Source organism: Telmatherina bonti, assembly GCF_933228915.1.
Source record: "Telmatherina bonti genome assembly, chromosome: 6".
NCBI classification, from domain to species: Eukaryota; Metazoa; Chordata; class Actinopteri; order Atheriniformes; family Telmatherinidae; genus Telmatherina; species Telmatherina bonti.
This window is the reverse complement of record NC_136624.1, coordinates 11653361-11793408: the sequence shown is the minus strand read 5'-3', so window position 1 is coordinate 11793408 and position 140048 is coordinate 11653361. Positions and strand designations below refer to the sequence as shown.

General features: G+C 43.0%; 11 protein-coding genes across 14 annotated transcripts in view; 7 read left to right on the top strand and 4 right to left on the bottom strand.

Annotated features, from left to right (window-relative positions):
* The window catches only part of LOC306757759 (pyruvate dehydrogenase [acetyl-transferring]-phosphatase 1, mitochondrial-like), a gene marked incomplete at both ends in the record, with an annotated part of 8526 nt that extends 667 nt beyond the window's left edge, over nucleotides 1-7859 (bottom strand). Inside the window, 5 exons of the mRNA XM_079242888.1 lie at nucleotides 5034-5602; nucleotides 5758-5858; nucleotides 6218-6634; nucleotides 6705-6861; nucleotides 7729-7859. Coding sequence (XP_079099014.1) covers nucleotides 5034-5602; nucleotides 5758-5858; nucleotides 6218-6634; nucleotides 6705-6861; nucleotides 7729-7859 — 1375 coding nt within the window. The remainder of the gene's footprint in view (nucleotides 1-5033; nucleotides 5603-5757; nucleotides 5859-6217; nucleotides 6635-6704; nucleotides 6862-7728) is intronic.
* A 2347-nt stretch (nucleotides 7860-10206) lies between these two features.
* Nucleotides 10207-14935, top strand: cnbpb (CCHC-type zinc finger, nucleic acid binding protein b). Of its 3 annotated transcripts, none has more exons than XM_079242698.1 (5): nucleotides 10207-10285; nucleotides 11297-11421; nucleotides 13014-13079; nucleotides 13238-13436; nucleotides 14548-14935. In XM_079242698.1, exons 2-5 carry the CDS (start codon nucleotides 11319-11321, stop codon nucleotides 14639-14641), a joined length of 462 nt encoding a protein of 153 aa, XP_079098824.1. In that variant the 5' UTR covers nucleotides 10207-10285; nucleotides 11297-11318; the 3' UTR covers nucleotides 14642-14935. The 3 variants fall into 3 exon arrangements, with proteins under 3 accessions (XP_079098824.1, XP_079098822.1, XP_079098823.1); XM_079242696.1 differs by lacking the exon at nucleotides 14548-14935 and adding an exon at nucleotides 13525-14288; XM_079242697.1 differs by lacking the exons at nucleotides 10207-10285; nucleotides 14548-14935 and adding exons at nucleotides 10335-10666; nucleotides 13525-14288.
* A 2938-nt stretch (nucleotides 14936-17873) lies between these two features.
* Nucleotides 17874-46457, top strand: isy1 (ISY1 splicing factor homolog). The gene is made up of 11 exons (XM_079242922.1): nucleotides 17874-18025; nucleotides 19013-19035; nucleotides 19284-19335; nucleotides 19418-19483; nucleotides 19561-19603; nucleotides 19703-19815; nucleotides 19884-20001; nucleotides 20080-20202; nucleotides 20659-20768; nucleotides 46086-46175; nucleotides 46309-46457. Exons 1-11 carry the CDS (start codon nucleotides 18023-18025, stop codon nucleotides 46414-46416), a joined length of 849 nt encoding a protein of 282 aa, XP_079099048.1. The 5' UTR covers nucleotides 17874-18022; the 3' UTR covers nucleotides 46417-46457.
* A 6973-nt stretch (nucleotides 46458-53430) lies between these two features.
* LOC306757758 (haloacid dehalogenase-like hydrolase domain-containing 5) lies at nucleotides 53431-58421 on the top strand (the record flags this gene model as incomplete). Its single annotated transcript, XM_079242887.1, has 9 exons — nucleotides 53431-53481; nucleotides 55123-55314; nucleotides 55487-55599; nucleotides 55766-55859; nucleotides 56062-56095; nucleotides 56193-56367; nucleotides 56466-56642; nucleotides 57956-58124; nucleotides 58233-58421. 9 exons carry the CDS (start codon nucleotides 53431-53433, stop codon nucleotides 58419-58421), a joined length of 1194 nt encoding a protein of 397 aa, XP_079099013.1.
* A 3443-nt stretch (nucleotides 58422-61864) lies between these two features.
* On the top strand, nucleotides 61865-75165 carry pcif1 (phosphorylated CTD interacting factor 1). The gene is made up of 16 exons (XM_079242918.1): nucleotides 61865-61956; nucleotides 65005-65162; nucleotides 65243-65367; nucleotides 65445-65570; nucleotides 65670-65812; nucleotides 65895-66049; nucleotides 66126-66273; nucleotides 66359-66442; nucleotides 66523-66622; nucleotides 69915-70074; nucleotides 70157-70326; nucleotides 70896-70982; nucleotides 71363-71547; nucleotides 71722-71815; nucleotides 72849-73024; nucleotides 73375-75165. The coding sequence occupies exons 2-16, from the start codon at nucleotides 65033-65035 to the stop codon at nucleotides 73694-73696; spliced, it is 2205 nt and encodes a 734-aa protein (XP_079099044.1). The 5' UTR covers nucleotides 61865-61956; nucleotides 65005-65032; the 3' UTR covers nucleotides 73697-75165.
* A 3994-nt stretch (nucleotides 75166-79159) lies between these two features.
* Nucleotides 79160-87977, top strand: LOC306757787 (deoxynucleotidyltransferase terminal-interacting protein 1-like). The gene is made up of 13 exons (XM_079242921.1): nucleotides 79160-79479; nucleotides 80853-80923; nucleotides 81827-81923; nucleotides 81998-82096; nucleotides 82194-82253; nucleotides 82334-82393; nucleotides 82471-82526; nucleotides 84112-84154; nucleotides 84493-84551; nucleotides 85253-85313; nucleotides 85416-85487; nucleotides 87572-87627; nucleotides 87757-87977. Exons 1-13 carry the CDS (start codon nucleotides 79405-79407, stop codon nucleotides 87863-87865), a joined length of 918 nt encoding a protein of 305 aa, XP_079099047.1. The 5' UTR covers nucleotides 79160-79404; the 3' UTR covers nucleotides 87866-87977.
* Nucleotides 87978-89444: 1467 nt separating this feature from the next.
* polr2j (RNA polymerase II subunit J) lies at nucleotides 89445-92136 on the bottom strand. Its single transcript, XM_079242928.1, has 3 exons — nucleotides 91964-92136; nucleotides 89973-90081; nucleotides 89445-89813 (listed from the first exon to the last, which is right to left on the bottom strand). The coding sequence occupies exons 1-3, from the start codon at nucleotides 92104-92106 to the stop codon at nucleotides 89712-89714; spliced, it is 354 nt and encodes a 117-aa protein (XP_079099054.1). The 5' UTR covers nucleotides 92107-92136; the 3' UTR covers nucleotides 89445-89711.
* A 1557-nt stretch (nucleotides 92137-93693) lies between these two features.
* On the top strand, nucleotides 93694-100041 carry LOC306757792 (ubiquitin-conjugating enzyme E2 C-like; the record flags this gene model as incomplete). The annotated part of the gene is made up of 7 exons (XM_079242927.1): nucleotides 93694-93733; nucleotides 94158-94284; nucleotides 97877-97904; nucleotides 98009-98095; nucleotides 99297-99501; nucleotides 99586-99645; nucleotides 100004-100041. The coding sequence occupies exons 2-7, from the start codon at nucleotides 94178-94180 to the stop codon at nucleotides 100039-100041; spliced, it is 525 nt and encodes a 174-aa protein (XP_079099053.1). The 5' UTR covers nucleotides 93694-93733; nucleotides 94158-94177.
* A 5312-nt stretch (nucleotides 100042-105353) lies between these two features.
* LOC306757757 (regulator of G-protein signaling 9-binding protein) lies at nucleotides 105354-110760 on the bottom strand (the record flags this gene model as incomplete). The annotated part of the gene is made up of 5 exons (XM_079242886.1): nucleotides 105354-105434; nucleotides 108786-108944; nucleotides 109020-109162; nucleotides 109619-109822; nucleotides 110559-110760. The coding sequence occupies 5 exons, from the start codon at nucleotides 110758-110760 to the stop codon at nucleotides 105354-105356; spliced, it is 789 nt and encodes a 262-aa protein (XP_079099012.1).
* Nucleotides 110761-114176: 3416 nt separating this feature from the next.
* Nucleotides 114177-124209, bottom strand: LOC306757755 (E3 ubiquitin-protein ligase RNF182; the record flags this gene model as incomplete). Its single annotated transcript, XM_079242881.1, has 6 exons — nucleotides 114177-114353; nucleotides 117586-117821; nucleotides 120188-120314; nucleotides 123365-123432; nucleotides 123915-124068; nucleotides 124174-124209. 6 exons carry the CDS (start codon nucleotides 124207-124209, stop codon nucleotides 114177-114179), a joined length of 798 nt encoding a protein of 265 aa, XP_079099007.1.
* A 9851-nt stretch (nucleotides 124210-134060) lies between these two features.
* snrpb (small nuclear ribonucleoprotein polypeptides B and B1) lies at nucleotides 134061-138439 on the top strand. Of its 2 annotated transcripts, none has more exons than XM_079242924.1 (7): nucleotides 134061-134191; nucleotides 135369-135520; nucleotides 136240-136351; nucleotides 136549-136701; nucleotides 136776-136905; nucleotides 138090-138212; nucleotides 138311-138439. In XM_079242924.1, exons 1-7 carry the CDS (start codon nucleotides 134189-134191, stop codon nucleotides 138349-138351), a joined length of 714 nt encoding a protein of 237 aa, XP_079099050.1. In that variant the 5' UTR covers nucleotides 134061-134188; the 3' UTR covers nucleotides 138352-138439. The 2 variants fall into 2 exon arrangements, with proteins under 2 accessions (XP_079099050.1, XP_079099049.1); XM_079242923.1 differs by having other exon boundaries at nucleotides 138090-138221.
* Nucleotides 138440-140048: the final 1609 nt, after the last annotated feature.

The following is a 140048-nucleotide window of genomic DNA, read 5'->3' as shown; positions in this document are numbered from 1 at the left end:
AAGATGTGAGACTTTGTCTGTATGTATATTACCCAAGCGGCAACCTCCGGCGGTTAAAAGTGAAGCCTATGCGGAAGTGCATAAAACTGCAGTTCACCCTTCATCCACTAGGGGCTCCAAAACAGAGCAAATCCCCATAGACTCCCATGTTAAAAAGACCAACTTCACAGCAGAAATAAACATTTTTATAGCCTGGTTCAAAAATCCATTGTCAGTTCATAGGTCAGGTTTACCCTTATGACAACTGTTTGGGGAGTGAATTTTTTCTAACTCGCCTGTTTAAAAGTAATTTAATCTCAAAGTTCGGCATATTTAGGGGCGTGTCCTTTTGATTGACAGGTACCCGATCTCCCGCTTCAAGTAAGAAGAACAACCACAGTTTTTGGCCGGTTAACAATGTGACTTAGCTTTAGCCCGTTTACCTCCGTTAGCTGGTTATCTCCTGTTATCTCCGGCTTAGCTCGGTTAGCTCTTAGCTACAGAAAGCTCAGAGTTCGCTCGATATCAATCATCCACCGTGACGCTCATAGCCCCACTTCGAGCTCCACCTCTTTATTTGTATTTTCTGGGCGAGACGACGCGCATGCCTCTCCCAAGATGGCGATGATAAGAACCGCCCACCGCGCTTCAATTCAGCTCTTTAGAAACCTATGGGTGATGTCACGGAGGCTCCGTCCATCTCTATATACAGTCTATGGTATTACCACATTTAAGATGTGAGCAATGTTGTATATCTTTCTGTTATCCCAGAAAGATTTAATCTTTAAATTTGGGAAACATTTGTCAGGTGAGTTTCCAAAATCTGGAAATATCTGCTGCTTCAGACGAGCTCCCACACAATCAAGCTGATGACAACATGAAATCTTGGAAGTCTAGAACTTCTTGGTGTATGGGTGGGTGGAAGTTGTTGGTATGAAGGCCCTTCTTGACAAATCCTGCTTTGTTTCCACTCTAGTAAGATGACATTGGCTTCATTATAGTCTCACTGCTATGTGTTTGTTGTAATTGCTGTGTGCAATATGTAGAGATGATGATAAAATTAACTTGACCTTCTTGGGAGGGTGGAGGTTGCTATAAGGGGGAAACACTGGTATATTGTTCCATTTTTTTGTATTGTATATCGTATGAGATTGTATCATGTCATTTCACACTTGTTTTGAGGCTGTGCTGATCAAGTAATGTCCTTGAGTAATTTGGACTTTTATAAGACTTGTTTTGATGAGTTTTCACGGCAACAGAAGAGTTATTTACCAGCGGTATAAAATTATTAAGATTTCCAAAGTCAAGATTATGAAATAAATAAAACACCAAATCCCAAAGGAGTTGAGAAAAGCAAACAAGGATGCAGCGCAGAAGTAAGGCAAAGAGAAAAACAAACCGTTTCTTCCAACAGTTCTAACGAGTAACGTGACAAAACTAGCTATCAGAATAAATGAGCTTGACATGTTCACTGGGTTTAAAAAAAGAATACAGAGAAGCAGTGTTATATGCTTCACAGAGACATGGCTGCATCAACACACCCTGGCCTCAAATGTGTCTGCGCACTGGTTCAAGACTATGTGCACAGACCACAACTTGGCCTGTTGCAATAAGCAATGAGTCAATTAATCGCGTGATAAGAAAAAGTGCACGCAATAAGTTTGCTGGACACAATCATGTTAATTTCTTTCTTTTCTTTCTCGAGTGCCACATTTGTTTTAAGACCATATTAACTAAACACAGAAACACAACAAGCTTTTATCTGTACTTAAAACTGCAGTTTTCCCAGCTGGGAAACAAAAGACCTTAACAAACAGGCTATCTCCATTTTCCCGAGAGTCTATGATCACTGTGGTGTTTAACCGACAGATTAAATACAACCGGGACATGGTGCAACATGGTGTGTACTCAGACAGCATGGTTAGTAAAGCCATGCTGCCCTTTAATGTTAAAAAAGGCGACATTTTGAAAAATGTTGCAAACATTTTACAGCCAGTATAAATCGCCTGGATGAACATACATGTTATAAACGGCTATTCTGCAACCTTACAATAACATGAAAAATTACATACTGAGGGCAATCAAAGACATTCAATTTTACCATTCCACCTCTGGTCAAGTCCAAACATGTTCCCTTAAATGAGCTGTACTATACTCTATGTAACTGTTACATGGTGTTCAGAGACCATATGTTCTAATTACCACGTTGCCAAAACCCCAGGAGAAATCCTTATCGGTTTTAGCAGACTGGGGACTGGATGACCATAGACTAGTCTGCACATCGAGCTAAAGCTAAAGGCGTACTTACGTTATTGTTATTTTAGTTGAAAAAGGTCTCAAAATGACAAATACTTGCTTCACGCAATGTTATCGTCTATCGCATTCATTTCTGAAACAATTAATCGCATGGCCAAATTTGTTACCATGACAGGCCTAACCACAACAATGGAATATGGATCTGCAGTGGTTTTTAACTGATATTGGTCCCATCCTTGACATGCCACTGTAAAGGAGATCTGCACAAAAAACATTTAACTATTAGCTGTGTGTTTTTGCCTATATTATTTACAGAGAGAATTTACATGTGTTATACTGTTAATAGTTTATATCACACTTGGTTCTTCTGCACACACAGTCTGTGATGTCCATTGTTGCTAGCCTACAAACACGTGATCCTAACACATTCATTGTGACCTCTAGAGGCTTCATTGTCTCCCTCTCTGCAACATACGTTCCAACAGTTTGTTAGCTTCTTCATTAGAGGAAATAACATTGTGAACTGATTCTGCAAATGTTAAAAATGCATACAGTTCCTCTGTCCTACCTCCTTTAGGAAGGTCAGATCATAATCTGGTTATTCTCACCTCCACCTTCAAGCCTATCATTCAACAGTAACCAGTCTTCACACAGACTTATTAAAACCTACTTTAATGAAGCTGAGGATGCTCTGAGAGGGTGCTTTGAGGTCACACACTCGAATGTCCTCTTTGAACCACATGACGAAGACAACAATACCATGATTGAGTGTGTGACAGCTTATATCAACTTTGGACAGCATCCTGACAGCAAGAGCAGTGGTGTTGCTTCTTTACCATCAGCCTGGTAATAAACCCGGGAGGAAGCAAGGCGTAGTGTATTATAGCACATTTAATTTACAAGAGAATTCAAAGTGCTTCACATAAAACATTAAAAGGTGTAATGAAGCATAAAAGACAACAACAGCAAAAATCACAATAAAATCATAAATTTAAATAATTAAAAGCAAGATCGGGTAAAAGTTAACATACAGATTTCATGCAAAGGCACATGAGAAAAGAAATGTTTCTCACGTTGAATTAAAAGTGTCAGCATTTGGAGAGAGTTTAATTTCCACTGGGAATTTATTCCACAACATTCCTGTCACACCTCCACTCCTTCGCTGTGCTCAGGACCTCCTCACCCTACAGCTTAGTCATGAACCTTAATACAATCTCATCTCCCTCCATGTCTACTGAGACCTCTTTGGCTTCCACCTCTAGCCTGTCTGTCTCCTGTAGTCATGTCAAGAACAACTGGAAAAAATGAGCCAAAACAAGGCTCCAGGTCCAGATGCTGTCAGCCCCATGGTTCTGAAAACTTGGTCAGAACAACTATGCTAGATTCCTCAGCACCTTTTCTACATCAGCCTGAGTCAGAAAAGAGTTCCTGTACTGTAGAAAATACCCTGCATTCTTTTCAGTACCTATAAAATCATCTGAAACAAAAAGCTACAGACCAATTCCCCTAAGATTTCACATCGTGAAAGGTCTTAAGAGATTCTTATTAAGTAAGTAAACACCTCTCAGGACCCATTACAGTATCTTATCGTAATGGGCTTGGAGTTAAAGATGCCAACATCTACCTGCTTCAGAGAACCCATTCTCATTTGGACCAATCAGGCAGCACTTTAGGATCACATTCTTTGATTTTTCAAGTGCTTTTAATACAATTCAGCTGCTCGAATATGTGAGCAGCTCCATAAATTCCAGGTGGATCCCTACACAACCACCTGGATCTATGACTAGCTGACAAACAGACCCATTTTGTGCACTGAAAGGTTGTGCGTCTGAGATGGTGGTCACCAACACTGGAGCACCACAAGTGACTGTACTCTCACCATTTCTGTTCACACTGAATACCTCAGACTTCCAAAACAACTCTGGGCCCTTTCATTTACAGAAATACTCTGATTACTCTGCAGTTGTGGAGAGTATCAGTGATGGACAAGAAGCAGAATACAGAGAACTGGTCAGTGACTTTGAGAGGTGGTGCAGAAACAATCATCTCATCGTTTTCAGTTGCCGCTCCAACAACTGTGGAATGAGTACCCACTTGGCATTAGATAAGCCCCCTCACTGTTCTTTGGCTTTCCGCCCAGTGTGAGCCTGCTTCTAGTTAGTGCAACATAGTTTGGTTTTATTCATTGGTTCTATTTATTAGAAACAAAAAAAAAGCTGGTTCTGTGTTGAGGATAACCCTGGAGAAGCTGGAGCTGGCTGTGCCACAAAAATGCTCCACAAACTTCTGAAAATGGAGGAAGATCCCTCACACCCTCACACAAAACAACACAATAAAGAAACAACAGTGTGTTCAGTGAGAGACTTCTCCAGCTGCAGTCAAAGACAAAAAGGTACTGGACATCATTCATGGAACAAATCACTACCTTCCTCTTCATCCTATAAATATATTTTGTTGTTTTCTTTTTTTTTTTTTAACTACTACAACATGGCGTTTGGTGTAAAACAAAGTATTTATCATTTTTCATTATATTTCACATTGTATTGTTTTGCATCATATTGTATAATGTGACACGTTCTTGTTCATATGGATGTTTGGTTCAGGTCTATGTGGACCAGTGTCATGGACCGGTTCTTTTCCACTGGGTTTTATTGACTCGGATAAAGCCCGGTTCTGCTTCAGCCAAGAGAACTTTTAGCTCAGACTGTTTCTGATCTGTTTTTGTTAGTGTTTGTTTCCCACAGAGCAGCTGTGCTCATGGAACCAGAACCTATCTGGATGTGTTGGAGCTGTCTCACCTGTCAGCTGCTCCCCAACCAGTTGAACCACCGTCTGTCGGTGCATCAGCTCCCAGAGTCCATCAGTTGCCAGGACCAGGAACTTGTCTGCAGGTCTGATGAGGTGTCGGGTCACCTCCGGGTAGGCGCTCAGGTAGGGCGGGGTGAGGTAGTGAGGGGGGAGTGTACGGACTGCCTCAGTGACGGCTGACATGATGTCAGGTCGCGTTTCATACATCCGACTCAGCATCTCCGCCTTCCACTTGAAGCGGACATCACCAAAAGCCCTGAAAGGCAGCAGCAGACCCAGAAGGCGGTCATGCCTGACCACTGTCCTGCTCTCAGAGCGTGGGTGCTCTCCCAGAATCCTTTGCAGCTCGTCCGGGTTCTGTGCATTATGATCATTTGTGAGGCTGAGTGCTGACCAGTGGCCATCCGGTTCCTGGACACCCAGAACAGCCCGACTATCGCCCAGGTTGGCCACATGGAGCACGCCGTTTGAGACATGGACAACACAGGCAGTGGAGCCGGACAGCGCCACTCGGAGGGGGGAGGATAGAGGCAAGCCCTCCCCGGGGAGAGACACCCGTCTGTGGAAAGATAGAGCACGTAGATGATGTTGGTCAACATCTGTCCTTAAACCAGAACGTGAACCTCACAGGTTCCTGTGAAGTCAGGTAGGTCCAGGTTTCAGATCTGTGAAATAGAGCATGAACAAAACCGGGACTGAAACCACAGAACGGACCTGGGGGAGGACAGGGACAGGTGGACCTGGGCCTCCACGGACAGGTCGTAGTCAAGGCGAAGGAAGGCGTTGACCAGTGCTGATGTCACTCTGCTGTCATCCTGTGACATCATAGAAAATGCAGGAAATTGTGTCATTATATATGAAAGACGTGACTCTATAACAAGGAGGCCTAATCTGACTGACATCTGACTCGTTTTCAGGTACTAATGAGTCCCACTGCACCTGGTTACAGGTTAGATCAGCCAGACCACTCATTCTGGTTCAGCATATTCTGGTCTTCAGGTCCAGCTGGATCACAGTGACTGAGACCTGAACCAGGATCTGTGTCCAAATTCAGTTTGATTCAGGTCCAGTGGGCCCCATCTCTGTCATCCACATGTTTTATGGATGTTTGGTCCAGGTCTATGTGGACCACTCCTGTTTATGGATTTGGTTCTGTAATGTGTCACCTGGTTACCTCCTCTCCCTCATCCTCCTCCTCATCTCCCAGCCTCTCCTGCCAGTAGTTTCTGAGGCTTTGAAATGAGATTGTGGATCCTTCGGGGCAGTTGTGGTCTTGGGGATGTTTGTGCCACTCCAGCAGTGGCGGCACAGCCCGTTCCTCATCCACGGCACACTCTAGTTCCTGCAGCATCTTCAGTGGCAGCATTGCCACGGTGACATAGTAAAAGAGCCTTTGACTGATGGCATGTGCACACGCTGGACCTGCGTGACCATCAAAGACACCTAACAGAATGCCCCCGCGGCCCAGCAGGCAGGTTGCACTGCTCCGACGGTCCTCGCAAGGTTGGTTGGCAGGCAGCATGTTGCTATGGAAACCCAGAACTCCATGAGAGGCTGGGCCTCGGGGGAAGGTGTGGCTGCACTCGTTGGCCTGGTAACAGATGATCAACATGTTATGTGTAGCTGAACTTCTGAATGTTCCAATGTTGCTTCATTCTCACCTTTAAAATGTGGTTGACCTGAGCAGGACTCATCTGTCCCATTTCCTGCCCCAACTGGTAACTTTTCTTACTCCCTGATGGGGAATGGAGTCTAGGGAGCACTGATGAAGAGGGAGGGAGAGGGGAGGACAGCGGGCGACACTGCTGTAGCTCGAACCTGTAGAGTCCAAACAAGATTCCTGTTCTACCCAACATGGTTGCTCAGCAGAACCACCAGCTGCAGAACCAGAGGAACGAAAATCAGAGCAGAAACAAAATTGGCAGACACATCAACATAGAGAATAGCACTATCTTCATTGTCCGTCTGGTTCTGGACCTTCATGTTTCTGAATGTTGTGTACAAACCCATCATCTGCGCTATCAGCAATCTCCAACATCTGACCATATGGTCAGATGTTGAATCCAATCTGACTTGGATCAAATTTTTATTGTACTCCTGTCAGATCTCTATCTGGCATCTACTGGATCTTTGTCAAAATTCATTCAAACTTCTACTGGAATTCTGTTGGATTTCCATGTGACTTTTTATGTTTTCTTGGACTTCAATCGGTTCTTGTAATAATGTGACATTTATCCGATTATGAATCCCTACTCTGAAATAGTGCATGTAGACTTTATAAATGACAATTTGTCATTTGACAGAAGTTTGTCAGATGTTTATAACTCACCTTTGGTGTTCACTTGTCCTCCTCTGAGTCCCTGATCTTCTACTCTGCCTACTCGTCTTTCTTTCTGAACTCGTTGTGGTTTTGTGCTCCGTTTGTTGAATAAATGACGTCCTGCTTCCTGCCGACAGACAAGTGAGCTGTTTATTCTCTCAGAGTCTGACCTTTGGTAGCTTCAATATCAGTAATCCGTCACCCATAAACCATGCTCTCCAGTTCTCTCTCTGGAACAGATCTGTAGTTTTGTTTCTGTGTGAAGGTCTAAAAAACATTTTTCTCATCGGTGCATAAAAGCGGTTTCAGATTTCTACTCTCTGATATGTTTAGTGTTCCTTACTTCCTCTGTTTTTATCACATACCATTGGGCAGCACAGACTGAACTGCTGATCTTTAACATCTGAATCACCGTTTTCTGATGCTGGTTGCTGGTGAGGATCTTGGAGACGATGGAGTTTATCAGCTTCCTAACCTTGAAGCTGATGAACTCCATTCATGATGAAACTCAGATTTCCTGGTTGTTGTTGTCTGATCCTGGAAGGTCTCAACAATCCAAAAGTAGTTTCTGTCATTGTCCTTTCCTCTGAGATTTATCAAGACTTCCCGAATCTTTTGCCAATAATATCTTTTGTAGATGCTGAAGAAACAAAGTTCTTCACAATCTATCATTGATAAAAATTTGTTGAATTTATTGATGATTTTCTGGTAGATTTTGGATCCATGTGCTGAACCACACAACCCCTCCTTGTTGGAAAGACTAATGCTTTGGTAGATACAGTTTTTACGCCCATCTTGACCAAGGCTGGATTATCCAGTGGACATGGGCCCATGGGCCTACACCCATTTGGAGCCCACATAGGGAAAACACCAGCAGTTTGGACATGAAATAAATGCACATCAAAGCCAAATAGTTACAGTGTCTAGTGTATTGCTACTGGTACCACTGGCTGGGAGAAATGTCATTTCACAGTGTATCATTCACAATTTTTACAAGGTTGTGTTGTGGCCCCTGGAACTCTCTGGGCCCAGGGGCCTATGCACTTTTAATCCGCCCCTGATCTTGACACCCTCCGTTGTCACCAGTCTGTTGGAGAATGTTCCTGAACCATGTTACTGGATATCCTAGAAACTTTTCTGTTTTTATTTAACTATGAATAACTATAACCAAGTGTGTTCCTGAAAATTCTAGTTCTGCTCTTTGAAATCGAATGAGTTTGATTGTGAAAAAGTTTTTAAAAAAAAAAAAAAACAAAGAAAGAAAGAAGGAAAACCTAATAAATGATCAAACAAAATGAGCTTTGAAAATTTCCAAACTTTATTAGGGATTTCATAAATGTCTCAGAATCATGTAACATCCTCTCCATCCATCTCCTCCTGAACGTTTCTCCTTCAGTCAATCTGACCTTGTCCTTTTCCTACCAAACATCTGTGATGCCCTTAGATTAAACAATTAGCAAACTTCTCTGAAAGATGAGACTACTTTCTCTGAAAACCGAGGTGTTTAAATTCAGGTTGGAACTGCTTAATGTTTGAGTCTTTTCCAGGCAACATTCTTTATCTGTGCAGATGGTTATCTCTATAGATGGACAACTCTGTTTCCAGAAACCTAAAGTTCTGTCTGGACTGAATTTCATAGATTTTGTTGTACACAACACAATTTGACACAAATGCTTCAAAAGCTGTGAATTTATACTTTAACAGATTTCTCTATAACTTTGTTCTCTAATATGAAGAGAAAAAGAGTGTTTCCTTATCTCAGTATCAGAGGTGTATAAAGTAGAAGTAAAAAAAAAAAAAAGTCAAAGTCCTGGTATAATTTTTGGATCTACCTGTGCATTTAGATCAGGTGTTTTCACTGACAGGCTCATCTACCTGCAGTGGAGCTGAGGTGATTATATTAACCTGGTTTAGTGACTGGTAGGAAGGAGCTGCTGGACAGGACTTCTACTTTCTACACCTCTACTCAGTCAGTATTCACATTCTCATTAGATCCAATTTCTTTATTTTTCTGGAAATGTTGCGGTAGTAATTAAATGAGCATTTCTGTCTCCTTCAGGAGAGCCTTGACCTCCAGTCTTTGTTTTATTGAATTTTTTACCAAACTGTTGATGATTTATAAGATTTTCATTTAAACTGTCATTATTTCACATCAGATGAAAAAGATTAATTAAATCCACGTAGGTGTCACAGAATATTTGTTAATAAATATATGCAGGTTTTTTTCCAAGCCTCTGATTTATCTTATTTATTAGAGGCAAAACCAGATTATCCAATGGGCATTTTGGACACAGGCCCAGGGGCCCACGCCCATTTGGGACCCATTTGGGACCCATTTGGAGACCAGTGGGGCCCACATAGACCATACATTAGCACTTTGAACATGAAACAAAATGTACATAAAAGCCAGATAGTTACACCACAGTGTCTAGTGTATTGTTGTTGGTACCACTGACTGAGGGATGTTACAAAATGTCGTTTCACACTGTATGATTCACAATTTTCCCCATGTTGCGCTGGGGAATGGGGGCCCGTGGGACTCTGGGCCCAGGGGCCGGTGAACTTTTAATCCGGCCCTGATTAGAGGTGGAAGTTAATATATTCATTTGCAAAAAAAGAAAAAGCAAAGTTTGTGTTTATGTGACACAAACATCGTGTTTATCTAGGGACGAACCACATCCTCATCCTCTCACCTGAGCGGATTTTTTCAGATTGAACGACGAGGATTTAAACAGCTGAGAGCTGTTGAACGCGGCTCGGCGCGCGGGCCCGCCCCCTGTGTGTGTGTGTGTGTGTGTGTGTGTGTGTGTGTGTGTGTGTGTGTGTGTGTGTGTGTGTGTGTGTGTGTGTGAGAGGTGCCGTGTGCAGACCGCGTGTGGCGCAGAGGAGGATTGAAAACAAGCATCCAGTTTCTGGTCTGCGGTAAGAACCAGCTCCGACCGCATGTTCCGCTGTCTTCTCCCCGCCAGAGGCTCACTGCCCCCGGGTGGCGGCGTCGCTCCGCCCCGGCAACGCGGCGCTCCGGAAAGTACAGGCTCCGTGTTTACACTGGAACATATGCTAACCTGCTAGCGTGCTAGCTGGCTGACAGCAAGGGCCTGTTGAGTGGCCATTTATCCGCGGACATAGCGGGGAGCCCCGCACAACTGACCCGGTGGAGGAGCCGCCCGGTCGAGCCGAGCGGAGCCCGAGCCCAGGCGGCTGGTGACGGCTTCTGGCGGCGAGGAGCCCGGGGGGGCGGTGCTGCTTCAGGAGTGTGGGGAGGGGGGCTTCTGCTTCCACAGAGCAGACACCTGAAAGCAGGTGATGGTAAACGGATTAATAACTGTCAGTTCACAGAAATTGGTCAGTGAAAATCTGTCTGAACTCCGACTCGTACAGACTACTGGTCTTTGGGTTGGTCCTCTATGTCCCTGATATTTTATTCCCCTAATGGTTCGTCTCTCTGGACCCAGTCCTGCTGCCTCCCGATGCTTATCTGCCATTATTCTAATCCAGCTGTCTCCTGGAACTGGTCCTACTGTCTTCTGAAGTTTCTGTATGCAACACCTGGACCTGCTGTCTGCTCGTGTTCCTGGTCTTGCTGTCTCTTTATGTTTTGGTCCTCTGGTTCTGGTCCTGATGTTTCTGTTCACTGATCCTGCTGTCTCCCAGTCAGATCCACTTCATCTGGTCATATTCTGTCCCAGAACAGTTTGAAGTTTCTTATAGAGTCTAGAAGTGACTCTTTTGAGATCAAACCAGAGTTAGTCCGATTGGGTCCTGGTTTAAAGTCATTGGGCTCAGTGACTTGGCGGAGACTGACCTCCGTGTCCTCATTCAGCAGTTCAGGTTCTACTCAGTTTTTCAGGTGAAATCTGTTTTGTAGTTTCAGACTAAAAACTTAACATCGTCTCTCATTGTGTGTGTGTGTGTGTGTGTGTGTGTGTTCAGGTGTTCAGGTGTTGTGGTGGTGATGAGCAGTAACGAGTGCTTTGGATGTGGCCGCAGTGGCCACTGGGTGAAGAACTGTCCAAGTGGTGGAAGAGGAAGAGGAAAAGGACGAGGAAGAGGCAAAGGTGACACACACGCACCTCACACATACACATACTGTGTTTTTATTGTTGTTTTTCTCAGAATACCTGAAGCTTCTGATATTAGTGAAGCAGAAGAGCTAATCTGTGAAGAATCTTTACCAAACTGATCACACACTGACTGTGTGTGTGTGTGTGTGTGTGTGTGTGTGTGTGTTTTCAGCATAATGAACTTTGGTTCTCTCCAGATTGTTGTCACCATGACAACAGGAGCTCAGGTTGAGTTTCCAGATCAACAGCTGGTCTGTAGTCCTTATAATGTGCAGCACAGGAACTCTTTTCCGACTCAGGTTGATATAGAAAAGGTGCTGAGTAATCCAACATAGTAGTTCTAACCAAGTTTTCAGAACCATGTGGCTGACAGCATCTGCACCTCAGCACCTCACATCCCTCATTTTGTTATGCTGCCAAATGCTTTCCCCTCCATTTAAGTGTCCAACTCCTCCTCCGCCACTCGTCATCACTTCTAAACACGGAGAAGCAGCATTTAGCTGCGAATCTGCAGACGCAGATGGGTAGCCCATCCATTTTAGTTTACAACTGCTCCAACATGGGCAGCTGTAAATGAAACATAGCAGAATAAAACATTTAGGGTCTATTCACACCAGCCTTATCTATTCAAAACCATAGTATGTTTGCTACGAAAGTTTGCTCCATTTGGGGAGATGTGAAATAACCAAATGAATCCAACTCAATCTGTTGGTTTCCTTATTTAGGCTATTATGAATTGGCTTTCATTATGTTTTTTTTTTTTTCCTGTCTGTAAAGCGTCTTGAGATGGCATTGGTGTGATTTGATGCTATATAAATAAAGTTGAATTTAATTTAACTAAATTCTGTTTCGGATCAAAGAAGCAGACCCGGTCTTCCTACAAATCCAGGTCTCAGCGCGTTTTTGAATGGACCAAATACAGGAAGCGGACTGCAAAAAAAAAGTCACTTCCTGCATTTGACTTACCATTGCATTGTGGGTAAATACATAGCGATGGCGTTGAGTCCTCGGCCTCGTCCGTTGTTCATACTGCATCCATTATTGCGGCGTATTTCTGCAGTATTCTTGCATAAGACCAAAAAAAAAACCCAAAACAGCAATAGTTTTGTGCTCTATGTTTAATTCTCAACAGAGTTTTTATCCACGCGCGGTTCTTGTCCTCTTTTGGTAAATTCTAGTGCAGCGCCACCTTTGGTGAGAATGGCGATATAATATTCTAATGGTTTGACTCGTTTGACCAAAGCGCAGCGTGAACACGATCTCAGTCATCATGAATAAACACCCCCCCCCCCCCCCCAAACTGAGCAAAGCCCCCAGTCAGACCAAGTCTAGCGGACTCCTCTGATGTGAATGTGCCCTAAAAATCAAACCAACACCCACCAGGTTATAATTGTAGCAGTTTGGCTTATTTTCTTTTTTTTTTTTTGTCAGCCAGAAATCAGCTGAGGGACAGATTAGCTTTTGGTTTTGTTTGTTTGTTTTCTTGCTGGGGTTTGTTTGTTTCTGCTCGTATGAAACGTTAAAAGTGTTAATTTTGACCTCCAGCAGGAATCGTGGTTTGTTGCTGACTCGCGACTCTGTTTCAGACCTGTTCTGTTACCGCTGCGGGGAACTCGGACACGTGGCGCGAGACTGCGAGAGGACCGAGGACGGTGAGGACACACACGTTTGAGCTTGGGTTATATCAGTAATTCGTGTCAAGCTCTCACTGCAAACATCCCTCCGTACACGAGTAGAGGCAGATTTATGGCTGCAGACCTGCTGAACGCCAGGAGCTCAGGTGTGCTCTCACCTGCTGTCATCCCTGCAGCCTGCTACAACTGCGGTCGCGGAGGCCACATCTCTAGAGATTGCAAGGAGCCCAAGAAGGAGCGCGAGCAGCTGTGCTACAACTGCGGGAAGGCGGGTCACATGGCGCGGGACTGTAACCACGCTCATGAGCAGAAGTGTTACTCCTGCGGTGGCTTTGGACACATCCAAAAGTGCTGCGAGAAGGTCAAGTGCTACAGGTAAACCACCTGCTGGGGGTCTGGTTCCTGTAACAGTGGTAACCAGGGTAACTGGTGTGTGTGTGTGTGTGTGTGTGTGTCACTGCAGATGTGGGGAAATTGGCCACGTGGCGGTACACTGCAGCAAGGCGTCAGAGCTAAACTGCTACAACTGTGGGAAGTCGGGTCACCTGGCGAAGGAGTGCACAATCGAGGCGACCGCCTAGCCCCGCCCACTTCTCGTCTTTCTCCTTTCACTCCCTCTAATCCTTCTCTTCTCATTGGCCTGAAGGCGCGGCTGCAGCCAATCACAGCAGGCAGAAAGAGGATCTGCAAACACAGAAATAACTTTCTTGTTCTTTTAAAGAAAAACAATCTGTGTTTTTATAGTAGCAACGTGACTCAGAGATTGTTTAGGAGTCCTTTCTGCCAAGCTGATTGGCTGAGAATAAAAAAAAAAAAAAAAAAGAAAACATCATAGTGATAAAATAAATCCCTTTCCTCAGACTTAAAGTGATTGGAATTGTTCATAGTGATGGAAGTTATATTCCAGACACGTTTTAGTGCTTTTTTCCTGGACAAAATGTTTGTATTGGTTGGCTCCGCCTCCAGGCATCAGCTGATCAACTTGCAAGATGAACCAGCCAATCAGAGCGAACGTTAAACATTTACATTTTAAAGCTTTTGAAGACTCAAAAAAAAAAAAATTTTTTTCAGAAACAAACATTTTAAGTTTGAAGAAAGAAAAAAACTTTTTCCCCCCAAAAAAAGAAATGTTATTTTTGTACAATATTTCAGTGAAAGCTGCTGTGAACATGTCAGCTAGTTGTACTGCAGACTGTAAGTTAACCTGACAATAAAACACCACGAGGATGGGTGTGTGACCTCTACAGCACACACACAAATACACATATACACCTGAATATACAACCCTGGTTTAAAATAAAAAAGTTGTGAAGCTGTTTAAAATGTAAATTAAAAACTGAATGCAATGATTTACAGACATGATAAACTCGTGTCTCTCGGCCGATGCTGTAGGAAGCTTCCATGTTTATGAAGCGCAATCAATGCTGAAAAATACATGGAGGTTTTAGAGCAACATCTGCTCTCATCCAGACAATATCTCTTTCAGGGAAGACCTTTCAGATTTCAGCAAGACGACGCTGAACCACATACTGCATCCATCGCAATATCATGACTTAACAGGAGTCCAGCTGCTGAACTAACCTGCCTGCAGTCCAGACCTTTTGCCAAAAGAAAACATCTGGAGCATCATGAAACCAAATATTCAACAACAAAGAGCCAAGACAGTTGAAAGGCCAGAGTCCTGTATCAGACCAGAATGGGACAACATTCCTCTCAACTGGTCTCCTCACTTCCCACTACAGACATCACCTTGGAACTACATTTACTCGTGTCGTCGCCGTCAAATCAAGATTGAGCTCATGTTTCCAATTAAATGCTAAAATGTTTGTTTCAATATTTATCTTCTTTTAGAAATAAAAACAGTTCCTGGTATTTGTAAATCATTGCATTCTGTTTTTATTTACATTTTACAAAGTGGTCTTTGGAAATCCCTGAGCTTTGTGTATGAGCCATGCACACATGCAAAATTCTATGTGAACAAATAACTACAGTAGAAAATTCTGTAAAAATGAGTGGCATTTAAAATACGTAGTCTTACCTGTTCTGTCAGCTGACAGACTTCGTCACTGGTTTCTTCCGCACGACGTGTTTATAGAAAAACCATGATCATTTAATCAGATACAAGGCCTGCAGGTTTATTTAAGCGTTAAAGGACAAAAGAACCACATGGTTTTTATCTTTTCCAATTGAAGGTCCAGACCTGTCAGACTCACATCCATATGTAGCATTTTACTGTCACTTAGGGCGGCAGTTTTATGTTCATTAAGATTTACAATGAAGAGGTGCCCGGTTTAATACATATCTCCTCGATGAATGTTGGAGTTAAAAGAAATGTGGCATCTGATGTTTTTATTTATTTAGTTTTGGTGTTAAACTTCAGAATTACAACGTTTCATCTTTTTAGTAGCAATGAAAAGTTCAAGCGTGTGTTCAATTCAAGTGTTTTTATCTTCAGTTTTTACTAATTGGAGCTCAAATCAGTTTTCCTGAGAAGTTCTTGAAGAGTTTTAGTCGCTATGAAGAATGAAGACTTTATGCCAAGATCCTCTCGGCTCATCATGTTCCAGACTTTCCTTTCTGGTTCTGCATTTTTTGGATCGCTGCGGTAAATGATCGTATATCCACCTTGGTGCAAATAATAAAGGAGCTGGACTCTTCTGATGACCATCTGACGCACAGTTTTATGCCAATGAATTTGGTCTTTTTCTGTTTTATCAAATAGAAACTGTTGACTTCAACAAGGACACTTTTTTATTTTATTTTAATTTATTTGTGTGAATGCATTAATAGTTTTTGAGATCCTATTTTTTCCTGTTTTGTAGCATTCATTAACTAATAGTTCAGTAATGTGCAATATATTAAACCCATTCAAATACCAAAATATTCAGCCCCTTTAGGAGTAGTGTGTTGACATTCTCCTCTTTTTTTAATTTATTTTTTAATGTCTTTCATAATTAGAAAAGTATTAAACTATTTTCAGTATTTACCACTGACTATGATAAACGTGACTAACAGAACTCCTTCACATGTAGTCATCTTCAGAAAAAACTCATCTAGGGTCATTTATCAAACTTTAAAATGTTTACAAAAAGCAGACATTCATTTGTTTTTGGTTTTTTTTAAATCACCAACTGTTTTTGAGTAATTCACATCCAATGATCAACTTTAAATTCAGTAAAATTCAGTGCCATGGAGATTGACCCAAAGGGGAGGGTTTGATGGAAGAGGAAATTTTGACAATATTTTCTACTTGCTGCTTTTTCCACAACTTTAGAGGACAAACTTCATTCATTTTCTTAACTGCTTAGTCCAATTAAGAATCACAGGAAACCGGAGTCTATCCCAGCAATCATCAAGCGAGAGTCAGAAAACGCCCTGGACAGGGAAAAACATGTTTTTTTTAACCAAAACAATGTACTGCAATGGCACCTCTCTCATAAAATGACTGTTATGGCCCATAGTCATAAACATTGTGTCCCAGTATGTCACTTAAGATGTCCCTCCAACTGTTCCTTGGTAAGTAATTATTACTTGAAGCATGATCTTGCTCCTACATCAATAAGAATGTACTGTCTTTATAATTCGCTGGAAATTAAATTATTTTTAACGCACAGGAGCGATTGAAACACTGACCTGTTTGACAATTTCTTGTGGTTCCTATGGTGAGATATATATGACAGCAAGAGATTTGGGCCTTTTGCTAAATGAAGTGGTCTGAAGTAAAGTTTCAGTGCATTTTCAGCCTGTCAGACTCCTGCACTTTAATCACCATGGCAACCATGGCTCAAGATATATTAATAATATATAATAATAATTATAAACAGCTGATTTGGTTTCTGCACCATTAATTAAAGCTTTCTAAAAATGTTTAGATCTCAACAGACAATACATACAAACAACATATAAACGAAGAATTGCACATTGCTTAAGCACAGACACACATGTCCATGTCCAACAATTACTTAGATACATTTGGAAATATTGAAACCATTCACAGTAAAGTATTCAGCTTTTTAACCATTTAATGTCCTGGTCTTCCATTTGGTAGAAGTTAATTTGCAGTTATTAATACATTTCTTTAAATAAAAAAAAATGTGGAAATAAATCTGCCCAAACCATCTCTGTCAGATGACTTGGATGTATAAAACCCAAACTAAGTGTTTGTTACAACACTACTATTTCATAATTAGACCATTTCACTATTGTCATGTTATTAACAATTATCGCAACAATTTACTGAAAAACATTAATTCTGATTATTCTTGTCCAAAACAAAAGAAAAAAAAACAAAGAATTTTTCTCTGGCTTTTTTGTTACTGTGAACTTTAAGGGATTGAGGGGTTATTTCTGAAATGTTATCTTTTTAATAAAACTATGAAATTGTTCCAAATTTAAAAAAAAAAAAAAAAAATCATCTAACAATGGGTTTTATTGGACATAATGTTTAAATCTTCTTCACTGATACTCAACTTTAGACTTTATCGCCTTTCAGAAAATTTTATCTACAGATTCTATGCATGCTACTTCTGAATTTTTCTTTTTAAAGTCTTCATTTGCTTTACTCACTAATATTAAGAGATTTCAGTAAATTCAGTCTAAATCATTCGACATAAAGGAGTCGTTTAATATTTTTTTTCACGAGCTTTTTTCTAGTTTTGTTTTTCCTTCAAGTGACCTGCAGGTAATGACGCCTCCAGTAGGTGGCGGTAGTGAACTGCAGGTAATGACGCCTCCGGTAGGTGGCGGTAGTGAACTGCAGGTAATGACGCCTCCGGTAGGTGGCGGTAGTGAACTGCAGGTAATGACGCCTCCGGTAGGTGGCGGTAGTGAACAAACCAAGAGGCGGAAACGCAAGCAGAAGTTGATCACGTGTCTCCGGTTTGCCCTCCGTGTGCTTGTCGTTTGAAGTAGAGTTTTGTTTTTCAGGTTGAATTTGGGATAAAAAGGGAGGATCTGCAAACATGGTGAGACTTTCAGTATTTCAGAGGGATTTATGTTCAGCTACGTTCAGTGTCAGCGACACATTTAGCATGTTAGCTTCTGTCATAACATGTTAATAGTTCACATAATGAGAAGATAAAGGGTTGTATGTGATGAATATCTGCTTGTTTTCTGTTTAAAGACGTAACTATGATTTGTGTGAGCCGCTGAACTTAGACGCTTTCTGTGTCAAAATAAATTATTTTATTTATGATTTCAAACATAAGTCTCTGTGAAAAAAGATTTTTTTAATCGAGTCTGATTTGAGCTACCTGCTGTGGAGTAAATATCAATGGAAAATAATCTCATATAAAATGAAAAACTTTTTAGCGTTTAGGTTGGCTTAGCTTGATTTTTTTTTCCCACAGTTGGTATAAAAATACCTAATTTTGAACTCAGTCCGGTTTAAGCAACTTCTGTTTTTCAATTCAATTCAGTCTTTATTAAGGACACATAATCCAGGTACATAGAAATATTAATGATTGGTTATTACATTATTTATACACCAGGCACATTTAAAAAAAAATATATATATATATATATATATATATATAAATAAATGAAAAGAGTGTTGCCTACTAGTAAGAGCTCTGGGTTTTCTATTTCATTGCATTCAGAGGACAATTCTGAAATCCTGATTAGTGGCAAAAGCCTTGTCACACTGATTAAAGCCCTACAATTAAATTAAGCCCACTATGTTTTACAAGGAGATGGTTATAATAAAATGTCAGAGGTTAGTGAAGAATGGCAAAAAAAGAAAATGGGGGAAAAAAATGATAGATACAACAAAAGAAGAAATGCAATGCAAGAAGAATGACAAATACAGGCAGGAGTGCCAGTTTTTCCAGATATTAGATGTGAACCTGACAGAGCTTATCCAAGGACAGTTTTCTCTTTGAGTCTAATGGGATTAAATAGCTGATCTGATCTCTGCATTAATGACCTGTTTAACTTTGTTTCTGTTTATACAGGCAAGGAATGCAGAAAAGGCCATGTGAGTACTTCCTGTGTGTTTTTTTTCAGTCAACATCATGACTCTGATACTTTACTGGGGAATCTGGTTCTGGTGGTTATTATATGGCCAGTGTGGGTCTTTTGTCTTGATCATCATCAGATCTGCAGTCATGTTCTGTACATCAGTAAGAAATGTTGCTTTAATGTCTCCTAACAGGATCTTTTGTGGTTCTGCTGGGTCCTTCTCTAATTTGATGGGTTTATTTGTTTCTTTGTTGTGTCATTCAGGACGGCTTTGGCCCGCTTCAGACAGGCTCAGCTGGAGGAGGGGAAAGTAAAGGTGAGAACTCTCTTTCTGCCCCATCTGTCGGCTTCTCTCTGATCTGTCTGTCTCTATCTGACCTGTCTGTCTGTCCCTCTAGGAGAGGAGACCTTTTCTGGCCTCAGAGTGCAACGAACTTCCCAAAGCAGAAAAATGGAGGCGACAGGTGCTGGACCAGTTTTGTTTTGTGTAGAACTCATTGTGCTTTTCGATGCACTAATATTGGTTCTGTTACTGTTTCAGATCATCAGTGAGATCTCCAAAAAGGTTGCTCAGATCCAGAATGGTGAGTTTACACCTCTCTCTCTCTCTCTCTCTCTGACCCATCTTTCTCTGACCTGTCTGTCTGACTCTGACCCGTCTGTCTTTCTGAACCACCTTGTAGCCGGTCTTGGCGAGTTCCGGATCAGGGATCTGAACGATGAGATCAATAAATTGCTCAGAGAAAAACGTCACTGGGAAGTTCGGATCAAAGAACTTGGTGGACCTGACTATTGGGTAATCCATCATTTATAATCAGATGTCAGTAGCTGTTTGAACAATGATTGATCAACTGTGTTCTGCAGCGCTTCGGCCCCCGTATGTTGGACCATGAGGGGAAGGAGGTTCCAGGGAACCGGGGCTACAAATACTTTGGAGCAGCTCGGGATCTGCCTGGCGTCAGAGAGCTGTTCGAGAAAGAGCGTACGTATCAAAGTCACTTCCTGTTTACTTGCTGTTCACTCTCTGTAGATTAGTTCTCACTGGTCATGTGACCCCCAGCTACTCCGGCACAGAGGAAGACGAGGGGGGAGCTTATGAAGGACGTGGATGCAGAATACTACGGTTACAGAGACGAAGACGACGGCGTTCTGCTTCCTCTGGAGGCCCAGTATGAGAAACAAGGTGAGTATGAAGATGAGGTTTTCTCATGAAACTCTGATTCAGTCCCAGCTATTTTGATTTAATCAGATTTCAATCTGACATAATCTGATTTTAATCTGCTGTGATCCCATTTTTGTTGGATTTAAATTGGTTTAAATCTGATTTCAATCAGTTTTCATCTACAATCCCAGGGATCCCCAACCCTGATCCCCGAGGATCAGTGTCCTGCAGGTTTTCCAGGTGTTCCTCCTGGAACGCACCTGACTCAGACTCAGACAAGCTCTGCATATATCTGCTGAATACACATTGATCTGAATCAGGTGTGGTGCAGCCGAAACACTTGGAAAGGATACCGGTCCTTGAGGGACAGGATTGGGGATCCCTGTTACATCTGTCATCAGTCTGAACTCAGCTGAGTCAGGAAGATCACTCTGTTGCTTTGTGTATGTGTGTGTGTGTGTGTGTGTTCTCATTCAGCTATATTGGAGGCGGTGCAGAAGTGGAGAACAGAGAAGGAGTCTCGTCTTTCTGGAGACAAACAAGAGGAAGAAGAGGAAGAAAGCATCTACACAGTCTTTAACGAAGAGGTGAACCTCCATCTTTACCTGCTCTACATTAAAACTAATCCGCTGCTGCTCTGATGTCAGCTGACCTCAGCTGAACCATGACTGTTCACCAGTGTTTGTGGGTCCAAAGTCCAACAAAATTAAACATTTCATTTAAACGTTTCATCATCTGGGTTAACAAGTCGAGTTCCCAGCACAGACCAGACGTTCCAAATTCACATTTAGCTGATCAGGAAGTTTATGCTGTGATGATTCAATGGTTCAAAGACGCTAACGTAGGGACCAAACAGTCAGAAGTTATTACCACATTCCACATGTTTAATAATTCCCAGCAACAACAAGGAAAGATAAGCCTAAAAGATATTCATGCCATCAGTCTTCACTGTGGAAGAACGTTTTCTGGGAATGCTTTTTGGTCGTCCGTTTCCTGAACACAACTTTGATGGAGCGAATCAGTCTTACTAAAGCTTTTTTTTTTCCCCCATATTTCGCTAAATTCAGCTTTATTTAAGTTTCACTGTTGGCAACAAAGTTACCTCATCTTCAGTGAGGTGTTATTTACCTTCACATGTCTTTTACTTCCAACACAAAGTTCTTTGTTGTTCCTTCAGGAACTTCTGTAGCATTTGCAACTTTTTATCAAGAGGTTTCCGTACTGGTCCAGGGAATGGTTTCTGAACTGGTCCAGGGAATGGTTTCTGAACTGGTCCAGGGAATGGTTTCTGAACTGGTCCAGGGAATGGTTTCTGAACTGGTCCAGGGAATGGTTTCTGAACTGGTCCAGGGAAAGGTTTCCGAACTGGTCCAGGGAAAGGTTTTCGAACTGGTCTGGGGAAAGGTTTTCGAACTGGTCCAGGGAAAGGTTTCCGAACTGGTCCAGGGAAAGGTTTCCGAACTGGTCCAGGGAAAGGTTTCTGAACTGGTCCAGGTCGAGGGAAAGGTTTCTGAACTGGACCAGGGAAAGGTTTCCGAACTGGTCCAGGGAAAGGTTTCCGAACTGGTCCAGGGAAAGGTTTCTGAACTGGTCCAGGGAAAGGTTTCCGAACTGGTCCAGGGGAAGGTTTCCGAACTGGTCCAGGTAAAGGTTTCTGAACTGGTCCAGGGAGAGGTTTCCGAACTGGTCCAGGGAAAGGTTTCCGAACTGGTCCAGGTCGAGGGAAAGGTTTCCGAACTGGACCAGGGAAAGGTTTCCGAACTGGACCAGGGAAAGGTTTCCGAACTGGTCCTGGGAAAGGTTTCCGAACTGGACCAGGGAAAGGTTTCCGAACTGGACCAGGGAAAGGTTTCCGAACTGGACCAGGGAAAGGTTTCCGAACTGGTCCAGGGAAAGGTTTCCGAACTGGTCCAGGTCCAGGGAAAGGTTTCCGAACTGGTCCAGGTCCAGGGAAAGGTTTCCGAACTGGTCCAGGGAAAGGTTTCCGAACTGGACCAGGGAAAGGTTTCCGAACTGGACCAGGGAATGGTTTCCGAACTGGACCAGGGAAAGGTTTCTGAACTGGTCCAGGTCGAGGGAAAGGTTTCCGAACTGGACCAGGGAAAGGTTTCCGAACTGGTCCAGGGAAAGCTTTCCGAACTGGTCCAGGGAAAGGTTTCCGAACTGGTCCAGGGAAAGGTTTCCGAACTGGTCCAGGGGAAGGTTTCCGAACTGGTCCAGGGAAAGGTTTCCGAACTGGTCCAGGGAAAGGTTTCCGAACTGGTCCAGGGAAAGGTTTCCGAACTGGTCCAGGTCGAGGGAAAGGTTTCCGAACTGGTCCAGGTCGAGGGAAAGGTTTCCGAACTGGTCCAGGTCGAGGGAAAGGTTTCCGAACTGGACCAGGGAAAGGTTTCCGAACTGGTCCAGGGAAAGGTTTCTGAACTGGTCCAGGTCCAGGGAAAGGTTTCTGAACTCGTCCAGGGAAAGGTTTCTGAACTGGTCCAGGTCCAGGGAAAGGTTTCTGAACTGGTCCAGGTCCAGGGAAAGGTTTCCGAACTGGTCCAGGTCCAGGGAAAGGTTTCTGAACTGGTCCAGGGAAAGGTTGCCGAACTGGTCCAGGTAAAGGTTTCTGAACTGGTCCAGGTCCAGGGAAAGGTTTCTGAACTCGTCCAGGGAAAGGTTTCTGAACTGGTCCAGGTCCAGGGAAAGGTTTCCGAACTGGTCCAGGTCCAGGGAAAGGTTTCTGAACTGGTCCAGGGAAAGGTTGCCGAACTGGTCCAGGTAAAGGTTTCCGAACTGGTCCAGGGAAAGGTTTCCGAACTGGTCCAGGGAAAGCTTTCTTCCGAACTGGTCTAGGGAAAGCTTTCTTCTGAACTGGTCCAGGGAAAGGTTTCCGAACTGGTCCAGGGAAAGGTTTCCGAACTGGTCCAGGGAAAGGTTTCCGAACTGGTCCAGGGAAAGGTTTCCGAACTGGTCCAGGGAAAGGTTTCCGAGCTGGTCCAGGTCCAGGGAAAGGTTTCTGAACTGGTCCAGGGAAAGGTTTCTGAACTGGTCCAGGGAAAGGTTTCCGAACTGGTCCAGGTCCAGGGAAAGGTTTCTGAACTGGTCCAGGTCCAGGGAAAGGTTTCTGAAGTGGTCCAGGGAAAGGTTTCTGAACTAGTCCAGGGAAAGGTTTCTGAAGTGGTCCAGGGAAAGGTTTCTGAACTAGTCCAGGGAAAGGTTTCTGAAGTGGTCCAGGGAAAGGTTTCTGAACTGGTCCAGGGAAAGGTTTCCGAACTGGTCCAGGTCCAGGGAAAGGTTTCCGAACTGGTCCAGGGAAAGGTTTCCGAACTGGTCCAGGGAAACCTTTCTTCCGATCTGGTCCAGGGAAAGCTTTCTTCCGAACTGGTCCAGGGAAAGGTTTCTGAACTGGTCCAGAGAAAGGTTTCTGAACTGGTCCAGGTCCAGGGAAAGGTTTCCGAACTGGTCCAGGGAAAGCTTTCCGAACTGGTCAAGGGAAAGCTTTCTTCCGAACTGGTCCAGGGAAAGGTTTCTGAACTGGTCCAGGGAAAGGTTTCCGAACTGGTCCAGGTCCAGGGAAAGCTTTCTTCCGAACTGGTCCAGGGAAAGGTTTCTGAACTGGTCCAGAGAAAGGTTTCCGAACTGGTCCAGGGAAAAGTTTCCGAACTGGTCCAGGGAAAAGTTTCCGAACTGGTCCAGGGAAAGGTTTCCGAACTGGTCCAGGGAAAGGTTTCTGAACTGGTCCAGGGAAAGGTTTCCGAACTGCTCCAGGGAAAGGTTTCCGAACTGGTCCAGGGACAGGTTTCTGAACTGGTCCAGGTCGAGGGAAAGGTTTCCGAACTGGACATGGGAAAGATTTCCGAACTGGTCCGGGGAAAGGTTTCTGAACTGGTCGCGGGAAAGGTTTCCGAACTGGTCCAGGGAAAGGTTTCCGAACTGGTCCAGGGAAAGGTTTCTAGGGAAAGGTTTCCGAACTGGTCCAGGGAAAGGTTTCCGAACTGGTCCAGGGAAAGGTTTCTGAACTGGTCCAGGTACAGGGAAAGGTTTCTGAACTGGTCCAGGGAAAGGTTTCTGAACTGGTCCAGGGAAAGGTTTCTGAACTGGTCCAGGTCCAGGGAAAGGTTTCCGAACTGGTCCAGGTCCAAGGAAAGGTTTCTGAACTGGTCCAGGGAAAGGTTGCCGAACTGGTCCAGGGAAAGGTTTCCGAACTGGTCCAGGGAAAGGTTGCCGAACTGGTCCAGGGAAAGGTTTCCGAACTGGTCCAGGTCCAGGGAATGGTTTCTGAACTGGTCCAGGGAAAGGTTTCTGAACTGGCCCAGGGAAAGCTTTCTTCCGAACTGGTCCAGGGAAAGCTTTCTTCCGAACTGGTCCAGGGAAAGCTTTCTTCCGAACTGGTCCAGGGAAAGCTTTCTTCCGAACTGGTCCAGGGAAAGGTTTCTTCCGAACTGGTCCAGGGAAAGGTTGCCGAACTGGTCCAGGGAAAGGTTGCCGAACTGGTCCAGGTAAAGGTTTCCGAACTGGTCCAGGGAAAGGTTTCCGAACTGGTCCAGGGAAAGCTTTCTTCCGAACTGGTCCAGGGAAAGCTTTCTTCCGAACTGGTCCAGGGAAAGGTTTCTGAACTGGTCCAGGGAAAGGTTGCCGAACTGGTCCAGGGAAACGTCGCCGAACTGGTCCAGGGAAAGGTTGCCGAACTGGTCCAGGGAAAGGTCGCCGAACTGGTCCAGGGAAAGGTCGCCGAACTGGTCCAGGGAAAGGTTTCCGACCTGGTCCAGGGAAAGGTTTCCGAGCTGGTCCAGGTCCAGGGAAAGGTTTCCGAGCTGGTCCAGGTCCAGGGAAAGGTTTCTGAACTGGTCTAGGGAAAGGTTTCTGAACTGGTCCAGGGAAAGGTTTACGAACTGGTCCAGGTCCAGGGAAAGGTTTCTGAACTGGTCCAGGTCCAGGGAAAGGTTTCTGAACTAGTCCAGGGAAAGGTTTCCGAACTGGTCCAGGGAAAGCTTTCTGAACTGGTCCAGGTCCAGGGAAAGGTTTCCGAACTGGTCCAGGGAAAGGTTTCCGAACTGGTCCAGGTAAAAGTTTCTGAACTGGTCCAGGGAAAGCTTTCTTCCGAACTGGTCCAGGGAAAGCTTTCTTCCGAACTGGTCCAGGGAAAGGTTTCTTCCGAACTGGTCCAGGGAAAGGTTTCTGAACTGGTCCAGGGAAAGCTTTCTTCCGAACTGGTCCAGGGAAAGCTTTCTTCCGAACTGGTCCAGGGAAAGCTTTCTTCCGAACTGGTCCAGGGAAAGCTTTCTTCCGAACTGGTCCAGGGAAAGGTTTCTTCCGAACTGGTCCAGGGAAAGGTTTCCGAACTGGTCCAGGGAAAGGTTTCCGAACTGGTCCAGGGAAAGGTTGCCGAACTGGTCCAGGTAAAGGTTTCCGAACTGGTCCAGGGAAAGGTTTCCGAACTGGTCCAGGAAAAGCTTTCTTCCGAACTGGTCCAGGGAAAGCTTTCTTCCGAACTGGTCCAGGGAAAGCTTTCTTCCGAACTGGTCCAGGGAAAGCTTTCTTCCGAACTGGTCCAGGGAAAGGTTTCTGAACTGGTCCAGGGAAAGGTTTCCGAACTGGTCCAGGTCCAGAGAAAGCTTTCTTCCGAACTGGTCCAGGGAAAGGTTTCTGAACTGGTCCAGAGAAAGGTTTCCGAACTGGTCCAGGGAAAAGTTTCTGAACTGGTCCAGGGAAAGGTTTCTGAACTGGTCCAGGGAAAGGTTTCTGAACTGGTCCAGGGAAAGGTTTCTGAACTGGTCCAGGGACAGGTTTCCGAACTGGTCCAGGGACAGGCTTCTGAACTGGTCCAGGTCGAGGGAAAGGTTTCCGAACTGGACCAGGGAAAGGTTTCCGAACTGGTCCGGGGAAAGGTTTCTGAACTGGTCGCGGGAAAGGTTTCCGAACTGGTCCAGGGAAAGGTTTCCGAACTGGTCCAGGGAAAGGTTTCCGAACTGGTCCAGGGAAAGTTTTCCGAACTGGTCCAGGGAAAGGTTTCCGAACTGGTCCAGGGAAAGGTTTCCGAACTGGTCCAGGGAAAGGTTTACGATCTGGTCCAGGGAAAGGTTTCCGATCTGGTCCAGGGAAAAGTTTCCGAACTGGTCCAGGGAAAAGTTTCCGAACTGGTCCAGGGAAAGGTTTCCGAACTGGTCCAGGGAAAGGTTTCCGAACTGGTCCAGGTAAAGGTTTCTGAACTGGTCCAGGGAAAGGTTTCTGAACTGGTCCAGGTACAGGGAAAGGTTTCTGAACTGGTCCAGGTCCAGGTAAAGGTTTCTGAACTGGTCCAGGGAAAGGTTTCTGAACTGGTCCAGGTCCAGGGAAAGGTTTCCGAACTGGTCCAGGTCCAGGGAAAGGTTTCTGAACTGGTCCAGGGAAAGGTTTCCGATCTGGTCCAGGGAAAGGTTTCCGAACTGGTCCAGAGAAAGGTTTCCGAACTGGTCCAGGGAAAGGTTTCCGAACTGGTCCAGGGAAAGCTTTCTTCCGAACTGGTCCAGGGAAAGCTTTCTTCCGAACTGGTCCAGGGAAAGCTTTCTTCCGAACTGGTCCAGGGAAAGCTTTCTTCCGAACTGGTCCAGGGAAAGCTTTCTTCCGAACTGGTCCAGGGAAAGCTTTCTTCCGAACTGGTCCAGGGAAAGGTTGCCGAACTGGTCCAGGTAAAGGTTTCCGAACTGGTCCATCGAAAGGTTTCCGAACTGGTCCAGGGAAAGCTTTCTTCCGAACTGGTCCAGGGAAAGATTTCTTCCGAACTGGTCCAGGGAAAAGTTTCTGAACTGGTCCAGGGAAAGGTTGCCGAACTTGTCCAGGGAAAGGTCGCCGAACTGGTCCAGGTAAAGGTTTCCGAACTGGTCCAGGGAAAGGTTTCTGAACTGGTCCAGGGAAAGGTTTCCGAACTGGTCCAGGGAAAGGTTTCCGAACTGGTCCAGGTCCAGGGAAAGGTTTCTGAACTGGTCCAGGGAAAGGTTTCTGAACTGGCCCAGGGAAAGGTTGCCGAACTGGTCCAGGTCCAGGGAAAGGTTTCTGAACTGGTCCAGGTCCAGGGAAAGGTTTCTGAACTAGTCCAGGGAAAGGTTTCTGAACTGGTCCAGGGAAAGGTTTCTGAACTGGTCCAGGGAAAGGTTTCTGAACTGGTCCAGGGAAAGGTTTCCGAACTGGTCCAGGGAAAGCTTTCTGAACTGGTCCAGGTCCAGGGAAAGGTTTCCGAACTGGTCCAGGGAAAGGTTTCTGATCTGGTCCAGGGAAAGGTTTCTGAACTGGTCCAGGGAAAGGTTTCTGAACTGGTCCAGGGAAAGGTTTCCAAACTGGTCCAGGGAAAGGTTTCTGAACTGGTCCAGGGAAAGGTTTCTGAACTTGTCCAGGTCCAGGGAAAGGTTTCTTAACTGGTCCAGGGAAAGGTTTCTTAACTGGTCCAGGGAAAGGTTTCTGAACTGGTCCAGGGAAAGGTTTCTGAACTGGTCCAGGGAAAGGTTTCCGAACTGGTCCAGAAGAAGTTTTCCGAACTGGTCCAGGGAAAGGTTTCCGAACTGGTCCAGAGAAAGGTTTCCGAACTGGTCCAGGGAAAGCTGTCTTCCGAACTGGTCCAGGGAAAGCTTTCTTCCGAACTGGTCCAGGGAAAGCTTTCTTCCGAACTGGTCCAGGGAAAGGTTGCCGAACTGGTCCAGGGAAAGGTTGCCGAACTGGTCCAGGGAAAGGTTGCCGAACTGGTCCAGGGAAAGGTTTCCGAACTGGTCCAGGTCCAGGGAAAGGTTTCTGAACTGGCCCAGGGAAAGGTTTCTGAACTGGCCCAGGGAAAGGTTTCCGAACTGGTCCAGGTCCAGGGAAAGGTTTCTGAACTAGTCCAGGTCCAGGGAAAGGTTTCTGAACTAGTCCAGGGAAAGGTTTCTGAACTGGTCCAGGGAAAGGTTTCCGAACTGGTCCAGGGAAAGCTTTCTGAACTGGTCCAGGTCCAGGGAAAGGTTTCCGAACTGGTCCAGGGAAAGCTTTCTGAACTGGTCCAGGGAAAGCTTTCTTCCGAACTGGTCCAGGGAAAGGTTTCTGAACTGGCCCAGGGAAAGGTTTCCGAACTGGTCCAGGTCCAGGGAAAGGTTTCTGAACTGGTCCAGGTCCAGGTAAAGGTTTCCGAACTGGTCCAGGGAAAGGTTTCCGAACTGGTCCAGGGAAAGGTTTCTTAACTGGTCCAGGGAAAGGTTTCCGAACTGGTCCAGGGAAAGGTTTCCGAACTGGTCCAGGTCCAGGGAAAGGTTTCTGAACTGGTCCAGGGAAAGGTTTCTGAACTGGCCCAGGGAAAGGTTGCCGAACTGGTCCAGGTCCAGGGAAAGGTTTCTGAACTGGTCCAGGTCCAGGGAAAGGTTTCTGAACTAGTCCAGGGAAAGGTTTCTGAACTGGTCCAGGGAAAGGTTTCTGAACTGGTCCAGGGAAAGGTTTCTGAACTGGTCCAGGGAAAGGTTTCCGAACTGGTCCAGGGAAAGCTTTCTGAACTGGTCCAGGTCCAGGGAAAGGTTTCCGAACTGGTCCAGGGAAAGGTTTCTGATCTGGTCCAGGGAAAGGTTTCTGATCTGGTCCAGGGAAAGGTTTCTGAACTGGTCCAGGGAAAGGTTTCTGAACTGGTCCAGGGAAAGGTTTCTGAACTGGTCCAGGGAAAGGTTTCTGAACTGGTCCAGGGAAAGGTTTCTGAACTTGTCCAGGTCCAGGGAAAGGTTTCTTAACTGGTCCAGGGAAAGGTTTCTGAACTGGTCCAGGGAAAGGTTTCTGAACTGGTCCAGGGAAAGGTTTCTGAACTGGTCCAGAAGAAGTTTTCCGAACTGGTCCAGGGAAAGGTTTCCGAACTGGTCCAGAGAAAGGTTTCCGAACTGGTCCAGGGAAAGGTTGCCGAACTGGTCCAGGGAAAGGTTGCCGAACTGGTCCAGGGAAAGGTTTCCGAACTGGTCCAGGTCCAGGGAAAGGTTTCTGAACTGGCCCAGGGAAAGGTTTCTGAACTGGTCCAGGGAAAGGTTTCCGAACTGGTCCAGAAGAAGTTTTCCGAACTGGTCCAGGGAAAGGTTTCTTAACTGGTCCAGGGAAAGGTTTCTGAACTGGTCCAGGGAAAGGTTTCTGAACTGGTCCAGGGAAAGGTTTCCGAACTGGTCCAGAAGAAGTTTTCCGAACTGGTCCAGGGAAAGGTTTCTGAACTGGTCCAGGGAAAGGTTTCTGAACTGGTCCAGGGAAAGGTTTCCGAACTGGTCCAGGGAAAGGTTTCTGAACTGGTCCAGGGAAAGGTTTCTGAACTGGTCCAGGTCCAGGGAAAGGTTTCTTAACTGGTCCAGGGAAAGGTTTCTGAACTGGTCCAGGGAAAGGTTTCTGAACTGGTCCAGGGAAAGGTTTCCGAACTGGTCCAGAAGAAGTTTTCCGAACTGGTCCAGGGAAAGGTTTCCGAACTGGTCCAGAGAAAGGTTTCCGAACTGGTCCAGGGAAAGGTTTCCGAACTGGTCCAGGGAAAGCTTTCTTCCGAACTGGTCCAGGGAAAGCTTTCTTCCGAACTGGTCCAGGGAAAGCTTTCTTCCGAACTGGTCCAGGGAAAGCTTTCTTCCGAACTGGTCCAGGGAAAGGTTGCCGAACTGGTCCAGGGAAAGGTTGCCGAACTGGTCCAGGGAAAGGTTTCCGAACTGGTCCAGAAGAAGTTTTCCGAACTGGTCCAGGGAAAGGTTTCTTAACTGGTCCAGGGAAAGGTTTCTGAACTGGTCCAGGGAAAGGTTTCTGAACTGGTCCAGGGAAAGGTTTCCGAACTGGTCCAGAAGAAGTTTTCCGAACTGGTCCAGGGAAAGGTTTCTGAACTGGTCCAGGGAAAGGTTTCTGAACTGGTCCAGGGAAAGGTTTCCGAACTGGTCCAGGGAAAGGTTTCTGAACTGGTCCAGGGAAAGGTTTCTGAACTGGTCCAGGTCCAGGGAAAGGTTTCTTAACTGGTCCAGGGAAAGGTTTCTGAACTGGTCCAGGGAAAGGTTTCTGAACTGGTCCAGGGAAAGGTTTCCGAACTGGTCCAGAAGAAGTTTTCCGAACTGGTCCAGGGAAAGGTTTCCGAACTGGTCCAGAGAAAGGTTTCCGAACTGGTCCAGGGAAAGGTTTCCGAACTGGTCCAGGGAAAGCTTTCTTCCGAACTGGTCCAGGGAAAGCTTTCTTCCGAACTGGTCCAGGGAAAGCTTTCTTCCGAACTGGTCCAGGGAAAGCTTTCTGAACTGGTCCAGGGAAAGGTTGCCGAACTGGTCCAGGGAAAGGTTGCCGAACTGGTCCAGGGAAAGGTTGCCGAACTGGTCCAGGGAAAGGTTGCCGAACTGGTCCAGGGAAAGGTTGCCGAACTGGTCCAGGGAAAGGTTTCCGAACTGGTCCAGGTCCAGGGAAAGGTTTCTGAACTGGCCCAGGGAAAGGTTTCTGAACTGGCCCAGGGAAAGGTTTCCGAACTGGTCCAGGTCCAGGGAAAGGTTTCTGAACTGGTCCAGGTCCAGGGAAAGGTTTCTGAACTAGTCCAGGGAAAGGTTTCTGAACTGGTCCAGGGAAAGGTTTCCGAACTGGTCCAGGGAAAGCTTTCTGAACTGGTCCAGGTCCAGGGAAAGGTTTCCGAACTGGTCCAGGGAAAGCTTTCTGAACTGGTCCAGGGAAAGCTTTCTTCCGAACTGGTCCAGGGAAAGGTTTCTGAACTGGTCCAGAGAAAGGTTTCCGAACTGGTCCAGGTCCAGGGAAAGCTTTCTTCCGAACTGGTCCAGGGAAAGGTTTCTTAACTGGTCCAGAGAAAGGTTTCCGAACTGGTCCAGGGAAAAGTTTCTGAACTGGTCCAGGGAAAGGTTTCTGAACTGGTCCAGAGAAAGGTTTCCGAACTGCTCCAGGGAAAGGTTTCTGAACTGGTCCAGGTCCAGGGAAAGGTTTCCGAACTGGTCCAGAAGAAGTTTTCCGAACTGGTCCAAGGAAAGGTTTCCGTACTGGTCCAGGTAATGGTTTCTGAACTGGTCCATGTCCAGGGAAAGCTTTCTGAACTGGTCCAGGGAAAGCTTTCTTCCGAACTGGTCCAGGGAAATCTTTCTTCTGAACTTGTCCAGGGAAATCTTTCTTCTGAACTTGTCCAGGGAAAGCTTTCTTCCGAACTGGTCCAGGGAAAGGTTTCTGAACTGGTCCAGAGAAAGGTTTCCGAACTGGTCCAGGGAAAGGTTTCTTAACTGGTCCAGGGAAAGGTTTCTGAACTGGTCCAGGGAAAGGTTGCCGAACTGGTCCAGGGAAAGGTTTCCGAACTGGTCCAGAGAAAGGTTTCCGAACTGGTCCAGGGAAAGGTTTCCGAACTGGTCCAGGGAAAGGTTTCCGAACTGGTCCAGGGAAAGCTTTCTTCCGAACTGGTCCAGGGAAAGCTTTCTTCCGAACTGGTCCAGGGAAAGCTTTCTTCCGAACTGGTCCAGGGAAAGGTTTCTGAACTGGTCCAGGGAAAGGTTGCCGAACTGGTCCAGGGAAAGGTTGCCGAACTGGTCCAGGGAAAGGTTGCCGAACTGGTCCAGGGAAAGGTTGCCGAACTGGTCCAGGGAAAGGTTTCCGAACTGGTCCAGGTCCAGGGAAAGGTTTCTGAACTGGTCCAGGGAAAGGTTTCTGAACTGGCCCAGGGAAAGGTTTCCGAACTGGTCCAGGTCCAGGGAAAGGTTTCTGAACTGGTCCAGGTCCAGGGAAAGGTTTCTGAACTGGTCCAGGGAAAGGTTTCCGAACTGGTCCAGGGAAAGGTTTCTGAACTGGTCCAGGGAAAGGTTTCTGAACTGGTCCAGGTCCAGGGAAAGGTTTCCGAACTGGTCCAGGTCCAGGGAAAGGTTTCTGAACTGGTCCAGGGAAAGGTTGCCGAACTGGTCCAGGGAAAGGTTGCCTAACTGGTCCAGGGAAGATTGCCGAACTGGTCCAGGGAAAGGTTGCCGAACTGGTCCAGGGAAAGGTTGCCGAACTGGTCCAGGGAAAGGTTTCCGAACTGGTCCAGGTCCAGGGAAAGGTTTCTGAACTGGTCCAGGGAAAGGTTTCTGAACTGGCCCAGGGAAAGGTTTCCGAACTGGTCCAGGTCCAGGGAAAGGTTTCTGAACTGGTCCAGGTCCAGGGAAAGGTTTCTGAACTAGTCCAGGGAAAGGTTTCTGAACTGGTCCAGGGAAAGGTTTCCGAACTGGTCCAGGGAAAGCTTTCTGAACTGGTCCAGGTCCAGGGAAAGGTTTCCGAACTGGTCCAGGTCCAGGGAAAGCTTTCTTCCGAACTGGTCCAGGGAAAGGTTTTTGAACTGGTCCAGGGAATGGTTTCCGAACTGGTCCAGGGAAAGGTTTCTTAACTGGTCCAGGGAAAGGTTTCTGAACTGGTCCAGGGAAAGGTTGCCGAACTGGTCCAGGGAAAGGTTTCCGAACTGGTCCAGAGAAAGGTTTCCGAACTGGTCCAGGGAAAGGTTTCCGAACTGGTCCAGGGAAAGCTTTCTTCCGAACTGGTCCAGGGAAAGCTTTCTTCCGAACTGGTCCAGGGAAAGCTTTCTTCCGAACTGGTCCAGGGAAAGGTTTCTGAACTGGTCCAGGGAAAGGTTGCCGAACTGGTCCAGGGAAAGGTTGCCGAACTGGTCCAGGGAAAGGTTGCCGAACTGGTCCAGGGAAAGGTTTCCGAACTGGTCCAGGTCCAGGGAAAGGTTTCTGAACTGGTCCAGGGAAAGGTTTCTGAACTGGCCCAGGGAAAGGTTTCAGAACTGGTCCAGGTCCAGGGAAAGGTTTCTGAACTGGTCCAGGTCCAGGGAAAGGTTTCTGAACTAGTCCAGGGAAACGTTTCTGAACTGGTCCAGGGAAAGGTTTCCGAACTGGTCCAGGGAAAGCTTTCTGAACTGGTCCAGGTCCAGGGAAAGGTTTCCGAACTGGTCCAGGGAAAGGTTTCTGATCTGGTCCAGGGAAAAGTTTCTGAACTGGTCCAGGGAAAGGTTTCTGAACTGGTCCAGGGAAAGGTTTCCGAACTGGTCCAGGGAAAGGTTTCTGAACTGGTCCAGGGAAAGGTTTCTGAACTGGTCCAGGTCCAGGGAAAGGTTTCCGAACTGGTCCAGGTCCAGGGAAAGGTTTCTGAACTGGTCCAGGGAAAGGTTGCCGAACTGGTCCAGGGAAAGGTTGCCGAACTGGTCCAGGGAAGATTGCCGAACTGGTCCAGGGAAAGGTTGCCGAACTGGTCCAGGGAAAGGTTGCCGAACTGGTCCAGGGAAAGGTTTCCGAACTGGTCCAGGTCCAGGGAAAGGTTTCTGAACTGGTCCAGGGAAAGGTTTCTGAACTGGCCCAGGGAAAGGTTTCCGAACTGGTCCAGGTCCAGGGAAAGGTTTCTGAACTGGTCCAGGTCCAGGGAAAGGTTTCTGAACTAGTCCAGGGAAAGGTTTCTGAACTGGTCCAGGGAAAGCTTTCTTCCGAACTGGTCCAGGGAAAGCTTTCTTCCGAACTGGTCCAGGGAAAGGTTTCTGAACTGGTCCAGGGAAAGGTTGCCGAACTGGTCCAGGGAAAGGTTGCCGAACTGGTCCAGGGAAAGGTTGCCGAACTGGTCCAGGGAAAGGTTGCCGAACTGGTCCAGGGAAAGGTTTCCGAACTGGTCCAGGTCCAGGGAAAGGTTTCTGAACTGGTCCAGGGAAAGGTTTCTGAACTGGCCCAGGGAAAGGTTTCAGAACTGGTCCAGGTCCAGCGAAAGGTTTCTGAACTGGTCCAGGTCCAGGGAAAGGTTTCTGAACTAGTCCAGGGAAAGGTTTCTGAACTGGTCCAGGGAAAGGTTTCCGAACTGGTCCAGGGAAAGCTTTCTGAACTGGTCCAGGTCCAGGGAAAGGTTTCCGAACTGGTCCAGGGAAAGGTTTCTGATCTGGTCCAGGGAAAAGTTTCTGAACTGGTCCAGGGAAAGGTTTCTGAACTGGTCCAGGGAAAGGTTTCCGAACTGGTCCAGGGAAAGGTTTCTGAACTGGTCCAGGGAAAGGTTTCTGAACTGGTCCAGGTCCAGGGAAAGGTTTCCGAACTGGTCCAGGTCCAGGGAAAGGTTTCTGAACTGGTCCAGGGAAAGGTTTCTGAACTGGTCCAGGGAAAGGTTGCCGAACTGGTCCAGGGAAGATTGCCGAACTGGTCCAGGGAAAGGTTGCCGAACTGGTCCAGGGAAAGGTTGCCGAACTGGTCCAGGGAAAGGTTGCCGAACTGGTCCAGGGAAAGGTTTCCGAACTGGTCCAGGTCCAGGGAAAGGTTTCTGAACTGGTCCAGGGAAAGGTTTCTGAACTGGCCCAGGGAAAGGTTTCCGAACTGGTCCAGGTCCAGGGAAAGGTTTCTGAACTGGTCCAGGTCCAGGGAAAGGTTTCTGAACTAGTCCAGGGAAAGGTTTCTGAACTGGTCCAGGGAAAGGTTTCCGAACTGGTCCAGGGAAAGCTTTCTGAACTGGTCCAGGTCCAGGGAAAGGTTTCCGAACTGGTCCAGGGAAAGGTTTCTGATCTGGTCCAGGGAAAAGTTTCTGAACTGGTCCAGGGAAAGGTTTCTGAACTGGTCCAGGGAAAGGTTTCTGAACTGGTCCAGGGAAAGGTTTCCGAACTGGTCCAGGGAAAGGTTTCCGAACTGGTCCAGGGAAAGGTTTCCGAACTGGTCCAGGGAAAGGTTTCTGAACTGGTCCAGGTCCAGGGAAAGGTTTCCGAACTGGTCCAGGTCCAGGGAAAGGTTTCTGAACTGGTCCAGGGAAAGGTTGCCGAACTGGTCCAGGTAAAGGTTGCCGAACTGGTCCCGGTAAAGGTTTCCGAACTGGTCCAGAGAAAGGTTTCCGAACTGGTCCAGGGAAAGCTTTCTTCCGAACTGGTCCAGGGAAAGCTTTCTTCCGAACTGGTCCAGGGAAAGCTTTCTTCCGAACTGGTCCAGGGAAAGCTTTCTTCCGAACTGGTCCAGGGAAAGGTTTCTGAACTGGTCCAGGGAAAGCTTTCTGAACTGGTCCTGGGAAAGGTTGCCGAACTTGCCCAGGGAAAGGTTGCCGAACTGGTCCAGGGAAAGGTTTCCGAACTGGTCCAGGGAAAGGTTTCCGAACTGGTCCAGGTCCAGGGAAAGGTTTCTGAACTAGTCCAGGGAAAGGTTTCTGAACTGGTCCAGGGAAAGGTTTCCGAACTTGTCCAGGGAAAGCTTTCTGAACTGGTCCAGGTCCAGGGAAAGGTTTCCGAACTGGTCCAGGGAAAGCTTTCCGAACTGGTCCAGGGAAAGCTTTCTGAACTGGTCCAGGGAAAGCTTTCTTCCGAACTGGTCCAGGTCCAGGGAAAGCTTTCTTCCGAACTGGTCCAGGGAAAGGTTTCTTAACTGGTCCAGAGAAAGGTTTCCGAACTGGTCCAGGGAAAAGTTTCCGAACTGGTCCAGGGAAAGGTTTCTTAACTGGTCCAGAGAAAGGTTTCCTAACTGGTCCAGGGAAAGGTTTCTGATCTGGTCCAGGGAAAAGTTTCTGAACTGGTCCAGGGAAAGGTTTCTGAACTGGTCCAGAAGAAGTTTTCCGAACTGGTCCAAGGAAAGGTTTCCGTACTGGTCCAGGGAAAGGTTTCTGAACTGGTCCAGGTCCAGGGAAAGGTTTCTGAACTAGTCCAGGGAAAGGTTTCTGAACTGGTCCAGGGAAAGGTTTCCGAACTGGTCCAGGGAAAGCTTTCTGAACTGGTCCAGGTCCAGGGAAAGGTTTCCGAACTGGTCCAGGGAAAGGTTTCTGATCTGGTCCAGGGAAAAGTTTCTGAACTGGTCCAGGGAAAGGTTTCCGAACTGGTCCAGGGAAAGGTTTCCGAACTGGTCCAGGGAAAGGTTTCTGAACTGGTCCAGGGAAAGGTTTCTGAACTGGTCCAGGTCCAGGGAAAGGTTTCCGAACTGGTCCAGGTCCAGGGAAAGGTTTCTGAACTGGTCCAGGGAAAGCTTTCTGAACTGGTCCAGGGAAAGGTTGCCGAACTGGTCCAGGGAAAGGTTGCCGAACTGGTCCAGGGAAAGGTTGCCGAACTGGTCCAGGGAAAGTTTCCCAAACGGTCCAGGGAAAGGTTGCCGAACTGGTCCAGGGAAAGGTTGCCGAACTGGTCCAGGGAAAGGTTTCCGAACTGGTCCAGGTCCAGGGAAAGGTTTCTGAACTGGTCCAGGGAAAGGTTTCCGAACTGGTCCAGGTCCAGGGAAAGGTTTCTGAACTGGTCCAGGTCCAGGGAAAGGTTTCTGAACTAGTCCAGGGAAAGGTTTCTGAACTGGTCCAGGGAAAGCTTTCTGAACTGGTCCAGGTCCACGGAAAGGTTTCCGAACTGGTCCAGGGAAAGGTTTCTGATCTGGTCCAGGGAAAAGTTTCTGAACTGGTCCAGGGAAAGGTTTCTGAACTGGTCCAGGGAAAGGTTTCCGAACTGGTCCAGGGAAAGGTTTCTGAACTGGTCCAGGGAAAGGTTTCTGAACTGGTCCAGGTCCAGGGAAAGGTTTCCGAACTGGTCCAGGTCCAGGGAAAGGTTTCTGAACTGGTCCAGGGAAAGGTTTCCGAACTGGTCCAGGGAAAGCTTTCCGAACTGGTCCAGGGAAAGCTTTCTGAACTGGTCCAGGGAAAGCTTTCTTCCGAACTGGTCCAGGTCCAGGGAAAGCTTTCTTCCGAACTGGTCCAGGGAAAGGTTTCTTAACTGGTCCAGAGAAAGGTTTCCGAACTGGTCCAGGGAAAAGTTTCCGAACTGGTCCAGGGAAAGGTTTCTTAACTGGTCCAGAGAAAGGTTTCCTAACTGGTCCAGGGAAAGGTTTCTGATCTGGTCCAGGGAAAAGTTTCTGAACTGGTCCAGGGAAAGGTTTCTGAACTGGTCCAGAAGAAGTTTTCCGAACTGGTCCAAGGAAAGGTTTCCGTACTGGTCCAGGGAAAGGTTTCTGAACTGGTCCAGGTCCAGGGAAAGGTTTCTGAACTAGTCCAGGGAAAGGTTTCTGAACTGGTCCAGGGAAAGGTTTCCGAACTGGTCCAGGGAAAGCTTTCTGAACTGGTCCAGGTCCAGGGAAAGGTTTCCGAACTGGTCCAGGGAAAGGTTTCTGATCTGGTCCAGGGAAAAGTTTCTGAACTGGTCCAGGGAAAGGTTTCCGAACTGGTCCAGGGAAAGGTTTCCGAACTGGTCCAGGGAAAGGTTTCTGAACTGGTCCAGGGAAAGGTTTCTGAACTGGTCCAGGTCCAGGGAAAGGTTTCCGAACTGGTCCAGGTCCAGGGAAAGGTTTCTGAACTGGTCCAGGGAAAGGTTTCTGAACTGGTCCAGGGAAAGGTTGCCGAACTGGTCCAGGGAAAGGTTGCCGAACTGGTCCAGGGAAAGGTTGCCGAACTGGTCCAGGGAAAGTTTCCCAAACGGTCCAGGGAAAGGTTGCCGAACTGGTCCAGGGAAAGGTTGCCGAACTGGTCCAGGGAAAGGTTTCCGAACTGGTCCAGGTCCAGGGAAAGGTTTCTGAACTGGTCCAGGGAAAGGTTTCCGAACTGGTCCAGGTCCAGGGAAAGGTTTCTGAACTGGTCCAGGTCCAGGGAAAGGTTTCTGAACTAGTCCAGGGAAAGGTTTCTGAACTGGTCCAGGGAAAGCTTTCTGAACTGGTCCAGGTCCACGGAAAGGTTTCCGAACTGGTCCAGGGAAAGGTTTCTGATCTGGTCCAGGGAAAAGTTTCTGAACTGGTCCAGGGAAAGGTTTCTGAACTGGTCCAGGGAAAGGTTTCCGAACTGGTCCAGGGAAAGGTTTCTGAACTGGTCCAGGGAAAGGTTTCTGAACTGGTCCAGGTCCAGGGAAAGGTTTCCGAACTGGTCCAGGTCCAGGGAAAGGTTTCTGAACTGGTCCAGGGAAAGGTTGCCGAACTGGTCCAGGGAAAGGTTGCCGAACTGGTCCAGGGAAAGGTTTCCGAACTGGTCCAGAGAAAGGTTTCCGAACTGGTCCAGAGAAAGGTTTCCGAACTGGTCCAGGGAAAGCTTTCTTCCGAACTGGTCCAGGGAAAGCTTTCTTCCGAACTGGTCCAGGGAAAGCCTTCTTCCGAACTGGTCCAGGGAAAGCTTTCTGAACTGGTCCAGGGAAAGGTTGCCGAACTGGTCCAGGGAAAGGTTTCCGAACTGGTCCAGGGAAAGGTTTCCGAACTGGTCCAGGGAAAGGTTTCCGAACTGGTCCAGGGAAAGGTTTCCGAACTGGTCCAGGTCCAGGGAAAGGTTTCTGAACTGGTCCAGGTCCAGGGAAAGGTTTCTGAACTAGTCCAGGGAAAGGTTTCTGAACTGGTCCAGGGAAAGGTTTCCGAACTTGTCCAGGGAAAGCTTTCTGAACTGGTCCAGGTCCAGGGAAAGGTTTCCGAACTGGTCCAGGGAAAGCTTTCCGAACTGGTCCAGGGAAAGCTTTCCGAACTGGTCCAGGGAAAGCTTTCTGAACTGGTCCAGGGAAAGCTTTCTTCCGAACTGGTCCAGGGAAAGCTTTCTTCCGAACTGGTCCAGAGAAAGGTTTCCGAACTGGTCCAGGTCCAGGGAAAGCTTTCTTCCGAACTGGTCCAGGGAAAGGTTTCTTAAACTGGTCCAGAGAAAGGTTTCCTAACTGGTCCAGGGAAAGGTTTCTGATCTGGTCCAGGGAAAAGTTTCTGAACTGGTCCAGGGAAAGGTTTCTGAACTGGTCCAGGGAAAGGTTTCCGAACTGGTCCAGGGAAAGGTTTCTGAACTGGTCCAGGGAAAGGTTTCTGAACTGGTCCAGGTCCAGGGAAAGGTTTCCGAACTGGTCCAGGTCCAGGGAAAGGTTTCTGAACTGGTCCAGGGAAAGGTTGCCGAACTGGTCCAGGGAAAGGTTGCCGAACTGGTCCAGGGAAAGGTTGCCGAACTGGTCCAGGGAAAGGTTTCCGAACTGGTCCAGAGAAAGGTTTCCGAACTGGTCCAGGGAAAGCTTTCTTCCGAACTGGTCCAGGGAAAGCTTTCTTCCGAACTGGTCCAGGGAAAGCTTTCTTCCGAACTGGTCCAGGGAAAGCTTTCTTCCGAACTGGTCCAGGGAAAGCTTTCTTCCGAACTGGTCCAGGGAAAGGTTTCTGAACTGGTCCAGGGAAAGGTTGCCGAACTGGTCCAGGGAAAGGTTTCCGAACTGGTCCAGGGAAAGGTTTCCGAACTGGTCCAGGTCCAGGGAAAGGTTTCTGAACTGGTCCAGGTCCAGGGAAAGGTTTCTGAACTAGTCCAGGGAAAGGTTTCTGAACTGGTCCAGGGAAAGGTTTCCGAACTTGTCCAGGGAAAGCTTTCTGAACTGGTCCAGGTCCAGGGAAAGGTTTCTGAACTGGTCCAGGGAAAGCTTTCCGAACTGGTCCAGGGAAAGCTTTCTTCCGAACTGGTCCAGGGAAAGCTTTCTGAACTGGTCCAGAGAAAGGTTTCCGAACTGGTCCAGGTCCAGGGAAAGCTTTCTTCCGAACTGGTCCAGGGAAAGGTTTCTTAACTGGTCCAGAGAAAGGTTTCCGAACTGGTCCAGGGAAAAGTTTCTGAACTGGTCCAGGGAAAGGTTTCTGAACTGGTCCAGAGAAAGGTTTCCGAACTGGTCCAGGGAAAAGTTTCTGAACTGCTCCAGGGAAAGGTTTCTGAACTGGTCCAGGTCCAGGGAAAGGTTTCCGAACTGGTCCAGAAGAAGTTTTCCGAACTGGTCCAAGGAAAGGTTTCCGTACTGGTCCAGGGAAAGGTTTCTGAACTGGTCCATGTCCAGGGAAAGGTTTCTGAACTGGTCCAGGGAAAGGTTTCTGAACTGGTCCAGGTCCACGGAAAGGTTTCCGAACTGGTCCAGGGAAAGGTTTCCTAACTGGTCCAGGGAAAGGTTTCTGATCTGGTCCAGGGAAAGGTTTCTGAACTGGTCCAGGGAAAGGTTTCCGAACTGGTCCAGGGAAAGGTTTCTGAACTGGTCCAGGGAAAGGTTTCTGAACTGGTCCAGGTCCAGGGAAAGGTTTCCGAACTGGTCCAGGTCCAGGGAAAGGTTTCTGAACTGGTCCAGGGAAAGGTTGCCGAACTGGTCCAGGGAAAGGTTGCCGAACTGGTCCAGGGAAAGGTTGCCGAACTGGTCCAGGGAAAGGTTTCCGAACTGGTCCAGGGAAAGCTTTCTTCCGAACTGGTCCAGGGAAAGCTTTCTTCCGAACTGGTCCAGGGAAAGCTTTCTTCCGAACTGGTCCAGGGAAAGCTTTCTTCCGAACTGGTCCAGGGAAAGGTTTCTGAACTGGTCCAGGGAAAGGTTGCCGAACTGGTCCAGGGAAAGGTTTCCGAACTGGTCCAGGGAAAGGTTTCCGAACTGGTCCAGGTCCAGGGAAAGGTTTCTGAACTGGTCCAGGTCCAGGGAAAGGTTTCTGAACTAGTCCAGGGAAAGGTTTCTGAACTGGTCCAGGGAAAGGTTTCCGAACTTGTCCAGGGAAAGCTTTCTGAACTGGTCCAGGTCCAGGGAAAGGTTTCCGAACTGGTCCAGGGAAAGCTTTCCGAACTGGTCCAGGGAAAGCTTTCTGAACTGGTCCAGGGAAAGCTTTCTTCCGAACTGGTCCAGGGAAAGCTTTCTGAACTGGTCCAGAGAAAGGTTTCCGAACTGGTCCAGGTCCAGGGAAAGCTTTCTTCCGAACTGGTCCAGGGAAAGGTTTCTTAACTGGTCCAGAGAAAGGTTTCCGAACTGGTCCAGGGAAAAGTTTCCGAACTGGTCCAGGGAAAAGTTTCTGAACTGGTCCAGGGAAAGGTTTCTGAACTGGTCCAGAGAAAGGTTTCCGAACTGGTCCAGGGAAAAGTTTCTGAACTGCTCCAGGGAAAGGTTTCTGAACTGGTCCAGGTCCAGGGAAAGGTTTCCGAACTGGTCCAGAAGAAGTTTTCCGAACTGGTCCAAGGAAAGGTTTCCGTACTGGTCCAGGGAAAGGTTTCTGAACTGGTCCATGTCCAGGGAAAGGTTTCTGAACTGGTCCAGGGAAAGGTTTCCGAACTGGTCCAGGGAAAACTTTCTGAACTGGTCCAGGGAAAGCTTTCTTCCGAACTGGTCCAGGGAAAGCTTTCTTCCGAACTGGTCCAGGGAAAGGTTTCTGAACTGGTCCAGAGAAAGGTTTCCGAACTGGTCCAGGTCCAGGGAAAGCTTTCTTCCGAACTGGTCCAGGGAAAGGTTTTTGAACTGGTCCAGAGAAAGGTTTCCGAACTGGTCCAGGGCAAAGTTTCTGAACTGGTCCAGGGAAAGGTTTCTGAACCGGTCCAGGTCCAGGAAAAGGTTTCTGAACTGGTCCAGGTCCAGGGAAAGGTTTCCGAACTGGTCCAGAGATAGTTTTCCGAACTGGTCCAGGGAAAGGTTTCCGTACTGGTCCAGGGAATGGTTTCCGAACTGGTCCAGGGAAAGGTTTCTGATCTGGTCCAGGGAAAAGTTTCTGAACTGGTCCAGGGAAAGGTTTCTGAACTGGTCCAGAGATAGTTTTCCGAACTGGTCCAGGGAAAGGTTTCCGTACTGGTCCAGGGAATGGTTTCCGAACTGGTCCAGGGAAAGGTTTCTGAACTGGTCCACGGAAAGGTTTCTGAACTGATCCAGGTCCAGGGAAAGGTTTCCGAACTGGTCCAGGTCCAGGGAAAGGTTTCTGAACTGGTCCAGGGAAAGGTTGCCGAACTGGTCCAGGGAAAGGTTGCCGAACTGGTCCAGGGAAAGGTTGCCGAACTGGTCCAGGGAAAGGTTGCCGAACTGGTCCAGGGAAAGGTTGCCGAACTGGTCCAGGTCCAGGGAAAGGTTTCTGAACTGGTCCAGGGAAAGGTTTCTGAACTGGCCCAGGGAAAGGTTTCCGAACTGGTCCAGGTCCAGGGACAGGTTTCTGAACTGGTCCAGGTCCAGGGAAAGGTTTCTGAACTAGTCCAGGGAAAGGTTTCTGAACTGGTCCAGGGAAAGGTTTCCGAACTGGTCCAGGGAAAGCTTTCTGAACTGGTCCAGGTCCAGGGAAAGGTTTCCGAACTGGTCCAGGGAAAGGTTTCTGATCTGGTCCAGGGAAAAGTTTCTGAACTGGTCCAGGGAAAGGTTTCTGAACTGGTCCAGGGAAAGGTTTCTGAACTGGTCCAGGGAAAGGTTTCCGAACTGGTCCAGGGAAAGGTTTCCGAACTGGTCCAGGGAAAGGTTTCTGAACTGGTCCAGGGAAAGGTTTCTGAACTGGTCCAGGTCCAGGGAAAGGTTTCCGAACTGGTCCAGGTCCAGGGAAAGGTTTCTGAACTGGTCCAGGGAAAGGTTGCCGAACTGGTCCAGGGAAAGGTTGCCGAACTGGTCCAGGGAAAGGTTTCCGAACTGGTCCAGAGAAAGGTTTCCGAACTGGTCCAGGGAAAGCTTTCTTCCGAACTGGTCCAGGGAAAGCTTTCTTCCGAACTGGTCCAGGGAAAGCTTTCTTCCGAACTGGTCCAGGGAAAGCTTTCTTCCGAACTGGTCCAGGGAAAGGTTTCTGAACTGGTCCAGGGAAAGGTTGCCGAACTGGTCCAGGGAAAGGTTGCCGAACTGGTCCAGGGAAAGGTTGCCGAACTGGTCCAGGTCCAGGGAAAGGTTTCCGAACTGGTCCAGGTCCAGGGAAAGGTTTCTGAACTAGTCCAGGGAAAGGTTTCTGAACTGGTCCAGGGAAAGGTTTCCGAACTTGTCCAGGGAAAGCTTTCTGAACTGGTCCAGGTCCAGGGAAAGGTTTCCTAACTGGTCCAGGGAAAGCTTTCCGAACTGGTCCAGGGAAAGCTTTCTGAACTGGTCCAGGGAAAGCTTTCTTCCGAACTGGTCCAGGGAAAGCTTTCTGAACTGGTCCAGAGAAAGGTTTCCGAACTGGTCCAGGTCCAGGGAAAGCTTTCTTCCGAACTGGTCCAGGGAAAGGTTTCTTAACTGGTCCAGAGAAAGGTTTCCGAACTGGTCCAGGGAAAAGTTTCTGAACTGGTCCAGGGAAAGGTTTCTGAACTGGTCCAGAGAAAGGTTTCCGAACTGGTCCAGGGAAAAGTTTCTGAACTGCTCCAGGGAAAGGTTTCTGAACTGGTCCAGGTCCAGGGAAAGGTTTCCGAACTGGTCCAGAAGAAGTTTTCCGAACTGGTCCAAGGAAAGGTTTCCGTACTGGTCCAGGGAAAGGTTTCTGAACTGGTCCAGGTCCAGGGAAAGGTTTCTGAACTAGTCCAGGGAAAGGTTTCTGAACTGGTCCAGGGAAAGCTTTCTGAACTGGTCCAGGTCCAGGGAAAGGTTTCCGAACTAATCCAGGGAAAGGTTTCTGATCTGGTCCAGGGAAAAGTTTCTGAACTGGTCCAGGGAAAGGTTTCCGAACTGGTCCAGGGAAAGGTTTCCGAACTGGTCCAGGGAAAGGTTTCCGAACTGGTCCAGGGAAAGGTTTCTGAACTGGTCCAGGGAAAGGTTTCTGAACTGGTCCAGGTCCAGGGAAAGGTTTCTGAACTGGTCCAGGTCCAGGGAAAGGTTTCCGAACTGGTCCAGGGAAAGGTTTCCGAACTGGTCCAGGTCCAGGGAAAGGTTGCCGAACTGGTCCAGGTCCAGGGAAAGGTTGCCGAACTGGTCCAGGGAAAGGTTGCCGAACTGGTCCAGGGAAAGGTTGCCGAACTGGTCCAGGGAAAGGTTGCCGAACTGGTCCAGGGAAAGGTTTCCGAACTGGTCCAGGTCCAGGGAAAGGTTTCTGAACTGGTCCAGGGAAAGGTTTCTGAACTGGCCCAGGGAAAGGTTTCCGAACTGGTCCAGGTCCAGGGAAAGGTTTCTGAACTGGTCCAGGTCCAGGGAAAGGTTTCTGAACTAGTCCAGGGAAAGGTTTCTGAACTGGTCCAGGGAAAGGTTTCCGAACTGGTCCAGGGAAAGCTTTCTGAACTGGTCCAGGTCCACGGAAAGGTTTCCGAACTGGTCCAGGGAAAGGTTTCTGATCTGGTCCAGGGAAAAGTTTCTGAACTGGTCCAGGGAAAGGTTTCTGAACTGGTCCAGGGAAAGGTTTCCGAACTGGTCCAGGGAAAGGTTTCTGAACTGGTCCAGGGAAAGGTTTCTGAACTGGTCCAGGTCCAGGGAAAGGTTTCCGAACTGGTCCAGGTCCAGGGAAAGGTTTCTGAACTGGTCCCGGGAAAGGTTGCCGAACTGGTCCAGGGAAAGGTTGCCGAACTGGTCCAGGGAAAGGTTTCCGAACTGGTCCAGAGAAAGGTTTCCGAACTGGTCCAGGGAAAGCTTTCTTCCGAACTGGTCCAGGGAAAGCTTTCTTCCGAACTGGTCCAGGGAAAGCTTTCTTCCGAACTGGTCCAGGGAAAGCTTTCTTCCGAACTGGTCCAGGGAAAGGTTTCTGAACTGGTCCAGGGAAAGCTTTCTGAACTGGTCCAGGGAAAGGTTGCCGAACTGGTCCAGGGAAAGGTTGCCGAACTGGTCCAGGGAAAGGTTTCCGAACTGGTCCAGGTCCAGGGAAAGGTTTCTGAACTGGTCCAGGTCCAGGGAAAGGTTTCTGAACTAGTCCAGGGAAAGGTTTCTGAACTGGTCCAGGGAAAGGTTTCCGAACTTGTCCAGGGAAAGCTTTCTGAACTGGTCCAGGTCCAGGGAAAGCTTTCCGAACTGGTCCAGGGAAAGCTTTCTGAACTGGTCCAGGGAAAGGTTTCTTAACTGGTCCAGGGAAAGGTTTCTGAACTGGTCCAGGGAAAGGTTTCCGAACTGGTCCTGGGAAAGGTTTCTGAACTGGACCAATAAGTTTTTGTGCTGGATTATCAGAAGGTTCTGCAATATTCCTTTTAAAAGGTTGCATACTAGTTGTGGTGGCAACGTAACTTAAACATAATAGAACCAGTTCTGGCCACTCTTACAGGACACAAGGTTTCTGACTCGTGACAAAAACAAAGCAAACGGATACAAAAATTATTGCCGTTTATTAAACAAGCAATAAATAAAAAAAACCTATGTGCTGCGTCCACAAAACTACAGCGACTACTTTAACAAACAAAATATAAACAAAAATATTTTCTTCTATTTACGATCAGAAAAACTGTAGCTCCTCGTCCTGCTGCGTTTACAAAACCACTGAACATGCGCACTCCGCAGCGGATTCTCCTCATGGTCCTAATGCAGGACGTTAAAAGGAGCTTTAAATAGTCAATTTAACTATAACATATAAAAACAAAAATATTATTACAACTATACAAAACCTAGCAACATTTTCCACAGCAGGATAAATAATAGATTACTTATAACAATAAAAAGTGGTTCCATTATAATGTTATGTACAAAAACTTTTACATGGCTCTAACACTAGTTCAGAGGAAGGTTTTTGTAAAGTTTCAGCTATATATTATTCCATCCAAAGATTCTGTTCTGTCCTTTTGAAAGGTATCAAAACCAGTCCAATGGAAAGTTCTTGTACTGGTGTCTGGGAAGGTTCTGTTTCACCAGAAGGTTTTTCTCTTCACGATTCATCTGTCCCGTTCCATCAACACTGTACAGAAGGTTTTGTACCATTTCAGCACTACTTTACCTTCAAAGGGTCCAATGGAAAGTTTTAGTATCTTTGACAAGGTTCTGTATCGTCGCATCAGAAAGTTCTTCAACGTTTCAGGTTAATATAAAAATTGTCCCATTTCTCGCTCAAAGATTGCTGGGAAAGATTGTCCCCCATGACTCTTAATCGGACTAAGTGTTTCAGAAAATGAACAAACGTTTTTATACAGTAATGCTGTTACACGTTAAACATATAGCAGCTTTGAGCTCCTTCTATGCTATGACGCTTTTATTACAATTGTAGCAAAGAAATATTGCAGTATATTTTGTTGCTTATAGTATCGCAATATATGGAATAGTTACCATTATGTCATATCACCAGATTCTTACCAATACACACCCCCAATGTTTTGTTCCAGTGTTGATCTGAATGAAGTTCTCAAAGGAAACAGGAGGTACTTTAATGGATGTTTTTTTAGTGTTCCTGCTGGAATTCCATCGGTTTTCCAGCAGGTTGTGCTTTATTGATCCATCAAGAAGTTCCTGAACTTTCCGTCTGTGTTTGCAGCCTGACGATCAGGAGAACCAGGAGGAGTTTGATGGAGAGGAGGGAGGAGTCAGCTTCATCGCACACGTTCCGGTCCCATCACAGAAGGAGGTGAGATCCCCTTCTTTTCCACTCCCAGCTCCAAACTGGGATCTGCACAAAATACTCAGACTGTGTGTGGACTCAGAACATGTCAACAGGGTTTTTACAAGTTTTAGACGGATATCTCTGACCCGTCTTTCAGGTGGAGGAGGCTCTCGTGAGGAGGAAGAAGATGGAGCTGTTGCAGCGTTACGCCAGTGAAACTCTTCAGGCTCAGAGCCAAGAAGCCAGAACTCTGCTGGGACTTTGATCCATTTCTTTGTCTCACCTATTTGTCTCTTTCATAAATAATGTGTCCTTTTTGTACCCATTTCTCATTAAAACGTGCTTCAGCTCAGTTTGTTCTGCTGGTGTTCTGTTGGAACACAGATCTGCAGATCGGGCTTGTCACAATCTGGGTCGGATGTTTAGATTCAGGACTGACCTTGAAACCCTCGTCAGCACAGCAGATCTTTAGGTTTCTGTTTGTTTACAGCAACTTTAAATAATATGAGCTTCAAATAAACCCTGAGTTTAATTCAAAATCATCAGATCAAGTTTAATTTTGATTTTAGTTCAGTAAAACAAAGCTAACTGGTGGAGGAAGAGGTGTTAATACACCAGTAGTGTTTGTGAGAATATGTGCAAAGGTGTTGCACATTATCTGATCACTGCGGTTCAGACCGGAGGCCAGTTGCACAAAAGTAAGATTTAGATATCCAAGATAAAATAACTAAACTGGGATTATCGAACAAGAACATCCAGGTTTAAGAGCAAGCCACACTGAGCAGACAGATTCATCAAGCCAGGTGAAACCAGTCCTAGCAACTGGTCTGTTGCCATTTGGTTAAGATGGTTGGGATTATTAAGGTACTGGAACAAGGCAGGAAGTTTTCCACATCACAGGAACTAATTCAGGCTGGGGTTGAAAAGATGCTGGAGAATCCGGTATAGTTCTGAGCTCACAGCATCTGGAGCTGCAGCCTTGTTGCAGTTAATTTTTTCCAGTTTGTCACTTGACTGCAGGAGACACACAGGCTAGAGGCGGATGTCTTAGTAGATGTGGAGGGAGATGAGGTTGTGTTAATATAAGTAAGTAAGTAAAGTTTATTTATAAAGCGCTTTTCACAGATAAAAATCACAAAGTGCTGTACATAAAAATGGGTACAATAACACAATCAGCAACAATCAGCAAGAATTAAAATCATCCAAGAATCAACCAAAAGCTCTTCTAAACAGTAGAGTCTTTAGCTGCATTTTAAAAGAGTCCACAGAGTCAAGCACACAAAGGGACAGAGGCAGCTCATTCCAGAGTCTGGGAGCAACAGACTGGAAAGACAGGTCACCACGAGTTTTAAAACGAGTTTTTGGAACCTTCAGGAGGTTCTGGCCAGAAGACCGAAGAGAGCGTCCAGAAGAGTATGGACATAGTAAGTCGGTGATATACTGAGGGGCCTGACCATGTAACGCCTGAAAGGTCAACACTAAAATTTTAAAATCTATGCGAAATTTAACAGGAAGCCAATGAAGACGTGTCAAAACAGGGGTGATGTGGGCTGTTCTGGCTGCACCTGTCAAAAGTCTGGCAGCAGAGTTCTGCACAATTTGAAGCTTATTTAGAGTTGACTTATTTATGTAAGTGAAAACAGAGTTACAGTAATCAATGCGACTCGAGATGAAAGCATGGATGATCATTTCAAGATCTGATTTTGACAACAACCTCCTTACTTTAGAGATGTTTCTTAGATGATAGAAACTGTTTTTGGTCAGTTGTCGGGTGTGACTCTCCAAAGACATGGCCTGATCAAACACAACCCCAAGGTTTCTGAGACTGGTTTTCACAGACTATCCCAGAGCACCAAGATAGTTTTTGATCATAGGTATCTTTTTATCAGGGGCAATGATCAGAGTTTCTGTTTTGTTAGAATTTATCTGAAGGTAATTTGAGGAGAGCCAGTTTTTAATGCAGGACACACATTCTAACAACATAGATAAAAAATAAAACTCTGAATCATTGAAGGAACAGTACAACTGAATATCATCAGCGTAAAAGTGATAAGATACATTTTCAAAACCACAAATAAGTCGGCCAAGAGGCAATAAGTACAAAAGAAACAAAACAGGTCCCAGGACAGAACCTTGGGCCACTCCACACGACAGTTTAGACACATGAGACATTATATTGTTTACCGCAACATTAAAGGTTCTACCTTTTATGTATGAGGAGAACCACTGAAGAACAGTCCCAGAAAAACCCATCTCTGATTTAAGTCGATCAATCAATAAGTCATGGTCTACTGTGTCAAAGGCAGACGTTAAATCTAGTAAAACCAAAACTGTGTAGCGACCAGAGTCAGCGGCCATCATCACATCATTTGAAACTCTCAATAAGGCAGTTTCAGTGGAGTGCTTTTTGCGGAAACCTGACTGAAATTTGTCGTAAAAATCATTTTCTTCCAAAAATGTAGTTAGCTGTTCAGCCACTACTTTCTCTAAGATCTTAGAAAGGAAAGGAAGTTTTGATATGGGCCTATAAGTGACTGACCTGCAGGGAGATGAGGTCCTGCAAATGGGAGTGTAGCTCTGACAGGAAAGCTGTGGGCTCATGGGGGATGTGTGGTCTGTTGGGCACAGATGTCAAGCTCCAGTCCTCGAGGGCCGGTATCCTGCAGGTTTTTGTTGACTCCATGATCCAACACACCTGATCAAAATTCATAAATAAGTTGACAAGAAGCTGCTGGATCCATTTGATTTGAATCAGCTGTGTTGGTAGAGGGAAACCTGACGGATACCGGCCCTCGAGAACTGGAGCTGAACACCCCTGGGCTAGAGAGAGGCGTGAACTGAACCTATTGAAAAACATGTTTTAGCTTTTAGCTCTGTCCACAACTCTACATGTCTGAAGGCTTTATTTTTAGCAACTTTTTAAGGTCACTGTTGAGGCAGGGTTTGTAACTGGACAGCTCACTGTTTGTGTGTGGATAATGCTGTCCTCAAAGAAGTAGATATTCTCAGTTTCAAAGACAATTACCCTGCAGTTCAGCAATTAAACATAAATCTCTCTGCAACTTAAATCTTTCACTCATCTGAACAACTGACACAAAAGACTATTGATCTTTGCAAAACATACAAATTACCCAATAAACCCAATACAAACTTCCTGTTGTGTTTAATTTTCATGTTTAATGTCATGTTTTATTACAGAAAAATCTGTCAAAATACTAATCACATATTTTTTTCTAATGTATCTTTTTTACATGTACTATATAAAAGTTGTATTTCTCTATAAAGTTTCCTGAAAAAAAAAACAGTTCAATAACAGCCAGGATGTTCAAGAACCATGAGGTTCCACAGATTCAATAGTCTGCACAGATGATGTAGACCAGTGGTTCCTGACCTGGGGTCCCTGGACTCCTGAGGGCATCCAAAGCTTTGACTGTTTAGAGCCAGTGTGATATAAAGCAGGCCATGTCCTAACAGGGATGAGTTAAGGTGAATTCAGTTATTTAATTTGTTAATTTTATTGAATTAATACTTTTATTTATTTATTTATTTCTGTATCATTTGGGTTTTTCATTCACAGTGAATCAGCGTTGATCTGGGTGCACCTGTCTCTCGTCTGTTAGTTGCTGGGATAGGGTCCAGCTTTCCCACAATTCCCTGAATTAAACCAAAGGGGATAGAAAATTGACAAATGAGCTAGTATTTTGGGAGCCTGAAAACACTAACTTTGGACCATTTCATGAATAAGATATGTCTGAGAAAAGTCACAGTGCAGATGGTTTATCCTTATTTAGAGATGAAAGGGTAAAGCTATATGAAAGGAGTCAGTCAGATCGTATCATGAATGGTCAGAAGCAGTTATTGAAAGCATTAAACCAGGTGTGGTTACAACACGGACAAGCCCAAAGGGTCCAAAGGTTCTTGTTAGTTGCATGAAGGGGTTCCTCAGGGAAAATGGGAACAACAGATGTCGATGGATGTTTTCTAGACGTGTGTGTGTGTGTGTGTTTCAGATTGAATCCAGCCTGTTGTATATTTTAAAAAGTGGAGTCACAAACGGATCAGAACTTTTCCATTGTTGTCTCTCCATTGTAGATGCTCAGTGGAGCCACGACACTTTCCTTCTGTGATGTTTGTATGTCTGTTGTGAACAACAGAACTTTTTTTTTATTGACCAATTCTATGAACACCGGTCATTATCATCTCTCTAAACATTACATGTCAAACACACCAGCAGAGTGTATCAGAGTATCCACACTTCCCTGTTCTGCTGATGTTCTAGCTCCCTCCAGTTCCTCCGGTCGGCCTCAGTCATTCAGATTTAGTCCCACCTGTATGAACTCCTGTTTGGTTCTGATCCAGACAGTCTCTGTCTTTGACATGTTGGACCACCAACAGAGCTCTGGTCTGGACCATCAACAGTGCATTTACTTGAGTTCTGCAGAGTAAAAGTTCCTCATTGATGATAGATTCAAATACAAAGATCATCTGGTAAAATCTGATGTCATGAGTGATGTCATAAGTGATGTCATGAGTGATGTCATGAGTGATGCCACTGAGCAAACCAGAAGTTCTGCAATAAGAAAATGACTTTCTGTTGACTTTTTGTAGAGTTTATGACATTTCTGCACCACAGAAGAACGTCTCCGTCCTTGTCAGAGTTCACGTCTCATGTGATCTCAGCATGGCTGCTGATTGGTTGATTAAAGGCAGCATTCTGCAGCATGTGATTGGCAGATTAATGACTGAAGGCTGCACGTGTTGTCATGTGAGGAGAAAACTGCCATCAGCCACATTCAATCAGCATCTGTGTGTGTGTGTGGGTTTGTTTCTTGGTCTAAAACTCATCAGCTGTTCTGTACCTCATTGTTCTGATGCCTAAACCAAAATATGAGACTTCAGGTTTGCTCCTGAAGAACTATTTTCTGCCATTTCTGAACCAGAACCACAGCTGGTAGTAAGTGGGTGTCTGGTGTGTCAGTCCTCGTCCTGATCCTTCTCAGGTTGAATTGCTGAGTGCTGGTTTGTTGTTGAGGTTGTCTCTGACGTCTTAAAGTCAGTAAAATGCCTCTTTGGGTTTCTGATGTTCCACTGGATCCAGAACAACTGAAGAAAGTTTTCGCTGCATCTTAGAGAACAATCTAAAATAAAACTGGAAGTATTGATAAAAAAATCTGGGGTTTCCCATTCAGAAACAAGTTTTCTGAATTCTCAGTTACCATCAAACACAGTGTGAATTCATCTGTTGAGGGCAACATAATCTGTGTGTGTGTGTGTGTGTGTGTGTGGGGGGGGGGGGGGGGGTCTCCTTTACTGGGAAATGTAAACTGGAGAAGAAATATAAGCCAATCTCATTTGTATTAATCTCACTTGTTTTCATTAATCCAATTTATAGTGATGACCAGGAATCTGAATTGTTGCCATGAATAATTAAAATTGATTAATCAAGTGTTTCCCAATCCTGGTCCTCAAGTAACACCGCCTTGTGTGTTTTAGAGGCAGTCCTGCTTTAAGACACCTGAATGAAATAAATGACTCGTTAACAGGCTGAAAAGAACTTGATGAAGAAGTTCATTAGTCTGAATCAAGTGTGTTGGAGTAGGAACACATCTATGGCATAGGGGAGATTGGGACACTGGATCAATCCAACCCAGTTAATCTGAGTCATTTCCATGATTTCGATTTGTTCTACATACAACTCATTTAGAATAATCTAACTAATTTAGATGAACTTGACTCGTATGCAGGAATCTGACTCATGTCTATAGTCGGACTTGTTTCCTTAAATCTAACTAATTTTAAATGAGTCTGACTAATTTGGATGAATCCGACATGTTTTGAGGAATCCAAACCATTTCCATGATTCCAATTAATTTCCACAAGTCTGACCAATTTAGACAAATCTGAATAATTTCCATGAGTCTGACTCATTTACATTCAGGGAAATTGTAAAGACCTCTTTTTCAGAAATTCCTTTAATCTTTGTAAATATCTGGGTTATTATATCTAAGAAATTTGATCAGTCACATGACTCTGACAGAAAACATACTTTAGTCACTTTTTGTCAGATTCATAAATTTGATTCCTCTTGATGAACATTACATTTTCTTTTGAGCAAAAAATATTTCTTGACATTTTAGTTGAGGATAATTATTATGTTTTATCCTTTCTGTTCTTCATCTTTTCCTCTTGTCTTCTAAATGTGAGCCAGAAACAAGGGTTTTCTTATCAGTACTGCAGGGGGAAAAGGGAAAAACGTCATGTAAAAGTTCTGAAATTGTCAAAGAAAAACATCAAAGCAGTTATTTCACTTTTGGCTTCTCCCCATGAAGGGATCACCAGATTTACACCAGATGAATTTTCTGAAGTAACTCCATGCATTTATCAAGCCTTAGGACCCACCTACAGAGAGCACTTGTTCTGCAGTGTTGGTAGGGAAGCAAGACTCGGACCGCCAAACCTTAAAACCACAGGAACGCCACCTCTACCACCTCAGCAACCGCCGCCCTGAAAAATATGAGAGGAGAAAAAAGAAAAAGATGATCCTTTCGCTCCTCAGATGGCCTGAAGGGGGAAACACAGTTCTAGACTGCAGGTCTAAAGTGTCTCCAGAGATCTCCAACCAACCTCCATCCGTCCACTGAAGCCAGTTCAGAGGAAACATCTGCAGATTAATCTCACATTTATAACATTGATCAGGTGACCACAATAAGAGATGGAGGCTGAAGGGAAGAAAATAAAGATTCTGGAAAAACATGAAAGTTCTTGGTGGGCAAAATTTGGTTCCTTGGAGAAGAAGATGGAGGTTCTGGGCTGAGAAAATGGAGCTTCTTCAAGAAAACGTTGGAGGCTCTGGCTGGTAGAGCTGCACATGTTAGAGTCTTACGCTTAATTCTGTTTTTTGGTCAGTGAAACCAGTTAAAGTAAACCAGGTCTGGGCTCTGGCTCCTGAACTAGCACTGAGATTTTGGTGTGAGGTTGGAAACAAAACACGCTCATCATCCCACACCCTAAAAATCCCATAAAGAAGAAGTAGTTTCCTGATGCTCCAGCTTCACCCAATGAGCTTTTTTGATCAGTAATGGGAAGAATAATGATGAGCAGAAGGATCTATATCCACCAGCTTCCTGACAGAGTGGACAGTGGCCTGTCGTTTGCGTCATAATTGATAAATTAATATGCTGTGGTTACTGTGACATCACAGAGGCCACATCCCCCTGGTGACACCACAGCTGTGTGGTTATAAATGAGCAGCAGAAGCTCAGAAAGACAAACAGGAGTCATGTGGTGTGGAAGAATCCTGCAGCAGGCAGTCCGGCAGGCCAGCACACAGGTCAGTATGTATGTGTGACAGAGACATCTCCACACATGAGTCGGAAAAGGATACTCAATGACATTTATTTAGTTCATTTGCTTTATGGAGGTGAGAATACGGTTGAAGAGGTTGAGAAATGTTAATTCAGAAAAACAAAAGATTTTTGTTCTAAGTGGATGCAACAGGATTTTGTAAAAATCCAAGCCAAAATTATTTGTAAAAAGTTGATATTTCTGTCTCATCTGTTCTACTAAAGTTTGTTTGTGTTTCTCCTGACTGATTGACAGAATAATGAAGTAATGTTTAGAGGACGTTATCACTAGAAGAACAGTTCCTAAAAGTTTAGCTGTGTTCATTATACAACAGTCGACGCTGCATTTTGATGTTTCTGAGTGAAACAAATCGAGAACAAAAACCTGGAATGTCGTCTGGACTTTATAGGGTTTGGACGGTTCAATTTCTGAGAACTCAAAGAACTGAAGGTAGAACAGCCAAGCCTCCAGTTATTTCTTCATTGTTTCTAAGCTTCTGTGGGAACCTCTGCCACTTGTGTACACATGTAGAACTAACCGAATTTCCTCAGAGACTGACCATGGATCCTCAGTGAGGTGAACTCAGTTACCTTCACTCAATAAGAAAACTGACTTAGATTCCTCAGAAAAATTCCCTTGGTTTCACAAAGAGCAGACCTCAGTTCCTCAGTGAGCTAACCTTGATTCCTTAAAGAGATAATCTCAGTTTCAGGAAACTGACCTTTGGTTCCTCGGAGAACTGACCTCTGTAAATTGGAAAACTCTGACCTCTGTGTTCCTACAAGAATTGACATTGACTCTGAAAAGATCTGACACTGTTTCCTCAGAGAGTTCTACTAACCTCAGGTGTGTTGTAGTGTTTCTCGACTACAACACACCTGATTTAAATAAAATGGATCTCCACAGCTTGTTGTGAAGTTTTGCATAAGTCCATCAATGATCCATTTATTTGAATGAGGTGGGTTGCTGCAGGGACACATCCAATACACCGGCCCTGGAGGACTGGATTTAGAGATCCCTGCAATAACAGAATGTACATGTTACTGAGACATTTTGACAAGTTGATTGTTGTTGGGGATGTGCACATGGATGGTTGTTTGTCTGTCTGTGTTTGCCCTGTGATGGACTGGTGACCTGTCAAGGGTGTACCTTGCCTGTTGCCACATGATTGCCTGGATAGGCTCAAGCCTCCCACGACCCTTAACTGGACTAAGTGGATGGATGGATGGATGGATGGATGGATGGATGGATGGATGGATGGATGGATGGATGGATGGACAGATGGATGGATGGATGAATGGATGGACAGATGGATGGATGGATGGATGGATGGATGGATGGATGGATGGACAAATGAATGGATGGATAGATAAATAGATGGATGGATGAATGGATGGATGGATGGATGGATGGTTTGTTGTTGGGCTGTTGCTGAAGTTTTGTTAGAATTTGAGGACAGACAGAAAAAAACATGTTTCTACCAGATGATACAAGAATCTCAGTTCCTACTTTAGTCTCTGAACAGAGGACGACAACACATGGTTACAACACAAACATAAACCAACACAGCGCTGTTTTCCTCAACATTAATACACCTGGCTCTGTCTCACCTTTCTGTCTCCAACAGGCTGGTGTCCTCTTCGATGTGGATGGTGTCCTCCTACGTGGTGGTAATGTGATTCATGCAGCCCACCGAGCTCTCAGGAAGCTTGTGGACACAAATAACAACTTCCTGTTTCCTGTAGTCTTTGTCACCAATGCAGGAAGTTGTCAGAGACATCAAAAGGCACAGCAGCTGTCTCAGCTGCTGGACATTCAGGTAAGAGGACAGACAGGTGGAAGACAGCTTAAGAAGAAGTTTTCTTTATATTTCTTGTTGTGTTCTTCTATATATGTGTCTGAACTCACTGATATCAGTGGTCTGATTGTGTTGCTGTGATTTCATTACATGGTTGCGACCATGGTCGTTTGACTTCTCCGTTTCTTTGCAGATCACACCTGAGCAGGTGGTCCTCTCTCACAGTCCTCTGCACATGATGAAAAGTTTCCATGATAAATGTGTGCTGGTGTCTGGACAGGGACCAGTGACCCAAATTGCCTCCACGTATCCTTCATGTTTCCTGTCAGCTGTTACCTGTGACCTGTCAGCTGTGACCCATCAGCTGTTACCTGTTAACCATCCTCCGTCTCCTTTCATTCGTCACCTATTACCTGTCTCCTGTTACCTGTCAGCTGTCACTTGTCAGGATTCTTGACGGCATCTTTCTAAGTTTGGGTTTCCAGAAGGTGGTGACAATAGAGCAGCTATCTGAACAGCACCCCCTGCTGGACATGGTGGACCACAGCAGGAGACCAAATTCACCTGTGTGTCTAACTAATTTCTAATAATCAGTCATGGAAACTTACTTGAAAAGAGTTTAAAAGTTAGTTTGATAAAATGAAGACTCAGCAGCAAAGTGGATAAATTGTTAACTTATTTTAAAGGATCCTGTTTGGTTGTTGATCTACCTCCTGTTCATGATCAGTCCAAACAGCACTAGCTCAGTTCATTTGTTTGTTGTTTCAGCCATCTCCTCTGAAGAGCTTGCCCCAGATACAAGGTAACACATCTTTACCTGTTTCTTAAATTCAGTTTGATTGATCCACAACAAGTCACTTCAGAGAACCCATAATCAATCCTTGCCCTTGTTGCCTTAGCAATCATCCTGTTTGGGGAACCAGTCAGATGGGAGACCAACTTGCAGCTCCTGATTGATGTGCTTCTGACCAATGGAAGACCAGGTTGTATATATGACACCCAGCTGTCAACCCAGATGCCTGTCCTCGCCTGCAACATGGACCTGCTGTGGATGGCTGAGGCACCATCACCACGGTAATTGCCTCACACATCTTGCTAGTGTAGACAGTGGAGCTCTAGATGAACATGTTATTTGGTCAGTCTGATTGGTTTTATTTGCTGTGCTGCTGTAGGTTCGGTCATGGGATGTTCATGCTGTGTCTAGAGTCAGTTTACAGGAAGCTGACCGGTCGAGAGCTGCAGTACGAGGCGCTGTTGGGAAAACCCAGTCTCATCACATACCAGTACGCCGAGCAACTATTGCGGCGGCAGAACCACAACCAAAAATTGTCCACCATCTTTGCTGTTGGGTAAGCAAACCACCAGCAACATAATATGCCTTGGCATGAACAACATGTCAGGACATTTCAGTTTATAAGGGTATCACAACATCTGTAACTCCAGTACCTGAACATAATTCAATAGTAGGTAACCAAACTGTCTGTAACACCTTTAACTGAACCAAACTATAGTAACCAAACTGTGACACCTTTAACTGAACCAAACTATAGTAACCAAACTGTAACACCTTTAACTGAACCAAACTATATTAACCAAACTGTAACACCTTTAACTGAACCAAACTATAGTAACCAAACTGTAACACCTTTAACTGAACCAAACTATAGTAATCAAACTGTAACACCTTTAACTGAACCAAACTATAGTAACCAAACTGTAACACCTTTAACTGAACCAAACTATAGTAATCAAACTGTAACACCTTTAACTGAACCAAACTATAGTAACCAAACTGCGACACCTTTAACTGAACCAAACTATAGTAACCAAACTGTAACACCTTTAACTGAACCAAACTATAGTAACCAAACTGTAACACTTTTAACTGAACCAAACTATAGTAACCAAACTGTGACACCTTTAACTGAACCAAACTATAGTAACCAAACTGTGACACCTTTAACTGAACCAAACTATAGTAACCAAACTGTAACACCTTTAACTGAACCAAACTATAGTAACCAAACTGTAACACCTGTAACTGAACATAACTATATTAACCAAACTGTAACACCTTTAACTGAACCAAACTATAGTAACCAAACTGTAACACCTTTAACTGAACCAAACTATAGTAACCAAACTGTAACACCTTTAACTGAACCAAATTATAGTAACCAAACTGTAACACCTTTAACTGAACCAAACTATAGAAACCAAATTGTAACACCTGTAACTGAACCAAATTCCAAAGCAGGTCTATTAAATTCGGTTACACAAGGCTTGTTCTGCACAATGACTGCCAAATTTGGGTCATGTGTGTTGGGGCGGGGAAGCATCGAGGACTACAACTGTTGTGGGACCAAATCAAATAGTCCTGCTCAATACTAATCAAATAATCTGTAACCTGTAACTCAACCAAATTCTGATGACACTCTCTGTGACACCATTAACAGAACAAAACTTCATGGTAACCAACGCAACTGTAGCACTGTTTTTGTACCCTGTCTGGAATATCTGATGGCTTCAAAGGAAACATGGGTTTGGATGTTGTGAAAATCAGTTTTACGAAAGTTAAATATATGTCTCCATCTGAAGGTACCTGTACTGCTGATTACGGTAACTCTATTGTCTGTGATGCCATCTTGTTCTATCTGTGCAGAGACAACCTGATGACAGATGTTTATGGCGCTAACCTGTATAACCGTTACCTGGCTCAGCAGCATGCTGCTATGACAACCAGTGCCAAGCTGGTTGCCCAGGGAACAGGTAGCCAAATAACGCTGGCAGAAGAGGATCTCGTGTCTGCTGCTCAGTGTCGCTCCATCCTGGTACGTAGATGCAGTTTGTCCTGAAAAAGACAAAAATTTAGTCAGAAAACAAAGTCCTACTGCATCTGTGAACAAAATGCCAGTTTTAAGTCGTTTACCTGTCCTCAGGTGTGCACAGGGGTCTACAAACCTCACTCCCCTTCCCCTGGTGACCAGAACAGTAGGATCACAGAAATGGTTTTCCATGGTCACAGAGATCTGGTACTGGAGCCAGACCTGGTGGAGCCAAATCATATTGTGGAGGATGTGGAAGCTGCTGTTGACCTGATGCTGCAGCAGGAGAGCTCTGATACCTGACTGACAACTGCTTGACTTTTACTAGACTCTGATCCTGATCTTAACTTCACACAAATAAGACTATTATTGGAAGACGGTGCTGCCAAAATGTATTTACATTCCATTTCTGTTTTGTTTTTTTTCCCACATGGAATACCACATTACCAATTGGTCATTAACAAGAGGAACACATCTTAAAATAAAATCAAATTTCACAAAACAGCTCCAAAAACTTAACATTTTATCATTGTAACATCCTAGAAAAAGATCAAATTCTTTGTTGTCATGATTTTATAAATCTAAAATCGGCTTGCTTTACATATGAGACTGCGTGGGCTCCTACTTTAAATAATTTTTTTAAACAGAGGCCTGACCGCTACCACGACCACCATGAGAAGGAACTTTGTAGTACTAGCAAGACCAGAGATCACTGATTCTGGACGCTTTGACTCAAATTAAAGGGTTGTTCAGAGGTTGGTGCAGAAACTGACAACAAGCTTGTGGAGAACCATTTCATTTGAATCAGATGTGTTGCAGCAAGAAAACTTTATAGGACACTAGCTCAGGAGGTCTGAAGTTGATGATCCACCATTCAAATCAATGGCTAATTAGCAGACTTGTGCAGAGTTTGATGTCAAGCCCTGCACAAGTCTACTAATTAGGTCTGATGTGTGCCAGGTGTGTAAAGACAAATCAAATCTGTAATAAGTTTTAATAAAATATTTAATATGTGTTTGTTGTATGTTTTTTGTATTATCACTTACTGTAAGTTCTTTTACTCTATCTTCCTACCTGATCTGGAACTAAAGAGGAACATTAGCATTCTTTGCTACAGGGGTGATTCTAGGATCAGAGGTTTATATATTATATATACATATATATATATATATATATATATATATATATATATATATATATATATATATATATATATATATATATATATATATATGGGTGGGTGTATTTGTGTGTGGGGGGGTGTTACAATATTACTTTTTAAACCAGGTAGTGTATAGTTTCTACTCTTTTATAGTTTGTTTGTTTTTTATTTAAAAAAACGGATACAGTAAAAGAAAAAACAAATCAAATTTTAGGGGTGCTTTACTTCAGTCTTGGGGTGCATCAGCACCCCCATAAATGGCCTAAAAATGCCTATGCTTTGCTACAATCTGACATGTTTACCTCATTTTTTTGTACTGATGTCCGTAAACCTGCCCTGTCCCAATAAGATAATAAAAAATAAAAAAAAAATCACGAAACTGCGGGTGTTTTCTAATGATGGGCAGACTGTGGATCAGGTAAAGAAATCTGGGTGTTTTCTGATCATCAACATGGCAACTTTGTGATATTCCCAATGACTTAAACTACTATTACACATATTGTCAGCAGGTGTAAGTTTCCTTACACACATGTGGCGTGTATTCACGTACCTATGCTAATGGAGTTGGAAGGTCCCGTTTATGATTTTTTAAAAAAGAATAAGAAATGTGTTTTTGTTGTTTATGTGTTCTCTAGAATATTAAGTCCATGAGTTAAATGGAACAAAACAAACTTGGACTGTAGACTTACTAAGAAGATCCAATGTGTCATAAGTTAAACAGGTATCTGTGATGTTATAATGGTAGTGTTGTATTAACTCCCAACAATGTCTTTGAATTTTAACTGGTTCTTAACGTAACTGGTGTTGCTATCTTAATTTATCAGGGAAGAAATGACACTATCAAAATCGGAATCCTGCATTCTCCAAGGTGACAAGCAAAATGACAAAAGAATGTATCTTAGCTGAAACTATAATAGCCCAAAACAAGTTGTTTTAATAATTAACAATAACTATTAACCCTATCAGGAAGTTACAAAGATGAAAGTGTTTCTTGGTCCCATCTTTAAACATAGTTTTTGTTGTTGCTTTGTTTTTCCTTGTTTCCTTTATGGGACTATGGATGGAAGATGGGTATATTTACAACAATATTGCATATTCGTTACAGTTTTTCTCAGTTGCTTTGCTGTTTGTTTTCACAACAAAATGAACATTCCCGTAACTATTAGTTCAAACTTCATAATCGTCTGCACATGACAGTAACATTTCTCATGGCACTGATCGAACTGCTTTTGCTGTGATACAGTTCTTTGCTATTTTATTTTTATGTTATTTGCTTGAGTCATATCTTCTATACTTAAAAAATTTAACTATACTTATAATTTTGATACATCTGTCAAAATGAACTTCAGTTAACAACAAAATTAACTATAAAAAATAACTAAATATACTTATACTGCAGAATAGTCAATCCCCATGAAACTGATAGTCCTCATTTCATTGCTTGTGTTATTACACTCAAAAGAGCTATTAAAATTTCCTGCAAAGGGTGGATTCTACACTCAGGAAGAGTGCAGATAAAAGAGTGTGACACAATTATGGTCTTAATTCTTCATAATAAAGAGTAACCCGGTGAGTAGTTTAAATAATTCAGTCCTGAAAAAGAGTAATAGGAACTTATTTATTACATAATAAATAAATCATGTCAACATATCAAGCAGCAAAATACTTAATATGGTTTTTAATATGACAAACATCTTAATCTGCACTTGTAATTAATCTCTTAAACCACTACAACATACTTCTTCTGTTAACATGGACATAATATTAGGTGTAGGTGTGTGTAATTTTGGTGCAGAACATAAACAACAAAAGACACTGAACAAAACGGCTTTAACAGGCTGTGCACACTCTTGTAGTTCTGTTATCATTGTCTATCAGATGATCCCTTATTATTGTGAGGTAACATTAAATTCTCACAAAATAAGACAACACTTATTACAGGGTAAAGCAAATTTGAAAAAAAAAAAAATTCCCATGTCCTCTGGGGGGCTCTGTATTCATGTGTGGCTCTGGATTGAATGTATGTAGCCCTGTAATGATTCATGCATGTCAGAATATGCAATTTACATTTTCTTTTTACACTTACTTTATCGTGTTAAGTTTCCCCATATTTTCTTCTTATAGTATGTTATATACTCATGGTATTTGGTTGTTCCATAAATGATTGCTAAAAACACAATGATTTTTAAAAAAAAGTGTTATTGCTATTAAATAAGTGTAAGCCGAAAGTGCAACAATATATCCTGTCATATATTCTGCTGCCAGTTCACAAAATATCTGTACAGCCTGAATTCAATCAGTGTTTGGTTTCTTTCTGGGAATGTAAGATGTTTGCTAATGTAGCTTGAAATTTCATAATTTAAATTTTATCTGTAAGTGATCTAATTTGTCTATTACTCACACTGTTGGTCTTGTTTCGAAATTACTTTTTTTTGCCGTTTTACTTTCAGTTTCTCTGTGTTTGACAGGGTTCTGGCGCTTTGGAACATATTTGACCTTCTTAACATGGCGAAGGGAAAGAGACACGTCGGCACAGGAAGCGGATCAGTCGCTGCGCCTGCGTAGTAGCTCAGCCCGGTCCCTGTAAAGATGTCTGAGCAGGCGGGGAGGGAGCGGAGCGGAGGACTCGAAACAAGCGCGCAGGACCTGCAACTGTCTGCTGTTTAACCAGTCACGGTAAGGGCTGAAAACTCCGGTAGACCGCTCTGAAAACACCGACACACGGATGAAACTTTAGACTAACGGATGAACTGGGTTGCGGGTGCGTGTGGGGGCAGAGTTTGTAACAAGGAGCAGAAATGTTGTTGGGGGCGCGCAGAGCTGCGGCAGGGGCGTGCCCGCCATCTTGTGAGAAGGAGCTCCGGACTCGCAGCTTCGTGTCTCCGATCAAGCCGAGCGGGACGCCGCAAATGGCTGCTAAAAGCCGAGCCAGCGGAAGGTTACAGCCGCACCGCGTATTTACAGGCGTTTGACCCGGTTCTGCATTACTGGGATCGACACCGACAGCCGCGGTGTCCGTGTGCTGAGCGCGGGCTTCAACGAGCAGCCGCAGCCTTTTGTTGTTCTCCCCCCTCTCCCCCTCTCCCTCCTCCCTGTTTTTTTTTTTATTTTTTTTTGGGAAAGTCTGCCATGCGCATGCGTGTAACTATGGCGCTCGTTTCTACGCGTGAAAAAGAAAACGCGTTTAAATGTATCAATAACCCGTTTTAATGTGTCCACAGACTCCGAAAAAACTACTTCTGATCAATAATATAAATCACTTTTGATATACAACATGGTTTTAACGTTGTTGTCCTCAGATGGTCACCGACCCGGTCTGGACTGGTTTCGGTCTGTTACCGAAGAGCCTGTCACATTTTCAATACAGTTTTTCGACATGTTCGCTTAAATCTCTGTTCTGACCCTGTTCCCGTCGTTTGAGATGCTTTTCCATACATTTTAAACGATACAGTCTTAAGTCCTGTGGTTTTGTTTGCTGTAAAACAGTAGCATACAATGACTCCCTGAAAATCCCAAGACACAGCAGAGCCAGTCAGATGTTTGTGAGCAATAATGTCAGATCTTGTGCTGCTGTTGTCAGACCTTGTATTTATGCATTCATTTGCAGAGCTCTGAAATTGTTGAATGATATTGTACAAGCTCTGGTCTGTCCTAGGATAAGCTCTGTCAGGTTCACATCTAATATCTGGAAAAAACTAGCACCCCAGCCTATATTTGTAATTCTTCTTTTTCTGTTATTGTATCTACTTTTTTTTTTCCATTTTATTTTATTTTCTCTATTTCTATGGACCTGGATTCTGTGTCCTTAATAAAGCTTGAATTGAAAATTGAATTGAATTTTGACCCGCTGCAGAAGATTTCTAATCAAAGTAGACCGTTTTCTTTTCTTTTTGTTGACGAGTAAATCACGCAAACATAGATCTGTGACCCAGTTGGTCATTAAACTAGAACTGTGTAACATCCGGATCTTATCTTGAACCTGTAAAGAAAATTCCCAGTTCTGTTGGTCCGTATGCATGCTTGTTTAAACCCACTGGTATGCCCTTAATATTACGTAGGAACTACGCCTCACGCAGCTGGTTTATAATATCACACATTAAAAAATAAGCTATATAGACCAAGTCACAGACTAAGGAGCACTGAAGAGAAATCAGTTTATATTAACCTGTCATTAAATATGTCATACATACCTATCAGTCGGAGCAGTGTGATGAAGCAGCAGCAGCCTGTCAGGATCAGTTTATTGGGTCAGGTTCTGCAGCCTGTGAGCACAACCTGCTAACCACTGCAGTTTGGGCCCAAAGTCCATGTAAACAAGCATGTTCTTTACCTTCTCAGCATCACTAGGTTCTGTTTGTATAGAAAACCTCTGAAGCAGCGTGTTGCAGGCTCCAGTTTTGGTATCAGGACCAAGTTTAGGTTGAGATGTGCCTGGTGACACTGGTGTCTGGTTCTGTTAGCCTATCAGTAGGTCCATTCAGTACAAACAGTTGTGGCATCTCTGTGAGGGTTTTTAGGAGGGAACAAGATTCCCTCCACAGACCAGAACATGGAAATTCTGCACATTGTTTTTCTTTCTTGTTGCTTTGTAATTCAAACAAGCTTTATTTAAAAATTTGGCTAATAATTATGAATACATGAATAACAAATAATGCAACATTTTTAGTGGTTTTCATGTCTTGTTTTAAAATATTCTTGCTTTATTTTCTTTTTTAAAAAGAAAAATAAAGGATTGTAGCTAGAGAATTTAGAGTTAAAGAAATTGTATTTTGCAAGAGAGAATTGGATTAATTTAATACTGATCTCATTCTGCTGTGAGCATAGGAAAGGAACCAAAACATCTAAGTACGTGTGTGTGTGTGTGTGTGTGTGTGTGTGTGTGTGTGTGTGTATATATATATATATATATATATATATATATTACATTACATAAAAATTTCTTTTTTTGGGAAATAAATGTGGCGGCGTCTTGCCATAAAATCCCAAGAGCATGACAAAATCAGAACAAATGATACAGATCTGCAAATTGTTTACAAAATGTGCAGTTAATATCAATATGCTTTTTTGTATCTGGAAAAAAATAACTTGACAGTATAAACCATCCATCCATTTCGTTAACTGCTTAGTCCAGTTCAGGGTCGCAAGAAAACTGGAGCCTATCCCAGCAATCACTGGGCAAGAGATAGGGTACACCATGGACAGGTTGTCAGTCCATCACTGGGCCAGATAAAACCGATTTTAATCATGCAAGAAGTTTTCCACTGACCCGAGGTCAGCCACGACTATATCTACATTACAAACCAAACTTACAACTTTTCTATTCTCGTGGGCCTGGTTAATATAATAATCTATATTGGTTTTTATGTTAGAGTACGTTCATATGTCTAATTTTTATTTATATTACTTGTTCTTGTTTATGTAAAGCACGTCATGTTTACATACAGTGAAATGTGTTATAGAAATAAAATTGCCATTGTCATAATTAAGATAAAATCTGGCAGAAGTACCTTTTTTATGCAGTTTTGTGGGTTTGATGGCTACACAAAAATAAGGGCTAAAATCACATTTAGTTTGAGGGTTGAATCATAATGTTGAGTTGAGGGGTATGCTCTAGTATCTGGTGGTATTTTACACCCCTGAGAGTTTCTGAACATGAGGGACTGCAATAAACTTTTCTCATTGAAAAGATCTGCGTAATGTCTCCATGTCATTTCCTCCCCTCAGGTCCATGTCATTCTGACGAGCAGCGGAGATGTCCAATGACAGCCAAGGAGTGGTGAAGGGGGAGGCGGCCGCTACCATAATGCCTCCCTCGGGCGCCACTTCCTCTCAAGGACCACCCCTTTCTCCATCCACCGCCTCTAAAACACCTGAGCTCCCAGGTAAACACATCTGGATCCATCTGCAGCTCAGCCCTCACTCTCCCCCTCTCACCTTTCTGTCTATGACCTGTCTCTGACAGACGAGCTGGTCCAGGCCGGGTGGTCCAAGTGCTGGTCTCGGAGAGAGAACCGGCCATACTACTTCAACAGATTCACCAATCAGAGCCTTTGGGAGGTTCCAGTCCTGGGCCAGCATGACGTCATTGTGAGTCAGTGATAAACAACAATGTCAGATGCTGGTAAACAACCCGAAGGTAGAGGTTGTGACGCTTTTGTTTTCAGTCTGATCCTTTAGGTCTGAATGCAGCTCCAGCAGAGGGCGCAGAGGGTAACTTGGGTAACGGTCAGAGGAAGAGGAGGAGCTCTGAAGAGCAAGGGGCGGGGCCCAACAGCTTAAAACGTGCAAAGGTGAAATGTGCTTTCTTGCAGCTGAATCTTAGTTGTTCAGGCGACTGACATGCCGGGGCTTATGGGACATGCAGTCTACTGATCAGGTTTGTTTTTTAGGTGGAGCCCACCACGCCCATCTCTCCCAGCACCCCCGGAGTCAAACCCTGGAGTGCTGCCTCTGAAGACAAGGCAGCCCAGCCGGCCCAGACGGCCACGCCCACAACTCCAAGTCCTGCCCCTGCCCCCTACCGACCAGCTGTGTGAGTTTTCAGGTCACATGTTTCCTCCTGGTTTCCCTCCAGAAGGTCTTGCTGATTGGTTGGTTGTTGGTTGGGGTTTCAGGATCTACTGGGATCTGGACATCCAGACTAATGCTGTGATCAGAGAACAGCCCCCCGCCAATCACCTGCCCCCCCACCCCGAGATTGAGCTGCAGCGAGCTCAGCTGGTGACCAAACTGAGACAGCACTACCACGAGCTCTGCCACCAGAGAGAAGGTACGCACTTCCTGTTCAAAGCACACCTGAACACAGGTGAACCGTATGGTGATGAGTTGCCATTTGTCTGGGTCAGGTATTGATCCGCCACGGGAGTCGTTCAATCGTTGGTTGCTGGAGAGAAAAGTTATTGATAAAGGCCATGACCCGTTACTACCAAGTGACTGTGAGCCCGTCATCTCCCCGTCCATGTTCAGAGAGGTGATGAACGACATCCCCATCAGGTACGCCGTGTCCGCATGACTCCATCCACAGCCTTGGGCAAAAACATGTCCAGAATGTTTCTGAGCTCATGTGTTCATGTCCCAGGTTGTCTCGTATCAAGTACAAGGAAGAGGCCCGGAAGCTTCTGTTTAAATATGCTGAAGCTGCCAAGAGGATGATTGATTCCAGGTAGGTTGCAACAGTTTAAATGAGTGGCCTTATCCTTCCGATGTCAGTGGACGGAGCTGATGTCGACCTCTTCCTTGCAGGAATGCGAGTCCAGAGAGCAGGAAAGTGGTGAAGTGGAACGCAGAGGACACGATGAACTGGCTGCGCAGAGATCACTCTGCCAGTAAAGAGGACTACATGGTAACTTTGTATTTCTTTGCGACATGACTAAACAAGATGATACACGGTTCAGGCACCTCAGATGAAGCGACATTGCAAAGTTAAATTTTGAGTCTGTTACTTTAGTTTTCTGTCGTGACAAGGGCTGCAACGATTACTCGGGTAACTCAAGTAACCCGAATACAAAAATTGATCGAGGCAAATAATTTGCCTCAAGCATCCGTTTAATTAATATCACGTGGTGATATTTTAATTTATGCATTCTCAGACCACTGCGCTGTTCAGAGAGACTACATCACTGTTACAGGTAGCATGTAAAATATATAAAAACAGAATCTGTCGCCTACGATATGTCTGTACAGTATGACTGTTTCACCCGGACTGATGACGGACATTTCAAACAACAGCGGCGAGCGGTTTGCTTTCTGTCTGAAGATTGTCCTTGCTTTGGTCTCTAATCGCCGAGAATGAAGAAGAGGGGAGGAAAACACCGAAAAAGTAGCAAGTGTGGGACCATTTCACACTCAAAAGGGCAGAAAACGTAGTGCAGTGTGTGTGCTGTAAAGCATGTCTCACCTACAATCACAGCACATCGTCAATGTTGCAGCACCTGAAAGGAAAACACCCCCAAAGATTCAGCTTTCCAATTTATATCAACAACAGCACCTGTTAAAACGTACAGTGTTATAACCTGTGATATTAGTCAGCAGTGACGAGGCATGGCGAGGTGTCGGCTGCTCACTCACGTTAACAGTCTTGTAATCCATCCCTCATCTGTCTTTCCCACACACACGCAGAGTCAAAGCGCATGTTTTAGGCTGTGTGTGACGGCAGGCGTAGCCTCTGTTCCTGCAGCAAACTTTTATTCCGTATTAAACAGACACACCTTTAAACAAGCGTGTCGTCTACCAAGACATAGACTAGTTCTTAGATACTTTGGACATGTTTACAAGTCAGTCCTTCTTTCTATGTGAATTCTTTTTAAATCTTTAAAAGCCAGGAATTTGCGATTGGTTGAGATTTTTTTTCTCCACACATTGAGCGCGTGCACAAACACGTTGGCTACACCAATGTATCACATTATAAAACATTTTCCTCATGCATTAGGTAGTAACAACACATGCAACAGCTTCAAATATAAATTTATAGATTTCCTTTGGTTGACTTTCTATTTGTTTTAAAAATTATAATTCAAAAAAATGTAATCGTTAGAGTACTCGATTACTCGTAGAAATAATCGACAGAGTACCCGATTCCAAAAGTACTCGATAGTTGTTGCTCTGGTCGTGACCTGGATAGAAGCAACAGCCAATAAGTGGCCTGAACTATTGTGTGACAGCAGCACATCTGAATCTTGCCTCAGCCTGTAGGGAACCATCTGGTCTTAGTAGAGGATCTTTGTTCAGGGCTCAGCCAAGCGCCAAACTCTGCCAGTTAGAAGTGAAGTCTATGTACATCTGCCAGAAAATTGCAGTTTCATCCCTCATCCGCTAGGGGCTCCAAAACAGAGCAAATCCCCATAGAATCCCATGGCAAAAAGGCCAAATTCACAGTAGAAATAAACATGTTTACAGCCGAGTACATAAGTAAATAACATTTCAGGTTTAATAGGTCAGGTTTACCTTCATGACAACTGTCTCAGCTTTAGCCTGCCTATGTCTGTTAGCTGGTTAGCTCGCCGAGCTCACAGCAACAGACAGGTCAGAGTTTGTCAATCATACACCTGCTGCCTCTCTCTCAGTTCCACCTCTTTGCCCATTTTTGTATCTTATGAGTGACAACACAATGCCAAGATGGAGATGGTGGGAACTGCCCAATGAGCTTCAGTTTAGTTTTTCAGAAACCTACGGGTGACGTCACGGAGGCTTCGTCTATCTTTTTAATATACAGTCTATGGTATCAGGTTCTGATCTGGTTTATATCATTCTGATTTATGATGTCAGTAATTCCATCACTAGATGTAATCATTAAACTTTAAACAAAGTAATTATTGATTTATAATAATTATCAATCAGAATTAAATAAGAACAACTTTATTCCTGCAACGTTTTTTTTTCTTTTGTCCTCAGGAGGAAGTAAATACAGTCAAAGGTAAATGAATAAAAACTGGTTCTCAGGAATCTCAGTTTATAGAATCTCTGAAATGCAAAACTCCCAGCTTTACGTTCAGACACTCTTCTGCTGTAGGTGCTGATGTCTTGACAGCAGCCGAGTTTAGAAATCTGATCCTCAACATGTTTGATCTTTTTTTGGTGGAATGTCACTTTGCTGACACTCAAACTCTCATCCTCTCAGATCTTCATGTAGTTTGTGATTTCTTTTTTTCTGAAGATGTCCCCTCAGGTTCGGAGCTTTGGAGGGGTAGGGCTTGTGTTTATTGAGTACAATCAGTTCAAGGACTAGCAGGCAGATCATATAGGAGACGCCTCCTGCTTGTGATGAGCACAAACCCTAAAAATTTGTTTTTTTGCAGCAGTGACTGCTACTTTTATGGATTCAGTTTGAACTCAGTGCAGATTTCTCACATCTGTTTCACTTCAATGACTTTAAAAGTCAGATGAAATGCGAGAGACTGTTTAGATTGAGGATGCTTAGAAAAAGATCATATATCCTGATTGACTGAATAGGATCTGGAAAATATCAGATTTTTGCTTTTCAGACTGTAATAAAAAGATCAGATATGGCAAACATATGAACAAAAATGAGACTGAGACCAGCAAATACCTTCATCATTAGTATTTGAGGGTTTTATTGTGAGCAAAAATGTTGTTGTAATTCATGTGTCTAACTTGTCTTTATGCAACGTTGGTGCAGGTCTGTTTTCTTCTGTTGTACCATCTGTTTTTCTCTTTCTCTAAATGGCAGAAGTTTTTTTAATTTATTTACTTATTGGACAGTTTGGTGAACGCGTCCCATCTCTGGTCCGGATTAGCTCATCTATTTGACATTTGATAGGCTACCATTCACATGTGACAGATGAAGGATTATAGACGGTTTTCCAGTTTTATCCAAAACTCAAACAAAACTGCATGTACTACTATTTTAACAGTATCTTAATTTTAGGATTGAAAAAAAAAGGTTGTAATTGTGTATTTTGACTGACAGATATTGAAGTATTGACTCCAGTGCACGATATGCCCATCTCTAGTCCTCTTCCTGAACCAAGACAGATCAGCCACGTTGAGATCTGCGGTCTCATCCATATGTTCTCGTGGCTGCAATGAACCGTGCAGCTCTGCTCATCGTTACCTGCTGAACTCACCTGTTCTGACAGGTAGAGTCCAGTCATTGAGTCCACCTGCTGTGTCTGCAGGACCGTCTGGAACACCTGAGGCAGCAGTGCGGTCCTCATGTCGCTGCTGTTGCCAAAGACTCAGTGGAGGGAATCTGCTCCAAGATCTACCAGCTTTCTGCAGAGTACAGCCGCCGCCTCCGGCAGACACATCTGAGCCTGCTGCAGGACCCACCCACAGGTACACACACACACACACACAAGTTGCTACCCCATGTGTTCCTTAGCATGTCTATATTGTTTACCTTAATTCTGTACTACAGAAACTTGTGCTTCACCACCACAATCCCGGTTGGTCTACTGTTACCCTGTTCGACTGGCGACGCCGACCCCGGCCCTCCCTCGAGTTGAGCTGCACTTTGAAAATGACGTAGCGTGTCTTCGCTTCAGAGGAGAGATGGTCAAAGTCAACCGAGGTCACTTCAGCAAGCTGGTATGTTTGTAAAGGTACCAGCTTCTTAGGGTCCTAGTGGGCACAAACGGCGAACTCTGACTCTAACCAATGGCAGTCCATAAAATTCTTGCAGGTACTGAGGGCTGCTCTTATAGTTCAGACTACTGATGACCGCTCTGGTGGTACCGGTCGCTCCCCTCAGGTTTCTGACAGCTGTTCTCATTCTTTTTAGGCATAGTGATGGCTGTTGTCAAGGTCTCGAGGCTTTTCTTAGTGAAACATCAATGTTCAGTAACAGAGACGATTCAACCGTTAGACCAGCGGTGTCTAGAGTTGGTCCTTAAGGTGCTGCAGTCCTAGATGTTTTGGATATTTCCTGCTGCAGCACACCTGAATCAGATTAATGGCTCTACATTTGTAGGCAGGATTTGACAAAAAGCATTTGAAGTTAGACATTTAATTTTAATCAGGGAATGGAGGGAAACATCTAAAGTGGCAGGATTGTGACCCTCAAGGACCGGAGCTGCACACCCCTGAATTAGACACAGGTCACTGTCTCCTGCAAGCTGACATCTCTTACCTGTCTCTCCTTACCTCCCTGTCTCCAGGAGTTATTGTACAGGTACAGCTGTATTGATGACCCTCGCTTTGAGAAGTTCCTCTCAAGAGTTTGGTGCCTCCTCAAACGGTACCAGGTCAGCTGATTTTCTGTTTTACTGTTCAGTTTCTCCGTCTGCATTCATGACGAAGGCTCTGCATTAACCCTTCATCAGGCACTCGCTGAAATACTTGGAGGTTTTAATTTTCAACCACAGAAAAGGATATTAAAATATTTGAAGATATTACACCATTTTAAAACTGGGATACTTTATTTTTCTAAAATGACAGGTTATAAATTGTTAGTGGTTAGTACTAAAAGAAGTCGCTTTCCCTGATCTATAACTGGTGTTGAGAACTCAGTGTGGTTCATTGATTTAATTGATTAGCATGCAGAGGTATCGTGTATGTACAATATTGTCCACAAATATAATAATTTGCCCAATAAAAGGTTGACATGGTTTGTATGTGTGTCCAGGGGATGTTTGGGAGCAACGCTAACGAAGGCACGGGTCTGCAGGGGGCTCTGCCGGTGTCTGTGTTTGAAGCGTTGAACCGGCAGTTCGGAGTTTCCTTTGAGTGTTTTGCATCGCCGCTCAACTGCTACTTTAAGCAGTTTTGCTCCGCCTTCCCTGACATTGATTGCTTTTTTGGATCCAGAGGGTAAGCCTGCACCTGCTGAGGTCCACATGATGTCACAGTGGAGGGAATGTGGTTCAGGTGTCCGACTCAGTAAACATGCTGTTGTAAACACCTGCTCCCGAGCCTTTGTACTTACTTTATTTACATTTGTTGTGTGTTGATTATAACCAGCATAACTTACTGCTGCACCTGCAGGCCGTTCCTGTCTTTCAGTCCAGTCAGTGGCTCATTTGAAGCAAATCCCCCGTTCTGTGAGGAGCTAATGGATGCAATGGTGATGCACTTTGAGGTCAGTACATCAGTGAGCTTTCTGAACTGGATTGGTCCATTAAGGAAAGATAAAATATGATAAGATAAACTTTATTTATAGGTCCGGGAGATATGACGATATATATCGTTTGGACAATAGAAAATGTTTGTTTCATATGAGAGATACAGTTTATGCCACAATAAGGTGCTTTACTGCAGTATTTTACATCAAGATGGGCTTTGCGGCATGCACGCTGCAAGAAATAAACAAACATGGAGAAAGACGGTAGCAGATGCGTTTCAGAGCAGAATAATTTACTAAAAGATGACCAGCCAACAAAAAAACTGAGGAGCTTGTTCTTTAAAAGAGGAAATTTCTGTCACATGGATGCAGTTTTATAAAATGGCCGACGTGGAACCGACAACAGACTAGCTCACAGTCCCAACAACGGACTCCGACACAACTAACTCATTTTATCACCTGCACAAGAATTATGATAAAGAATAGAGTCAACAAGCAAATGTTGTAAAAGCAGCGTCAAGTGGTGACAAATGCGGCCATAATAAACTCCAGACGCAAATGCTGCAACAGGCATTTACCCGTGAAACGTCATGCAGCCATAGTTCTTGCAGATGTCAGGAGATCACTGCTGTCGTTGCCAAGCATTTTATATTGTTATGTATGTCCTTATGGGGATATTAAATGAGCTGTTTCAGGATATGAGACTTTGGTCATATCACCCATTCCTAATTATTTATATGGGGCTTTTCATAGACACAAAGTTCTTAACAATAAAACATACAACATATGGAGAAACACAACAGTAAAATATAAAAGTCTATTTGGAGCTAAAATGTTTGCCCAAACAAATATGATCTTAAGAGCCTTTTAAAAGCATCTACTGAATGTACAGCGCGTAGATCCTGGGGAAGCTCATCCCAAAGATCGGGAGCGGCATCTTTAAAAGATCGCTCCCCCTGGGTTTTATAACGGGTTCGTGGGACAATCAACAGGTGTTTCCCGTACGTCCATTGGGCACTGGTCTGGACTCACTGTGGTATGTGTTTGTTAGGAGCTGTTGAATCAGTCCTCAGAGCCTCTGTCCTTCATCGTCTTTGTCCCTGAGTGGCGAGATCCAGTAACTCCAGCTCTGACCCGCATGGAGGGAAGCAAATTTCTGCGACACCAGCTGAGCGTTCCACCGTATGAGCACGAGTACCGATCTGGGAGTCAGCACATCTGCAAGAGGTACTGAATTTACAGAGGTTTTTCCAGGATTCTGCTGGGTTCTACAGTGTTCTTTGGGGTACTACAAGGGTCTATGGCCTGTCCTTTGGGTTTTTACAGAATTCTTCTGGGTTTTACAGGGGTCCTTTGGGTTATTCAGTGCTCTACAGGATTGTACAGGGTTCTGGAGGTTTTTCTTGGTTCTAGCGTGTCCTGCTGTGTTGTACAATAATCTTCAGTGGTCTTCAGCGTTCTACATGTTCCTACAGGCTGTCTTGGAGTCATTAGACCTACAGGGCTAAACAGTATTTTTCAGGGTATAAATGGAGTTCTGCTTTAAAACCATGTGTGTATGTTTTTGTGTTTTTCAGGGATGAGATGTACTACCGAGCAGTACACGGTACCGCAGTGCTTTTCCTCCAAAATGATGCGGGTTTTGCAAAGTGGGGTCCGACTCCAGAACGTTTGGCAGAGCTGACAGCAGCTTACCGTCCGTCTTTGTCCCGCACCTCCTCTCTGTCGTCTCCTGGCCCTGCTTACATTGCCCCTGCAGATAGAGACTCCACCCCTAAGGCCTCTGACAGAACACAGAGTGACGTGGCCTCACCTGGTGGCCATGACAACAATAACAACAATGGTAGCAGCAGCAGCAGCAGCAGCAGCAGTCCTCAAGATAAGCTCGCTGCTGTGTAGAAGGGCGGGGATTGTAGTGACCACGCCCCTGGTGTACGTTTTCTGAAGCCATCTTGTCCTTTAGATTGTCTCTCACCAGCATCTGTAGCGCCACTGAAAGCCCTCCATCTGTCGGCTCGTGATTGGTTGAATCTCTGAATCTTCGCACATGCAGCTGATTCATGTCCAGGTGTGGCACTTGCATCTGAAAGACTCAGACAGAGGCAGGTGTGTCACGGCGCCACCAATTAATAAGCCACCTGTGATGTCATGTGACTGGGGAAGATTCTGATTGGCTCTCAGCGGACTTTGGTGATTGTTTGACAAGGCAGCTATCGTTTCTAAAGAACTCATCTTCCTTTTGACTCGGACAGCATCTGGAGGAGTCCCACCCTTCAGCAGGATGGAGTGGGCTGGATTAGAGCTGGATTCAGACTGGTGAGCAAGGGGAGAAAGGGTAGGGTTGGCGTCCTCACGGAGGGGGCAGAGCTGCAGAAGACTCTCCAGGTGTGAAGTGTGACGAGTCATTTCATGTGTTCAGATAAACGTCACATAATGATGACGATCAGTTAACATTAATGTTCGTAGCCTCTATGTCATGTGACCTCTTAAAAAAAAATATATATATATATATATTTTCATAAATATGAAGATGTTTTATTAAATGTATTTGTTGAGAAATGGTTGTTTTTCTTCTGTTTGCTTTTTCTACGTCACATTGTTCGCCAGTTTTATTCAGTTTTAGTTGGTTCAGTCCGGTTTAATCCAGTTTAGTTTGTGGACTTTTGGCTCCTCCCACTTCTCACTGGCTGCAGCAGCTGTCTGCTCTCTGATTGGCTAGTGATGGACCTATCAGACGTCTGTCTCTGTGTAAATACTGTACAGTTGAACTGATCTGAGGTCTGTTGATGTTGTTTTTTTTTGTTTGTTTTTTTATTTGATCTAATTTAACCTTTTTAAAGAGATGAGATGCGTTTGTGTTCTTACAGAACCCGAGTTTTGTTTTTACCAGAACCAAAGTGTGATGATGATGACAATGGTGAAGAACATGTTTGTACAGTAGAGTGTATAACTCGGAGCTGGGATCCTGTTAGTCGTGCATGAATATGTTTGGACAGTAAACCGGAGCAGCGCCGTCATGTGACCAACATGTTACTTTCTGTCACCTGATCTGAGGACATGTAAATGGACTGAAAATGGAGTTGAGACATTTTATTGATCCCCTCTATAAACCACAGCCCATCCAATGGTCGTCGTCATCCTGATGAAGAGCATGTTAACATGGAAACCCGCCATGACATGGTCTCACCTTTGATCTTTAGATTAAAAACTCAAAAAAATGTCTCCAGTTTATTTTCAGTCTAATGTAAACATTTTTTTTGTTGTTTTTATTTTTTTAATCTGTGGCACTGACGGCGTCTCATGGAGCTGCAGATGATCACACCGTGGCCCATTCCAGGGTCTTCTCAGCTGCAGAGTGTAAATACAGCCTGTCCTTAATCTTGCCTGCAGACAAACTGCAGCTTCTCAGTAAAAAATATCAGAGTGAATCCAGAACTCCTTGTCATTCTGCCGTAGTCGTCTGATTACTAGCAGGGCCTGGTCAACAGAGCCAGAACATCCCTTTAGGGCAGTGTTTTTCAACCTTTTTTGAGCCAAGGTAAAAGTCACAAGTCACAGCACAAACCAGATTGTTAAAGAAGTCTATATTAATAATTTAAAGTCCATCAAAGACTCTTACATAGCCATCAGATAAACGCAAGAAAAGAGAATTTTGGGATTTTTTTTCTCTACTTTTTAGACCATTTAGGTGCAGTTGGATAATTTCTCACAGCACACTAGTGTGCCACGGCACAGTGGTTGAAAACCACTGCTTTAGAGATGGTGGGATCTCCTGTGATGGTTCTGGTCTTTATGAACAGGTTTTAAGTATGCTCAGATTAACAGCAGGTGTAAAACAGGAATTTACTTCCAATCTGTTAATATTTGTTTCTTAGCAAACTCTGAACTTAGAGACCCATCACATAACCTCAGATATACAAACTGACTCAGCTGTTCATTGTGATTTCCTTGGTAACAAGATGCAGGTTAAACATATTCTCATTCAGTGGTTCACCCATCAGGGCAAAATTTAAAAAATTACAAAGTCAAGCATTGCATTCATAAAAAACAAGAACACACCTGAAACTTGCTAAAACCCTTTCTAAGTCAGCTGAACCAATGAAGTCAGACCTGTCATCACTAGAGAAGAAAATTACTGCATTTCCTCATAATGCTGTTCTATTAGTTGAATGTTTAATTTATCTACCAGCTACTACCTGAAGAAAATGCACCTGAATAGGAGAGAAATATAACAGTACCACTGTATGGTCAGTACATGAAAGCTCGTATTTTTCTTTGAAACTTTTCCAGAAATAATTTTATAAACATAGCAGCACATCAAGTTAGTTTTACACAACTTGGCAAATAAAATGTACACTTTGACTGGTCACAAACTTATCAATATGCATCTCAGTCGACTGGATCTCCGTCGATCCAGTGAGTCAAACAAGTATTATTAAATAAGTGTGAAGTCAGTCTTTGCAGTAAGAATTATGAAAGCCAGTGTAGGGGAACTCTTGGATATCTGTGATTACAAATTAGTTTGATGATTAGAAATGATTAATCATTAAATTATTTTCACTGTTACTATTCTTGCAACATACAACAGTAGTCATCATTTTGGCATTGTTTTTTCTGAGTTACATCAGCTGTTAATCTATTCTAGTTATTTAGCAGACACTTTTATCCAAAACGGCTTGCATATGAGATAAAATATACAGAGAAAACTGAATGACTCTAAGTTTTACCCATTAAATTGAACTATTTTACTGATCACATCTTCTCAGAAGTTCTGAATCTTTGGACAGTAGCACGCATGAAGTACTTGACTCTTTATTAAACTTCAGGCAGAAAGACTGTGTTATTTTGCTCCTCAGTAGTTGCTTTTACATGGAGCACTTTAAACCTGACCGAATATGCAGTCAGAATCAAAATGCGTCACAAAAACAGAATTTTCTATCCAATTTAGAGAGTTGGTTTAAAACTTTTCACAATCAGATGAGTAGCAAAGAAAATGACCGCTCATTCTGATGGTTTCTGTTGTGGCTGATGTTTCTGCGCGAGTTTGAACCACTTGGAGGTGTTATGTGATGAATGAGTTTCAAGGAAAAACTGAAAAATGGTGGGACAACAACAGGACACATACGTCATTGCCAGAAACTGAAACAAGAATTACTGTGCATTTCGACGGTCAACAGGTTGAGCAAATAAAAAATAAAAGCTCTTATTCTTCCAAACTAGTAAGTGCTCATGCCAAAAGCCTTAGGACCATATTGAATCCATCATGCTGATAGATTGCTATTATCTGGTGTCTTTGTAGCAATGTTAGTCAAGATCTCTGATCAGACTGATTACAATCGGATAGATAAAATACTTGTCCATGTAAATGTAACTACTGTGGCCACAACTGCAAGAAAACCCACAGACTTATCCTCTATGCTTATCCTTTATGTCAAGACCTCAAGACCTGGTGTTTGTGAAATAGTTGCAGGGTGAGTTGATTGGACTTTAAAAGCTGTTTGTGAAATGGTACCTTTGTAAAAATTAAGGACAATTACAATTGGAAACCTTCACATTTCTTCATATACTGAACCTGCAAATGAGGTATTTTAATCCCCAAATCTCTGAAAGTCTTAAATACTATCGAAAGATTTTGAACTTTAACAAGTCGATTTCTTGCAGAAATGCTATAGGTTTTGTTGTTTTTTTTTAATCAAGGAAGTCAATATTTTTAGAGATAGAAATTTAGTGACATTTGAAAGGAAAAACAAAAAGTGGCAGTGGTTGAAAACTGGTGACCACATTTTGTGTTGAAGTGCAGTTGCCCCACCCCTTGTGTTTTCCCTTGTTTCACAGTAGCAGCAGCCATCTTAAATCACACCAATAACAAAAAAGCACATTGGAATTTCCAATGCGTGCCCCTTTTTTATGTAACACCTCAAAGTAATATGCTTTTTGCAACAAAGCGTCCTAATAATTGATTATCAGGCTCCTTGAAGGACTTTTGCCGCTGAAATGAAGTGTGATCAGTGTAAAATGTAGTACAGAAGTTATTCTACTCTGTAGTATATAGTATAGTATAGTGATTTTGATGACTGAACCAGAAAATAAAAAATGGAAATCAAAATGCCATGAGCCCTGCGATAGACTGGTGAGCTGTCTAGGGTGTACCCTGCCTTTCGCCCAAAGACTGCTGGGATAGGCTCCAGCATCACCGATATCCTGAATTGGATTAAGCAGTTAGGAAAATGAATGAATGAATGAATCAACATACCTTGAAGAAGAGGGACAGAACTAGCATTGATGTCCACAAAGGAATTTCAGAGATCCTTTATTGGTATTTTGGACGCTGAATAATTGCAATCTTGGATTATGATCATCTTGAATCATTCCATCATGTAAACACACTACTGAACAGATCACTTTATCAAGCATCCATGTAAACTGTCAGCTGAAATCCCTAATCAGATTGATTTCAATCAGATGGATGACATTTTTTTCCATGTAAACGCAGCAAATGATTGGCAGTTTATTTAATTGTAGAGTTAACACTTTTATTGAACAAGGAGATCAGTGATGCTTTCACTTAAATGGACTAAACATGATGGGCACTGGTGCATACTTTGACAATTTCACAACCATTGACTCATGTTGGCTCCTACCTGGACAGCTGTCATCACCTTTATGTCCACAGATGGACAACAGTCTGTATCTTTGGTGTTATCAAATCAAATCAAAGATACTTTATTTATCCCTGAGGGGAAATTCAAGGTTCAAGCCAGCTCGTCCAAGGTTTGACATACAGACAGTTAACATTTACAAAACCGAACTGAAGCTTAGGGCCCGCAGCCAGTTTTACCGGTGCCGCCTTATAAATGAGGAGAAGATGACATGAGGAAGGATGGATGGGTGTTGAATAAAAAAGAAGTATCTCTACACTTCACCTAAAGGGGGAAGAATAAAGATGCAACAAAAAGAAAATTTAAATTGAAAACAAAGCATCATTATTATTGTATAATTCAAATTACAGATAGCATTTTGGATAAACCCAACAAATTTAGTTTATTTATACATTAAAAAAAAAAACATCTTTGCTGATAATGCCAGGACACTGCTCCCAGAAAAGAGGTGATTAATCACCAGGTACATAAGCGTACTCACTAGATGCCCAACCAGAAACAAAAGGTTTGCTATCCACATGGAACAGCAAATTTCACACACGGACAAACAAGGTGGGAACGGACACAGTTTCTGTTGTCATTTTTCCACTGAATACTTTTATTTTGAAACCGGAAATTAGGTCTGTTTAATTGTAACTTTTATACTGAAGTAACGCTGCGCGGAAGAGACCACGTGTTGTGGCTAGCTTCACATAACCGGAAGTAACCTCAGCATCATTTCCTCGAAACAAAATCAAACGCTCCGAATTGATTATTGATCATAAGTTTAGTTCGGACCAGCAGTCAGACTGTCTGCGATTTACGAAAGACCAAACGAACCCATACCGAAATTCTGATACCGCACATAGTCGGTTCCTTGTGTGTTTAGAGCTTTTAGCCTAGCATAGTTAGGGCAGCTGAATCCGGAGCAGACTGGACCCAACCCGACCGGACCGTACCCTGTCCATCATGGGAGCTCACCGCAGCGAAGGGGGGCGGGAGTGGCTGGAACAGGACCGAGTGGAGAACCCGGAGCAGAAACCGGTGAGAACCCGAGCTAATGTTGGCTAATCTGTTAGCTTAGCCTGCTAACACCGAACCGGAAAGACAAACATGACGTCACAGATTGAATTTAAAAACATCAGATAAAGTCAATTGATTACAAATACGAGTTTAACTGAGCAGAGTTTTTTTTCTCTCTCTCTCTGGGATAAGGCAATAAGCCAGATTTTCCTGGTTAAACTTATCTTTTATTTGGTTTTACATCAGCTGGGATTAGTTCCTGGTGCGGAGTGGGACCACTTTCAATACCACTGTTTAGACAAAGATATCTTTAGACAAAGATATTAATACTTCGGATGTAAAACACTGCTTTCTATTTTAGACGTTCTTATTAGCTTTTTGTGAACATTAAGTACACATCTGCCAGACGTTTGCAAAGGTTGTATATGAGCTAAATTTATATCTGTACATTGGCTCCTGGTCACCTACAGGATTCAAGTCCAAATACACACCATTACTTACATCAGGGATCCCCCAACCCTGGTCCTCAAGGACCACTGTCCTGCAGGTTTTCCTAGTGTTTCTTGCTAGAAAGTACCCAATTCAGATTCATGTTTGCTGAATACACATTGATTTGATTTAGGTGTGGTGTAGTGGGGACACTTGAAAAACCTGCAGGACACCAGTCCTTGAGGACCAGGATTGGGGATCCCTGACTTATAGAAATTTTGTTACTTTGTTATAATTTTATGCTGTTTTTTTTTTTTTTTTTTTTTTTTTTTTTTTTTTTTTTTTTGTTTGTTTCTATGGATTTTATTGTAAAGCACTTGGTGATTTTATTTGCAAATAGTCCTATTGAAATAAATAGTACTTACTTTTAATGTGGATTAATGCTTGGATTAAATTTCCTCAGCAATATAGACTTCCTCCTCCACAAAATAGCATGTTTTTCTGATCAAATAAAACTGGGTTGCTGTAGAATACAAGTAGTTATGTTGGCATTATTTCCGATTAGAAAGTTTTACCATATAACTTTTAGTATACTACACATTCAGTTGTTCTGCTTTTGGGAAAACCTATTCTGTCCCTTTGATTATTACTGCCATTTTCCTTTTGTACAGATTGTATGCTTTTATTTCTTCATCAGTGTCTATTTTTGGTTGTTGCTCACCTAAAGAGAAGTAAGGAGCCACAACTTTTCCATGTCAGCATTAGTTAATCTGCAATCAACCTGTGTATAGAGAAAAGAGGATAAAATAATTAACTTGACCCTTGCTCTAATATTTTATAATAGGAAAATTACTGGAAACCAAAGAAAAAGAACGATTTAATATTATTGATATGATAATCATCTGTTATTGGTGTGTGTGTGTGTGTGTGTGTGTGTGTGTGTGTGTGTATATGTATGAGTGTAGAAGCTGTGGAACGTGATGATCAAACACAGACACATCCAGAGACGGGGGCGCCGCTCACACACCGCTGTAAGGTAAGAACTTCATGAGACCAGTTTAATAACCCAGTAGAAATGGTTGTGGTCTGGTGTTACGAAGCAGAGGACATGTTACTGGAGTGGGACTCAGGAATAGGTGAATAGTCCTGAATCTGAAAGAAACAGGACCCTGACATCTAAAAACGCCAATGGCGGTTCTGGTAGGAGGAACTGGGTCTGGGTCTTCCTGAGGAGGTCTGGGTGTTGAACAGAACCAATAAGACCCACTACAGAACTTTTGCAATTTTCCCTGTCACACGCCCCTCATTGACGGCACCCATCTTGCATCCTACCTGACCTGTTAGCTCTCTTTAGGTTATTTCTCGCTTGTTTTGTTTGTTTTTGTTTTTGCTGAATCAGCGACGTCCCGGGTTTAAAACAGCCACTGGGTTTTCTAGCGTGGACAAAAAGTCTGCTGTAACATCCCGTCCTGTCCCGGATGTAAAAGTTGTATAGTGCGGTATCTCAGCCTCGGGAGGCTCCTGGGCAGCAGAGGCTCTAGAAACGCACATGATAGATGTCGCTGTGTCTTTTAAGAAGTCCAAAACGCAGAGTTTTAAGTTAAAAAATGTTATATAATGTGGCTAAAAACGTGAAGAACATTTCAAAAAGAATTTTACTGTTTCAATATGAACGGTTTGTCTTTGTGTGCTTGGCGTCGTGAAACAACCTGATATTTTTACAGAAGAAACCAAACTGGTTTCAGACTAGCTCTAATGTGATAGTTGTCAGTCACCAGGTGTGTTGTCGCCTCTTCCACTGTGTTATGGCTGCAGTTAAGATTGTACATTTCTGGTCCTGGACCAGTCTTTTTTTTTTCATTCAGAACCGACACGGGCCCTGCCAGTGTGAAAACTCCTATCCCACTAACTAAACCTGTAATGTCCTGCTTTCTTGCAGCTACACAGATCCTCAGGTGTCCATGGACCTGCTGAGGGCAGTGCTTCAGCCCAGCTTCAATGAAGACATCATGGGTGTTTTCAGAAAGTACCAGAAGGTCAGAGGTCATAGTGGGGATGGAGGGTGAATGGGTATGAGCAGCAGGTGTGACCAGGTATGTTTGTGTTGCAGTTCTTTGACAAGGCGGCGGAGAACGTGAAGTTGAACGTTGGAGTTGACGTGCAAACAGATCAGCTGATCAGAGAAGCGTGCAGGAACGTTTTGGAACATGTGAGCTCACTTCCTGTTTGGCCCTGATGGGATGTGACTTCCTGTTCTTCCCTGTGCTGCTCTATGACTTAATTTCTCTGTGTGATGTCATCGCCAGGCCAAACAGCTGTTTCCAGATGTGGAGCTGAAGAGGGCGGGACCAGAGCTCACTCTGAAGGTAGGATTGACCAGTCAGAGCAGCAGAAACAGACAGCATCCCGGTTCTGATCTGGTACTTTACATGGTTCTGTGTTACAGCAGAGATCTCGAGCCACCGATGAAGACTGCAGTCAGAGAGGAAGTCCGCTCCCTAAGAAGGTATGGTGGGCATAAATGATCAAAGATCCAGTCAAAGAAGCAGTCAGCAAATCTCTCTGGTCATTCTGTGTCCTCAGAGGAAAAGTCGTCCAGGTGGTATCATCTCCGCAGATCGACCTGTTGGCTTCTCTCAGTGAGTACCTGACTGTAACGTCATTACTGTGCAGATGGACGCCAGGGTCCTCATTCATCATCTTTAATTGAAACTGTCCTAAAACTCATCTAACAAATGATATTTAGAATGATTGTTTGTACAAGGAGAGAATACTGGTCTCTATTTTTTAAATGGGAATTATTAAATAATCTGATATCAAGTGATAAAAACAATTCAAGAAAAAAAATGTCATTTTTTAAAATGAAGTTTGGGCTCCTAGTGGCCTTTTATTGACAGTAGCTTAAAAGTAAAGAGGGGGGTCATAGAAATTGTGCAGTAACACACAGCAAAGGGTAACAGACTGGGTCTCAAAACTGGGCAGACTTCATGGAGGACCTGTCACTTGTGTAGATGATGAGGCTGTTTTGCAGTTCTATCAAATCTAAACCAAAAAACCCCCAAAATTGAATAAAAGGAAGAGTGCAATCACCGATAAGACACATCTGCAGTTGGAGGAAGACAGAAACAATCAGAATGTCCACGTCTAGATGTTGTATTTTCATCCTGTGAACCTTAGTTTGTCTTATTTGTTTGATCGCAGAGCTTTTCAACTCGGATCCATGAGGGCTGCAGCCCTGCAGGTTTTCAACATTTCCCTGCAACAACACACCAGACTCAATCTAATGAGTTGTTGTGCAGAACTTCATTGGTTTGTCAATCCATTTCATTTGGGTCAGGTGTGTTGTAGGGCTGCGGCCCTCATTGGACCAAGTGGGCTGTGCCTGTTTTATAGAGATGATGGCAAAGTTAATTTGATGTAAATTACACACACATTCCCAGCAACACCTCCCTTTGATATGATTTTGAATTGTTGAAGAGTAATAAATGCATTTTCCAGAGAAAAAGTATCAGGTGGGACATTCCCTGACCAGCACTGCATTACACGTTCCTGTCTCCTTTATGTTATGTTATACGCCTGGATATTCACCATGATAGGAGTTAATAGTACTTTGAATGAATGAAATGAAAGAATGAAAAATACTTTAATCCCCAAAGGCAAATTCAATATTGTAGTAGATAATAATTAACTTGAATTTTTTTTTCTAATAATTAACTTGAAAAACACTTTTTTTTTTTTCTTTGTAACACATATGCTATATCACTGCAGAACTCTAACAGGATCTCTGGTGTCTGATCTGAAATGATCTCAGTGATCCTCTGATGCTTACAGAGACGTGCAAAGTTTGAAATATTATTTATTAACACCAGAATGATGATGATAAGTTCTCACCTGTCTGTCACAGGTTTCTTTTGTGTTAACACCTGTTACGATACAGGTCTGTTTGTTTTTTATTGATTATTACCTGAGTAATGATTATTCAAAATAACGAATATGTAAGCTGGGATCACTGTGTTTCCACGATCCACCACTAGATTCTGTGCAGTGGCATGGTCAGAGGAGTTCTGATATTTAAGAACATTTCTAAGTAGAAGAAGAAAATGGTAAATTCCACACTTTACCTGAAATTGTTCTTATGCACAAGATGTGAACAAATCTGCGCACGAACAGTTGATAAAGGAGGGTCCTGTACTCGGACATCAACATTTGTTTGTTTATCTTCAGGGTGAAGCCTAAAGCCGAGCCCATAAAAAGGGAGGGGCCAAAGGTAAGTCTGTAAACACACTCAAATACACAGCAAGTTTACTCTTCATTATCATCATCATCCTCACTTCATCGTCATCATCAGTTTATTAAACTAAATTTTATTTAAAGTTAAAAGGGTGTTAAAGGGACAATAAAGACATGTAAAACGAATGTTAGTCTAAGATTAAATTGATGTTAAGTGAATGTTAATAAAACAAAGTTAAACAGATAACGAACAGACCTAATGACATTTGAGATGCTTTTTTCCTCGGCTGTTTGACAGAAGATCTCAGGTGATGTTTGTGTATCAGTGGGATCCTTCGACTAACAATAATGGTTATGGTGGTATTTGTGTTACAGTGGGATCCATCCAGACTCAGCGACAGCAGCACCTTTGTTCTTGGCTCCAGAGCTAACAAGTGAGTCAGAAACATTTTGTTTGTGTGTATGTAAAATGGATTGAAACATGGTGAAAATGTGTGTGCGTGTGTGTGTGTGTGTGTGTGTGTGTGTGAAGCCTGAAACATCACAAAAGTATCTGAATGAAATCACTGGAAGTTTTCTGCCTTGTGTCTTAGACCTCTTCCTCCTTCTTTTCTTTGACCAGATGGATTCACTTTTCTTTCATTGTGTCTGATTTATCCACCTTCTTCGTCTTCACTCTGAGCAGAACTCTTCTTCTTCTGTTTTATAGCAGTAACATGACTTTCGGTGTGCAAGGTTCATGAATGATTATAAAAAGTTTAATTTGGCCCAACATGACAGCTCACCTATTTCCTATAGAAGTCCAGAACTTCAGTTCGATTGTTTTTCTCTCATCAGAACCAAATCCAGAGAAACCATGAAGATATTTTACAGCATAGTTAATCTGAAATACAAACTGAGCATCAGTTAGTACAGCATTAGTAATCACTCTGATGCATTATACAAACTGAGTGAGATCAGCATCAGATACCATGGCGATAAGTTCAGCATTAGTAATCGTGGTGATGCATTATACAAACTGAAGGACTTTAATGTCAGTTACCATGGTGATAAGTTCAGCATCAGTAACCCTATGCTGAATTGTCTAAAGAAATAAACAGGAAGTGACTCATCATGTGATGTGATGTTACTGCAGGGCATTGGGAATGGGCGGGACCAGAGGACGGATATATATCAAACATGCGGACCTGTTCAAGGTAAAACTGCTTCATACTTCCTGTGACGTCGTCACCAATCACCATCATTGAATGACTCCCTTGATGTAATTAATATTCTGTGTGTGTGTGTGTGTGTGTCAGTATGCTGCTGATGCAAAAGACAAGCAGTGGTTGGCTGAGAGACATCACATGAGGGCAACAGGAGGCAAGATGGTGAGCACACACACACACAGACACACACACACACACACACACACTGGTTCTTAAGTTCGATCCGCACCAGCTGTGGTTGTGCTGCAGGACAGCTTACCTGGATGGACTGTATGTTACTGATGACAATGAGGATGATCTGGGTGTGAAACATTAGAACAGTTCTTTATTCACCTTAAACTAAAACACAAAACAACAAACAAATAGAGCTATTGCTGTCACAGTAGTAAACAAAATTCAGAAGGTTTTTCTGACTTTCAACCTTCAGATGACTGATGGAAACAGATCAGATCCAGTTATGTTGAGTCTGATCCAAAAATCCATGTTAAGATTGAATAGAATTGTGTTACCTGACGGTTCAGATGGAAACAGAACTTTGGAAGAACCTGTGGGTCCAGTCACACATGAAGTCAGACCCAGCTGCTGCAGTGACGCTCTGCAACCAGTGCTGGGCAACAGAGGCTTGAGGGGTGGCAGACAGACTGAACTTGGATCAGTGTTCTGGCTGAGCGACATTGCTGCTCCATGAAGAGCATCCATCCCCAGACTTACTGGCAGGTGGAACTGTAGACCTCAGACCCAAATAAACTAAAGCCACTCAGGATTGGTTCCTGCTATTCAGGGTGAGGCGGACATCAGTGATGCCACTAACACCAAACTCACAGATGATTCATTTTATTTGTAAAAGTCCATCTAATCTGCAGTAATGTAATGGTAAATAAACCAAAGGAGGCTTTAATGCTTCAGTGTTTAGAATTACATTAACTATTTAGAATGAAATGATCAAAAGATGTTAATTTAATCCAAACTTATCAACATTTATCTATATCATCATCCTTTTGAAGTTTTCAGAGGTCTATGTTTTGTTTTTTTTAAAAATAACATTGAAGATATTAAAACGATGGACCGGAAGATATTAAGATATGATTAAAACTTGCAGCTTTCAGCTAGATCAACCATTCTCATAATTTATGTTAATTAAATATTTATTGTGATATTTTTATTCCCAAGTCAAATATTTGATCTGCTTGTGCAGTTTCTGAATAAAGTATATTATTATTATTATTATTATTATTATTATTATTATTATTATTATATTAGTAGTTGTAGTATTAGTAGTAGTTTGTTATTACACCAGGAATAGATGTGTCTAATGTGTTCATTTTTTATGTTAATGTTTTATAAGATGAAATTCTCAGGAGTTTACGAGAAGATTGGGATTAAAAGCAGAGAGCCGCCGCTGAATCATTGTAAATAGACTTTGGTTCATTCAGTTGGTAAATACTCCCACATCTTTGTGGTGATGACGTTGTGCGCATCCTCTACATCAGGGGTGTGCAGCTCTAGTCCTGGAAGTCCACAATCCTCTAAGATCAGAAACAAAATAAATAAGTAAAATAAATAAGTCATCAAAATAATAAGTCATGATGCAGAACTGCAGTTTGTTGGGTTAATTTCATGTGTTGACTAAGGAGTACATCAAAAACTTTCAGGACAGCAGTCCTGGAGGAACAACTTTAGACACCCTCGCTCTGTATATATCTGTTTTTTCATTCATTCTCTCCATGTCTACGTGTACTCTGGCTTCCTCCCACACGGTTAGTTGATTGTCACTCTAAATTCTTCCCAGGAGTGAGTGTGAGCGTGAGTGGGTGTCTGGCTCTCGCTTGCTACTTGCTTTGATAAACACCAGCTCCCCCAGTGACCCTGAATGGTAATGAGCGGTATGGAAAATGGATGGATGGATTGTAATTAATGCAACATGAGTGTCTTTGGACAGTGGGAAGTATGCAGTATGCAGTTAAACTTTTCACCTTATTTGCTAAGTAAATAAACGTTCCAGTTAATTTTCTGTCAGTCTTCTCATGTGCTGTCCGTTTGTACCTGAAGTGTTTGAAGTTTTGCACAAATTTAGAAGCAGAGAAACTGAGAACACAGTGAAATGACCCCTGAGCTTAAGCTCTAAGTTCTCTGTGGATCTCTTTATGTATCTGTACTGTAAATGCATCTAAAAGAACCAGACACATATAGCACACACGGAAACATGTTATTCAGAGGTTAGACCACCTGAACTTGTGTGTCTGCAGGCCTACCTGCTAATCGAGGAGGACATCCAGGATCTGTCTCGCAGTGAGGAGTACAGGTTGGTTATCACAGGCCCCCTCCATGTTGGCAAATGTGACTAACGTTATATCTGAAGAGTTTCTTTTTTGCTTTGGTCACTTGTTTTTCACCTGTTTTCTGTGGTTGTCATGGTAATGTGCATGTGCAGGGACTGTCCAGATGTAAGGATGGATGAAATGAAGCCGTTCAACGTTCCTGGGTGGATGGTGGAGAAGATGCAGAGAGCCATGGAGGCTCAGAGAGACAACGACCCATGACCGCTGATCATGTGACCCTCAGGCTGTGGTCTGATTGGTTCCCTGTTTTGTTTTGTTTTTTTCTTTATTTACTGTTTTAAACATTTCTAATAAAGTGGTTGGTGACGCTGAAGGATGTGTATTACTGCACTCAGAAAATTGAGACCAGAACAAAACCATGAGACCAGGGTCCTACACCAGTGTTTTTCAACCTTGTTTGAGCCAAGGGACACCTTTTTTTCATGGAAAACTCACAAGACACACCACAAACCAAAATGTGTTGGGGTTTTTTTTTAAAGTCCATATTATTAACATAAAGTCCATTTTGTCAAAGTATCTTGAATAGAGATAAGATAAACACAAGAAAAGGGAATTTTATCATCTTTCACCTGGGCCTGTTTGGATGACCACAGAGCTGCTTTAGACCAATCAGGTGAAATTGGATAATTTCTCAGGGCACACCTGATGATCACTCACGGCACAGTGGTGAAAAACTGTGTCCTAGACTACTTGGATTCAGATTTGTGCATTTTGTTTGTGAGCCTTTTCCTGCAAAGTGTTCATTTTCCCTTGTAAATATACATATAAATATACTTATTTTTCTGAATAACTACAGATTTTAATGGTAGAATATATACAGGTGTCACAGAAATCTCTTAATTTAAAACTCCATCCATATTCTGAACCACTTCATGTAATTAAGAGTGACAGGAAAGCTGAAACCTATCCCAGCAATCATTTGGCAAGAGGCAGGACATACCTTGGACAGGTCAGCAGACCATGACAGAAACAACCAATCATTTTCACACTTACTCCTAGACCACAGTGCTAACTACGAGGGCTGTGATGATATGCTTTTGTCCCGATTCGATTCTGATTTTTTTTGGGTACCAATTTGATTTAAATTGCGATTCTCACAATTTTTCGATAATGCCTTTTTTTAGATTAAAAACAAAATAAATGTATAAAACTTTTTTTTTTTCCCACATCATTTTTCTTGATTTCCATTAGGAAAAAACAACCCAGTAGCCAGACAATCATTCTGCTGCTATAATGCCCAAGAAGAAAAGTAAAAAGATCAATGAAAACAATAAAAATGACAATTTTTTTATAATGGATTATTTTATTTTAAAAAAAAATTAACAAAAAATCTATTTAAAAATTGTGAAGCAAAAAAAAACAAACCTGATTTTCCCACCACTACTAACCACCAGGACACTGTGCATAATTAATAGGTAATAACCAGAGGTGTAGCTTCATTGGTTTCAAAACCACCATAACAGACAGCTGAGAGAGGAAAACGTATCACTGATCTGATGTCATCTGGTGGATATTTCCATCTTCTGATAAGATTCTGCTTCCCAAACCGATTGTTACACAGAATCTGTTGCGATTGTAGGATTGAAGTTATACATGTTAACTAAACATGAATTAAACAGATGTTTGACTTCAAACGCAGCAGAAACTATTTCATCTTTACTTTGAAGAAGAACACAAGCGGTTACTGTGTGACGTGTCGTCACCATATACTGTATATGCAAAATGGAGGATATTTCTGAAAGATTATGATTGGGTATGAACAGGTTGTTTACAACATGTAGGATTTATCAATTTCTGATTACATCTCTGATAAGTTTGAGGACCCTACAGAACAAAAAGAAACCAGAACCATGAGACCAGAACACACATTCAACAAGCATGGTGGGAGTTTATTGGTCATTTGTGGTAATCAAAGACATTCAAACATGTTTACATGTAAACAACACAAACATATAAAAAATTCAGCTCATTGATCTGCTCTGACTGATCACAGATCACCTGGTAGCTACTGATACGTTGCAGGGACGTGACATCACAGTGGGCGGGGTCACTCTATGCCTTCCTGTTTGTCTTTGATGGCAACTCTAAAGCGTTCCTCCAACAGCGACAGCTCGCTGATCAGGTCAGTGATGGCATTTGTAAACGCTTCCTGGTAACATAAAGACATCACTTCCTGTTAGCGCTGCTTCACTTCCAGTCAAAACGGGAGAAATTGGATGTGTGTACGCAGTGATTCTACATGACGGACACAACATGCGTCCTCACAGATAACCCAAACCAGATGTGTGTGTGTGTGTGTGTGTGTTACCTGTGGACTGTAGTCAGGTGTGGTCTGCACCCGGATCACGATCTTGTGCTCCAGAGGATGGGGAACTTTGTAACCAGCGAACAGAACCTGAGGATCCTTCAGTAGCTGACTGAAAACAAACACACAGACCTGATCAGAGTGTGACCACATCTAAAGCACACACACAGATTTCCTTCAGCCTGAAGCTGATGTTTATCAGCCGTCTTTAACTCTCTCACCTAGTTACCACCTTCAGGATCTGCTATCATTCAACAGTCTGATGTGATTTAATCCTCAGACCTTCAAGTTTCATCTCCTAAAGCATCATTTTTTCAAATGGGACTACAGAAATCTGTAAAATATCCAAACAGTGTTCATGTTTTAATACAGAACTAATGTTTTGTTTTATATATATATATATATATATATATATATATATATATATATATATATATATATAAAGTTTTATTCACACATTTATTAACATACCAAGGTCACCTCCATACCTGGATTTCTGACTGAAACCAAAGAAGCAGTTTTAATAGTAAAGATAGCAAAAACTACAGGCAGCTAAATTCAGTAGACAGTAAATGTTTGTGATCTACGCCCACCAACTACAACCCACCAAAGGGATTATGTGTTTAATGGTTCCATGGTGAGAAACTGGCTAACAGCAGCATGAGGCCAGACATCTTTAGTTGGACTTTCCAGGGATGTAGCACTTGCTCTGTTTTTAAGACAACTGAGTTTTCTTAAAGAAAATTGACTAAATTTATGTCAACACAAGACAAAATGCCAAAAACCTCCATCAAATGATCAACAGCCCGAGATACATCTTCAGTAGTATCTCTGCTTATAGTTACGGCCAAAAACATTTACCATTTCTGAGGTACTTGACTTAAAAATGATTCCACAGGGGAAACAATGTTACAAAGTTTTTAATAAACATCATCTTACGCAAAAACCCCTTCACTATGTGAGCTGTATAGCATCTGGTGGTTTGTACACCCTGTATAGCCAAGACTATGCACCGATCCACAGCAGTCACATTGTTGTTATATTTGCAATGATGCAACTGCTGAGGGGATGATTTATACAATAATGAGACAGCTTACAGGGAAGAAGCCCTAAATCAAACCACCTGTTAGACTTCAGGAGGAAGAGGATGAAATTTGCTCCTCTTCTCACCACCTTTTCAACCTTATATGGGGCACTAACACAAATTCCATTTAGACAAAAGCACATCGGCGTTTGACTAAGAAGGATGAGAGTCCCAGGCATTACTGCTTTCTTTCTAGAGATGTCCTGCGAACGTGTCTTTATCCCTGATATCTTGGTGTGGCACTTCAGCCGCTCAAAAGCTGACATAAAAAAAAAAAGCTCTGGAACGAGTCAGGCAACCCCCAGTGCATCACAGGAGGATAGTTGACTCCTTTGTTAGACATTTATATCCCCAAATGTCTACACAGGGCTAAAAGCATAAAGTCTGACAAAACACACCACTGAATGACTTGTTCTCACTCTGGGACAGGTCCAGTCAGACCCACACCAACATTCCTGCCAACAGATTTTAGCTCAGTGGAACAGATACTGAACTCCTGTCAGTAGCCCTTTTTATCTGCTTTTAGCTACTAGTGATGTACTTTTCTGAACGAATGCTTTTTTCCCCCCACCTGATTATTTTTCAGATTCAATTTTTATACACACACCCAAACACTTACACAAATGTTGGAGGAACTGTTATATTATCTTTCCATTTGGTACTTTATCTACACTTAGGAATTTATTGAGGTTTTTTTTTTTTTTTTTTTAATACTTGTTAGTTTATTGATGCCTGTTTGTTTCCTAATCATTAATATCATTATTAAGACTTTTTTTTTTAATCCTTGCCTTTTATACTTGACCATAAGAAGTTGTATTGTGTTTTAATTTAGTTGTACATCTCACATGTATAAAGACAATAAAGGCTTTCTGATTGTTTGTGTTTTTGCTCGTGGGTGTGTGAGCCTCACGCGCGGATGATGTTGCCCAGTGTGTGGTCCTCCTTGTTCAGCGTGAACAAACATGCGTTCGGGACTTTGGTGTCCTTGCTAATGCTGATCTTTTTCTCTCCTTCAAACAATAGAAACGACTCAAATGCGGGAGGCGCGTTCATCTTTCTGTCTGAGCTAGAGCTGCGTGGATGGACCGGAAGCTCCGCTTCAAAATATAACCATCACTTCCGGGCCATCAGGTTCTTCTTCCTCTTCTTTTTCTTCGGGTGTTAAACAGCTCCTAACATCTTCCAGTCCTCCTGCTGGTTGTCTCCTCCTGGAGTACCAGGACTTCAGAACCCTCTAACCTTAAAACGGACCAAATAGTATGAACTTGCCCATAGTGGTCCATCCAGGTAAGACTATATTCAGAGTCAGAGGAATTAGATGCTAAGTAGAGGATCTTTGCTGCTGTCAACCTCCTGGATATCAAGATGGAAAAAGGGCTGGCAGGGACATATGTCATATAAATATTGTATTCATGCCCTTTCAGTAAAGAAAAGGCGGAATTTACAACAGTCACACAACTGGATACTTAAATAAGGAACAACAACTAAAAATGTGCAAAAATATCATTTAGTCATATAAGAGATTGTTTTTTCATTCAATTGAGTTGAAGAAGGATAAAAAAAAAAGAAAAAAAATTGGTACTGGATAAATTAGAGCAATTTTTCTGTTGAACAGTGGGACAAAATACCTGCCAACAGGTGCAGAAGTCTGACTGAAAGGAACAGAAAACACCTGGCTGGAGTGGAAACATTAAATGATTGTTCAACAAAATATTAGTTTATGAGTGATGTAATATGTAAGAAATTATCTTATTTGTTTGCTTTTTAATTTTTTTTTATATTGAATAAGAATTGTATATAAGAATGTAATGACAGGCATGTTAGGTTCGTTACTCTAAATTGCCCCTAGGAGTGAGTGTGAGCATGAGTGGTTGTTTGTCTCTGTGTGGCCCTGCGATGGACTGGCGAGCTGTCCAGGGTGTACCCTACCTTGGCCCAAAGACAGCTGGGATAGGCTCCAGCTTCTCCGCGTCCCTGAATTGGTTAAGCGCCGCGGTTTGGAAAATGAATGAATGTAATGATTTTCATTAAATTTTTATTTATTATTACTTTAGTAAATTTCAGCTTATTTTACAGGCAGCTGTTATTTTCCTTCTTTAATGAAAGGGTATGAATTTATATATATACACACACACACACACACACACACACACATACATATATATATATATATATATATATATATATATATATATATATATATATATATATATATATATATATATATATATATAGATAGATAGATAGATAGATAGATAGATAGATAGATAGATAGATTGATTGATATATATGCCATAAAAAGTTTTTTTTTTTTAAAAAGGAAGGAAGGCGCTTGACAGGAAATAAACAAGAAAACATTAAATAAAGGTTATATTGCAAAAGCTACCAACTTTTTGGTTTTGAAAGGCAGAACTGGTGGATGGAGGCGGGGCATTTTAAACCAGTAGGTGGAGGTAATAGAAATTCCGGTTTCTTTTATTGACTGACCAATCACAGTGCAGCTCTCGAACGGCACACGTTTCTCATTGGTTAGTTGGAAGTCGTTTGCGTTTGAAAGTCGGCCTGTGGTTGGCTGTTTGAGTGGAGCAGTCCGTTTAAACGAGGGGGCGGGAGCATGTTCAGTTTGAATCCGAAAGGAAAGGCAGCGGCTTCAATCGGATAGCTAGCAAGCTCGGACACGGTGAGTCCCAGAGAAGCTCACACTTTTATTCCCCTTAAAGGCTAAAACCGTGTTTATATGTTAATATGACTTTGTTTTTTGTGATTTTAGAAATACACATGCCAGTATCAGAGCTAATAGTAGCAGGCTGCAGTCGTTAGCACGAAGCTAAAACAACAACACCGTCAAGCTGCCGAAGAACAGAGTTTAACCCGGTTCAGCTCGGTTTTAACCCGGCTCAGGTTGAGTTTAATCCAGTTATGGTCGAGTTAAACCCGGTTCAGGTCGCGTATAACCCGGTTCTATGTAGCTGTTTGTAAACATTTTTAGCTGCTGTTAGCTTATGAAGCTGAAATGGAGAATACCAGCGGCTCATCCGGGGGCAGGAGTTGATCTGATGAGACCCAGTTGGTCGATGGTTCTTGACCCATTCTGTTTTCAGCAGGAACCGAACCGGTAATACTCATGGCCTCCCAGAACATGGACCCCGCAGCAGCTGCAGCCTCATCCACGACCGCCCTGAAGGGCAGTGAGAGCGGCGGCAGTGCTGCCAGAGGCTCCGTGTCCAAACGGTGAGTCCCGAGTTTACCGGCAACACTGCAAATGAACAAATTCATTATAATAAATTAATTATTGCTATAATTATTATTGTTTATTTATTTATATTATTAATAATATGATTATGTTAATACATTTAATGTTATAACAGATGTGAGTACAGGATCGTAAAGCTTAATGGTCAGCTGTTGTGATGATTTTCATCCCAGATTTGAACATTTCTTGTTTCTGTCAGAAGAACCCAGGTCTAATTTGTAGGCTCCTCAACATCCTCTTTCAGATAAATTACAGGAAAAATCTAAACAAACGGAAGTTTCAAGCTATCAGACAACTTGGTGGCCTTTGGAACTAATCTATACCATCATACTTGTACTCTGATTTGTTCTAACTGTGGGTTTTAATTATGATTTAGTTTATTGTAAACAATCCAGAACTGAAGAATAATTTCACTCCTCTGGGCTATGAAGGAAGTCATAAGAACTAAATATTCTGTATCTCATTGTTGCTGCATTTACAAAATAGAAACAATTTTGGTAATCCTAACTGACTAAACCAGGAGAGGTTTAGCCTGATCTGATTTATGATGGTGAGAGGAAAAAAGTTTTAGTTGTTTTTTTTTTTTTAAATAAATTTATTACACACAGTATGTAACCTTCTGGTTTAAACTGTAACTATAGACACATCCGTATGATATGAAGTTCCTCAATTGAAAAAGGATCAATCAAAGCTTTTGAATTATTAGCTTCACAATCCAACTCAATTTTCTTCAAAATAGAAAGCACAAAATCAAATATATCATACAACATAAGAGGTAAATATTCAGAGGTCTGTATATGATGCTCCCCTCCTGACTACACACTGAAATAGATGACTTGTCTATACACAACTAATATAGACCAATAAATTTATGCCGTAGTAATAATAAAATTACAGTAATGCCTCTGTCATTTGAAATCTAACTTAAATTAAAAGAATCCATATTGCATAAAATAATTTAAAACTTATTGGTCCCTGACCTGCTGACCGCTGTTGTCATCTGGGAAAATAGCAGAATTGTCAACCCATTTGACAGTTCACGTGTGGTGGCACTCTAGGGGTTGTCTCCTTTCTCTGGCATGCCACAATCTGTGCGTTTCCATGAGCATTTTAATTCCAAATAAAAGTTAATTCCACTTTAAACTGATGAAAAATGAACATGTAAACACTTACTTCCTAATACAAATTTCTAGTCGGAATTAAACTTAATTCCAATGTAAGTGCCTGGTTTTTTCGCATTTTAATTCCGATCTAATTCCTCTGTCATGTAAACCTTAATTCAGTTCTAAGTTAATTCCAGTCATTCTGAGCATGCTCGTTACCTTGTCCTGTCCCGATGACGCGAGTTGTTTTGCCTCCCGTGTTTGGTGGTCTTTCTTCTCCTTCTCAGTTGCTACAAAAAGTGAAGTATGCTGGTGTTGAGCTGGTACTTCAAATTTATAATGGTGGCGAAACTGGTACTTATTACGTAGTTTTTACAAGTTACGACTGAAAAGACGAGAAGCAGGGGGCCAACTTTGTTTCCGGTATACATCATACGTCATGTGCACCCTCTGTCCAATCAGAACCCTTTCCAACCCGCCGCTCTAAAGAGGAATTAAGTGAGGACTTGTTTCATGTAAACCTTCATTCGGAATTATTTTCTTGTAAACTCATAGGAGAATACGTTAATTCTGAATGATTTAATTCCAAATTTTAAAAAAAAAAAAAACACCATGTAACCGTAGCCATTGTGGAGGACAGACTATTGTGATGTCCCATGTCCTGCCTGGGCAGAAACTTTTAGTAGTGAAGACTCTGAAAGCATGCCCTTATGAGGCCAAGGGTCATATCTATTTGTGCCCTGGTACTAGCATGGGCATTATTATCTGACTGTTGTATTTCCTGAGGATCTGCGAAGTGTCAGGAGAGAAGACTGGCAGGTTTGACCTTCTGTTCACCAGCAAATACACCTGAGAATTCGACTATGAATACAAAAATATAATCCTCTTCCTCAAAACTTCATGAATGTAAAATAGGGACATTGTTGTTGTTTGTGGAAATTCCAGTTTGTGTCAGGTGCTGATTGTTGCAGCCTGAAAGACTCAGGAGTCATAGACCAAGCCAGTCTACTTTACCATGTTATTGAATAGCCAGGCAACTCTACAGATGATCTGAAGAAGGATGTGTACTAGGACTGGGATGATATTTGTTTCTCTAGATTTTTATTTTATATTTCCCTTTTGGGTTCGATTTTAAGTTGTGATTTCTCTCAATATTGCCTTTTTTTTTTTTTTTTCTTTCCCCTAAACAGCAGATGTGAAAGTTGTATCATTATGTTTACAGACTACACCACGAGCCAGATTTTCCAAGTATAAAAATTAAGTCAGTTTTCAATATTTATTCAACAGCAATATATCTGAACCAGCTGTTGGAACTTAGTTTTGTTTGAGAAGCTTGAACTGCATATAAATGTGCTGGTGACTTGCTGCTGTGGTGTGTTTGGCTATTAGCTCTGCATTTTCCTCAGGATGATGTCCTGCTAGGTGGGCAGTAACGTTTAATGGTGTACTTAACATGTGTATTACAGGGTTTCCAAATACATTTCGAGTTGTCCAGCTCTGCTTTTTCCCTTCAAAGCAAAAAATCCAAAATGTGCTCACTTTTGACTGAAATCCACCACCACCATATTTTATTGTTGCACATTTTTTTTTCAGGTTGTCCGCCATTCTGTTAGTGTTTTCCAAAACCGATATGTTGTTACTAGACAGTTGAAGAGAAACACATCGCCCTCTGCTGGAGAAAAGCAATAACTACTTCTCCATCTGGCATCTGAACCAAGCAGCAACCTCCTACGGTTAAAAGTGAAGCCTATGCAGCAGTGACAAAAATTGCAGTTCTCCCTTCATCCACTAGGGGCTCCTGTTTCAAGAAGAAAGAAAGTAGAACTATGATTTTAAGCCGGTTAACAACGTGACTTGGCTTTAGCCCGCTTGCCTCCGTTAGCTGGTTAGCTCCGGGTTCACTCAGCTAGCCCTTAGCTACAGGTTGGTCGGAGATCACTAGATGTCAATCATCCACGACACGCTCTTTGCCCATTTTTTGTATTTTTAGGGAGCAACAACACGAGTGCCATTGCCAAGATGACAATGGTAGGCACCGCCCACCAAGCTTCAATTCAGCTCTTCAGAAACCTATGGGTGACATTGAGGTGGCTCTGTCCATCCTTTATATAGTCTATGATCTAAACATGACATTTTAAAATTGGACTAAAGTCATGGTTTTTTTGTTTTTTTTATATGCAAAAAATCTTTCTTTTTTTTCCTTTTTTTTAATTGTAAAACCAAAAAATCTGTAAATCAGTTTTTTTTCTCCCACCCCTACCTGTAAATGCATATCAGCAAGCAATGTACTGTCTTTATTGATAAACAATGAGGGGAAAAAAAAAGTCCTGCACATGAACATCAGTGCTGTGAAAGAATTTCTCATTCATAAAATTCACACCAGGGGGATTTTATTTGTCTGTGCAGTCCAGTGCATCAGTGACACTGCACCAATGTAACAGCTATTTAACTTTATTTGTCTCTGCAGGCTGCAGCAGGAGCTGATGACTCTAATGGCAAGTTTATTTATGTATCAGCAGTCATTACGATGATTAGGAAACGTAATCCACCAGAGGCTGCAGTCATATGACGTCTGCTGATATTTGACTGTCTGCTGCAGATGTCAGGTGATAAGGGGATATCGGCGTTTCCAGAATCCGACAACCTATTTAAATGGGTCGGCACCATCGATGGAGCTCCAGGGACGGTACGTACGCACAGATGCTTGTTTCACAGTGGTTCTGTTTATATCAGGGTTCCCACTGATACTTTTTTAAAAAGTGTTACATTAAAAATCAGGGTTAAAGTTTAAATTAGCTGTATTTCAAATTTTCAGCTAGTGCTTATCTCTGATAGGAAAGTACAATAGCCGACCATGAAACAGGGTGCATTCACATCAGGATAGTCTGCTGTATAATCAACAGACGAGGCAGAGCAGCTTTAACACCATCACTATTCATTTACCTGCAATCTGGAGCATGGGGTGTCGCTGGATATTGGGCGTGGTTAGATGTCAAATGTTCTGTGGTTAGACAGGCAATGGGGGTTAGGGTTAGCAATGGCCACCAATCAAAGTTTAGGGGGAGGGGTGGGACATCCAGCCCTTTAAAATATCCAACCCCTCCTTGTTCTCCAGTCTGCTACAAAGACTCTCTCAATGCAGGAAGTGGCTTTTTTTTTTTTTTTTTTTTTTTTTTTTTTTTTTTTAAATTTATTTATTTATTTTTTTTATTTTGCAGTCCACTTCCTGTATTTGGTCAGTTTTACAAGGACAGACCTACATTTGTAAGTGTACGGAGTCCGCTTCTTTGCTCGTAAAGTCCGCTTTGTTTGGAGAGCTGTAAATGTGCCATCACATTCTGATTTGAACCAAACAGCCAAGGATTCAAATTTAAAAAAAAAAAAAAGCGTGATGTGAATGGTGTTTGTGTTTTGATTAAGGTAATATTGCATGGTTGTCTGTTAGCAGTTCAACATGTAGCGATGGGGACATATGGGAACTCAACAAGTGGATATAAGGGGATGTGTTTTGAAGGTGGTCGGTCCCGACCAAAAGCAACAAGGCAATGTGCAAATTATGCAAAAAGACTTTTCATTGGGGAACATGGTGGCTCAAGGCCATAATGTCTCATATCAAAGGAGGAAATTAGCAGCAGTATGGGACAGCAGCTGGCCATAGCGGGCTCAACCTGATCCCTGCTCTTCTTGCAGCACTATCTAAACGCATTACAAATTCAATTTGTAAAAGACGACAAAATGTATTATTTCTAATGTAGGAGGAAGTGAGTATTTCAAAGAATTTGTTTTAAAATTTTTATTTTAAAATTGGTGTAAGGGCCCTGTACATCAGTCTGAGAGGTGAGCCAACCATTCTGACCCAAATGTCTCGTGTCTGTGACCCATGTCAGGTGTATGAGGGGCTTCGGTACCGACTGTCTCTAGAATTCCCAGCCGGGTATCCATACCAGGCACCACGTGTGAAATTTTTAACTCCATGTTTCCATCCCAACGTGGACGACCAGGGATTTATCTGTCTGGACATCTTGAAGGACAAGTGGTCGGCGCTGTACGATGTCCGGTCCATTCTGCTGTCCATCCAGAGCCTACTGGGAGGTAACTAGCAGAACCCAACATGATCGGGTCATTCTAAACTTTCTGGTTCTCTATTTGAGTTCTGTTGCTTTGTTTCCTTCTCAGAACCGAACAATGAGAGTCCACTGAACACAACCGCGGCAAATCTGTGGGCAGACCAGAATGGTGAGAACCCAAACAGAACATACCTCATAAATATGGACTGAGTCAGACAGGAACGAAGCAGTCTAGTACCAGAACTACCTGCTGCTGGGAAGTCTGGTACCAGAACTACCTGCTGCTGAAGCGTCCAGTCTGTCTTGGCTTTAAAAGATCTGTTGCAAGTTTCACTTGTCTGACTGGATTCTGATCCAAAACATCTGAGCCCAAAATAAAGCTTAAACTCGTTTGAGCTCAGATCATTTGGACCTTGTGATTCTGACGTGTAAAGATGAGCTGTTTGTTCAGCTCTTCACTGGTTATAACTGGATGTGCTTATTGGGAATGATGGGACTTGTAGTTCTGACTCTGCTTTCTTTTTCAGCCTTCAAAGCTCATCTTCACGCCTCCTTCCAGAACTGAACCAGTCCAATTTCTTCTGTGTCTTTGTACTATATTTTTATGTTTATTTGCTTCATGTAAATAAAGTTCTTAATTCAAAACACGTATGTGTATCTATTGGTGATATAAACCCATATGGAGTACTTTATCAACATAGTTATTTAAAAAGTTTCTTATAAATGCTAAAATAGCTGCACAATATATCGTTCATTGTCATCGTAATGTACGTGTGCAGCAGTCACATCACAGGTGTTGCAGTGTTTTGAGAGAAATGAACTCAACATGTTAATCTACGACCTCCAGAACCAGATGGGGAGTTCATCATTTTAGTTTACAACTTCTCCAATGAGGCCAGTTGGAAATGAAACATTTCACTCAGGAACTAATCCAATAAAAGAGATACTCATTACAGACGATAATTCTTGTGTTGTGCACAAAGAGGTAAGCTAAATCCAGGTTAACTGTCAAGATGGCAGGAGTGCAGCTTAACCTGAAGTGCCATTCAAGTCATCTCTTTAAAAATTCCTGTATGTTTCCTGCTACCACCTCTCCCTGAGCCGTCACCTTATCATGGTGGAGGGGTTTGTGCGTCCCGAAGATCCTAGCAGCTATGTTGTCGGGGGCTTTATGCCCCTGGTAGGGTCACCCATGGCAAACAGGTGTCTAGGGGAGGGACCAGACCAAGCACGGCTCATAGACCCCTATGATGACGACTAACCTGGGCATGAATGTTCCCTTGCCCGGACGCGGGTTACCGGGACCCCCCCTCTGGAGGCGGGGTACAAGAGCGAGCGTCTGGTGGCCGGGCCTTCGCCCATGGGGCCCGGTCGGGCTCAGCCCGAAAGGGTTACATGGGCCCCACCTCCCGTGGGCTCACCATCTGTGGGAGGAGCCGTAGGGGTTGGGTGCAATGTGAGCTGGGCGGCAGCAAGGGGCGGGGACCCTGGCGGTCCGATCCCCGGCTGCAGAAGCTGGCTCTAGGGACGTGGAACGTCACCTCTCTGGTGGGGAAGGAGCCTGAGCTTGTGCGCGAGGTTGAGCGGTTCCGACTAGATATAGTTGGACTCACCTCGACGCATGGCTTGGGCTCTGGAACCAGTACCCTCGAGAGGGGCTGGACCTTCTTCCACTCTGGAGTTGCTCATGGTGAGAGGCGCCGAGCAGGTGTGGGCATTCTCATCAGCCCCCAGCTTGGTGCCTGCACGTTGGGGTTTACCCCGGTGGATGAAAGGGTAGTTTCCCTCCGCCTCCGGGTGGGGGGACGGGTCCTGACTGTTGTCTGTGCTTATGCACCGAACAGCAGTTCAGAGTACCCACCCTTTCTGGAGTCCTTGGAGGGAGTGCTGGAGGGTGCTCCTTTTGGGGACTCCATTGTTCTGCTGGGGGACTTCAATGCTCACGTGGGCAATGACAGTGAGACCTGGAGGGGAGTGATTGGGAGGCATGGTCCCCCCCCCTCTGAACCCTAATGGTGTTTTGTTATTGGACTTCTGTGCTCGTCATGGATTGTCTATAACGAACACCATGTTCCAGCATAAGAGTGTCCATATGTACACCTGGCATCAGGATTCCCTGGGCCGCAGTTCAATGATCGACTTTTTAGTCGTATCGTCGGACCTGCGGCCACATGCCTTGGACACTCGGGTGAAGAGGGGGGCGGAGCTGTCAACTGATCACCACCTGGTGGTGAGTTGGCTCAGATGGTGGGGGAGGAAGCCGGTCAGAGCTGGCAGGCCCAAACGTGTTGTGAGGGTCTGCTGGGAACGTCTGGCTGAGTCCCCTGTCAGAGCGAGCTTCAACTCCCACCTTCAGCAGAGCTTCGAACATGTCCCGAGTGAGGCGGGGGACATTGAGTCCGAATGGGCTGTGTTCCGTGCCTCTATTGCTGAGGCGGCCAGCCGGAGCTGTGGCTGTAAGGTAGTTGGTGCCTGTCGTGGCGGTAATCCCAGGACTCGTTGGTGGACACCAGCAGTGAGGGATGCCGTCAAGCTGAAGAAGGAGTCCTATCGAGCCTTCTTGGCCTGTGGGACTCTGGAGGCAGCTGATGGGTACCGACGGGCTAAGAGGCATGCGGCTTCGGCTGTTGCCGAGGCAAAAACTCGGGCATGGGAGGAGTTCGGCGAGGCCATGGAGAAAGACTTCCGGACGGCTTCGAGGAGATTCTGGTCCACCATCCGGCGGCTCAGGAGGGGGAAGCAGTGCTCCATCAATACTGTGTACAGTGGAGGTGGGGAGCTGCTGACCTCAACTCGGGACGTTGTGGGTCGGTGGAGGGAATACTTCGAAGACCTCCTCAATCCTACCAACACGTCTTCCCCTGAGGGAGCAGAGCTGGTGGACTCAGGGGTGGACTCTCCTATCTCTGGGGCTGAAGTCGCTGAGGTGGTCAAAAAGCTCCTTGGCGGCAAGGCCCCGGGGGTGGATGAGATCCGCCCGGAGTTCCTTAAGGCTCTGGATGCTGTGGGGCTGTCCTGGCTGACACGCCTCTGCAGCATCACGTGGACATCGGGGGCAGTACCGCTGGATTGGCAGACTGGGGTGGTGGTCCCCCTTTTTAAGAAGGGGGACCGGAGGGTGTGTTCCAATTACAGGGGAATCACACTCCTCAGCCTCCCTGGTAAGGTCTATTCAGGGGTCCTGGAGAGGAGGGTCCGCCGGATAGTCGAATCCCGGATTGAGGAGGAGCAGTGTGGTTTTCGTCCTGGTCGCGGAACAGTGGACCAGCTCTATACCCTCTCTGGGGTCCTGGAGGGGGCATGGGAGTTTGCCCAACCAGTCTACATGTGCTTTGTGGACCTGGAGAAGGCATTCGACCGTGTCCCCCGGGGGCTCCTGTGGGGGGTACTCCGGGAGTATGGGGTACCGGACCCCCTTGTACGAGCTGTCCGGTCCCTGTACGACAGGTGTCAGAGCTTGGTCCGCATTGCCGGTAGTAAGTCGGATCCATTTCCGGTGAGGGTTGGACTCCGCCAAGGCTGCCCTTTATCACCGATTCTGTTCATAACTTATATGGACAGAATTTCTAGGCGCAGCCGAGGTGTTGAGGGGATCCGACTTGGTGGCCTCAGGATTGGGTCCCTGCTTTTTGCGGATGACGTGGTCCTGTTGGCTTCATCTGGTCGTGATCTCCAGCTCTCGCTTGAGTGATTCACGGCCGAGTGTGAAGCGGCTGGGATGAGAATCAGCACCTCAAAATCTGAGACCATGGTCCTCAGCCGGAATAGGGTGGATTGCCCTCTCCGGGTCGGGGGTCAGGTCCTGCCTCAAGTGGAGGAGTTTAAATATCTCGGGGTCTTGTTCACGAGTGAGGGAAGGATGGAGCGCGAGATCGACAGACGGATCGGTGCGGCTTCTGCAGTAATGCCGGTCTGTCGTGGTGAAGAAGGAGCTGAGCCAGAAGGTGAAGCTCTCGATTTACCAGTCGATCTACATTCCTACCCTCACCTATGGTCATGAGCTGTGGGTCGTGACCGAAAGAACGAGATCTCGTATACAGGCGGCTGAAATGAGTTTCCTCCGCAGGGTGGCCGGGCTCTCCCTTAGAGATAGGGTGAGGAGCTCGGTCATCTGGGAGGGGCTCAGAGTAGAGCCGCTGCTCCTCCGCATCGAGAGGAACCAGTGGAGGTGGCTCGGGCATCTGGTCAGGATGCCTCCTGGACCTCCCTGGTGAGGCACGTCCCTCTGGGAGGAGACCCCGGGGAAGACCCAGGACACGCTGGAGGGATTACATCTCTCGGCTGGCCTGGGAACGCCTCGGGATCCCCCCCGCAGAGTTGGCAAATGTGGCTGGGGAGAGGGAAGTCTGGGCTTCCCTGCTTAGGCTGCTGCCCCCACGACCCGACCCCGGATAAGCGGCAGAAGATGGATGGATGGATGGATGGATGTTTTGATCTTGCATAGTAGCAAAAAAATCAAAGTATCTTCCCACATGCAGCCCGAGACACAAAATATTTGTATCTTTAAAAAAAAAAAAAAAAAAAAAGGGTCAAATAAAAGCTTAGTGAGACTAAAGAGTTTTTGGGTACCGATTCTTAAAGAACTGCATCAGAAGAACTGCTCTCAAATAAGATCTGGACCGCCCATTATTACTTTTACACACAGGCGGTTCTTTCCGGCTGTGTTGATCCAGTTCCATAGGCTTTATTTTGATCCAGTTTAATACTGACTTGGGTTCTTTTTCTGTTGTCATGACATTAACAGACTTTATCTGATGGTTAGAAGTTTGCCCAACTCGCACCGTCACAATGGAACATCTGTGTCAGAGGGTCTGTGGAGGTTTTTCAGGACAGGTGGTAACACAGTTAGTCTTAAGTAGAGCGTGCTCAGTAAAAGATTAAGACCCTGGCATTTGAACACAGTCAGGTAGCTGTAATTGGCATTTTTTAGTTAATGCAACAAAGTGCAGTTCGATGTCAACGGAAAAAGAATTGACTGTTTTATAGTGAGTCTGAATTGTCATGACTGCAGAAGAGTGGAAAAAACCCTCATTGCACATCTTATTTCTGAAAATCTGATTAGAGTGTTTAAGATATTTTTTTTAATTTCTTGGTTTTTTTTGTGTGGGAAATTTAAAAATGTACAAGCCTCATGGATTTTTCTCTCCCCATTTTCAGTATTGGTGTGTAATGTTCATGATGAGGTAGCTTTATGCTTACACAGAAACATAAGGAAACATAAGGTATATATCACCTAGAAGCCATCTGATTCAGTAGTGATGCTGTTTGGTACAGACCAGAGAAAAGTGCCATAATAAACAACCTACATCTCCATCCTCAGCACAGCTAACATCTAGAAGGTTCTTCAGAAGGTAAATGTTAATGGAGGATTAAGAAAAATGTAATGGAAGTGAGGTACCAATAGTGAGAGTCACAGCTACATGTCATGGAACAATTTCAGAAATCAGAGCTGAATGTGGACAACATCAGAACAAAGATGCATAAAACCCATACTGAAATATGGAAAGCTCACTGCAAAAAGAACAAAAAGACGCAGTTTTTCTTTCACTTACTGTTGAACTTTTTTTTTGGTGTAAAATCCCAAAAGAAAAGAAATAAAGAAACTCTATGAAGTTATTGTGATTTATTTCCATTTGACTCTCATTAATTAGAAATAATTATATATTAAATTTATATTACATATATTAAATTCCATCCATCCATTATCCAAACTGCGTAGTCTGAGGAAGGGTCACAGGGAAGCTGGAGCCAATCCCAGCAGTCTTTGGGCAAAATGCAGACAAACCCACTCAAACAAAATTATCAGCTAATGGTAAAAATTCTAAACAGGATTTTGTAGAACATGACCTGATGGAGATTTCTACAGCAGGGCCGGAGCTAGAGGGGTCTCCAGGGGGCACTGCTCACCTTGGATATCTGACTGGACTCACCAGGTGCTCTCAGATGATTGACACACCACTGGAAAACAGAAATGTCTTTCCAGACATTCATGAATCAATTGAATTAATTTACATATTTATAAATATTTGACTTTACATTTCTACAAGAGATTTAGTAATTGTTCAGTACAACTACTAATATTATGAAGCAATAAATTGGTATCTAATCTGGTAGCGCTAGATTAGTTTCAACCAGTCTGGCTTTTCTTTTTAAACTTGGTGACATGGGCATTGCCAGACCTCTTTCCCCGCCAGGTAGGTCTGTTCTCATATATCCCATAAAGCAACAAAATGATATGAGTACCTATTAGTAACGGGGCCAAATGACAGTTATAGATTAATCTGCTAAACCAAATTAAGCAGTTTCGTGGAAAGCTCTAGGAGATTCTCTCTTAGTGTGTCTGAATTTTGCATTGATTATATTCATGGATGTTCTCTGAAGCTCTTTTCACCTCTTCAAAAAGAAGAAAAATGGTTTAGCTCTTTAACTGAGTTACGCAGATGTAGCATCCCCCAAGGCGGAATTAACCCCCAAATCAGATAAGGACTCAGGACTTTCTACTTCAAAAGGAAGTCCATCCACACATCTCCAAAACAGAGCTCAATGAAAGCCCTAAAAATCAGATCCATCTTAATCCGGGTAGACAGACCACTTTAAACCAGGAACCCTGCTGGTCTTACCTTGTTCCTGGTAGGAAATGTCTACACAGACAGATTGTGGCACCCTTTTGAAGTTGGACCCTGGTAAGAGCCTGTTGTCCATCACCCCAGGAGGTCCCTTTGTATCCACAGCACACAAAGACCAAATTCCAGAGCAGGACCTTTAAGCTCTGAATTCTAAACTGTATAAAATGCTGGATGTATCTTCAGCACACCTGGATAATTGGACTCTTCTTTCTTTCTAAATTAATCCAAGACTTTAACCGTTTTTCAGATGTGAAATCCACAGAAGTTAGCAAGTTAGTTAATTTCTGTGATTCCTTGGGTGGAGCAATGGCGCCATCTAGCAGACGCCCTCGAACAGGTTGAGATATGCATTTCAGGCTGATTAAATACACCGTGATTAACATTATATGCTGTTGTTATTAACGACTCTGACTCAAAGTAAGAACTTGTTGTATGGAAATGATTTCTTGACCCACCAGGTCTGTGGAAAGTGAAAATCATTGATGAAGTGTATTAAAATGTCTTGAAATGTCTTGATGAAATGTCTTGTACCTGTTAACAAACCTTTTCCCCTTTTGACAGCAGCAAAACTGTTTTAAGGTTCATGTTTATAAGGATAATTCATACTTCTTCTCATCTATAAATGGATTTTATAGACATGTTTTGAGGTTGGAAAAATGTTAAGTTTAATTCCCCAAGAACTTAGTATTTTGACCAAACCTTCAGACCCCATGTCATGACCCCTGCGCTCTGATTGGATAATCTAAAGTCCGCCCCAGAGCGCCGGCAAATTTAACTGCAGGTCTTCCCGGAACTCGCTCTCTCTTGTTTTGTTTTTCCTCCTCTTGTTTTTTCCGCTCTTCACTTTTTTTTCTTGCTCTTGTTTTTTCGTCTCTTGTTTTTTTCTCTTGTTCTTTTTTTGTTTTCTCTTTGTTTGATGTTTGCTTTAGTCGTGTTTTTGTCCGTCTGGCGTCATGTTCGTTTGTATTAAGTAAGGCCGCTCGACTGCTGAACACCAGAAAACTCATCCAATTCTGGCTGAACAATTTTTGCTTCTGACACGCCATCGAAGCTGCTCTCCCAGCCCACAAAGACTGTGACCAGTAATGCACGGACGACCCGAACGTTACTGCTCCAGCTGATCCCAGGACTCTGCCGGCACCCGTGACCCGTGGATTCTAATCGGAGTTGGGTCCAGCTTCAGACGCCGAACCAGGCGGTTCCAGGCGAGCTCCTGACTTCTGCGGAGGTCCCCTTTGGACAAGTATCAGGACAACCACTGAATCCTTGCCCACTGGACCCAAGGTTCGGGTTCTCGACCACCAAGGTGCTGAAGTAAGGCCGACCCATTATTCCACTGTCTCCGATCCAGCTGGTGTCTTAGCAGAAGCTGCCCCTTTTTAAATCCATTCCCCCGGTATCCGCCTGATAGTCTACCCTGACATATTTAGTTAACTTCATTAGACTTGCCATCTTTCCAACCTTCCTAGTTGTGTAAATTATGTAAGCTGCTTACATAACTTTACCTTTAATAGTTTTATTTTACATTTTGGCTGCTGGCTCAGCTCGAGCTTCCATGCGCTCTCTCTCTCTCTCTCTCTCTCGGCTAATTCAGTATTTGATTGCTTGCTGACGCTATTTCTGGTTTACATTATTAATTTCATTTGTGCCTGATGATTTTAACCGGTGTGGTTTTTATTAAAGTGTGTTATATTTTAAGAAGTCATGGTAGCGTGATTGATCTTTAAGGAAGTGATTTGTTCCCTTTGACGAGAACTTACAGTAAACGTATTTTGAGACTGATGGTTATCTGTTATTAGACAAATATCATTGTCATATTGTCATATTGTCGTATTCCCTGCCTGACCGTATAACAAATTTAGGGCTGGGTGGTGCCCCGAGATCGTCCGCTTGTCTAAGGACACAGCAAATTAATAATTAAAACACCCACTGTCGCTCAGACATTGGATCCCAGGTTAATGTTAATGATAATACGCTACACAGATTTGAAGCATAGATTGATCCGACAGCCACAAGACACAGAAAAAATGGTCTTTCTGCCAAAAAAGACAATCCAGCTACCAAAGAAGAAAAGAAAAGAATGCAAGGGAGAGAAAATGAAGTGATTCAGTTTCTTCCATTTATTTAATAATAGAAATGAGCAACACCGAAACTACATAATCTGAGCTGATATCAGCAGGACGTGAGGATTCATAGACATCACAGATCAATGAATATTAGAAATTCATCGTTATCACCTCAACCTTTCCCAGAGATCAATAATGAAAAGTTTAGTATCAATGGATTCCTCGTGGTTTCAGCATTTTGACAAAATCTTTGTAATTGTTCAATCTGGAAATCAGACCACAAATACCGTAATGTTACATTTTACAGCTTGTTGGTCAAATGAAACACAGAATATTCCAACTCCAAGGCCAAAATGAATAATGAATAAGTCAGAGTCTGATTATTATCTAACCTACTTCACATGGATCAGATTTATTGACTAATGAAAACCAGGTGAGTGTTTTTTTTTCAGATCAACTTCCACTGAAAAATAAACTGATGTGAATTTTATTCTACATATTTCAAGATATCAGTCTGAATGTTACCACATGAGCCCAGCTTTGCTTTTCTAATAAGATTACATCTGGAATTTATTAATCCGTAAAGTTACTGTAAATCTGGAACGATGTTAACCTACGCAGCCGAGGCCGCAGCACACTGCCATGTTGTTGTTGTTGTTGGAGACGACCTCCACCTCCATCAGGTCCTCCAGACTGTCATCTGGTTCCACAAACTCATTGTGAGCTTCGGTCCATGCCGGCTGGGTTGCCTCCACGGACCAGAATGCTACAGGAACCTGCAGAACCGGTTCGGGTCACACACAGGAAGGTGGACATGTTTCATCTCGTTCTCTCAGGAAGTGCTGTCTCACCCTTAGCTGCAGCTCACTCAGCATGGACTCCAGGCCTCTGATGTGATTGGTCAGATCAGGACTTGGCTCTTCCTCTAAGATGAGCCACGGTATCTGGACAAGAGCTGCCCGAGCTGCTACGCCCACCACGCCATCCATACACCCTGACAGGGAAGACGGACAGGAGAGCGGTCACACCGCAAAAACTGAAATCTTAAATTGAGTACACATGCTTATTTTTTTAAAGGTAAGATAATTCTTAGTTTTTATGCCGGAGAATTCCTCTTATTTCAAGAGTATTTTTTTTACTTTTGGGAAGTCTTGACGAGCCAAATTTTCTTGTTCTGTTGGCAGATCTTGTTTTAAGCAACATTTACCTAATTTTTGTATATCTAGGCTGAGTTTTTGCAGTGCAGGAAAAGCACATCAGAAAAGTTTCTTTGAATCTTCCTGACTTCATCAGTTCTTCATGAGGTTTCTCTGCTCACTGTGACGGTTCCTGAATCTGGTATTTTTCTCAGGATCTTTGAGGGTCTCAGTGAGAAGCAAAGGAAGGAATCGAAAGGTATAATCGGCCAATAAGAGCTTTCGCAGACAGGAAGGTGGAGCCATCAACTCACCTGTGTTGACCAGTGAGCGTCTGCTTGAGCGCTGAGTCAGAGGAAACTGTCCAATCAGATCTTTGGCTTTACGGAGGTCAGACAGGAAGTTCTCCACTGCCGACAGGAAAAGAACCCAGAGACGCTCCGACACCTGTCTGTCCTCCACTACTGGAGGGACAGAGCTGCTCTCTGATAAGAGGTGCAGCAGACGGCGGGACAGACCTGCAGAAAGACAGGTGAGACAGACAAGTCAGATACTAAAACCTGAGACAGGAGGGTCAGGTATCTGGCACTGATAAGTGATACAAGTGAGACAGACATGATGTTTGATAAACAGTCAGACAGACAGGTGAGATAAACAGTCAGACAGGTGAGATAAACAGTCAGACAGACAGGTGAGATAAACAGTCAGACAGACAGGTGAGATAAACAGTCAGACAGACAGGTGAGATAAACAGTCAGACAGACAGGTGAGATAAACAGTCAGACAGACAGGTGAGATAAACAGTCAGACAGACAGGTGAGATAAACAGTCAGACAGGTGAGATAAACAGTCAGACAGGTGAGATAAACAGTCAGACAGACAGGTGAGATAAACAGTCAGACAGACAGGTGAGATAAACAGTCAGACAGACAGGTGAGATAAACAGTCAGACAGGTGAGATAAACAGTCAGACAGACAGGTGAGATAAACAGTCAGACAGGTGAGATAAACAGTCAGACAGGTGAGATAAACAGTCAGACAGACAGGTGAGATAAACAGTCAGACAGGTGAGATAAACAGTCAGACAGACAGGTGAGATAAACAGTCAGACAGACAGGTGAGATAAACAGTCAGACAGGTGAGATAAACAGTCAGACAGGTGAGATAAACAGTCAGACAGACAGGTGAGATAAACAGTCAGACAGACAGGTGAGATAAACAGTCAGACAGACAGGTGTAACAGATCGGTGTTACCGCTGCAGATACGGTGAGCAAGTACTCGTGTTTCATCTAATTCATCTCGCAGGAAGCTGCTGTCGGCCGAGCTGCCGAGCGATACGAGCAACTGTTGAAAACAGGACGTTACCCTACTGAGGGCATCCTGACCACGTTCACACTCGCTGTGCTGTCGTCGCCCTCCTGCCAGCTCGCATACTGTTCGGCGCCACCGACTCATGATGTCATTACCAGCCTGATAATAGATAAGTAAAACAGGTTGGAAATCTGGTGATTGTCTGTTTTATCTGCATAAATTAATATCTTGATTCAGGGTAATTATTAACTAACCACCAACAGAAAACATCCTACAAAGCAAACTTGTGGAAAACACAAACATTATAACAAGAACATCATAGAGAAAGTTATGTTTAAAAAAAACCTGTAGAGAACCACCCATAAAAAACATGCTGTACTACACATCCTGTTAAGAACCATGATAAAGAACATTCTTTAGAACGGTGTTTTTCAGTGTTTTCTGAGCCAAGGTACACTATTTTCATTAAAAAGGTCACCAGGCACACCACAAACCAAAAATGTTTAGCCTATATTCACAATATAAAGTTGTTCTTGTTAAAATATCCTGAATAAGATCATTTCCCATGGCACACCTGACAATCTCTCAAGGCGCACTAGTGCACCTTGGCACAGCGGTTGAAAAACATTGTTTTAGAGAACCACCGACAGGGAACACCGTGCAGAGAACCGCCCGTATGGTTCATGCTGTAAAGAACGTCTTGCAGAGTGCTGGTCAGACATTTTTACCTGTTGATTTCAGAGAATACGGAGGGAAGACGCCTCAAGTCAGGACTTCATCCACCTTCTTCCTCTGTAGTGGAGGACTGTGCAACATCAGGCAGGTTTCTATGAACACACTTCTACTGCTGCTCTCGGGGGAAACTCAGATTTTAATTAACGCCAGAAGAGCAGCTGAGTCCTCCTGGCATCCCAGAGGCTTCACTTTTAGCTCATCGGCCGACTCTTCTGTCTGGGACTCCCCTGTCCAGGTGGACATGATCAATGAAGTTATTTTTAGGTGGAGAGACTCTGGGATCTTTTCCATGTAGAATACAGATCGCAGCAGTTTTTTCACTGTTTGACTTTTGTGTTGTTTTCTCAGTGAAACACCAGATTTAATTGTCAATAGCTACAGGAGGTAAGTGGGCCAAAGCTACTGTTGATCATGGTTTTCTCAGTTTGTCTTCTTGGAGATGCTCCTGATGATTCTCTGCTTTTTTAAGAGGCTGCAGGATGTTTTCTTTAAAATTTTTCACAGGTGTATCAGTTGTCTGTTTGGTTTCTTTGCTTGGATTTAATAGCACGGCTGTTATCTTCTGTCCCTTGTTTCTTTGCCTCTTTTTCTTTTCACCTTTTGCCTTCTTTTGTTCATTCTATCAGGTCAAGTAATGAAAAAATAAATCAATAAATGTTTATTTTTTATATCCTTATAACTCCTCTTGTCAAAGCAAAATTGTCCTGTAGTACACAGCACCCAGACCTCTGAGACTGGACTAGGATGACCTGGAATCTGCATAAATACAACAGTTACATACAGACAAATGGATTATAAGATCAAAGGTTTTCATGTGTTTCGACCTGAGAGAAAATAAAGGAAATAAAAACATTTTAATCTCTGTTAAGTTTATTTGTTTCTACAAACAGCTGGGCTCAAACAGGAAGAGATGCAGGATCCTCTGACCTGTCACATGATTTATGATCACACACTGATGAAAACTTGGGCACGTAAAGCCGTTACCAGTCCAAGGAAAACACACTGGAAATATAAGAGTTGATGGACAGGCTGAGAAATGGATCCACAGATTTATTTCTGCTTTGGTCTGAAATAAAACTGAACTGAGAGCCAGCATCATTACAGAGGTCTTGAAGGAAGCAGAACCACAACAAGGGACTCTGAATTCATTCTGTACAGAGCTGCAGTGATGGAGAGTTTAAGATCACCACCAACACCCGCCTCATTGTTCACTTTTACAATCTGTAACCTGAGATGGCAGAGATTAACAGATTAACGCACTAACAGACACACTGTTGATAAATATTCTCCAGCCAGCACAAACCTGAGTGTCTCACTTAAACCTCTCATTTGTAAATTTATTTACAATTATTTTCATCAAAGTAAATACTGAAAAAAATAGGAATAAAAAAGATAAATAAAAACACAACAATAAAAACAAAACTGAAATTAAGTTTCAATTAAATAAAATAAAGCAAACTCATAAATATAAATAATAAATTATGTAAATTAATAAATAGTGGGGCATGGTGGTTAGCACTGTGGCCTCACAGCAAGGAGGTCACTGGTTCGATCCTTGGCAAGGGCAACGTTTGGTCAGTGGCCCATCTGTGCGGAGTTTGCATGTTCTCTCCGGCTTCCTCCCACCGTCCAAAGACATGCATGTTAGGTTAATTGGTTACTCTAAATTGCCCCTTGGAGTGAGTGTGAATGGCTGTTTGTCTCTGTGTGGCCCTGTGATGGACTGGCGAGCTGTCCAGGGTTTTCGCCCACAGACTGCTAGGATAGGCTACAGCTTCCCCGCAACCCTGAATTGGATTAAGCAGTTAGGATAATGAATAAATTAATAAATAATGGCGAGAGAGACAGAGAAAGAACTTAAAATAAAAAATAACATTAAAAAAGTTTGGAAGCTGTTTGTTATAAATTTGCAACAACAGCAGTGAAGGGTTTAATGTTGGTAACTTTGTACACAGCTGGCGACAGAAGTCTTTATTCTCTGCAATGTTTATCTGGGATTTCACATCAAAGCAGTTTGCTTAAGTCAAAAGTTTTGTTGGACTTGTTGGTGTGTTTGCTTTAAGCATATCTGACATCTGTTAGTCAGAGTGACAGCAGCTGATTTATTGCTGCCCCCCCCACAGTTAGAGACAGAAGTTATCTGCTAACAGCTGCGGAAACCAACATGTGTCCTCGCTGTCTTTAATTTCAGCTCACCTTTGAGCTCGTCTCAGTTCTGAACAGCCAGTTAGTCACATGACCGTGGTGAACAGAGTAATGCATACAGATTGTTTGTATGTGGTTACAATATGTTAATACCAACATGTAAACAGGTATTTACAGTCTCTCCGTCTTCTCACACACAGATGTGTCCTGACTGGTTTAATCTCAGTCAGGCAGTCTGTGATGATGATGATGATGATGATGATGATGATGATGATGATGTAATCTCCAGTCTCATAAGGAGCGGCATGCTGGTAAAAAGGAGGGAAATGGACTGAGGGCAGTCATGGTCCAGTGAGTTGGTCTATAGGTCTGATTCTGGTTCTCGTCTTTTGGTTGCGGTTCTTGTTGTTTTGGCTCTTGTTACTATGATTACATCTGGGATTCCTGATGTCATGGCAGTGTGTTTCTTGTCTGGTGATGCTGTTGCCACGACCTCATGACGTGCTTGCCATTGTCACCATGGTCACATTTACTGTCTGTGGTTGTAACCCAGTTGCCATGCCAGTGTTGTATGATACTGTTGTCATGACGCTGCTATGATGTCATTTTCGTGGCAGCATCCTAAAATCCCGCCATGATGATGTTGTTTGATATGGTCGTCAAGGCAGGTTGTCCTGTTGTCATGGCAGCGTGCGTGTGCGCGCAGCCTCCATCAGCTCATGGCACAAACACTGACAAAAACCGTAAAGGACGAGTAGCAGCAGCGTGCACGGGACCAGACTGACGAGGACAATACCCAGCCACAGCTGACCGATCATCAGCAGGTAGATACCCAGAGGCAGCGAGCTGAAGTACACCTAGAGACACACAGCAGTTAGAACTTGGACATCATCTGTCTCTGCATGTAAACATTTTATTTTAACATTCCTTCCTTATGTAGGTGAGCAAATCAATCAAATCAATAAGCTTAACTAACAAAAAATTACAAGTTTACTAATCAGTTTCGCAATAAATTTCTTAAGTTGTGCCTCCATTGATGCAACTAAAGGCACTGTGCATGGTCTATGGAAGACTTGGAACTTTATATGGTGGTGAAAATGATGAAATGATGATCATCTTTATCAATTTATTTTAATCACTCGGAGCTAAAACTGGGGGCTGAATATCCATGACAGGGAAGATAAAAGCATTAAAAACACCTAAAAACTCAAATCATACAAAATAATAAAAGTATCCATCCATCCATCTTCTGCTGCTTATCGGGGGTCGGGTCGCGGGGGCAGCAGCCTAAGCAGGGAAGCCCAGACTTCCCTCTCCCCAGCCACATTTGCCAACTCTGCGGGGGGGATCCCGAGGCGTTCCCAGGCCAACCGAGAGATATAATCCCTCCAGCGTGTCCTGGGTCTTCCCCGGGGTCTCCTCCCAGAGGGACGTGCCTGGAACACCTCACCAGGGAGGTCCAGGAAGCATCCTGACCAGATGCCCGAGCCACCTCCACTGGTTCCTCTCGATGCGGAGGAGCAGCGGCTCTACTCTGATCTCCTCCCGGATGACCGAGCTCCTCACCCTATCTCTAAGGGAGAGCCCGGCCACCCTGCGGAGGAAACTCATTTCAGCCGCCTGTATACAAGATCTCGTTCTTTCGGTCATGACCCACAGCTCATGACCATAAGTGAGGGTAGGAACGTAGATCGACTGCTAAATCGAGAGCCTCGCCTTCTGGCTCAGCTCCTTCTTCAACACGACAGACCGGCGCAGAGTCCGCAATACTGCAGACACTGCACCGATCCATTCTTCCCTCACTTGTGAACAAGACCCTTCCTGTGATGGACTGTATACCAGTTCAGGGTCGAGACTTGTAGCTACTGGGATAGACTCCAGCCACAGTACGGTAACCAGCTGCAAAACATTTTTTGAGAAAATTCAACAAAAAGATGAGGGTTGTTGTTCTGAATTTCCCCAGAATTCCCTCTAGAGGGCAGTGTTGTACCGTGTGAGTCAGGCATTACTAAGGACAGCTAAATCGGTTATGGGTCCTTAGAGGTCCTTATTCAGCCATCTTGTAAGTGTGATCGTCATTCCATGTGGAGCAGGCAACAGACATAGACATCATATATACGTAGACGCTGCATTGTATCACGCTGCATATACGAGCTGACGTCTCATCGCGCCGCCATCTTGGATGGGTCTCCCATGCGCCTCCAATGCATTTATTTGTAAGGTGTAGGTCCAACCACGACAAGAATTCCACGGATTTTTACCTGTTTTTCCTCACAGTTTGGTTTGTTACAAAGGGCAGAGATATTGTTATGATACAGATCACTGTAAAACATTAAAAAACAACGTGCTTTTAAGTTAAAATGTTTTGATAAGTCCAATAGTTAGGGATCACTAGCTATCTAACTATCCCTTAGTTATGCTGCGATAGGTTTAGACTGCCGAGGGACATTTCCTAGTACACAATGGCTGCTAACTTTCCAAAAATACAGAACAGCAAGACATTAGACCCAGGATGTTTAATTTTATATAGGTTTAATAATAAAATATAGCACTCAGAAGTAACATTACATATATATATATATATATTTATATATATGTACGTATTTATTTATTATATATATAAATATATATATATATATATATATATATGTATATATGTATATATATGTATATATATATATATATATATATATATATATATATATATATATATATATATATATGTGTGTGTGTGTGTGTGTGTGTGTGTGTGCATTAGTGTTAATTTAAGTTTATTTTATTCTTCATTCATTCTTTGTTAAATGTAATGTCTTCTCCCCACTTGTTGTCTCATGATTGTCCTTTGTGCTGTATATTAAATCCTCCAGCGCTCTGCTTCGTTACTCATATATGAAGCTACGCTTTTTTTCTACTTCTACTTTTTAATCCTGTGTTGCCTCTACTGGGTTCTTGGTGCGTAGGAATAATTCTAATAATAATATCATAATAATTCTAACAATTCACTTGCATTCAGGAGATTATTCACTGTGTTAATATTATTTATCAACCAATTATGTAGAATAGTGTTTTTTTGAGTGTGTAATATATACGCGTTGTTCCACAAAAAAGTTTTGTGGGGAAACGACGTTGACGCTGCAGCAAAACTCGACAGCGGAGACCCATCCAATATGGCGGCGACGCTGGTTCACTCTCCAGCGCTCAATGAGGCGTCTACGTATATATGATGTCTATGGCAACAGATACATTGTATGCGTGCTTGAGCTAAAATCTTTACAGTTGTACTAATTTTGTGTCTTGTTGGACTAATCTTAGATTTATTCAGATAATTAAAGGCATGGTGGAGATGTTTTCCAGGAATCTTTTTTTTTTTTACCATCTTGTTTAAAATGCCCTTAAAATCCTGCATGCATCCAATTAATTAAATGGCTACACACAAAAAAAAGAGAAGTATTCACCTGTGGAACGGACAGGACTGTTAAAATGCCATCCAATCATTTCAACAGACCTGTTCTAACTATTGCATGGTGATATGTCTATCAAACTCAGCTGCCATTTTTAGGTCTACCTCAACCCCTCTGCCCATGCCCCTCTTTGTGCACAAACTATGCGCTCTCATAAAGTAAATAAAGCAAGAGCCATACTACATTAAAACATGGTACACAGGCTCGTGAACCTTTGGGAACAAGCACAGCATGTTTATGTATTTAGAAGGTGTGGTTTTGGGGGAAAGTCTGAAGAAAGGGGGTCAGACTTTTGAATTGTGTATTTTCAAAACGTAGCTTACTCAAATCGTTTTTCCTGGACCTTTTAGTTAAAATAAACTTTTTCATAGATATTTTCAACTTAGTAACATGAGTTATTTGAAGCTCAAACACCAGTATACCTGAATATCTTCCTAATTTTGTTAAATTTAAGATTTACATATATTGCCCTCTTTATTTATGTTCACACAACAGCAGAACCACTTACTAAACTTTGCAAGTGGATCTCTCATTATTTAACTTCACTCAACTTTTCTTTTTTTAGAGTGTAGCTACTGATTAGACTGGTTTATATTTTGCTAGTTGTACTGGTTTTGGATGTACTTACCAGACATAGCGCCCCCAGCAGGCAGCGGGGGAAGCTGCGGGACGTCCAGGCATGACACTTCTGAGCAGGTATGTTGCAGGGCAGCGAGTCCAGGCTGGGAGGTCGGTACAGACCCACCACATTGAGCATGCTCAGTGAGTCTGTGGAGGGAGATTCATCTGGGAGCTCCATTATTGTGATGACCAGACAGTCTGAAGAGCGGTGGGACGCCTCCACATTGCCTCCAGCACCTCCACCTGCACACAGATGGAGAATTTTTAGACTCAGAGTCAAAAACACGAAAACAAAGAAATATTAGTCCTCATTCACCAATCATTCTTATAAATAAGTTTGTTTTTAAGCTTCAGTATTGATACAGATTTATTCACTAAAACCTTTGACAGGGTGCTATTATGGTATTTGTTATGGTATAGTTTTCTGAGCTTTCTACAGTGTTACAGTGTTGAATCCTCATCAGACATGTGAACGACACTGTTTTTTTTTTCACCTAAACGCATGTTTGAGTTTGAGTTTGAGTTCCAGCACGCTCTCCGTTCGGTTTCCATGGCGATGAAAAACGTGTCGTTTTAGAGAGTTTTTTCTACTTGGAAATCCTTGTGACATCCCGGGGGATAAGGTTCGGTGATTGGTTACCTTCTACTGGTTAACAAGGGCATGTACAAACACATCCAGCGGGTGGAAAACGTGGGATAAAGTTATTTCCAACGATGGCTGGTGAGTTTACCAAAGAGAGACATCCTGCTGCATTCGTTGCTGTGGGTTGCTGTTTTCCACTTCGTTTTCAGGCTCTGATTCAGGTTCCAACATGTAGGGCTGTATGCTATGTGTTCACATTGTATTTTGGTTTTTTTATTGAGTTTATATTAGCCTAATCCTTCTGTTTATGAGATGTTACAATGACGGCGAAAGCAGGTGCGGTGCGCGCTCCCGATGTAGTGCAGTGGCAGGAGGCGGGGCTTAATGCGGAAGAGTCTCAATCCACTCGTTTTGCCCACAGGCTGATCTGACAGCCTACGGAGAGGGTCGGTCTGAAGTAAATAAAGCAATTTGTGACAATAACTCGATCAATCCCAGCCCTTCTGGTCTCAGAAATAAAAATAAATTAGCCTGAAATGCACATAATAGTTCCACTTAAAATATTTGATTTGCTGTGTTAGAACAAATTGCCGTGTTACGAATCCTCATAAGAACTCTTAGGAACATGTTCAAACAAAATTAGCGTTTGTGTTTCTTATGCTAAGTCTATTAAAATACAATGATAAAATTACATTAATATTTTTTTCAATAAATGAATTATATAAAAAAATATTTTGCTATTTTAGAATAAACAACTAAATATAACAGATATCTGACAGATGAAATTTTAAGACAGAAGTCTTATAACAATTGTCCTCACAGAAGAATGAAACTATTTTTCTTTTATAATTCACTGAACAAAGAGTAGAAGTCAAAATAAGATATGATTGTATGTCTTGCCTTCCTAAAACCATCAGTCCACTAGACTAAACACACTCTAGATCCCTTCCCTCAACTGTGAGAATGTCACTCCAAAAATGTCCAAGAAATGCCAGACTCCCAGATCCACCTGCTTACTGGTTGTGACGGCCAGACCAATGGTCACACATGTAAAGGCGGGTAACAACAAAAAGTACAACAACTTTTTCAGTTATTTAGTTTTCTTCATATTTAAACATAGTTAAAATGCTTTAGTTCCTTTTGTTAGCACGCACATTAAGAAGCCACTGTATTTTCAACTGTTTGTTTGTGGGGTTTTTTTTTTAACCAAATGTTTTTTTCTACCAGTACTGAAGGAATTAGCTTGGGCACTGGGAGCAGGAAGTGCCACGGGCCTTTGGGAAGACCTCATCTTCAAAGGGGGAGATCATAAGTTTAATTTAGTTTCTTTAAATGTTGTTTATATTGATTTTTTCCACTTTTGAGTAGTTTGGGTTTCTTTTGTTAGTAATTATGTTATGAATAACTGAACTAATTGTTGGGTTCTGTTTCTATGTCTAGTTTGTTAGTATGTTTAATATGTGTTACCCCATATGTTTTGTAACTGGTCTGAAAAGACAGTATTTAAGTTCCCCTTTGTTTCTTGTTTGTTAGGTCAGTTGGTTTTTGGTTATGTTGATTCTGTTACCTAATCTGTTAATTTAGTTATTTTTTGGACTTTGATTTAGGTTTTTGCTTAGTTGACCTCTTCTAAAGGCCTACAGGTAATTCATTTATGTTATTTGGGCAAATAAAACCCTTTTCTTTTTAAGCCACCTGCGTTCCTCTTCCTTTGCCAGCTTGGTCCCTCACACTGGTCTTCAATCATCAAAATTCAGTAATTATGTGAATTTCTATTATGGTTAGTTTTATTAGGAGATGCAGGTTATGCCCTGGTCATCTGATTAATAACAACACTAACACCTTCAGACTCTCCTGAAGGTTTAATTTAATCAAATCCATCACTTGCTCCATCATCTCTGCACCTCAAAAGATGCTGGATGTGTTGGGATACAGTGATAAGTCATTTGCTTTATAAACTTGACGGCTCAGGATTTAAAGAGAGACTATTGGTGAATGAGGCCGAAAGTCCTGAAGAACTCTTTACCAGTCAGACTAGTTGGACTCAGAACCACCTCCTTATCACCTCCTCCTGCTCCTGCTCCTCCTCGCTGGGCTCGGTCTTGACACGACAGAACAGCCAGGATGTGTCGGTCATCCTCCATCAACCACACCTGAAGAAGAAGAAGAAGGGGTTTCCCTCAGCTCCATCTGAATACTGATGTGTCATTAGAAAACGAACAGGTTCTAAAAAAACAATTCTTTTCAGTGAACGAGAAGATCCTCTCATGCTCAAGCAGGGGTGGGACTTCAGTTTGATTGGCACATTATGAGGCCAATCACAACTGAGGACAGATTAGCATCATACCATGCTCCACAGACTGTAAGTGTAATGGTACAGACCAGGAACAGATCGAGGTGGAAAGAAATGAGGGGAAAGATTTAAATGGAAACCCAATAGAATAATAAAGTCATAAGTGGAAAAAAAAACATCTGCGAAATAAAAATGTCCATTAGAGCAGAGTTACCAACAAACCTTCACAGATATCAAAGAGCCACCCACTGACCCTGAAAAAATGTCCTGGTTTCAGCAAAACAACGCTATGCCGTTGTTTTTGGCTTTTTTGAAATGAAATTAAATATAAAGACATAAATATAAAATTGTTACACATGTAAGGAAGTTACTCGTCAGATTAAGAAGCATAAAAGTGATTTCTGCATAGTGAAGTAGAAGCTGCTCCGCCTGCAATCTTTTTACAAGTATATGTGTAACAGGAAGAATAGTGTTACATCTGGCAGGAATGAGCTTGTAGCTCTTCATCACGCTGAAGCTTGTGAAGCTTGATGAAGGGCTACATTGGAAGACCGAAGTAAAGCCCAGCAAAAAATTACCAATGCTAAATTTAAGTATCCTGCTTGAGTTCTATCTAATACTGACTTTAGGAAAGAGAAGAAGACCTTCAACATTTGTCAAACTTTTTATCATGGCACCATTGAAGGCGTCTTGGGAGAAGATAACATCACAGCGTTATAAAGACAGCGTTGTAGATCTCTTGTTAACTGTATAAAAAGTCATTCATATGTGGAGGAATCTGATATGAAAGATGAAACAATAAGTATAATGAGACAATTGTGTATGATGTCATCTAAACTACCAAACAAAAGAGCATATGGCATGGATTTAATTACTGCTGAGCATTTAAAATATGACTATCAGAGGCATGCTCCTCTTCTAGCTCTCAGCTGATCATCCATTATGTCCCGCGTTTAGAATGTGCACACAGGAATCTTGCTCTTTGTTTTATTTAATTTACACGTACACAAGTTGTCAATGTGACTGAAACCTGTTAATAGTTGTTTAAGTGGTGACTTGCTGGTGAATCATCAATCATCATGGTGACTTCATCACCTTCAGTGTGAATAGTGCTGACCTCCAGCACATTTTTAACATCTATACTGATATGATTGCATTATGATATGAAATATAATGCCAGCAGGAGTGCTGGGGTTATATTTAGCTCAGTTTTCCTATGTTCAAACTATTCAGTGTGGGTCTTGAGGTCTGTGAAAAGATTAAACACTAGGGCTGTGACGGTATGCATTTGTCCCGATTTGACTCAGATTATTTGGGTGCCAATTCGATTTAAATTGCGATTCTCACAATTCTTCGATTGCTGATTTTTGTAGATGAAAAACAACAAAAAATGTACAAAACTTTTTTTTGCTCGTCATTTTTCTTGATTTCAATTAGGAAAAAAACAACACAGTAGCCAGACCATCATTCTGCTGATATAATGCCCAATAAGAAAAGTAAAAGGATCAATAAAAACAATAAAAATAACAAAATTTTATATTATAAATTTTTTTTTTTTTTTTTTTTTAATTTTTCACAAAAAATTCAATTTTAAAATTGTGAAGCAAAACACATTTGATTTTTCCATTAGATTTTCCCACTCCTATTGAACATCTTGGTCTTTTCATTAAATGATGATATGAGTAATGATTATATTTATAGACAATGTTGTAAGTTATGTACACAGATAAACAGCATTTAACATAAGATCAGCTTCTGTTTTAGTCAAGTTAAAGTGTTGTTTAAAGCATGTAGTGCACAACTCTACATGGCCCATCTGTGGTCTTATAATAAATATACCATGCAGAGGTTGCAGCTGCATACAATGACGCTATGAGAATAATACTTAAGAATGCCAGAAAAAGGAAATCCAGTTAGATGTTTGCCACTGCTGGAGTAAACACACTCAAAGCCCTTCTGAGAAACTTAATGTTGAAGTTTATGCAATGAGAGTTGCTCCTGTTACTCATCCAGACTTGAGAACATGCTGGCTAAAATATCAGTATGTTTTTAGATAATCTTTATTTGTACTTTTTATTTTCTTGTTTTCTTACTCTCTTTTATCCATCCTGCCTTGCGGGTGTATTTATAGACCTGTGTCTATTTAATAAAACTGAATCTTAATAAAAAAAAAAAGAGATATTCTTCATTCAGACTGGGACTGAATGAAGAACTGTTTGGAAGCCAAATCTTTGAAGAGAGCCATTCTGCCTCCTGGTGGTCAGGTAGAGTATTACTTTTGAATGGATGAACAGCTACATTATCAGTTTTCCTGTTTTATCGAACATGAACATGGGATAACTGTACAATAATACCACTAGCAAAGATGAGAGGAAGGTTGAAAGACTTTGGTGTGCAGATCTGGGTGTGTGATGAACAGTAGTATTATCAGATAATATCTAATTCTGCTTCAAAGTTCATGTTCAAGAGTTACTGAACCAGGGTTTTTTCCATCACTTTGGAGTGAGAGATCATCAGGTGTGCCCTGAGAAATTATCCAATTTCACCTGATTGATCTAAAAAGCAGCTCTGTGTTCATCCAAAGAGACCCAGGTGAACGGTAATAAAATTCCTTTTTGTTATGTTATCTTATTTCTATTCAAGACACTTTGACTAGATGACTATATATTAATAGTAAAGGCCTTTTTTAAAAAGGAAAAAAAACTAAAAAATTTTGGTTTGTGGTGTGCCTTGTGAGTTTTCAGTGAAAAAAAAGGTTGAAAAACACTGCTCTAAACACATCATCTGGGTCTAGCGACTCTTAGGGTCTGGTAGTCTGGCTCTGACAGCTATGAGTGATGCTAACATGCTTACAGGCATTTTAAAAGTTTGGTTTAAATCAGACTGAAACTACAACTACTACTGTCTCACCTCCTCGTCAGGGACGTAGGTCTCATGGCGGCAGAATGGACAGCTGATGATGGATGGCGAGGACTCACCTGGAGATAAAGTCACATGGCAAACTGAACTGGGATGAATTTTTAATCAGATATCTGCATTCAGGCGATGGAGACAGACAATCACACAGCAGCCCTGGTTCTCATCTGGTTCTGATGTGTCATAGGAGACCTATTATTCCTTCGCTCTATATAGACATAAAAAAACAGCCAACCCATGTTTTTAGTTCCCATTACTGGATGAAAGAGGTGATTCAGGGTCATAAACTCATCAGGAACTGTTTACTGAGGCGAAACATACCAGTAAAACATGTTTTCTGTCCAATCAGAGCTCAGACTGAACATGCGGGTCGCTGCCTGCTGCTGTGGTTAGTTAGAATACAACCAGTCTATGGATAACTCGATTTTCATGTGGTGTTTATGACTGAGAAGCAGTGTGTTGTTTGACTAGTGGTGGTTTTTCATCACTTCTATCAGAACGGGAACATTTTTCAAAGCACTGTTCACCTGACTGAGCAACTCACCCATGTCCACCATCTTCTTCAGACACTTGGCACAAACTCGGTGTAGACAGCCCAGAAGTTTGGGTTTCCGGCTGCGAGTGTCGTAACGGTTGTAGCAGATTTTACATTCCAGTTCCTCCACCGTGTAGACTAGAGACTGAGCCCAGGTCTGCACCTGAACACAACACAACAGAGCCTAAAATCACCACAATAACCTGCTGAGAAACTTCCATTTCAGTGATGGTCAGAATCAACCCTTCCTTCTGCTTTACATTCTCACCTTGCCATCCAGCTCTGCCTCCTTCAGAGCGGTCATCCTGTTGCTCATGATGTGATGGCGATGTTGACGGTGGGCGGAGCTTAACAGAGTCCTTCACCTGATTGAGGGGGAAAAAAATCACACAACAAACCCGATAACGACTAAAAAATTGTTGTTTGATAAAACAAAAGTCTGACCACAACTGTAACTTGTCATGTGTTTGATCCTCTCCCTAGGACAGTACGACTGCAGACCTCCGCTATGGAGCCAGGTCACCTCCACCACAGGCATGGAAAAAATAAACTTTACAACGCCCACTGCTCCTCCACCCAGCGTCACCTGAGGCAACTAAACGTAGAGCAGATCCACCCCAGTGGCTGGTGTCATTCATGTCAAATGTGGTCTATTTATGGCTTTCTGTGCTTGTCAGCAAAGCATTGTTGTAAATAGTGTTATACAGCAGTGATCGGGTCGCCTACTGAGGAGTGGGACAATTCCCTAAAAACTAAACTAAACTAAACTAAACTAAATAAATCGGTGCAGCTGATTTGTCTGCTTGGTACTGGCTGGTACCCCCCACCAGCAGCATCAACAGACTAGTTAATAAATGCGTTAGGAAAAAACAGGTGAGATTGCAGGTGATGAGATGATCACTGGTTGATATTCTGCCTTACCCTTGTTGGTAGCTGTAATCATGAGTCTGGTACTACTTAAAAGTCTTTCTCTTCTTGCTGCAGTTTGTTGCAGTTCTGCTGTAGCTGAAACATAAAGCTACTGGTTTTTCCAACCTTGGATATAAACTAGGTGTTAGATGGGACTTCCTGGTTTCACAGATCAGTTCATATGATGTTTGTTAAACTAACAGGTAGATAGTTTGGCTACACAGGTCCAAATCTGTCCACATCTGTACTTGTCCAACTGAGAAACTGTTGCAAAGCTGTTCCAGTTAGGATCATTTTATTTGTCCAGGTTAAATACTGATGATGATGAAACCTTTAATTTCATCAGTGTGTTTTTCTGGTTGGAAATGATGTAGGTTTGCTTGTTTTATATTTACTGTTAATAACATAAGATAAGTGACTCAACTCAACTTTATTTATATAGCACTTGCACACAGCGCCAGCTGCAACAAGGTGCTGAACAGCAAAGACATGCAGTGAGATTATAACAATAGAAGTTAAGGGAATAAAAGATAAAACAATAAAAGCAATCAAAAGTAAACAAAATTAAAACATTAAAACAAAAACAATAAAGTAGTACATAAAAGAGAATAGAAAAGCAGAGTCTCAAACTGGATAAAATGCCAGATCGTAAAAATAGGTCTTTAGGCGTGTTTTAAAAGCTGGAAGCGATGTGGCTTCTCTAATTTGTAGCGGCAGAGAATTCCACAGTTTTGGAGCAGCAAATGCAAATGCTCTGTCCCCTCTGAGCTTCCTCCTAGATCTCGGTACCTCCAGGAGGAGCTGATCAGCTGATCTGAGGCACCGGGCTGGCAAGTATGGGGTGAGCAGCTCAGAGAGGTACGGAGGGGCCAGACCATGTCGTGACTGGAAAATAAATAAAAGAACTTTAAAATGAACTCTAAAATGTACGGGGAGCCAGTGAAGTGATGCTCACAGGTGGTGTGACTGGTTGGGGTTTTGTGTTTCGTCTCAAATGACATTAAGTTGAAACTTTGTGTTGTGACAGTCATTCAAGTTTCAATTTTACATGTTCAGTTACATGATAAACAAGAAATGTGTTTAGTACAAACTCAACATTAAATAATGACTGAAAAGGCACAGACTGAACCATAATGGTTATATTTAAGCCTGTTGTATTTAATAAATTAAGTTACCCATTAACATGTATAATATCACTTGAGAAGATGCCACTTTTTGCTGGACTACGAAGCACAACCTGTTGCAGCTAACATCTGTCTTCTGTGTCCAACATTCAAGCCTACGATGCCATCCATGCTTTTCCTGACTGGAGAGCTTCAGCAGTGTGTTTGTGTTGTTCATAACACAAACACACTGCTGTGTTCATAACACAGGTCAATATATATTGTTTTTGATATTTGGTTCTAAATGCAGCTTTATGTTCAATTTAAAAAACGTGCACTGAATCCTGAATTATAGAAAAACATGACTGGTTTGCAAATACAAGTAAAACTATATGCAAGTAGTACTTGGATTCAACAAAAATAGTGAAAAACAGATCTACTAATTCCCCTCTAAAATGCTAATAATCACGAAAATATGGCGTCTTCATGCTCATAGTAACACACATTACTTGTCTGGTTAAATACAGACAGCTTTAACACTTTACTGAAGCGCCTTGTGACTTCTCTGTGTCAGCAGTTCTGCTTATTCATTGTAAGCTGAAAATCCATTTCTTAACCGCTTGTTCCAATTAAGGGTCGCTGGAAACTGGAGCCTATCCCAGTAGTCATTGGGTGAGAGACAGGGTACGCCCTGAACAGGTCGCCAGTCCCTCTCAGAACAAGCTGAAAATCCCTTCATGGTATTCTATGATATTGTGATGTAGTGTTGATGATAATTACGTTAATGGAGAAGCTGGATTTTGGCAGGTTAGAACATAAGCTTTGACATTAGACAGCACCGTCTTTTCAATGTAATTATTTATCTTTGATAGTTTTTAAGCAATGGGAAGATGTTTGTCGACTGGACAGAGCCCTCCAAAGTCCTCTCAGAGGTATTTGCCACAAGTAAAATGACATCAGGTCTGTGATGTGTATCTTTTAAAGTAACCACTGAATCCTCCCCCAAAACCACACTCAGACCATTTGCAGACTCCGCAGGCTGTTTCACTTGATGTGGAGACAGCAGCTGACATGGTTAGCTTTTTTCTAGATGTGTTTGTTGCACTAGTTTTGTTGCAGAAGATGACCTTTTCCCTACTTTTCTACAGCATCACAAGGAGATTCATGACTACAGCAAAGCAGCACAGTGACTCGGAAAAACCAACATTTTTTTTCACCAAGGTGGAGGAGACGACGGCAAAAGCAGTAAAGCTCTTTAAAAAGCCAACAAGAGCAAGAGGACGCTACAATATTAATGACCTTCAGAGGGAATTAATCTTGGAGACTTTTAAGTTTGTCTTAAATGATATTAAGGACATTTTTGGAGGTGGTGGATCACCAGGCCTATCTCTCATACCAATATGCAGAATGGACTAATAAAGGACTTAAAGACACAAGGATGTTTGATTATTTTGTTCAATAAAGTATTGAATGATTACCTGTTTATACCATGATAAACAGTAAAGGTAAATTGATGTGTGAAACAGATTCAGCACACCTGTATGTGGGAAAAATATCTCAGGCCAAAAAAAAAAACAAAAAAAAAACCAATACTGTATTTTATATCAGATGCTATGAGTAACTTATTTTCTGTAAAACACAAAAACAATATTACAGTTTGCTGGGGTGTATTACTGTCAAAGTGACAGAACTGTGGTGGTCAGCTAGCCTTGCACTGTGTTTTGGATTTATAGTTTTTTAAAATATTTTTATGCATGACTGTTTTTATTTGCTGTGGATTTTACTATGACGGCAGGGTAACAGATTGACGATTAGCCAAAGCTTGCATTCCTCCTCCCTGCCACAAGACTGGCAGGGGGTTAGTCAACTGGGAACAGGTGTGAGGCAGATATATCAAGGCACCAGTGGAAGGAGAACAGAGGAAGGAAAATGTGACCGGCAGTGAAATGAAAGCAGCTTGGGCTGCACAATGCCGATGGAGCCTATGGCAGCAGAAAGGGACGGCAAGGACGTGGGAGTGTCTATGGCAGGGGTGTCAAACTCCAGTCCTCGAGGGCCAGTATCCGGCAGGTTTTTGTTGTTTCCTTCTACCAACACAGCTGATTCAAATCAAACGAACCCAGCAGCTTCTTGTCAACCTTTTTAGGAATTTTGGTCAGGTGTGTTAGAGCATGGAGACCCCAAAAACCTGCAGGATACTGGCCCTCGAGGACTGGAGTTTGACGCCTGTGGTCTATGGCATTGGAAACCCGAGGAGGATGGCGGCTGGTGGTACAAAGCGGCAGTGCAGGGATCAACAGCATAAAGCAGGAACCACACAAAATTGACAGCTATGTCAAAAGAACGTCGGCAAGTTTATTTGGTGTGTGTGTGTGTGCATGTGTGTGTGTGTGTGTGTGTGTGGTTGGGCTGTCTCCCCTATGAAGTGTGTCTTAGCCCTCCTCTTCTGTGTTTCCCCCACAGCTAATAACTGCATGGCTGAGACTGAGGTGGGCGGGGGGCGTAGACTACACTAGAGCGCCTCAAGGAGGACACGCCCTGTTCTGCCTGCAACGGATCCTCCAGCCTTTCTTGAGGGTGGGCCACGTTTTTAAAGGGACACTAATTTTCTTTTTTTCTTTTTTTCATCCAAGAACTTTTATTAAAAAGACCTTTCATCCCTCTGACTCTTGTCCTGGCATTCTGTTCCTTTAGCGGTGGGAAATTGCTTGAAAACAAAAGAACCCGGGTGACATTACTTAAGACCAATTAAAACATGGTTTGACTTCTCTTTTGTGATGCAAACTAAATTTAAACAGTTAACACAAAAAAAAACTAAATGAGCAGAACCTGACTGGAAACTGAAACTAAACAAAGGTCAAAAGCTTTAGACTACTTAATGTGAAAATGTTGTCATAGCTTGGTGAATAAACGTGCATAACATCCAGCTAAAGTCAAAAGTGTCTATCGTTTAGTTAATATTTTCCAGATTAAAATCAGCTGATTGTGTTGGAGAACCCTTTTTGACAGGATAACATTAGGAAGTATGTTATAAGGATAAATGTCGGTGCTTATTTGATCAGTGAGCTTGATGATATTTATAGCATGATGTAAGACTATGCTTATAATCCACTGCTGGCCAATTTATCAGTGCATTTTATTTAGAAAAATCCTCGATGCACTTCCACATGGCAAATTCTTTTGAAAATGGGGGAGGTGACCTGAGAGCGGAGTCTATACTGGGACTGAGTCCACAGTGGAAGTCTGTAGTCCAACCCCTCTGGTTGGATCTGCAGACATACCTGAGTGTAGATCAGCTGATCAGACTTCAGTCAGGAACCAGATGTCCATCTAAAAAGACAAAGTATGGAAATTATGGCTTGTTTGGAGGAATTACATGAGTTACTCTTCAAAAGAACATGGCAAAGCTGCTTCTGAACAAACCACAAGACCTCTGGAACAAAGTCCTTTGGATACATTAGACCAAAGTGGAGATGTTTGGTCAGAATTTATGCAGAACATTATAACAAACATCTGACAGAAACTGTCAGCATGGTGGTGGAGGGATGATGATGTGGGCTTGTTCTGCAGCTGTAGGACTGGGACACCTTACAGTCATTGAGTGGACCATGAACTCCTAAGGATACTAAACTATTCTAGAGTGAGAGTCCATCTCTGTGAAAGCTGAAACTGCTTCAAACAATAGGACAGCAGCCGTGTTTACATGGACACACGTGTTCTGATTAAAAGCCTAATCTCTATCATGTAAACAGACCAATCAAGATTTTGATTTGGGTCAAAATTTCAATCAGATTGTGGGTTATGCTGATTGTTGTTCCATTCAAAGTGCATGAGAATGCATATTGCCAGTGCTGGGTGAAACGTATTTGTGCTGTGCATGCCTGTAAAATCCTGCCATTTGGCTCCCATTGCGCCGTTCACTTTACTAAATAAAGTCTGTTAACAAAAAAGAAGTTGCATCTCATGGAAGACTCGATGAATTCAAGATTAGTGAGATATTAAAAGAATTTGAAATAATTAAGTGGGGAAAACTGAAACTGGTAAGGTGGCAATAAATATACACAGTGTTTGTTTTCACTGGAAATGACTGTTCTGTCTCCTGCTGCAGTTCCCATAAAGTCAGACGGTTCAGTTACAACCCTGAACATGTCAACATTAATTGCTCCATTCAAACATGTGATTCATGTAAAACACTACTGACAGTCATGGACAATCCCTCCCACCCCCTCCTCAACACTGTGGACAAACAGAGGAGCAGCTTTAGCAACAGAGTCCTGCAGCCCCGTTGCTCTAAGTCAGGGTTGCCCAAGTCCGGTCCTCGAGATCTACCTTCCTACTGTTTTTAGGTGCAACCCTTCTCCAACACGCCTGAATCAAATAAGTGGCTCGTTAGCAGCCTCTGCAGAGCTGAATGACATGCAGAAGAGGAATTCAGCTATTTGACTCAGCTGTGCTGGACAGGGGTTGCATCTAAAGGTTGCAGGATGGTAGATCTCAAGGACTGGACTTGGGCATCCCTGCTCTAAGGAACGGTACAGGAAGTCATTCCTGCAGTCTATCAGACTTTATCAGAGATGTCCTCACATAACTCCATTAATGCCTCGTCTCAGGTGCCTACAAACCTATTCAGTATATATACATATATATTCATATTAGCTGTATTAATTTAATCTTATTCTTATTTCTATGCTTTGTAAACATACTTGGTGCTATGTGTGTGTGTTTATGGGATCTATAATAATACTGTATTTATATTTTTAATGTATATGCTGTTGCTACAAATCAATTTCCCTTCAAGATGTTTAAATCCAAAAAAAAACAAAACAAAAAAACTTGATACGTGAACACAGGAAGCAAACACACAATGGACCAGCACTGTGAACAGAAACCAAGGGGTGTAAACAGTGAAACCAAACAGGACACAGGTGTAATGAATTAACAAATGAGTCCAGGTGAATGTCATGAACGGGATCAAAGGCTGAACAAGAGACAAGGGAACTAAACAGGGAAGACTACAAACTAAAACAGGACATCAGAACTAAAGATACAAACATGGCACAACTTATTTCATTCGTTCATTCATTATCTGAACCGTTTAATCCGATCAAGGGTCCCAGCAGCCTGCGGCCGAGAGGCGGGGTACATCCTGGACAGGTCACCAGTCCATCGCAGGCCATCTTATCACCAGTTTAAACACACAGTATGAAATAGTGTGCTATCCCAGCACCTGTCTCATCTTTGTGTGCTTCTGCTTCAGGTCCACAGTGTCGTTCTTTGCTGAAATGGCTTTTTTGTGATGAAAATTCAAAATGATCAAAGAACATAACAAACGCAACATCATATTTTATAGCATGATGCCAGAAAACACTGCGGAGAAGGACGGGTTTAAAGTGTGTCTATGCTTGATACATTTGTGATATTTTATAGACATTTTAATATATGATGGTTTCACATGTATAATTTTATTTAATCCTAATTTATAGTTAGTATTTAATGTCTATCATGTATATGGTAATATTAATATGACCAATTTAAAAAACACAGACCTAATCCTTGTATTTTTCTCCCATACTGCACAGCTCTGCCTTGCTATCCCAGAACCAGACCCAGCACCTGGAACTGATCCTGATGTTCTCATTAACTTTATTGTAATTTTGGTTAACCTGAGGTTCATCAAGGTGGGAATTTAGTCTGAGTTCTGGTACCAGTGACCGATCAGCTGATGGAGGTCCAGTAGGAGTTGCAGCTCACCTTGCTGGAGGTCTCCTGGCTGTTGTCACTGGTTGCTGCTGACGGCTCCTTCAGGTTGGAGCAACATGTTGGCGGCTTGTATTTCAGGTTGCAGCTGTAGGTGGAGATGATGTTGGCGGACTGCAGCAGCAACACGGTGCTGAACACATCAATAGATGTTGTCGCTCGCGCTGATTTCTCTCATGTTGCAGCAACGTTGCAGCGGTGTTTTATAATCCGGTTGCCGCAGCAACAGCGGGTCACCGGAGTAACAGAGCAGCAGCTGGTCGCTGCGACGTCACTGCAGATGTTGGCCGTCATCAGCGGCCTCATCAGCGATCTGTCGCTGTCACGTGCCTCAGATGGCGCGAGCAGCTAAATGTCAGAAGGGCTCTGTGTCTGTTTGTCGGTCTCTAGCTGTTGGTCCGGTCCGGCCCGGCCCGGTCCGTGGAATTATGTTCTCCTCACCGTTTCTCCTTCATCTCTCACTGACGCGCGCGGCCGTTGGCGGGAGCACGGTTACCATGACAACCACCCTGCAGCGGGATGACGGGAAACGTAGAAAAACAGCTGATCAACAACATGATTGATCGGCTAATAATCATTTTGTTTGGCTGACTGGTTTACAATTAAAAAATGAAAATTAAAAAAAATCACAGCAGTTGCAAACTGTTGATGATGATGATGAGGATGATGATAGTGATGAGGATGAGGATGATGATGATAGTGATGATGATGATGATGATAATGATTATGAAGATGAGGATGATGATGATGATAGTGATGATGATGAGGAGGAGGAAGATGAGAATGATGATAATAATGAGGAGGAGGATGAGGAGGAGGATGATGAGGACAATGATGATAGGGATGAGGATGATGAGGAGGAGGAGGAAGATGATGATGATAATGAGGAGGATGATGATGATGAGGATGATAGTGATGATGAGGATGTGGATGAAAATGATGATGAGAATGATGATAGTGATGAGAATGAGGATGATGATGATAGTGATTATGATGATGTCGATGATGAGGAGGAGGAGGAAGATGAGGATGATGATGACAATGAGGAGGAGGATGATGATTAGGATGAGGATGAAGATGAGAATGATGATAATGATGAGGGTGATGATGATGAGGATGATAATGAGTATGACAGTAGTGATGATGATGATGATGATGATGATGACGACACGTGGTGCACGGGGACCCATCACGCTGTTTTGGGGTGTCAGTGTGGCTCAGTGAACTGATCTGAGATTAGAACTGAAACCGATTCTCTGCAGGATAAACAAACTCACTTGCGCACGCAGAACCAGAGAAATTGTGGGAATTTTTTTTTTTACTGCACGTTTAATCTGAAAGTGTTACTATGTTACCGTTACAATGATGACAAGTTCAGCGTTTAGCTGTCAAAATTGTAATATCTAAACTCTTTTTGTTTTGTCTATACCACGCTGTCTGTCTCTTAAGCAACAATAAATAAAAATCAGTACAATCAATAATTTTGATTTCATACATTGCAGCAGTTTTTAAAGTACAATTAAAATATAGTAATAAGTGGATCACTTCTGATATGAGGTCAATATAGAGATAAGAAAATGTTTTCTCATTTGTTAAGTTTTGTCATCAAGGTGACATGATAATTTTGAGATTTTTTTTCTTCATACATAACTTTGATTTGTAAATACCAAAGAGAGAATGAAGGAGAAAAATAAACTATTATTATTTGTATTATTATTAATCGGTGTTTCCGCAATTATATAATCTATAATATATCTATATAATATTAGATATATAATCAGCCTCATTGGACATAAAACCCCCTTCAACACTAACATCAACATTTTTACACCGTCATTTTATTTACTTTGTTTCAACTTCAGAACATTGATTTATTCAATGTTTTGATCTCCACTGAACATTTGGCTGATGGAAAATAATGACTGATAACATCTAGATTAAAATGCAACATTTTTTGGTTTAAGTAGGATGTTAGATTATTTGCAGGTGTGAATGTTTCTTCTATACTCAAGAGATTATTATTATTATTATTATTATTATTATTATTATTATTATTATTATTATTATTATTATTATTTTAGATATTCATCTGTTTACTTTGTTTAAACCTCTTTTCTGGTTAGATCTTCTTTTCTGTGATAAAAATGTCAAGAGAGAAATCAAACAGTTAATAGTAATCTTTATCTAGCTTTGTTGGCCGGTAAATTGCTTGAATTTTAATTGAGTTTTAAACTGAAAATGTATATGTAAAGCGGGAAACACTTTTATTTGTTTATTTAGGCAGTTGCTAATATAATTCAACTAGTCTCTTAACATTTCCTTCATTGCAACCTAATTTCTGGCAGTAATTCCTGAATGTTTGGTGTTTCCTGTAGGAACAATTCCGGTGGTGCACCGTTTGTGACGTCACTTCCTCTTTACGTGATAAAGCAGGCCTGGCGGGAGCTCCGCGGGTCAATATTTTTGGTTTCCTTGGCTAATCCGACGTGAATCGGAGCCATCAGAACCGCAGACATGGTAAGTATTTATTTTGTGGAACCTCTGAGCGCCTCCGGGTCCGGGGAGATCCATATTTCGCAACTTTACGCTTTAATCTGATGATGGTAGCAGTATTCTTTGAACGTCGACTGAACGTCATTGAACTGCTGCAGATATCAATACTTCAATACAATAAGTGGTTCCGTCCTTTTTCTCACTTCAGACAAAAGCAGCGGATGGTTTAAACTGGTCTAGTTCGCCACTTCCCTTTTCTGTGTTCAGTTTAATGTCTGCAGTGTACGAAAAACTGATACTGGCTATATGCTATGCTATGCTAAGTGGACATATGAACCCAACATGGGGGAACAAAGATCCACACACACTGAAATGCTCGACTCGAACAAAATAGAACAAAGGTTCTAGTTTGTAACAATTAATTTAGTTAAACAAAGTAGATGATTGTTGACTTCACGAGGAACAAGAATAAGCAAAGCACTGTTTCCATCCTTGGAGAGGAGGTGGTGGAGGAATACAGGTATCTTGGAGTTCAGCTGGACAACAAACTGGACTGGAAATGCAACACTGAATACATTTATAAGAAACGTCAGAGCAGACTGTACTTCTTAAGGAAGCTGAGATCGTTTAACATCTGCATCAAGATGTTGCATATCTTGTATACGTCTGTTGTGGAGAGTGCAGTCAGCTTTGCAGCCATCTGCTGGGGTAGTAGCATCAGAACCAGAGACTTGAAGAGAATCGGCAAACTGATCAAGAAAGCTGCTTCTGTGCTTGGAATAACTGTGGAGCTGATTGTCCAAAGAAGAATGCTGCACAAGCTGATGAAGATGATGGCGGATTCTTCACACCCTTTCCACAACACAGTGATGAAACAACAAAGTGTGTTCAGTGAGAGGCTTCTTCAGGTCCGATGTAAGACTGAAAGATACAGAAGATCATTCCTGCCAGCAGCCATCTGCCTCCGGAACTAGATCTTCTCAAGTTAATTATATACCACAATATTGAATTTCCCTTTGGGGATTAATAAAGTATTTTTCATTTCATTCATTCATTTCATAACAGACTGTTTTGATTTTTCATCTCTAAAATTGGATAATCAAATATTATTCAAGCTTTCATCTCTTCATAAGTTCAATATCTTCACTGATCCATTATCTGATGTTATGGTAACCTGTGTTTGTGTGTGTGTTTGTGTCAGACGGTAGGTAAGAGTAGTAAGATGCTGCAGCACATCGACTTTAGGATGAGGTGCATCCTTCAGGACGGTCGTATTTTCATCGGGACCTTCAAAGCTTTCGACAAACACATGAACCTGATTCTGTGCGACTGCGACGAGTTCCGCAAGATCAAGTAGGTCCATTTCCTGTCCAGCTGTACATTTCCTGTCTATCTGCCCACCCAATACGTGTATATCTGCAGACATTGAGGTTGGGTCATGGCTCATTTGCACGCCAGTGCACACTGCTGTTTTTAATGGTGAAGTTTATTTAAAAAAAAAGGCATTAACTGAGAAATGTATCCATAAAATCTTTGCTCCTTTTTGGTATCTAATCACTTTAACCGGCTTCGTTTGATGGGTGCAATTGCACCATTTGGGATTAATAGTTTTACAAGAACCATGGAACACAACACTACACAATTCTGAAGAATGTTGTCCACTGATGGCCACTGTCCATTTATGAGTATACTTATCAAGTGAATTAATATTTGTGACGGTTTTTACCTCTAGATGTTCATGACTCGCACATAATGAACCCTTTCAATTAGATTAAATGCTAAATGTTATTAAATATATCATCTGGTGAAGTTTTTACTATATTTTTTTGTGGAACAAATGTTTAAAACTTTAACTTGACATAATCAGTAATCAATGACATGATCTGTAAGGTTCATTGGGTTTACAGTAAATTAAATGCATAATGTGACAATTCAAGTTTTAAAGTGAAACATTTTTACATGATGTAGTTGGAATAGTACACAATGTAGTTTATACTGCAGAGACTTGTGTAACCCTAAAACTAAGCAGTATGGTAGATTAATACCTGAAATAATGCGGTTCTGTCCTTCAGGCCCAAGAACTCCAAGCAGCCAGAGCGGGAGGAAAAAAGGGTTCTGGGTCTGGTTCTGCTGAGAGGGGAGAACCTGGTCTCCATGACGGTTGAGGGCCCACCCCCAAAAGATGTGAGTGTGTTCAGCAGCAACACAGAAGTGAACCTGTTGGAGTAAAGTTTAACCTGTGATCATTATGAATGATCATACAGAAGATTATTGCCAGCAGCCTCTGGAACAAGACCTACTCAAATGAATTATTATATACTACAATATTGAATTTTCCTTTGGGGATTAATAAAGTTTTTTCATTTCATTTCATTCTGCAGACTGGGATTGCTCGGGTACCGTTGGCGGGTGTTGCTGGAGGTCCGGGTGTGGGTCGGGCTGCAGGTCGCGGCGTTCCTGCAGGAGCTCCGATGCCTCAGGCTCCAGCTGGACTTGCCGGACCTGTCAGAGGAGTGGGCGGCCCTTCACAGCAGGTAACCCTGTCAGACTACCTGATCGGTGTTCAGATGAGGCTTGTGCTCGGGTTCTGACAGTTCTGTGTGTGCAGGTGATGACGCCTCAGGGCAGAGGAACGGTAGCTGCAGCAGCAGCAGGAGCCAGCATCGCTGGGGCCCCAACGCAGTACCCACCGGGACGAGGAGCCCCGCCCCCAATGGCCAGAGGAGCCCCGCCTCCAGGTGAGCAGTCCTTATAGGTCCATGTCCAGGGCTGATTCTGGTTCTGAGTTCAGCTGCCAGTCAGAGGAGCGTTACAGTCTGACCAGGACTGGATCTACCAAACTGGTTGGTTTATCTGTGTAACTTCAGCTTTACTAGTTACGGAGGCGGTTATGTTGGGTCCAAACTCAGTTATATAGCGATTCTTCAGTTCGAGTTCAGGTTGTCTGGCCCATTTACAATAAAATCGTTTGTTGTTGTCGGAGTTGACTCCTCCCCAGAACACCTCTCTGTTCAAGGCCCCTGAGCTCCTAACCAGATTTGAGCCTAATGAGGTTCTGGCAGAATTTAGCTCCTCTGAATGTGGTTCAGGATCTGTTCCTGGATGTGGTCCTCTTCGTGTTTTGGATATTGGGAATGTGGGGGCAGTTCGCGAGTCAGGTGTAAAGGAAAGATGCTCATTTCTATAAGTCTATTTTATCTAAGTGGGAGTTTTGCTCCATCGTGGTGTTGCCATGGTAACTGGAGCTAAAGACAGCTACTAGCTCGGTCTGTAGATACTGAAAGTAAACAGAAAACAGTTCTTTACAATGGTTTAGTGCAGGCATGCAAATAAAAATTCAACATCCATCACAAAAGCAAAATTAATAAAATGCTACCTTCACCAGATTTGTTTAAAAGAAATAGATCCCGACAAACTGCCTGCTTGTCGGGGTGAAATCTCTGGAGATGCTTGAGTAAATTGGGTGTGTTAATAACTTGGAAGTGTAACAATCACACCTCGGAATAATCACTGATGAATGTGTTGGCTGGAAAAGTTTGTGAAGGCTGATCTTTCTCTCGCTCCAGTTTAGCGACAGCTGTGAGTCTCCGCAGTAAATTAGCGCGCGTTGACACTCAGACGCACAACGAAGAATTGCACTGAATTGATGTGCGCTTATTGACCAAACAGTTTGTCACTAATATCCGATCAGATACCACACGTATCCCTGCTGGGCTGACATCTAGGACTCACATCGTCAACTTTTTTATGCATTCATCTTGGATTGTTTGTTATCCCGGGTGCTGTGCAGAGTCAAAAAAAAGTCTGTCCGCAGTCTGTTTGGACTAACTAAGGCTGAGCTTGAGGCTAAAGTCGGTCCAAACTGAGTTCTTTCTGAATTTCTGACGGCAACAGATTTATTTATTGGCCCCTCCCTCTGCAGGTATGATGGGCCCGCCTCCTGGCATGAGGCCACCGATGGGCCCTCCGATGGGCATGCCACCGGGTCCTGGCCGAGGAGCTCCAATGGGGATGCCCCCTCCAGGCATGAGACCACCCCCACCTGGTATGAGAGGCAAGTTGTTAATGTTGACATGGAGCCAATCAGATTGCAGTTCATGTTATTCAGGGACATTTTAACACTGATAATGTGATCTGTTGTAGGACCGCCTCCTCCCGGGATGAGACCGCCCCCTCGGCCCTGAAGAGGCTCTGTCCCCTCACTTTCATGTTGTACAGAGTTTCTTTTGTTTACTTTTGTGTTTTTTAATAAAGTTTTCAGATTGAGTTGTTTCAGATGTTTCCATGGTAACAAGTACAATAAAAGAGTTAATGGAGCTCATATAAGACTTGATAAGGAATAAAAACATCTTTCAGAAAATTAAGGTATCTAGACCATGACTGACATCTTTTATTTCACGCTGACGTATTAAAAAAAAAAAAAAATTCAGCCTCCAGTCAGTAGAAAACTCTGCTGTTCTAAGATTTTAACATACTGTACACTGTTAATAAAAATTTTAAAAAAATGAAAGGATATGTCAGAGTGAACCTAAAATCCAGGTGACCTTTCAGATGAACTGGATTTAACTTTCTAAAAGACAGATCTACACCTCTCCAGTGTCTCCACACCCCACCCAACTTTAGCATTAAATTTAAATCTAAAAACATCTTTTTTACGTCTAAAAGTTTCATGAAATTACAATAAGTCACAAAAATCTTTGGCCCCTCCAAACACATAAAATACGTACAATATGGGCCTGTATCAAACTGCTTCCTGTTTCATGGTGGCGTGTCAGACATGCTATCTGCAACCTGGTGGATCTGAGAGACCTGCACCTCATCTACAAAATCTAACGTGTCGTGACGAGGTCTCGGCAGGGTGGGGTTAGACATGCTTGGGACAGTATTTAAAAATCTATCTGCAGCAGTGTGCACAGGTAGACACGAGGCGGTGCTGGAGCACTTGCCCTCCAGGTGGCAGTGACTCAGGTGGTGGAGGCACCTGACCTGACAGTCTGCAGTCTGACTCCTGCTCACCTGCTGCTGCTGCTGCAGCCTCCAAGGGGACACGATGGTTCCTTGAGGACCAGTCCCAAGCTGGGATAAATGCAGTCAGGAGAGACATCTGATGTAAATAATGTGCCAAAAGTTGAACTGTGAGATTTGCTGTGACGACCTTCAGAGGAATGAACTGAAACGACAACTGAGCTCATACCTTTATCAATTTATTTTGTTTTTAAATGTTGACATGATCATTGACAGCCACCTGTGTCGTGCCTGTCCTCTCAGTTGTCTTTGCAGCTGCTCTGCACAGCCAGACACATCTCCTGTGCCCCACCCAGGTAACACTTAATTAAATTGTGTGTATCGTCTGTTGCCTAAGCCTCTGTTGCCAAGCTGTGAAGTAGCCTCTGTCTCATGCAGCACCAAACAGTCAAGTCTAAATTAGCCACCAGCTTATCAAGCTAGAGGCCATCAATGGATGTCACAACCACAACTCAGTCAATCAAAACTTTATTTGTAGAGCATTTTCACATGCCTCAAAGCAACCAAAGTGCTGTACAGGTAAAATAAAATAAATCAACACTAAAAGCACTAAAATAAAGACAACAAAATAGTTAAAAAGACAAAATAAGACAGAAAAGACCCAGTGGTCCTGCTCTCCGGAGTTAAAAGCCAACATAAAAAGCTGAGTTTTCAAAAGGGATTTAAAAAACCACTTAAAGTCCAAGCAGTCTCAATTTTTCATCTGATTAAAATCTTTATTAAATTTGATCAATTTTGTTGCAAAATTTGACATGCTGTTATATTTTTATGGTAATCTTTCTTTTATTTTGATTGTTTACTTTATCTGCACTGTGTGATATTTTCCTTTCACCTCTATTATTATTATTGTTATTTT

Excerpts from the sequence above, each read along its gene's own strand:
- cnbpb (XM_079242696.1), top strand. The coding sequence starts at position 11,319 with ATGAGCAGTAACGAGTGCTTTGGATGTGGCCGCAGTGGCCACTGGGTG. Across the intron at positions 11,422-13,013 it reads AGGACGAGGAAGAGGCAAAG|ACCTGTTCTGTTACCGCTGC; the intron begins GTGACACACACG and ends ACTCTGTTTCAG. Across the intron at positions 13,080-13,237 it reads CTGCGAGAGGACCGAGGACG|CCTGCTACAACTGCGGTCGC; the intron begins GTGAGGACACAC and ends TCATCCCTGCAG.
- polr2j (XM_079242928.1), bottom strand. The coding sequence starts at position 92,106 with ATGAACGCGCCTCCCGCATTTGAGTCGTTTCTATTGTTTGAAGGAGAG. Across the intron at positions 90,082-91,963 it reads CTGGGCAACATCATCCGCGC|TCAGCTACTGAAGGATCCTC; the intron begins GTGAGGCTCACA and ends GTTTGTTTTCAG. Across the intron at positions 89,814-89,972 it reads CACCTGACTACAGTCCACAG|GAAGCGTTTACAAATGCCAT; the intron begins GTAACACACACA and ends TTATGTTACCAG.
- pcif1 (XM_079242918.1), top strand. The coding sequence starts at position 65,033 with ATGTCCAATGACAGCCAAGGAGTGGTGAAGGGGGAGGCGGCCGCTACC. Across the intron at positions 65,571-65,669 it reads ACAGCTTAAAACGTGCAAAG|GTGGAGCCCACCACGCCCAT; the intron begins GTGAAATGTGCT and ends TTTGTTTTTTAG. Across the intron at positions 71,548-71,721 it reads TGCTTTTTTGGATCCAGAGG|GCCGTTCCTGTCTTTCAGTC; the intron begins GTAAGCCTGCAC and ends CTGCACCTGCAG.
- LOC306757787 (XM_079242921.1), top strand. The coding sequence starts at position 79,405 with ATGGGAGCTCACCGCAGCGAAGGGGGGCGGGAGTGGCTGGAACAGGAC. Across the intron at positions 80,924-81,826 it reads CGCTCACACACCGCTGTAAG|CTACACAGATCCTCAGGTGT; the intron begins GTAAGAACTTCA and ends GCTTTCTTGCAG. Across the intron at positions 85,314-85,415 it reads AACATGCGGACCTGTTCAAG|TATGCTGCTGATGCAAAAGA; the intron begins GTAAAACTGCTT and ends TGTGTGTGTCAG.
- isy1 (XM_079242922.1), top strand. Across the intron at positions 19,484-19,560 it reads CAGAAAAATGGAGGCGACAG|ATCATCAGTGAGATCTCCAA; the intron begins GTGCTGGACCAG and ends TTACTGTTTCAG. Across the intron at positions 20,002-20,079 it reads AGAGCTGTTCGAGAAAGAGC|CTACTCCGGCACAGAGGAAG; the intron begins GTACGTATCAAA and ends TGTGACCCCCAG.
- snrpb (XM_079242923.1), top strand. Across the intron at positions 136,702-136,775 it reads TGGGCGGCCCTTCACAGCAG|GTGATGACGCCTCAGGGCAG; the intron begins GTAACCCTGTCA and ends CTGTGTGTGCAG. Across the intron at positions 136,906-138,089 it reads CAGAGGAGCCCCGCCTCCAG|GTATGATGGGCCCGCCTCCT; the intron begins GTGAGCAGTCCT and ends CTCCCTCTGCAG.